Here is a 144,179-nt window from a genome sequence, read left to right as displayed (position 1 = left end):
TTGGTCTCAACTTGGTCTCACTCTCCCCAGTCATATAACCTAATGCATGTGGAGGGTATGTGGGGGGTGGAGGGCGTTATTTTTATTTTTTATACTGGTATCGACCCTCCTTCAGAGATAATTATCTGGCAAAAGAAGTGGATATATTTAGTACAATAAATGAAAGTTTGGGAGATCATTATTATTACTGCGACTTTTTAAATTTTCTGACTGAGACTTATAAACTTCAATTGTTCACAGTGCTCACTTTGACTATGGGCATGACACCCCTGAAAGTTCTTTTCCAGTTTTAAAAAAGAAGTAATACCTTTCCTTCTACTTTTCCAGCTCCCCGCTGCTTTTTCTAGCGGGGAGAGAGAGAGATAACGGGATCTCTCCCTCTCCCTCTCCCTGTCATTTTTCTCCACCAATTTCTTGGCACCTAGACGAGCTCAATGCCAGACACCAGAGTAAGACTATCCTCCCATTCCAGAAGAGGCTAGTGAGGAGAGGGAGTTGTCCCGTCACTAGAAAAAATGGCAGAGTCTGCGCCCAGATGGATCCAAAAGCACACACACACTAAACCTGCCTGTGCAAGGAAATGGGGGGAAAGGAAATAGCCCAATGGATCAGATGCCACATTTGAATGCTGGTGTGTTTATCACTGCTTTAACTTTCCCCATAACCAAAATTCAGTATGCCTGCTTTTTGGCCACACCTCTGCAAAGACTGCATTGAAGTGCTGCTTGAAGAGGTTGTCAGCATCCTAACACCAGCAATGCATTTGACAATGACTAGGCTCCCATATAGACCAAGCCATAATTCACTTAGCCATGGTTCACTGAATAAATGACAGTTGAATGCACACTATATGCTATGACAAAAAGCATGGCTTTCTAACCACAACACAACACAACAGACTCCCTGTCCCCAGACAACAGTGTATATTACTCTGTAATAAAAGGGGCTGAACCAGCCTTGGCACATTTGCAGGCTCTCAGACATGTTCTGCTAAGCTGGCCCTAGACTTTTGCCCTAAAGCCCTTCTCCAATGGCTCTGCTAATAGGAAGCAAATTCAGGTTCTTTTGAAGCAATTTGTGATTTTTAGAATACCAGAATTCCCTTACTTTAGCTGTTGGTTACTGGAACTTGCTATGTCCTTCTGTCTATTACTCAAGTGCTACCACTTCAGTTTAATGTCACCCATGAATCAGAGCACCCCGCAACTCCAGCCTGGCTTTGTGTTACAGCCTCCCCCCCACCCCCCGAAACTGCATCAGAGCCCTGCACTCCGGCATCACTTGCTAATGATCTCCACTGAGCCTGTGACAGGATCCCCTGGGGGGCTGTGAGAGGAGGAGGAGGAGGTTCTCAATCTGGCAGCAATTACAGGAGGGAAAGTTAACTCCCTCCCCAGTTGCTTCAAACATCAATGTGTCAAAACAAAGAAGTGAAACATTTCAAACGCCAAATTCAAATGTCACCAGCAATAAGGAGCTACACTTTCAAGCAGCAGCAGCAGCAGCAAAACATGGCTGTGGGCTCTTTTATCCCTTACCAGCACCTCGACTCAAATTTGGCTTCCAGGAGGCCTGTGAGCACTTTTTTTCAAAGAATATGGAAAGGCAAACAAGAGCTGGTTCAGTCAAATGGAAATAAAGGAGGTGGCTGCCTCTTCATTCTTTAGTTAACGTGGTGTCATGAGTAAGGATGGGAGCCCCCTGCTCGCCATCCTTACTCATGACACGTGGTGTCCCCTTCCTTGGACACTACAGAATTTCCAGGGCCTCCTTAGGAAAGACCTGGGAAAATAGAAGCTCCTAAGTGCTGATCTAACTTCATCTTCTAATACCAGAGGTTCTTGTAAATAAGGGATATCTTCTAAGCTAACCTGGATGTTGACATCTCTACTGTACAGAATTTCAGCTACTCCTTCCATCTTTGCTGGATCAACTTTCAATCAGTTACTATCTGCCTGTTGGCATCCTTTAGCATATCAGTTCAAGGCTGGAACCTCCTCCTGAGTCTGGAGTTCTTTTGGAAGGCTTTCCTTGTTTTTCCACATCTGTTTCCATCTTTAATGTCTTCATACATGTCATTGTAATATTGCTTCTTGTCTCTTCTAACAGCTCTATGAAATTATTTATTAAATTCCCTCCTGAGATTTTTGTCTTTCTTGGGTTTGGATGACTGTTCTCAGTCTAGTTTCACACTGACCCTTAACAACTTTTTTGATCCCATTCTACTGTTCTTCTGGTTCCCAACTGGTGAAGTTCAGGACTTCAAAGCAATTCCTCTTGTTCTCCTTGAAAATGGTGGTTTTGTTGGCCTTGTTCTTTTGCTTTCACTTAACCTGAAACTTGCACATGGGCAGTTTATGATCAGTTTCATAGTCAAGCCCTGGCCACATCTTTGCTATTATAACAGCTCGTCTACCTCCTTGTGCCACTAGGATACAGTAGTCAATTTGTACTCCTCTGCAATCAAGTAGATGTATGGTTACTCCAGGGAGCACTGCAAAGAAGTAGCAAACTCGAAGGAGTATCCCACACTGTTTTGTGTGAGGTATATTTTCTTGAAGAAAAAGAAAACAAGAAAAACCTGCAAATCCCAGACACCTCATACATTTTCAGAAAAAAAAATCAACTCCCTCAGCCTTAAACGAAACAGCCGATTTATGTCTAGGCATTTTATTAAAAATCCAGATATAAATCTGCCAGAACAAAAATCTGCCTGCAAAGTGGTAGTAAAAGGACCAGATTTATATCAGTCTGTGTATCTGTAACCTGGTGTTGTCCTGATATTTTAGACTACAATTTCTGTAATCCATTGCCATTAATCATGCCAGCTAGGGCTGGTGGGGCTTGAAATAAAATAAATTTGAAGGGCACTAGACTTCCTAGCATTGTGCCACATTTTAGTTATCAGTTGATTGTCTGGACTTGGTACCAAAAGTAGATTATCTTTGTCTTACTCTTAAGTGCACAAAGGAGGACCTGACAGCCTTTCCATATCACTCTGTGGACTGAAACACTCCCTATTTTCTTCCGAATTGTTTATCTTTTCCGAAGAGATCTTCTTGGTAAATCTTGGCAAAGCACGTTGTGTGTCCTGCTCCCAACTCTCTTGGCCAAACTGAAACACCAAGTAATATGTACAGCTAGTTAGAATGGCTAGTTATATGCATTGCTAATAAGAAAATTCATTATCCCAAAGGGGTCAAACATTTACATAAAATTCACCCATGTTAATTAACGTCTCTAGGTCATATTTGGGAATAATTGCTATAACTGAAATAGACACACAAAGCATTATATGTCAAGGAAAATGATACCTGTTCTTGTTTCCCATATGTCTGTAGAAAGTAAGGAAGATGAACTTGATGGAAATATTCAAGAACCATTAACTAGGCAAAAGGAGCTGAAATATTTTTTAAGTCCTGAACACAGGATAGTATTTGGAAGCAGCTACCCATCCAACCTGGTCCAGCAGGATGGGCATGCTCCAGGTCCTGTCAGCCAAGGAATGTCAGCTGGACCAGGAGATTTGCCTTTTCCGTCATGGCGCCTGCCCTCTAGAACATCCTCCCTCCTGAGATTAGGATGGCACCAACTCTTTTGGCTTTTCGGAAGGCCTTGAAGACCTGGCTTTGTGCCCAGGCCTGGGGCCACGAGTGTGCAAAGGGCCCTGTTTCATGGTTGTGCTGACACCAATGGATTTTAATATCTCTTGGCTATATTTATATTTAATTTTCTGTATTGTTTTAACTGTTTGACTGTTTTTTAATATAGTTAGCTGCCCAGAGTCACTGGTCTGAGATAGGCAGCTATAAAAATTAAACTAACAAGCAAACAAACAAACTCAGACAGGTGCCTTCCTGATTCACTGGAGCATTAGAAGGGGGAGAGGCACAGGTAGTCCTCATTTAGTGACAGCCTTGTACAGCAACTGTTTGCATTTATGACAGTGATGAAAAAGTAACTTTGCGACCAATCCTCACATTTATGACCTTCGCAGGAAAGGAAAGCTGAGGTAAGATCATAAGTACAGTCTCAGTTTCACTTAGTGACTGCTTTGCTTAACAACCAAGTTGCTGCTCCCAATTGTGGTCGCTAAATGAGGACTACCTGTACAGTACAACCAGACTTACAAGATGGATGTCATTCCTGTTAGGTAAACCAGGTCATGAAATCAACTCCATAGGAAAGCTAAAACTGTCTTGGTTATAACAACAGAATCTTGCAAATCTGATTGACTCCCTTTGCCTAAGTAACAGTTCTTGCATATTTCCACTAAGGTGGTCTTCCTTACTCTCTGCAGTGTCAATGAGCCAATCCAAAGTCTTTGTTCTGCCTTCTTCTGATTCTTTTTCCTTAAACCAGTCTTGGACTGAGCAGTCTTTTTAACAGCTCACAATGGGCTTCCTTTTGCTCCCTGGGAACCACATATCCATATGATACTTTTGATGGAGATGAAGGTAACAATGGAGGCGGCTATGGAGCAAAATGGGAGTGGTTCCATCTTGTGTGTGGGCAGTACTTTCTTTTCCAGTTTGGGGCAGTGGAGCAGTAGGTTTTCTTCATTTTAAAACTGTATAAAGCTTCTTTGAAGTGTGTGCTTCCCTCTTAAAATGGGAGGAGGTTATCCTACTGATTTTTGGAAATCTCAGTGGTGAATTCTGGAGAGGCCTCATGAAAAATGGGTTTAGAAGTTTTATGCAGCCTTGAGGCCACAACTTGTTCATTCCTGTCCCTTAATAGCTTTTCAAAAAACCAAGGAATTAATCCATACAGAATTTGGTACTTAGAGTAGCATGATAGGGTAATAAATCTGCACAAAAGTGGACATACTAGTGAAAGCAACTAGAGCAGTTCTCAACCTTAGCAACTCTAATATGTGTGGACTTCAACTCCCAGAATTCCCCAACTAGCATGCTGGCTGGGAATTCTGGGAGTTGAAGTCCTCACATGTTAAAATTGCCAAGGTTGAGAAACACTGAAGAAATTTCCAAGAAGAAAATGAACATATAAGTACTGTTGGCACATATGAGCCAAACATTTAGGAAGTCACTCTTGCCTTGCAATATTTAAGAAAAACCAAAATAATCTGGGATGCTTAACTGTGAAGACGGAACATTGCCCACGGATGCTAAAACTGCTACATGAAGCAAATTTATAAAGAGTCACACTACCGATCCATCAATGCCAGCCCTGATTGCCTTGAATGACTACTCTCGAGGTCTTACACAGATGCAGCCTAGTTGTCCAAAATCATGACCCTAGAGTAGGGGTGCATGATTCTTATCAGCTCAAAGATGCAGATGTTGAAGGCTGCATTCCAAAAGTGGGAGGGCCAGAGGTCATTTCAAGAAGGAGGGTTGAGCATTTTAAGGGTGAAATGGACAGATACTTTGAGCATTTCCTGTCTTAAGTCTTCTGTTATACCCTGTAAAACAACCCTCCAAATCTCCCAACCATGTCAAGTGCCACGTTTTGGGTCCTTCCTATTCTGGGGGGAGGGCTCCCCCCAAGCTGTGGGTCTTCCCTGTACAGCTACTTTTCCAGGGCCACATTAAGACGAGCTATGTGAAAATATGAGGGTACACAACCGTAAAAGAATACTTTTAAACAAAAGGATGAAAAACAGAAATTATAAGGGGAAAGATGCAGTAAAAAACCAAATCCTATCTTACAGAAAAATGATTTCCCTTTGAAATACCTTTAACTGAAAATATATTATGACTTCTTTAAAAATTCAGAGATATTAAAATACAAAATCACAAAGGTGGCTACACAGTTCTGCATTGCTAATTTTAAAAAGCAATGCAACCTGATTTGTATTTCACATAAGACTTTTCATGCACGGTCTGGGGACAGTATAGTCACTACGTCATAGAATGAGAGGCTAAGGAGTAGATCACCTTCTATGCACGTACTGCTTAGTCCAAAAGCCTTTCTTGCAATGCAGTTCATTCTTAATTTCTTTCTGCTATGAAAAAAGCAGGTGTTTTTCTTTTTTATAATGGTTGGACTCAAAAAGAGCTACAATACAGTATTGTTTCTCCATTTGAATGTTACCTTATTCGCAGAGGACTCACTCCAACGAGAGAAAGGGCATGCTGAAGAGTGCACTCCCCCACCCCAGTCACTTGCTGCAAAGGCATCACCCGGGGTGGGGAAGGGAGAGAAGAAGGTGGCTAGTAGCAGAAGAGACCCACTGCCACTTCCCTGTGGCCCTGAATTGCACAGAATGTTAATCCGTACTTACCAAAACATATATGAAGTAATTGTATTGTTTTAGACACACTTTATCACCAATGTGATGAAATAGATCAGATCAGATGTCTCTGTGGAGGTAGCCAGTTGAATGAGCGCTCTTTGGTCTGACCCCAGCCACCTCCCCTACATACCAGGATGTTTCCCTTTTGGGGGGCGGGGGGGTTGTCAAGTCAATCTTGACTCCTGGTGACTGCCTGGATGAGTCCCTGCAGTTTTCTTGGCAAGCTTTTTCAGAAGTGGTTTGCCCTTGCCTGCTTCCTAGGGCTGAGAGAGACTGACTGGCCCAAGGTCACCCAGCTGGCTTCGTGTCTAAGGCAAGACTAGAACTCCCAGTCTCCTGGTTTCTCGCCTGATGCCTTCACCACTGCACCATACTGCTCTCTTTCCTCTTAAATACTACTCTTAAAAAACCCTACATCATCACAGAATAAAGCACACACTCGTGTTGATAATTTACCCTTTTGGCTTTAATTTTTTTCTTTTTTTAGCATTCATAATGAGAGGCCCTAAACTGTAGCATCTTTGACTTGTGCCTAAGCCAGCACTGACTTTGTTTTCATATGACAAATGAGGGAAAACTATTGTTAATGCAAAAGTGAACACTTACCCTAATCAGTTGATTAATGCTTTTCTTCCTTTGCATGGCATGCACAGGTAGCCCCATCAGTAGCATTAGGTTTTCCTGAGACCATAATAGAAAGGGGTAAGATTGCTTTAAAACCTGGGAAACAGCTTTGCTACTACTGCGTAGAAATACACCATTTGGGGTTGATGTCTTACATGTTGGGGGGAGGGGATGGAAATAAAAGATCCAATGACAGGGGGAGAGAAGATGAAGAATGATGGTATAGAGTGCTTGAGGGACACAACCAGGTGTGATGTAGCATGAGGGCTTCAAGAAGATGTAGTTGAACTAACATTAATAGTTGTAGTTGTTTATAACTTACTGGAAACACTAATTGTGTTGGTGAAATATAATCAAGGTTTTCTCTTGTGGAAGGTATGTTAATTTATGCTAAACCTATCTTCCTTCCTTCCTATATCCTGATTTCTTTAATGTTTAGCATCAGTCCTTCTATGCTTAATTAGTTCATTCGTAATCATGTTTATGTGTAAGGTTAACATTAACTCATGCATTTTAAAAATGATTTTACAGACCATATTTAGTAAAGCAGAAGATTAGTGGCTCTCTGCAAACTCTCACTTTAGACATCTGGCAACCATAAACTGTCCTCCATTTGGCAGATCACTGGATGAGGAGAAAAGAGAGAAAGGGTATTAGAAGGAGAAGGGAGTGTTAAGGAGACAAGCAGATGTTATCACCCACTTTTGGCCTCTCCAATAGATTAGCACTGATAGAATAGAGCTGTTTTTATTGTAAAAGGGTTCACCTTGTAATAAAAGCTCCTGATACTAGCACTGTGGTACACACCACCCATAAATACAGTGGTCTTGGTAGGGGACACAGCAGGTGGCAGCACTTAGCTGACCTTGGTTAATCTCAGGCTAAAGATGGTCAGCTTCTGGTTAGTACTTACCAGGAAGGCCCAAAGCTACATGGGAAAGTTGCAAAAACAACCTGAAGAAAATAGTGGCAAACCACTTTTGTATTGCTGCCAGGATGATTACATGGAATTGTCCGTATAATCACCAGAAGTTAGGGTGCAATTCAAAGGAGATTTTAATAGCAGGAGGACCTATATTTCCCTCTTAGCTGCTGAATGCTGAGGAGCATGTTCTTTACAGTGCATGTATTTAGCAGGGGATATTAGAGAATCCCCTGATTAAAATAAGAGGCCAAAGTATTGTTCTCTCTTACAGGATGTGTTTATCCTTGTAATACCCTTTAAGCTTCTGATCTGAAGAATCTGAAATGTTATTTTCTGAATGTTTTGGCATTTGGGAAGCTTGAATTTAAGAACAGGTGTATTAAATTTGAGAACAGGCATTTGAAAGATACAAATCAATCCCTTACTCCACTGCACCTTTAAAAAGGTTACATAAAAGTTCTTAAAAAAAACCAAAGGGAATATTAGATCAAATTGAAACAGACCTTTTTTGCTTGAAGGTTCTATATGTACCCATGATTTCTGGTTGGAAGGTTTGGTTTCTCTCTGCCTGTGCTACTAGAGCTTTTTCAGTTATCCTCAAAAAGAAATCTAGTGCCACGCATTTTGCAGCAGCCTCATAGGTAACTCTAGGAACTGAACGAGACAGAAATCAGCATCACTGGGGGTTGTCAAGAATTTTTCTCACTCTCATCTCTGAGCATTCCACCCTAGTTGGCCTTGGAAAGCTTCAGAATACATTAGTTGGGAAATAGGTGATCCCCACAACTTGCACCAGGTAGTATGTACAGCGGAGAGCAACGGTGTCACATTTTACATTCGGAACAACCAGGATAAAATGAGAAACAGGTACTGGATATGCATCTCCCAAAGGCCTTCATTTCCAGAGAAAATTAATAAGAGAAGCAGCTAAGTGAGGCTAATGGAGCAAAGAATTCCATGATCTGAAAACTTTTTTTTTTTGTCCCAATCAACTGAGCTTCTGCTACACTTGGCGACATAAAACAGATCTTAGTTGGGGTGTAGATGTTAGGAACAGGCACACTGATAGAAGGTGACACAGTCCGTAAGGTACCTATTTCCAAATACCCAAAACAAATTTATTGATTTCTCAAATTTATACTACTGCCCATCTCCCCCCAAAGAGGGACTCTGAGCAGTTTACAATAAATTAGTTAAAAATTAAAAACAGTAATCATAATAAAGCATAATATAATACAATACAATATAAATGGATGAAGCGGGCAGCCATGAAGATAATACACTCCCATGGGCAAATATCTACTCAACTCACCTCTCTATGCAACTACATTCTGAAACAGCTGGAGTTCCCAAACAGTCTTCAAAGATAGCGACATGAGGATCTTACTGCAATAAGACTAATCTAGATGCAATTGTTTCTCACTATGAATTGCCTCCTCTGAAGTGCAGGGCAGAATTAAGGGTTTGGACAAAGTTTCTCTTTATATGCTGCACAGATCCATTTCCTAAAGCCTTGTTACACACAGACTGCAGAAGACCAGAGACTCCCTTCCCTACTGGAGAGGTGGTTAAAGATTCCTTTGCTTGTGCCTTTGCTCAAGATCTGAGATAACAAGGGAAGAAAATGACTAGATAAAAGAGGAGCAGATGGGAAATTCCTACTACTCAGATTAAACCCTTTTGTACTGTGAGGTCCTAAAACCAGCCTTCCTCAATCTGACGAACTCCAGATGTGCTGAACTACAACACCCCACACCAGCATGGCCAGTGATATTACGGGAACTGAAGCCCAACATATCAAAAGGTACCAACTAGGGAAATTTGCTCCAAAGCAGAATAAGATAAAAGATTTCATTGTTCCATAATTCTGACAAATATCTTTTCTATGCATATTGAGCTCTGGCTGCTCCATTATCTGGTGTGAACATGCCATGCATGCTGCTGATTAAAGGCTAAGTGATAATTTCCCCAGTTAACACTCATTTGGATTTGATGAATAGCACTTCAGTAGAATTACTCATGGGTCGCTATTAACAGACAATAAGGCTTTACTGCCTCCTTCTGTATTATCACTACATTTTGTAGGAGAGTTGGAACTTGGTATGATTTGGCCCCATGGACTCTCAGGCTGCAGTTGTCTTGCTGTTTAATATCTCCTCTTGTGTTTAGCCATTGGCTAAAGTGAGGGTAGAGAACTTGCACCCTTCCATGTGACACTGAACAATAACTCTCAGTTGCCCGCAGCCAAGCCTGGTCAATCTGAGGGATAATGTGAGGGATAATTTAGCCTCCTCCCAAGAGCAACAGGCTCCCCATAGTAGTTCTAAGGCAGGGGTGGCCACCAGCATCTCACAACAGTGTGCTCTCAAATGTCTGCCCAATTCTTTTTAAAGCAAAAACTAAACATACCAATTTTACTAAAAGAAATGAAGAAAAAAAAAAGTGGAGAAAGTGCATTTATCATTCTGATTCTGTACGCACTGGGCACACCAACGTATTCTCCTGGCTCTTGGAGTCAAAGCTCAATCAAAGAAAATAAACAACAAATGAGAGAGAAGCGTGATCCTCGGTCACACAAAGGTGGCAAAAAAGTATGTCTGAAGATCATTTTCCACTGAAAACTTCATAGCAGCAGACTGATTTCTAGGCAATCTGCTAATATGTTCAAGCACATAGTCCAGTCTGGCCAGGATTTTCCTGTTTTTGTGCTCCGGTTTGGGTATCTGGATGGTTTACAAAAAAGGTGAATATTTAGAAAAGTGCTTCCAGGTCTACTAAAGCACCATCCCCAAGTATCTCAAGCAGCATACCCAGTATTTGGGCATGCCTGCCCAAATGTCACTCCCACCTTCCAAGGGGACGTCCATGTGGAGAGAAAGTGCTCCTTCCTCTAGCTGAGGGTCCTACTTTCACTGCCCTAGTCCCTGGCCTGGCAGAGTGGAAGCGGGACTGGGTGGGCATTGGCAGTGACCACTTTCTCAGGAAGCAACTTCCTCAGTCAGGATCCAGCCTTTGGAATGTCTGGATTTTTGACCTTTGTTCTGGTTTAACGGCTTGAAAATATGGTTAGCTTAATAAAGCAGTTTCCACAGCTTGGCAATGAGAATGTCAGAAAAAACAACATTCTGGGACTCTGTACTCAGGAATTCACTCAGAAAACAAGCAATTTGATTTCTTTCTTTCTTTTTAAATTTTCACTCCTCTCTTAAAAAGACTGGAAGAGGCTAGAAAGCTATCCTAACCACATTGCTTTTCCTGAATGGAGGTGTTTCAAGTTTAGGGAAACAGAGCCATTTTAAAAGCCATAGGAAGACAAAATTGTCTGTTCTTAAAATGGCTTCAGTGCTAGATGGGAGTAGTCAAAAAATACCAATTAATATGGAAGAGAATGTCTGTTTCCTGAACCACCACCACTACCCTTGGCTCCCTAGGTTGCTTTCTACAATCCATTCTAGTTCCCTGGATCTCCCTCTTTCATCCTGGCTTATGTGGGAACATCTGCAAATAAAGCAGCAGTCTATGGTCACCCACCATGTTTATTTTTACGAGTGCATCTGGGTTCCATACAGATCCCAGAAGTGTTCTTAGGAATAGAGGTACTGCAAGAGGCTGACATATATTTCGAACCACACCAGTTATTATTTTAAATTAAACTTTTCCCAAAAAAATCAAACAAACCTAGGTGGGGCAGAGATCCTGGTAGACCATAGAAGAGATGCCCATGGGCACATAGGTAGCCATAGACTAAATCTGCCAATCCTGACATGGATTCAATACATTCTTCACTACTATATTCCATCCAAATCTTTTACTGACTGCCATCCTTATCTTCATCCTACACAAGTCTCCTTCACATCCTGTTTGTATCATTTAATATATTTAATTTGTATAGGAAAGTGCAATAAAAAAGGAGTAACAGATTTGGTGTCCTTCAGAAATTTTGGACTATAGCTTCCACTGTTTCTTGCCAGTGGATAAGGAGATGAGATGTTAGGTTCAGAACATCTGGAGCTTATCAGGCTGCCAATCTATGCATGTAATCTACATTCCCCCATAGAAGATGAGAATCTCAGCACTTAATAGAAAGCCCTGTTGCTTTTCATTGGCTAACACAGTGTAAAATATCAAGTATTATATCTGAAGCTTGTTATACACAGAAACAGACAATCTGGATTCATTCTGCAGCAACATCTGAGTCCAGAACTACATTTTTCCCATCTTATTCCTTCTTATGCTCCTGTTTTTCTTCTAGAGGTGGATGGTCTTTTGGATTTCACAAAAGTAGATGGATGACTTGGCTACAATAAACTCATCCACCCATCCCCTGCAAATGGAGTCTTTGGTAGTGAGCATAAGATTAATGAATAGGTGCTGGCTAAAATCTTATGGAACAGGAAGACTGATGGCTGGAATCTGAAGCTGCGTCAGCCTCCTTGTCATTAAAGCTCAATTTCTGCAGCAAATTAATACTCCCTATTAAAATGGATTGATTGTTCTTGTCAGACACTTTTCTCCCTTGCTCCCCAGTGCTCCCTTATCAATGGCCCATTAGGTGAACTACCCAAATCATTTGTGTCAGGGCCAAAGAATCTGCTTCTCTTTCTGCTCTCAGAAGATCCTTGGTCCTAGGGATTGATAACAACCTTGCTCATCAATAGGTCTCCGCCTGAAGGTGTCTATGGGATTTGCAATAATCAACTATCAATAGTTCTTCTCCCTGTACCATTACTTACTCTTTATGGCAACAAACTCCAGCATGAGTTGATGCTGCTCTGCTAAAATCCACAGGGCAGTGTTAATTTGCAATCTGCAGGCTTTAAAATGAATTAATCTACCATTTGCACTTTTATGTTTATGTGCAAGTGCGTACGCCCGCATTCGGCAGAAGGAATGGCTGTTCATATAATTTTAATTTAATCTATGTTGGGTTTCAGTTGAAAATCATGTTGTGGGCTGGCTTTTTTAATTAATGAAACGTCCATAGCGGAAGGTGTGAATGAAGGAAACCTTTCAAATGAAATAGCCTTGGACAGCTGGATTTACCCTCTGCCTGCTAGGGAGCTCTTGTTGACTTTTATGAGAGGAACAAAGGTGCAGAGTCAACATCTGGGATCCAAAATCTTCCCTTCCTGTCTGTGCCCGTAAAAATGATTAGATTAGACAAAGAAGACGACTCCGGTTATTGAAAGCAAATACTCTTCTAAAATGGATGTGAAACTAAAGTCCCTTTTGAGTTTGTCCTTTGCTAATTCTGGAAATTACAACTGGCAGCTCAAAGTGGCTCCAAAGGAGGGTGCAGTGCTATCATTTTTGTGCTCACAGATAAAATATGTCTCTACAAGATTATGAGATTCTTGAATTCTGGGGACATGATGGTAGATGGAGGATTGGATCTGAGTGTACAGCACTGGGTTTGTCCAATACATGTTCACTGGATGGCCTTGAGCAGGTCACTCCCTTTTGTTCAGTGTTCCCACTTAACACACATTCATTCTCTCCTTATCTTTGGCTTCCTTGTCTTTCCTTTTGTTGTTTGGTACATTTTTTTTCTTCCTTCACCATGTTGTGCTGAAGTTGAGATTCTGAGTTGCTCTGGGCAGGAGTTTGCCTTAAGTGCTATAAAGAGAATCATGATTTCTCTGCTCCAGGATGAATTGCTGAATTGTACACCCAAATTGCATATGTGCATCTGCCCAAATATTAATTGGAATCCCACATTGCACCAATGATCATGCGTTTTGTTTCGGTGTTGGCTTAGAATTCTGTGTGAATTCAGCCATTCTTATACTGCTTACTGTATTATGTGTACTCAGCCAATTGTGGCTTATTCAATAAACCATGATTAAACAAACCATTAATCTTAGGCTAATATGGCGCTGCGGGTTAAACTGCTGAGCTGCCGATCGGAAGGTCGGCGGTTCGAAACCGCGCTGCGGGGTGAGCTCCCATTGCTAGTCCCAGCTCCTGCTCACCTAGCAGTTCGAAAACATGCAAATGTGAGTAGATCAATAGGTACCGCTTCGGCGGGAAGGTAACGGCGTTCCGTGTGTCATGCTGGCCACATGACCCGGAAGTGTCTATGACAACGCCGGCTCTAAGGCTTAGAAACGGAGATGAGCACCGCCCCCTAGAGTCGGACACGACTGGACTTTACGTCAAGGGAAACCTTTACCTTTACTAATATGTACCAACCATTTTCTTGAGTGCATATTTTACTAAAATTATTTTTTCAATATGCCTTTGAAATATGACAGTGAGCCTCTCTGTTACTTTTAAAATGAGATTCCTGCATTTTACAGGAGGACTGTGCAGGAAAAAAAGCTTGTGCATTTACTTTATTTTCCTTCTTAAAAGTTTTCAAAAGGGAGACTTAGCTAGTGTTCTGGTGTCTGTGTCGCTGACATTTTCCGAGAAAAGGGAATGAAAAATTTCAGATATTTAATTATTGTTCCAAAAGATCAGATATGCCACCTTTCAGAATAAAAGAACAAATGTTTCCTGTTTGGAGATTTGATGAATGAGAGTTTGCATCTGTATCCCTGCAAGGTGGAACAGAGTGCCTCTTATTTTTCACAATCCCTTTATTCAGAGGTAGATAAACTGCCAGTCATTGTGCTAAAAGAATCAAGGTAACTTCCAAAATGATTAACCAAGATTCAACTATGGATCTCCAGGTAATTTGTCCAGAATGTTTAGTGTCACTTTTTTTCATTTGTGAGCTGAAGTCACATTCATCTGGAGGCACTAGGCTGAGAAAGACTGGTTTAACATAAGACTTGGTCCTGGGGAGGTCAGCTTGATTTAGACCACTGTTTCTCAACCTCGGCAACTTTAAGATGTGTGGACTTCAACTGCCAGAATTCCCCAACCAGCATGCAGTTGATGTCCACACATCTTAAAGCTGCCGAGGTTGAGAAACATTGATTTAGTCTGACCATGTCAGCCTTGCATCCCACCCACTCCCAACAAGGTGTGGCTTAAAAAGCAAGAGGTGGCAGTTAAGAAAGCATGTGGAATCACCACACAGGGCAATTTAGAAAGGCCAACAGAGTCAGGTTAAGACCTCTACAACCTGTATAGCAGAGCTCCAATTTTAAATTTTAAAGAAACCAATTTTTGAATCCAGTGATTCTACTTCATGTTCCTAAAACACAAAGGGAGGCTGTCTTTAATTTGGAGGGGGGAAAAAACTGTCCTTTTTCATTCTTTTTTATTATGCTTGCATAATCCCTATTTTTAAAACAGAAATCTCAGGTTACTTCTGCTGCAGAACAATCATATATGAGGCTTATCTCCCAGGAAAGGCCTAGTGCTGAGAAGCTGTATATACTGCAACTGCATATATGCTATCATGCAATTGTCACATGTGATCATCTCCCAGCAGCTTTTAACATTTTGGACCTCAAAATAAAACATACTAGCATCCAAAGGATATTCTTGGAAAGATTACAATTTGGATTTTTTAAACAATTTATTTGAGGAAATGGGGGATGGTATCCCACACAAGGTACATGTTACACTCCTAATTTAGCATTACAAAATCTGTACTACAATACTAACTCTAAGCTGAGGATGCCTAGATCAACACTGACAATGAAGAAAGCAACGGGAAAACAAACAAGGGAGTCCATAAAGAAGTGAATAAATTGGGGGTAGGCAATGCCTATTGGCCTGGCCATGTCTATGGACACCTCCTATGGTAGATGCTACATTCCCTGTTCCTCCAATTTTATTTTTTAATAAAAGAAAATTAGATCAGAAGCTAGCAGGCTGCAAAGCAAAGCACCCCAATCTAGCTTTTTTCCAGAAATGCATCTGAGTGCAACTCATGTGTGTAGTACCTTACATCTTCTGTGGATGGCCTGTGTGGAGGATCAGTCAACTCCATCACTCAACACTTCTCATTTTGCAATTAAAATCCAGCTGAGATTGACTGGGATTTCAGTATGCCATGACACTGCAGGGAGATACACAATAGGGAGTCTAAAGCAGGGGTTTTCAAGGCTTTTCAGGCTGCGGAAACTATTAGTTGTTGCTGTTTTTTGTTTTTGAAGAATCCTAGAATCCCTGATCAAGAGGCAAAGCTCTAGTGTTCAAAAACTGGCTGTGTTCAAGTAAACTTTTTTTCATCCTTAGCCTCTTATGGAACCCCATCAAGTTCTCATGAAACCCTAGTGTTCCATGGAACATAGTTTGAAAAACCCTGGTCTAGAGCACTCCCAGCAGACCAACCCCCAGTTAGAACATTCCTGGCCAATTGTTCAGCACAGAGATAGCTTGGCAAATCAGTCGTTGCTTGGCAACCATCCAGTAAGGTGAGCATTGTCCCACCCCTCCAATGTCCCACCAAAATACAGATCCCTACCTCTTCTTTGCAAAGAGAGCATTTGATATTGACATGATTGTGGCAAGCCACCCAGATACATCTCCAGTTTTTTTTTGTCCCTGTACCTAGTCCTTGGATCTCATTACCACGTATAACAGATGCTGGAGGTGGAACAAGCTAAGCTCCCTGTCCACAGAACACACACACTTCCCCATGCAATGCAGCATACCAGAATGCTGCCACTATTTGCCAGCAAGAGATCTTCATCTGACAAAAGTCTCTAGAAAGAGCAGAAGGAATACACTGCGAAGTGCCTGACAAGAGCATTCATTCTTGTTGTTGGCTTTCCACCCTCATCTTGGAATGCCCTTAGTTCCTGTTTACATGCTTGCTACTGGGTTTGTTGAAGCTTTAACATGACTGAGTTTTGTTACCAGTCTCAAAACAAAGCTATATTGGTCGATTCAAGTTGTTGTTATTATAATTATAATAATTATTATCCCACCTTTTTCATATATAACTCAGTGGGGAACATACCTAGTTGATTAATTAATTAATTCATTAATACCTGATTGATTAATTAGGTAAGATTAATCAATCGATTGATTGATCCTACAACTGTACCATCCTTCTGGAAAAAAACCCAAGTGAAACTGACTGATACTCTTCCTCCTCCCCTGCAACCTACCCCACTTAACCCTTAATCCTCACAGGCCAAGATCTGGATCTTGTGGCTTCCTGCTGAGTTGCTGGGCCCACATCAAAATCTGAGTGTGGCCAGTGCCACTCCCTCTTGCTCCTGTTTAAGATTAGGAGAGGAATAAATGTCCTTCTGGGGCTATAACTGAGCATCTGGTACTGCATGATCATAGCCTCCAACAGCTGACATAACAGGTAAAGAAATTTATTCCACAGCCAACCAGGCATCTGTCTTTTTTACTGGAGAATGCTGGTGACAGGAGTGTTTCTCATTGGCCTCAGCAGGTGGGCGAGTGTGGGGATGTGCTCCAATTGCCGCTGGTGCCTCCAGTGCATCGGATAGCCCCTAAAGGTCTTGTCCCTTCGAGGAGAATTCACATTAGCATATGCTTATAACATTGGCTGTCCTCCTCAAACTTTAATCTCTCAAACAGTTTTTCAGCTAATCTTAAATAGTCCAGATAGCCATGCATGCAGTAACTGTTTCAAAGATTGTTAGTTAGCTCATTATGATTTAATTCATCTGAATTTGACAAGAAACCTAGGGATACCTTTTTAAAAGAATGACAATCAAATTTTAAAGGACCCTTCTGGTTGTTTCACTGGATCCTTTTTATGTACCTGGATAAAGATTTCAGGACTCAGAAGTGGCCTTATGTTGAGCTAGTTAAAAGGTAGTTAATAATAGAGCTAATTAAGTGGTTGATTAATCGATTGATTGATTGCTGGTGAATGATCCTATGGAAATCTGTGAGAGTAGAAAGAAAAAAAAACCAAGAAAGAAAACATGTGGCCATCAGCAGATGACTATCTCAAGTTAAATAGTTATGAGAATGTCAGATCTGAATAACAAGAATATTCCAGGATAAAGCCCTTGTTTTGATCTGCTTTTAATTGCCAAGAGGTTTTTAGAGAACATTCCAAACATCTTTTTCAGAGGCAAAAGACTGACAATCCAGTTTCTAAATTTCATTCACAAGGCTCATCTGAAATCATTCTCTCTCTGTCTGTGTGTCTCTCTCTCTCACATACACACATACACACACAAGCACATGGAGACACATACACAGAACCTGCTTCCACATGCTTGTTGTGAAGATAAAACAAATGTGGACAATCAAGTATACTACCCTCAGCTCCTTGGATGAAGAGTAGGATCAACATGAAATAATAGGACCAAGTGAGGGAGCACAGGAGCAAGCACGGTTTTGGGGTTTGCTGATGTATTAGGGCACTACACAAATGATACCTCTGAATTATTTGCACCAGTGAGGAGATGAAAACCTTGCCCTTAGAGCCAATTTTGCAATGAGGACAACATATTCCATTCTTGATAACGGATGGAACAGCTCTTACTGAGCTATCCTTTAAGAAGATGAAACCTGGTAGGATTTCTTATAGTGTACAAAGCCTCCCCCTACTATGTTCTTAGTGGAGCTTACTAGGAATTTGCCCTTACTGTACTGTTACTTCATGGTTCTTCACCCCTCTGGTAAGAGGTGGGCTCTTGCAAAACTGACATCCAAGGCTAGCATCACATGCCGACAAGAATTGGCATGTACTGACAAAGAACCTGAGTTAGGAGCTCACAAGTCCATGACTAGCCAGCGTTGCAAGTGGATAATCAGAACAGAACCAGGAAGAGTCCATTCACCCCACGTTCATGACGTGGGCCGGTTACTGTCTCCCAGTCCAATCTACCCCATTGGCTAGAATGGATAAATTGGAATGAGGGAGAACCATGGAAGATACTTTAGCTTCTAGGAGAATAGCATATAAATGTAATAAATAAATAAACATATCTTTTTAGTCCTTGAACTCACTATTGACCATAGGTAGACTACTACATCTCTAGCTTCAGCTCCATCTGTTTTGCCAAATTGTGCAAAAATGTAGAGACAGTGTACATAAAGTGCTTAGAATATTCTATTGTGCTATATATATATATTTCTTCCTAGCATTTTCCTACAGGTGCAGGGTCTGCTTTTCGGATCAACCAAATATTGATCTACTGGCTGTGACAGGAATTGACCAACCAGCTTGTTGCCCAAGCCTGACATCGTGGGCTGAGAGAGAGACCGGCCCAAGGTCACCCAGCCGGCTTTCCTGCCTAAGGCGGGACTAGAACTCCCGGTCTCCTGGTTTCTAGCCTGGTGTTTTCACCACTAGACCAAACTGGCTGTCATTCTGTGGTACTATATGAATGGCAATAAAGCAACAAACTATTGGAATTTGAACATGCACAGAGAATGCTGCCAGCCATAAGGGCACAACTGGATCTGCTGGCAGCGCTACCATTCTTGAGCAGTACTAGCCAACAACCTTGCTGGCCCTTTATCAATCTCTCCCTTCTGCTTTACCTGCACATTTCCTGTGCCCTGGCAACCAAAATACTTTTGGGCACAGATATAGTTCTGCTTTCCAAAATAAGCCTGACTGACAGATCAGAGGCACAGAACTTTTCAGTGCAGGCAATCTGTCCTTCAGGCAGCAGGACAGGTGGCTGAACACTCTGTTCCAAGCATTCACCTAGATTTGCTGAGCCCCACCTCACTCCACGTTAGAGAAAGTGATTGTTGTTTGTTTTCCTACTAACAGGTGATGCTTGGTGGGAGGGAAATGAAGCCTGGTGAATCCACCAATCACTTGATTTAACTTGTCCCATGTTAAAACAGGAAGGACAGCACCAGTCACCAGCTTCGAATGGGACCTGAGAATGGGGGCAGCAAATTTTATCCCAGCATATTTTTCTCCTGGCTTAAGAACTGGTGGGTAACACTTTAATATGGTCAGGCTAAGGGCACAGTTCACAGGAGTTAAAACTGGGAAGAAGAAACCTTTGAATGTCTTCCACAACTGCAGAGCCTTGAGTAAATACTGGTGTCAGTACAGCCAGCCATGTTTGGATGGCTCCAATGAGGAAATAAAAGAGAAGCAGAGTACCCTCATAAGGAACATGTACACAGGTATGCTAACTTGGCACATTATGAGACAAGTAGGGGTAGGGTTAGGGTTAGGGATCAATAAGTGTTTATAAATACTCTCTTCTATCCAGAGAATTCCACATCATTCAACTGAAGTATATACCGTCCCAAACTGTGAGACTTGAGGGATGGTATTGTGCATAGTGTAGGTCTGCAACCATATTGCAATAGGCAAAGTCACTCAAGCTGTCTTGCTTCAGTCCACACAGCAGTTGCAACCCTCCCCCAATAATATATGCTTTCTCCCTGCTTCATTTCCCCAATTTAAATTTTGTATTGAAAAGCCTTTGACCTTCAGTCCACCTGTCCCTTGTGCCTTGTAAAGAAGGACCGCATTGCTAGGAAATGTGGATCTAATCTAGATGCCCTAAAAAAGCAAATGGTTTCTTTTCCTACACCTGTTCTCTTCTTCTCTCAAGGGTATGACAGCCTCTTCTCTATGACAAATAGGAACATATGACAAAGCATCTGTTCTGAACTCCATGGGCAATCTCCCTAACAATGCTACTTTAGCCAACATGGATGTTGAGGCACTATACACCAATATCCCCTACAAGCATGGACTTCAGGCCTTCAAGATCATAATCACAGATGCCAAATAGAATGCTTTGCCACCAGACTGAGTGACTTTCTACTCATGGGTGAGTACTACTTCACTTTTGGCAATAACATATACCTGCAAATCAGTGGCACAGCCACGGGTCAACATCTTCATGGTTGACTTAGAGTGATGCTTTCTCATCCCTTTCTTTCTGAAACCCCTTCTGTACCTGAGATTCAGTTATGACATTTTTATCATCTTGAAATGAATGTCTCATTATGACTTCAACAACTGACACCCCACCATCAAACTTAGCCTTGACTTCTTCACAGAACAAGTCCATTTCCTTTATGTCACAGTAAAACCCAATGAACACATAAACATCACATTATACAAGAAACCTACAGGTCATCATGCAGATTTACATGCTTCCATCTTCCCTCCAGAACTCACCACCAAATCTATCATCCATAGCCAGACTCTGACTACATTTGTTCTGACCCACTTGACAGAGATGCTCAACTGGTGGAATTAAATCAGACATTCAGGAGACTAAACTACCCACCCACAAGATCAATAGGCAGATTGATTCCCAGGGAGGATCTTTTAGAAGACAGACCACAAAAACAGAACATCACTGATTATCACTTATAGCTCTCAGCTCAAGCCACTCAAACTATTAATATGTTACAGCCATACTGGACAATAACACCAAGCTTTCTCAGACACTGGATGGCAGGTCCATACTTGCATAGAGATAACCACCCATCCTGAAGCAGATTCTCACAAGCAACAAGAAACAACAGGACAGTGCTGCTAACCTTGAAACCTGATCCTGCAACAAACCCAGATTACTACTTTGTCTCCACATTTACACCAACAGAACCATCCCATGCCCCAACAACTACTCACATACGATTAGAGGCACCTTCACCTGCTCTTCCTCTAATACTATATATGCCATCATCTGCCAACAATGTCCCTCTGGATTCTATGTAGGACAAACAGGCTCAAAAGAATTAATGGATACAAGTTTGACATCAAGATTCAAAACAAGGACAAAGTAACATCAGAGCATTTTAATCTCTCAGGTTATTTTATTGAAGATCTCCAAGTAAACATTTTGGAGGGAAAAAAAACTTTAACAGCACAATTGAGCAAGAGATTGCTGAAGTCACATATATCCAATGGTTTCAGCTTATCTCAAAATTTCTCAACTGACACAATGGGCTTTAACACATTACATTTGTTAATTGATAAGGTATTTGTAATTTGTCTCATATGTAACCTGCATCTGCATAATGAACCTGCCTTCCCCTCCCTTTCTCTCCCCAATCTCATCCAAGTTTAAATCCTGCAATCCCCCTTACATCTGATGAAGTGAGTTGGAGCTCATGAAAGCTTATGCCTATAACATTTGTTACTTGTAAAAGGTGCTACCAGATTCCTTCTGGTTTTTGGCTACCATAAACTAAATCAATTCTCCTACTATGTCAGAGTAACCATCTCACAGATTATATTGTATCTATCTTCTAAAACTTATTAGAACATATAAGTGATTAGTAGACATCCTGTTGTAGCATATTCCAGTGTCATCCAACCACCAGCGCTGAAGGACAGTGTTTAAAGGACATATTGCCTCAGCAATCACTGAGTGACACTAGAAGATCCTACAAGTCATTGGTGGGAAACTGCCCCTAAACTAAGGCTTTTTTCTCATCAGAAGCAGAAGAGGAGGGACAGAATTTAGCAGGGTTTGGATAAAATACATGGTACCAACAGATCAGACATGCACATAGGAAAATTGTGGAGTTATGTACCATTCCAAATTCATCTATTGTACTGTCCTTGCATGCACCCGTATCACACTTTTTGAAGAGCAAGGTGCTAGTTCACATATTACATGGCAAATCATTCAAAAGGGAGATGAGCCAGTTTGGACTCTGCAGTGAAGGTATTTGTATAATATGTTAGTTTTCTAATGCTGCTTAGCACATTATATGTGTTACTCAGCATACACTTCAATATATTAGATGTACATCTAAAAGAAGTAATGTTGTGCAAAGAAGCTCATGAGGTATCTATCACTGACATCTGAAAAAAGAATCACCCACATTTTTTTACTATTGCCAAGGATGCACTGTTTACAATCATCCATGTTCTACTTAGTAACTGTTCCCCTTCCTTATAGTCTATTACTGAATGGTAGATGTACAAAATGAGAATGCCTATTCAAGTATCCCTACCACTTCAGGCATAACTTTTCTCAGTTCACTAATCCTGATTATTCATTCCCATCAAGAACTACCCTGTCCAACATTCAATAAATAGCAAGCACTAGGAAATTTACTGCAAACATATACCAGTCCACTATCTTACTCACCATCAGTATCAGCAATTGGCTATAGGAGATGTATAGCAGAGGACTGAAATGTGCTGTTAGTTGGACGGAGTATCTGGCCTTCAAGGTGAAGATATTCTGAATATTGGAGCTATAGAGACACTTACTTTGTGTCTCAGCACATGTACCTTTACTGCCCCTTGGGTCAAACATTGACCTAAGCTTTGACTTGGTTAATATTTACTTCTCTGGTCAATCAATATTGATGTTCTCTTTGACAGATGTCAATACTTGTTTAGTGTTTGTCTATTTTCCCCGGTTGCTAATTTTCTTGAAAGGTTTTATTTATTCTCTTAACATTGAATTAGCAGAAGACTTCCTTCTTTTTTGAATTAGGTAGATATGGTTGCTTCTTCTGCTTCTTAATATCAAGTGGATATGTATCATTTTATGGATGTGGTATATGTTTAAGAGTAAAGGTGAGCTCTATCCTCCTTAAATGTATTTGCCTCTATAAGGTTCTGCTGACTTTTAACAAAGCAGTGTCTTGAAAACGTAATACAATGTAGCAAGTAAAAGAGTATTACATACAGTATATTTTTCAGAAGCTTATAGAAAATTAGCAAATGATAAGCTTGGTGGAACTGGTCTACTGGATTTTTTTTTTTAAGACATGGCACAGCAACCAGAACTGTATACTCTATTCTGTGACTGAGTATCATTGATTTTTGTAGAGGCATTTTGATACTGGCAGTTTTATATTTCTACCATAAGGATGTTTTGCCCCAATATGCATACTTTTACATCTTCTTACATTGTAGTAAATATACCATTGGATTAGCCTTTTAAAATATATACTTTTAGAAACTTCATAATTCCTGTGTGTGTTTTAAAACAGTCAAACTTCCTAGTGAATACACAGACCTATCTATGGAGCTTCCTTGCTTTCTTCTGGAGTAATTGGGTGATATTCCAATCTAGCCTCCCATCCAAGCCCTAACTGGGCCAACCCTGCTTACTCAGCTTTTAAGGCTCAGCCAAGTTCATCCCATTGCTGCTACCAGCTGGGAAGCCAATGCAGTTCAGATGTCACATGTTTCCAAAGTGAAACACCCCACTAAAGTCTTCTAGACCTGTTGAAGCTTCTGGGTTATTTTTTTTCAAAGGCATCCTCATATAAAATGCATTTACTGTAGTCTGTTCAGGTAGGGGAAGAGGCAAAACTAGCAAGATGGCAGATGGATAATATTGCACATATATTCCAAGGAGGCAGGACTGGCATCACGTTATTCTATCTGTCATCTTGCCAGTTTTGACTCCCTCCCCTCATGGATGTCATTATGAGTGGATAAAGGTGGCCAGATCAGACCTATCCAGGAAGGAACAAAGCTAATTAATTAAGCACAAGTGAAAGAAGCTCTGCTCCCCATTGTTATTATCTGAGCATTCAGGGACAGAAAGAACCTGCTCTTTCACATGGATCCCCCCCCCCCTGCAGAGTAGCAAAGTCCATTGCAATTGGATAGAGTTTTCACTGGCTACCAGGCACATTGACTTGTCTAGATTCAGCTTAAGTCTGTTACACCTCACCCAGTCTGCCATCCAGTCTAAGAAGGAGCCTACCACAGAGGTCAACACACATGAAGAAGTTGGCAAAAATAAATAGATTTGGGTGTCATCTACATAAAATTGACAATTAGCTCCACATTCCCTGAAGATTACTTCCAGCAGCTCTGAATAGATATTGAAGAGCATGAGGAAAAGAAGAGAGCCCAAAGACTGTGGGATGGAGTGATAAGTCCCCAAAACTGCCATCTGAGGCCTGTCCTTAGTATCGCAACAAAACCAATAAAGCCAATGTTCAATTCTCTCAGGAGGTCCAGGAGAATACTTTGATCAATGTTGTTAAAAGCAGCCAAGAGAACTAGTAGGAGCTTGAGCAGGGACATACTTCCTCAACAGACCATCCATCTCGCAACTAAAGTGGTCTCCATGATATGCCTCAGCTGAAACCAGTCAAAAAGATCTAGTTAATCACAATCATCAGAAGGTGCCTGGTTGCTCAGCCACCACTTGCTCAACCACTTTGGTCAAGAATGGTAGAGACCAGAGTATAATTTTCAAAGAGAAAGATCTATAGATTTTGTTTTCTAACAGGGGCACTTGCTCCCTTCAAGGTAGACAGTATCATCCTTTACGTGACAGAGATGTTAATAATAAACTATTATATCTTCTCAGTAGTTTCTTCTAGCTAGTATTAGCCAAAAGAACACTGGCTCAAATGGATAATGGATAGCCCAGGCTTGTTCAAGCATCAATTCCACATCCTTGCTCAAAGCAAAGAGTAAATTGATCCACAAAAATTAGAGAAGCAGAAGCACTGACATTCTCCGCACTATCTTCACTTATGGTGTCTTCAACCTACATATCTTATTCACACCTACAGAAATGTAAATACTGTATACTCTTTGCAGCAATTTGAGTTGGAAGAAGCTTCATACAGATTGTAGCATGCAGAGAAGGTTAATCTTCCAGATAGACAGTGACCTCATGAAGATAGCTTCTCCTAAGCACCAATTAGGCTTGAAGAAAGAAATCTTCCATTGGTTCTAATGAGAGCTTTTTTTTTATTTTTCTTTAAAGATATACAGTTATGGCTGTTCAGAGAAGGTCAGCTGAGAATTGGAGGCTCAGAGCAGAAATCAAAGCTTTCACATCAGATCCTTAACTATTTTTAAGCTAATTGGCCTGCAAGATTCCTTAAATCTTGGTGTTCATTTGCTATTTTTCTCTTGTCTAATTTAGAAGCCTATATAGGAACATGGTATAAAAGTTTTCAACTTTTGTTTATTCAGAATTCCCAGCTGCATATCATGCATACAGAATGATTTGTTAATTTTAGAATTGTCCATAAAGATTAGAGTTTCGTCCATTTCATCATTATTTTGCTTAGCTCTTCAAAATTCTCTCCCTGGAAATTCCAATCTGGGCACATTTATCTGCTCTGCATCTTTCCTATTCAGGCTACATATAAATAAATTTTGTTTCTCCATAATCACTTTACCCTCTCTAAGCCCACTTTTGGTTCACATGTTGTTTAACTACAGTATATATCTGATCAATGTTTTTAACAATATATTCCTTTATGTCTTTACCTCATCCCTTATTGCCTCCTTACAAATCTGGTACAACACTGTATTCCTTTTTGTTTTCTTAGTTGAGAGTTGGGTGGCATACAAGTTTAATGAATTACTATTATATTATTATTATTTCTATTATTATTTTTAAAATCCTTGAAGGAAATATTCTCACTTTTGATAGCTTCCTTGGCTTTTAGCAAGTTTATTAATTTGCTGAATTAATACTGAAACAGATCTATACAGATCTATACATTGAAGCAGACCTTCAAAATTCTATTGTTGGAATTTTGAATAACCCTCAAACTTTTTGGAGGAACATTTGATTCTCTTGAATGTCTTTCATCTTCCTTTTTATTCATTCCCTAATTGTAAATAAGTTTTCTGTTTTGAACTTAAATCTGACTTAGGATATTGGAGTTTCTCACTATTTGAAACCATTCTGGTTTCTATTTCCAAACAGCTGTTTCAATCTTACCCTTAGTTTATTAGGGTTAGGGTTTCCCCTTAGATGATATTCTGTCACATAGAAAAGTTCCAGGTCACTTTCCCTCTGGTTGGTTCCATGACCAACCATTCCAGATCACTCACGGATGATTTACCAGTCATCTCTGTGCCACCTGACTGCTTATTTTTTTTAAAAAAATCCATTTAATTTCAAAAAACTTTCATAAGAATGTGGGGTGTAGCAAAGCAAGGCATCAGCCTCTCTCGTCATGTTTTGTTTCCAAGAGAGCTTCTGATCCTTGTATAGGTGCAATCAACATTCTTAGAAAGTAGTGGATGGTTGTAGCCAAGTGCTTTGTTTGGAAATGTGCCCACCTGCCTGTACAAGGTCAAAAGAAATGTGAGATTATAGAGGACCTCCTTGGATGCCAGACAGAAAGTCTGGGTTTACCCTCCAGTAAATATATACAGATATATTTATATGTATGTCACCGATAACTGCAACTCTTTTTCCTTGAGAGAGTTCCCTGATTTCATCTCCAGCCAAAGAAAATACTTTTTCTAGATGCCCTTCATAAGGTAGAGAGGAGCCAAGGCTCCTGAAAGTATACAAGACTCTCCACTGAAAACAGGAGTGCCACTATAGTCAAATGCAGCATGCTGAGTTAAACTTGGTTTGTTTGATTGAGCTACACAAGAATCACAACTTAATTTCCTTGTTCTAACATGGCCTCTGTATATTGGCAAGGGACAAGCTAAAAAGTCCCCAATACATCCCAATATGTGGTTTGATTTATTAATTATGTGTCAAAGTCAATGTCAACTCTTAGTGACCACAGAGATAGATTTTCTCTAGGAAATCTGCCCTTAACTTGGTCCTTCAGGTCTTCTAGCGATGCACCCATGGCCATCCATCTTCTGCTGGTCATCTTCTTCTTTTTCCTTCCACCTTTCTCAGCATTATAGCCTACTCTAGAGTGCTAGGTCTTCACATAATGTGTCCAGAGTAGGATAATTTGAGCCTGGTCATTTGTGTCGAGTGAGAACTCTGTCCCAATACGTGCTGAGATATAATAAAACGTATCCCAGCATATCACATTTCCTTCATTGCAAGAAGGATGCATAATGCTTTAAGTGAATATAGAGAGCAATTTCCAAATGCTTAAACTAAAATTCCATTAATAAGTCCTAATGTATACCTGGTCAAGCACATATGCGCACCCATGGATACATATATCCATCCAGATATCCCACCAGCCTCTGCACCTTCTACAGAACGTTCAATTAATCTCTGTCAGGGGTTAATCAAAAGAAGAGGGAACATGGGTGAATATAGATGTGTTGGCAATTAATCTAACTCCGCTTAATGGAGAGGGGGTGGGTGCAGCGAGAACCAGAAGGCATGCTTGGATGGTAAAAAGGGACTGCTTTTATTATGGAGAGAAAAGGGGGCTACACATTACAATAAAAGAAACAGCACATTAGAATCTCTGCTTAAAGCCCTCTGAAATCAAGTTATTTTGAAGGGGTAAGTACGGAGTAGGGGAAATCACCTTTTGGGGAAAAGTACATTGCATATATTTCTGCATGTCTGGAAATACTTGAAAAACCACAAGGCATTTAGCCTTTTATTAGCTTTAATGTCTCCCTCCCATGGCTCATATAGAAATTAATCCCTACAGAATTTATGCAATCATTCTTATATTTTCTGGCTTCAGACATAAGAATGTGTGAGACATGAAAAGCGGTTGTGTTGCAAACTAAAAAAAAAAGGCTTTAAAAATCTTGCACTAGTTGTTGTAGTCTGCTTGCGGTTTGTTTTGTCCTCATAGTTTGCTTACATGGTGCCTAGATAACTCACATTTATTTATTTATTTATTTATTTATTATATTCACTGAATTTAGAGAAGGTCTTATAAGGAGCTTCTTTGCTCTGAACCAGCAGCTCAGCAGCTCAGTAAAATTTTATTTTAATTTCGCTATGCCATCACTTCTGATTCATTCTGTAGCAGTGGAAAGCATGCAAATGGTCGAGGAAAATATAGAAATTAGACCTTACAGGAAATGGCAATACTGTAGGATGATCAACTTTTGTAGGCCCTTATCTTATCACACAAAGATGTGGAGTTGGTAGGTCTGTTTCTGGTGCAAATGTTTCTTGATGAAGCTATTTGCTCATTGAAACAAACAGCCAATATTTATTCTGCCAACATGATCAGTAAGTTCTGGAATAAAGTAGAGACAAGTATTTCCAGAATAACTGGAGATTTGTAGCTGATGGAGGCAAGTCAGATGACATTAAAGTGGCATTTCATCAGCTCTGTGAATTTATAAAGGCGGTTCTAGATATTGCTACTGTGCTGCCTATATTCAGGCCAGCTGAACTTCTGTGCCAAGGAGCAAAAAATAGGGTTCCTTCTTATTCATAAGGCACAACAAAGTTCTTGCACACTGTCCCCAAATGTGTTCTCAATGGCTGTACCAAATGAGCTTCTTGGTCAAGGACAGGAGTGTCTGCAGAGCTTTGATTCCACCATCGTGGCTGCCCGTTTGGTTTTTTTGACCACGCCATGCAGACATCCCTGGTCAAAGTGGATTCCCAGCAGTAAGAAGGGCAGGGATGAGGCAGGGAAAAACAGGCTCACTTCAACCCTTCTTGTTGCCCTGTTTGCTTTCCAGCTTTCAATCTCAGAAAATTTTGCTTAAATAAATATAGCAATATATTTTATATAACTTTTTATCAAATTGCCCTTTTGGCTCCTAGGCTTTTGAATTACCTTGGGGTAGGGGTGGGGTTTCACTTTCTCTCCCTCCCTGGTCCTTCTACTGGCATGCAAAATAGTTTCATTTATAAATCTAGCAGGGTTTTTAATTTCTTTTAGATTTTTTTATCCCGCCTTTATTATTTTTATAAATAACTCAAGGCGGTGAACATACCTAATACTCCTTCCTCCTCCTATTTGCCCCACAACAACCACCCTGTGAGGTGAGTTGGGCTGAGAGGGAGTGGCTGGCCCAAGGTCACCCAGCTGTTTCAATTTAATTTGTTTTAATCCATTTATAAACTTTGATGCTATTATTCTCAGCCATCATGAGCCTGACAGCTAAATCATCCATACTTATATATTATATCAGAAAGACTAGATTGGCAACCCCTTATAGACTTTTCCCGAGAAACAGAAAAAAAAAAAAAGAACTAATGATTTATGGTTTTGATGATTAGGAAAAATAGATCATAGAAAAAATGAGGGGTTTGCCAAGAAAACAGGGGGATTGAGGACAGAAGAAAGTGGGCTGCTGGCTGGATGCAATCTCTGCACTCCCTTTTTGTCAGTTATAGATCTCTTTGGGTCAAGAACTGAAGTGGGAGGGTACTTTCAGTTCAAAGTCTATAGATACGTATGGTTCGGGGATGTGGACTGGTGAATGGGTGGAAGTGCCTAAGTGTTTGTTTTTCTATATGAAATGTTTCCCCCTCCCCACTCCACGCCCCCCCCCTGGTTTTCAGTATAGATGTTGGCAGTAGTGTGCAGGAGTAGTGATAACCTGACCAGACAGCAAAGGGAAGTTATTAGCATAATTTGGACACATTTCCAGTGTGGTGGCCTGCCTGTGTAAAACCACTGCTTCCAGCATCGCACTGTGACCTAGCAAAATCATTACACGCACACGCACGGCAAAGAAGTGAAGCAGCTGAGCAGCGGTGGTAATTGTGGAGATTTTAAAATAGAGAAGCTGTGTGTGGGGATACCTAACCATTCTCTGCCCAATATTCCTTGGCTTGAAACAGATCCTCCACTTAAGGTATGTTTCTGCATTCAGGGGAGCAGACAAAGATTCCCCCTTGCAGGCACGTATCTGGAACACGGTAAAGCGGGCTGGAGGAGGTAATCTGGAATGCAAAAGCAGGAGGTGGAGATTGATCCACCTGCCTGGAGGGAGGCGCTTTATAAATTGAATCAAACCCTGCCCTCCACTTGCAGTTTGTCCATTCCAAATTCTGTCTTCTGAATTTCCTCCACACCACACAAACTAGTGGTGGAGCTGTCCCTATATATGTTTGTGTACTTTGCCCTTAATCTACAATCTCTTTTCTTACACAGTCTCTGTAATGTATACCTCCCTCCCTAAACTACTATTCCAGCACCAACGTTTTTCCATTATTTTTTTAATATCACTTTATCACAACGTTTTTAAGATCATCATTTCTTTGTTTCTGAAAACTGACACTTAGAATGCTTTCATTGTGCATTCATCTTGACCAGAAGGAGATTTCACAGTGGCCGAGACAGCCTTGCCTTTCATCTGCAGGTTTTCATATTTTCCCATCTCTTCTTCTATACTTTCTGATTTATTGCAAAAATATTGGTTAAAGATAGAGTAAATGGTGTTATGTCTTACCACTAGGAGCTGTCCAATGGGAAGCATCTTCTGCTTTTTAAGAGAGAAAAAGACAGATCAGAAGATGCTCAACAGGTTGCGTGCGACAGGAGGGCAGTTCTCTTTGTTCAAGCAGTGGTGGGTCTCCTGATCTGCACAGAGCCAAGGTGGAAGGACAGTGGGTTAGCTATAAACAGACCACCTCTGACCCAAATTATTCTGATTTTAAGTATGGAGAGGGAGACGTGCAGATTTACATTTCTTGCCAGAAATACAAGACTTTTAATAGATATTATCTTCTCCAACATAAATGATCTCTCCAGAGCAGGATAATGTTCTCCTGTCTGCTTCTGAAATTCCAGCGAATGTTATCACTTGGCACCGATGATCACCGATTCTGAGTTTAGCCATTAAATTAAGGCTATTGGAAAATCCCACCTCCTTCCCAGCTTGCAGAAGACTTTCCCCCCTCTTTCCTTGCTGCTTTCCAGGAAGGCTCCAATAATCCTGGTCTCCCCCCACATCCACATGCACCCCTTGTTTGCAGAAGAAGCAAGATTTAGCTTCAATCTCTGGGCTTCTGACTTGGAGTTTTAATATTTTAATTGAGTGAATTGGCCCAGAGTAGTCTATTGAACTCTACCTGACCCCTTAAATAACAGGTCAAGGATTTAGCTTTTGTGGCTTTGACCCCTTCCCTTATCTGCTAAGGCTGCTCCTCTCTCAATTAGCTGCCTGCCCCACACTTGGCAAAAGTTTGAACCTCTTTGCAGGCGCCTGAATGGCTTCCCATCATATGCCACGTGGGCTGTATACAACTGTGACCCTGCAACACCAATAATTTATGGGGCTTGAGTGGCTTGCTGCTGCTGCTTCCTAGGCTTTGGTGATGGAACCACACGTTTCAAGACTTACCAACTTTCTAGCTTTGCCTCAGTAAAGAACATTGGAAGGCATTAGAGCAAGCCAAACACTCCCACTTATTTTGAGGCAATCATCTTTGGTATGCAACCACATTAGGTTCCATCTTCTTATTCAACAGGTTTGTTTTGTATGATTTATTTCACTTATAGCCCATCTACAAACCAAATACAGCTATATGGTTTTCCCACCCATTTTATCCTTACAACTTTCCTGCAGGATGGATTAACCTGAGAGATAATGACTGGCTCAAATGATCAAGTTCATGAAAAATGGTGGACTTGATACTGGGTATCTTCAGCTCCATTCTGGTCTTTTCAAGCCATTTCACCACATTGGCTTTTGAGGAATGATAAGATCATTTAAAAATACAGTGTGTGTACACTGTACACACATACATACATACATACATACACATATACATACATACATTTTGGTACTCTCAAGGTTGAAGTACACTTAGCGGGTTATGAATTCTTTTTAAAACTAGGTTTGCCCTTTGACATGTTGCACAACACATCCACCACTTGACACACAATGAAAATTTGGCTTTGAACTGTGTGAATCAATAGAGTGCATAGCATTTTATCCAGCTCTGTTTCTCCATCTCAGCATTTAAAAATAGTGGCTTTCAGAGTGGCAGTAAAGGTTTTGCTGGATAATCCATAGGAGGGATACCATCACTATGCCTGTAAATAGTGTCTGTTGCAGTTCTAGATTTGCAGGTGAAGATACTCGTAGGGGCAGAGAAAATTTCCAAGACCATCTATCTTGAAGCCTAGCCTTTGAGTTGAACTGCTTCACCACTCAAGGCTGTCAATTGTTAATGAAGAGTGAGGCACATCTTCTGCACATGCTCCAATCCTTCCTGAATATCATCCATAGCTTCAAGCCCTCAACCCTACATTTGAAAAGTATTTCAAGCAGAGGGGTCTGCAGGTATTTGAATCAGGCAGAGCTTCAACCACACCATCACAGCCACTGTCTTGACTATTTTGACCACCCCTGCAGACACCCCAGTTTGAAATAAGATCTAGAATATTTGAATTTGATGGAGGAAATGCATTGGTTTAAATTTGCTCATCTGTGAAGTTCAGTGGGTAGCAGTGGCAAAGTTATCATTTTCAGCATTGAGCATCATGAAGGGTAGCAGACAGCCTAAGCTGATATTCTGATTAAACTTTATCAGCAAATCCATTGTACGATGCTCTGGTGGATCTTTAAATGGAAGTTTGTAGAAAGGAAAAAGTAGTTTTAAAGCTATTGCTGTCATTTTGGGTGTTCAGATAGTTAACAGAGATCTATCTATGGTGGGAGAATGATCTTGGTTAGGAAAACACAATAAAAATGCACATGTATGGAATCCAATACTGTATTCCCAGAAGAATCATTAGGACTTGCCTGAAAACAGACCATAGGCTCTTCCTCACAGTTGTGTGAATGAACGTTTGTCCAGTTGCTAAATTGTCAGAGCATAAACTGAGTTACCCCAACAACTGAGCCTTATTCTGCCTAATGATGAGAATAGCAATTGGTGCTGACTGTACAGCTTTAATGTGGGATAATTTGAGGGCAGCAATAGAAGAATTCTCCTGGTTGTGTTTCCCTTCCCAACAAGCATCATATGGTGGTGGGAAAAATAATTCTCAGTTGCAGCCCTTAATATGTGGTAGGGCAGGCTTCTAAGCCCACAGGTGGGTGACTTGAATGGAGGCTTTACCCACCTTCTAATTTGCCCAAGTGACAGGAAGCCAGAGGACAGGTTCTCTGCACTGATGCCATTTCATTCTGGCTATTTCTGAACACAAGTCTAGTGCTCTTCTGGAAAAGCACTAAACTTATGTTCAAAAATAGCCTGGCTGTGATAGGTTTGTGGAGTGGAGCACGTGAGAGAGTATTAGTTCTATGCTGCACAGAGTGTCAATTTAAATCCAAAGGAGAGCTAAGATCTCTCAGCTATATGATGCTTGTTTTATGACTATTGGATGAGGTTTTGTGCTACTCCTGCCAACAAGGGGTATTGTGTGGCTGTACTTTTTAGGGAGAGTGCCATGTTGTCAGATTTATTCTGGATCCATGGCAATCCATGAATACTTCTGGATGCTACCAGCCATCGGGACAGAACTAAACTGGTTGGAGCATGAGTCACAGATGAAGCTTGCTCATTACTGATCACTCCCACCTGCCTCATCCTGTGCCCTTCCTCCACTTCATCAACCTGATGCTGGGTTCTTGTTTGGACACGGGCTTAGTTTTTTTCCTTAAGAGAGTGAGAGTCTTGTTCAGAAATAACTTGAATAAGAGCACGCTGGTGCACTAGAAGTGTTGTGAAGAGTATTGGGAGAACTCTGTGGCTGTAAGAAGAAAGCTGGCAGTGTGGTGGAGGACCGTCTGGGGAGAAGGGATTGTAATTGAATAAAACAGGATATTTTGCAACTGTTGTAAAACATGCAATTGAAGATGGGTGGGTATATGGGCCAAGAAGGAGACAGGAATATTAGTGGCATAAGTGGAAAGATGCTGGAAAGATTAGGGGATGAGCCAATAGGAAGATATAACAAGATCACAAGGGTGGGCTGGCAGGAATATTGGTGGCAGCAGTGGAAGGATACTGGGAAGAGCAGAGGGATACATCTGAGCCAGTTGCTAAGTAATTTAAATGGCCTGGTATTATGTCTTCCATTTTTCAACGTATGCAAACAATATGAACACTTTGAAACCCTTACAAAATTGCTCTCTGTGCATGTAAGTTGGTGGGGCATTGCTGGTACTGAAACAAAGACAGATGTCATGAGTAAGGATGGCGAGCAGGGGGCTCCTTTCCAGACTGTTAAGCGCATGCGTAGCACTGAGGAATTGGTGAGCCATTCCAAGAGGCACAGATTGGGACCGCCTTAACCTGCGGGGTTTATATGGCTGGGTTTTTCCCACGCTTGTTCAGTTTGTTAGGATTACTGTTATGTATTAGCAAATAAACATTAGAGAACAGTTCCCTGTCTCAGAGTGTTTCCTGGGAGTCAGGACATCAGAGCTATATGGTGTAAGAACTGACACCATTAGTACCAATAATGACCTGACTCATGCAGTTGAAATATGCAGAATTCAGATTTATTGGAGACAAGTGTACAGAACAAAAGAAAAGCTGCAATTGAAAGCTTCCCGCCTAAACTAGCTAATTAAAACTTTCCAGTATCCCTCTCCCCCCTCCTCTCTCTTTTCCGACTAATTCTAACTGTCAGCCATACCAGGCACAGATGTCTCTGGCAGTACGACCTTGACTTTCCCCCCCTTCCAGCCCAAACAGAAAAGATTCACACTCCTTGCAATTCTCCCCTCCCATCTTGTTCTTGACACGCATCAACTCATCATGGCAGATGAACACAATTCAGCAATCACTTGATTGTGGAGTCTGACGTATGGGTTCCCACTTGTTTTTTTTTTTTTTTGATGTAGAAATTCACACATTTGCAAGGCAGGCTGCTTAACGACAGGTGAATATAAGTAAGGGAAACAAAGCTGTGTTCATACCCTGATCTGGCACTCTGATGTTAGGTCTCTTTACTATTTGAGAACCACATAGCTACAAACTGAAGGAAAGTGGAGATGATTTCCTATAATGTAAGATACACCCACTCCATGTCTCTCTTAAGAAGCTAGAGACATAAAATGATTGTGTAACCTGACAAAGTCCAAAGTCTGTGTGTAATCTTCCTGGACAATCAAGCCTGGGCTGCACTACACTTACATGCAAGAAAAATGCTCACCTCACTAAATTATGATTATCAACTACTAATATTATTGTTATTATGTCTCAGACTGATAAAGCTGACCAAGAACTAGACTATATAAAATATGAAGACAGTGTGCTGCAAATGTACAGTATATCAACTGCAAACTATAGTTGGCACTGATTGCTGTTGCTTATGTTGTTCCCCTCCCCCCGCCGCCTCCACTAGCAGTCTTGTAAAGTTGAAGATGAATCTAGGAATGGGGGTGATACCACAATGATAGCTAATCCTGATGATGATCTATCCAAATTAGAAAGTTAAGGATGAAACTCTCCTACAAGGGATAAAGATACTACTAGAAGGTTTTCCTTAAATGTTTCATCTGCCTTCTTTGAACTTCTACATAAGGATGGCACCAGTTGCCCATCAGAGGGAATGTTGTTGTTCCACTGGAAATGTGCATCTTGTTAAAACTCATTGGGAGAACAGTTGTGGAGGAATGCCCGTGCTTCTTGGAACTCTCGGGGACTGAAGCTCAGAAAATTCTCATGCTTTTTATAGTGTCCTCATTTTAGAGCTTTATATCAAAGATGCTTCCCAAAGGGCTGCTACCGCTGCCGGTAAAAAAAACATTGTGTAGCTTAGTCTGTCTTCTCCTCTGAAATGCACTTGTGTGCACGTGTCGTGCATCTGTATGTGTACAAATACACAAACAGATTAATTAGTAAATTAGTAGCAGGGAAAGTGTCAAGCTCTTGGTAACAGAAAATGAGATTCTCACAAAATATTTATTAATCAAATTTGTTTTTTTCATAATTTTATTAAAAGTTCTAAAACCAAAGGTAAAAACTAATACAAATTAATATACAGTAAGGAAGAAAAGAAAGAAAGAAATCAAAAAGAAAGCTAAAAGTGCAAGAAAGAAAGAAAAAGAGAAAGAGAAAAGAAACAAAAAAGAAACAAAGAAGTGGCTTCCAATCTTCTTTACAGCAATTATAAGTACAATTATAAATTTGCCTCTTTCTCTAAAGTTACATCATCACCCTCTTTCAATAATCTATCCTGTCTAATCATCAAAACCATAAATCGTAAGTTCCTTTTTTTCTGTTTTACACAAAAAGTCCATAAGGGATTTCCAGTCAGCAATAAACGCTGATATTTTCTTTTCTCTAATCAAAGAAGTCAATTTGGCCATCTCAGCAAGTTCCATCATCTTCACCAACCATTCCTCCATTGTGAGTATTGCTACATCTTTCCATCTTTGTGCATACAATAATCTTGCTGCAGTTACCATACACAAAAACAAAGTTCCATGACTTTTTCCCAGCTGTTTGTCCATCAGTCCCAAGAGGAAGTCTTCTGGTCTCAAAATATTTATTAATCAGATTTGCTGAAAGGGAAAAGGAAAAAAAAATTAGAGAAATCTCATCAACTGGATACTTTCATTTAGGCACTCAAGCTTACTATGGCAGAGACATCTTCATTCTCTTGCACATGTTCCAAGGTAGTAATTTTTGCAAACTGTTACCCACTTTCACGACTCCAATAAGCCCATAACAGAAACACAGAAGAGTTACACATGGAAGATAGCATTGTTTCTGTGAATTAGGAATGGTGATGATTGTGTACCAAACACTTCATTTAAATTCTAAACCAGTCTTTTTACAAGTATCCAAAGCTTGACAACTAATGTATGTATGCCACTTTGAAATCAGAGAATGTAAGGGTTAAAATACCTTTTGGTGATCATCTAGTCCATGCACACAAACACACACTCTGCCCAATACAGGAATTCAATATTGCATTACTCCATTCAGCCTCTCTTTCAACACTTCTGGCAAAGAAGAGTCCCCTACCTCTTGAAGCTGTCTGTTGTTGTCCATCCAGCTTTTACCATTAGAATTTTTTTCTTCACGTCCAACTAAATCTACTTCCTTTAAACCCATTGCTTCTTGCCCTGTCTTCTGGAACAACTCTGAACAATTCTGTCCCATCTTCTACTTGGAGCCCTACTGCAGGCAAATGTATCTAATGCTTCCAACTGTTTCTTCCAGCATTTTTTCTTCCAGGCCCTTTATCATCTGGTCCTCTGGACATGCTCCAGTTTGTCAATGCCTTTCCAAAACTGCAGTGCCCAGAATTGGACACAGTATTCTAGATGCAGTATGACCAATGCAGAATATTGACAATGCAGACTATTGGTTCATATTCAGCTTGTGATCCACCAAGATAACTCAATCATTTTTGCAAGTACCTCTGTCCAATATGGTTCCCCTCACATTCTATACTCATGCCTCTGATTTTTTTCTATTCGAATGTTGGGTTTTGCATTTGTTCCTGTTGAAATTCATCTTGCTGGTTTCTGCCCTTTATTCTAGCTTGTCAAGATTTTCCCAAATCTTGATACTGTCCTCTAAGGCAGTGTTTCCCAACCTCAACAACTTTAAGATGTGTGGGCATCAGTTCCCAGAATTCCCCAGCCAGCATTAAAGTTGCTGAGCTTGAGAAACACTGCTCTAAGGAGTTGCTATTCCCCTTATCTTTGTGTTGCTTGCAAATTTGATGATCATATTTTCCAACTGCCTTTGCAATCATTTATAAATATGTTGAACAGCCTAGGGTCTAGAATGGAGCCCTGTAGTTCACCACTCAACTCTTCCTTTCAGCTTGTCATGGACGCATTAGCATACATTCATTGGATATGATTGTTCAACCAGTTTTGTATCCATTTAAGGCAACACACTCTATCCCGTATTTTGCCATTTTCTCCATTAGAATTCCATAGAAGACTTTGTCAAATGCTTTGCTGAAGTCAAAATATACTATATCCCATGGTCAATAAAAGAGGTCACTCTGTTAGAAAAGGACTGGCATCCCTGTCCACATGTCAGCCCTTTGAGGTATTCCGGACAAGAAGCACCAACCATGAGTACTAACACTACCTTTATTGTAAGATTACAGGATCAGAATCTTGCAAACCTTTAAGTTCCTCTCCCTTCCTCCACTTTTACTTTCCTGAAAACTAGGGAGGGTCTAGGCTTTCTCCACCCCCACCCCTACTTCAGACTCAGATTTTGTTTATCAGACTATTGTCTAGGCTGCGGCTCTTCCTTTTGTCTCCCAAGGTCATTCCCACATACCATTACATCACAGGCTCCTTTCTGAGGAATCAGTCAGCTACCCCCCCTCTCCCCCGCCTCCCCTTCCCTGCCCCACCCTTCACCACCAAGAAACTATAAGGACATGTCCTTGAAGTCACCAAGAGTCATGTTAGACTATAAGGAGACTTCATATTTTACACTACAGCCATTTTATAGCCACATTCAAAATACTTTATTCATATTCCTAAGGTCACCATAGTCCTCAAATGGTTCAGGACTTCTAACCCATCTGATAGTGCCTGTGACAACACTGTTGGAAACCTCTAAGACCTTCAGGTTTGAGGGCCTCCACCATTTCTGTGGCTTTGTTTTGTCAGAGACAATACTGTATTTTTTTGAAGGGTTGAAGATGGTTCAAAAGGCAGAATCTTCTGAGCACTGCCTTCTTGACACTGCTAAACAGGTATTACTGATTTTTTTGGTCATTATTTCAAAAACCTGCCAGTCTTTTTTGATCTGAAATGAGAATAAAAGAAGTAAACATCTCTTAACCACTTCCCTCTGCACAATCTCTCCCATGATGGATTTCTCTTTCTCTTTTGTTCATTTTATAATCCAGAGCTGGTACAAAGTCTTCATGCCATGTTTATTTTAAAATGTGACTCAACCAGAGGCACGAAAACTACCTTGCCTTTTAAATATATCACATGTACATTTTATAGATCTATTTTTATTAAAATAAATAAATAAAAGAAAGCCAAACAGGCAATGTAATATCATTTATAAGAGTTGGGGACTATCTGACTATGAGCAATTATTACTGGTTTTTTTGGTTAACATCTGGAAAAAGTCCTAAGTAAGAAAATAATAATAAAAAGTGAAGGGGGGGGGGGTACATAAATGTTCTTCTTAGTTACGGCTTCTATGACAAGCTGTAATAATAAATGCTGTGTGCTGATATCCATGACATCTGGGCACCTCTGTTCATTTAGCGAGACTTCCATCAAGGCAACAAAAGACCTACTGTGCTGCAAAATAAGCGCACGTATGTCTGCTGCAGGAGGATGGTGTGGAGGGAGGGGGGAGTCTTTCTCCCCTTTGCCTTGGGCTTTCCAGTCATGCTGCAACACTTCCAATTTTGTCTCCATCGCATTTCTCATTAGTGGCAGCTGGCCTGTCCATTCAAGTGGTCAGTGAATTTACAGGGATTGTCAATTCAGCCTTTTACAGGGGATAGGAGGGAGAGAAGGGGACAAATGCCAGGGTTTGTAAGCTCCATAAACCTCGCCTGTTCTAGTTTTATCTCTTGTAAAGCCAGGGAGGAGAGCAGCTTTTGGTCACCCAGGGCCTATTAAATTAGCACTGGGCCCTGCATTCCATGGTATAAATATCTGCCATTGTAATGCTCAGGAATGCAAGTGTGTTGGAGTCTAAAATTAAAGAGCCAAGAATAACGCTTCTCAAGTTACCAGCAACAAGACTCCATTGTGTCCCCCTTGGGCTCTGCTGGCCTGATACAAGAACGTTGCCTGTTAAAATTTAGAGACCGCTCCAGCATAAAATCAGGATACACATCTTTAGCTGAAACCCTCTTGACTGCATAGTTGTGCTGTGGCAAGAATTGTATTGTCACTTTGTGAAGCTTGCTCTCAAGTCTGCCATTTCTCATGGTGCATTCATGAATGGCCATGGAAAAGATGGATGGATAGATGGATGGATGGTTAGATAGATAAGGTAGTGTTTGTGGTACTTTTTAATGCATGTATCTTATGGGATTCTCGATCTTCTGTAAGAAGTAGAATCAAGAAAGCGTCACATCCTCCAAAGAATGAAGGCCACTTAGAGTCTTAGGCATGCTCTGAAAGTGATGGGCTAATCTACCCTGTGCTGCTCTTTTTCGAGTGCATCATAACCATTCTGAGAATTATCCCTGGAAGAGGCAGGTTCCTCTCCTTCAGTGTACAAAGCCAGCTGGGTTCTATGCTAATTCTGCAAACTTCTCAAGTTGAACTGGCAGATAGTGAGATAAAATGACATGGTAAGTAGTGGTCAGTGGCTACTGAGTAGCAACCAAAGGAGACCAGCTCCAAGGACAAAGGGGTGGGCCAGTACCATACTGTGCAGGCCCTGCTGTCATTGGACTATGTGAGCCAAACAGCAGCCAAATGACTGTGTCAGTGGGCAGGTAACTTGGTCACTCAGCCCAGCTGCTTCCTGCCTGAGCCCAGCCTGCGCTTGAAGGATGGTGTAAAGGTAGAGACAGACTTGGCAGACTTGAGAGCAAGCTTCACAAAGTGACAATAAAAATTCTTGCAATACAATTCTTAATCTATAAATTCTGTTCTTTGACATTTTCAATCTGTTCAGTCTCTACACACACACCTCCCGTTGTAGCTTCGTAAGGACAGTAATTCAGGGGACAGGGGGACTGACACAAAAGGTTGCTGACTCTTCTGCTGCATATTGTTGAAGATCGTATTACCTACTCGTACACACCACAGCAGATGACCCTGCAAGCGTCCCTGACTATAAGTGTGTGTGTGTGTTTGTGTGTGTGTGCATGCACATTATGTGGGTCACTAATTGTCAAATCCTCTTACTTAATAATTGCTTAGGTTAACAAATTAGCTTCAGCAGGATGCTTTTATAGGGGTCAAGGACCACCTCCATAATCAACACATTCCGCCCATTAGTGATGAAGGATTCTTTGCTTGCTTTTCCATAATTCTTTCTGTTAGTTCTGTTTGGGAGGTGGCAGGCAGTATGCATTCCTAACTTTCCCCCAGATTGACCATTCAGGATCCACTTAAATCCTTATTTAGATGCCTATGGATGCTAAACAGGTAAAGAGGCCTGCAGGAATGTGCAGTTAGTTGAGAACTATGTCCAGGAAATGAGCCCCCTTCTACATGTTTAAGGTTTCAAATCTGGCTGATCCAAGCTTCTGCCCTGATAGAAGAAACTCTATGTAGAGAGAGAGTGGGACAATCATTAACTGGGCAGAGAATGTGGCTGGTGCATATTACTGGATGGGTTCTCATACTGTAATAAGCAATTGTTTAACCATGGCTTAGTAAATAATCCACAATTGCCTGGGTTTGCATCACATGCTAAGCAATAATCTTTGTTTTATAAATCACAGTGGTTGGCTTATGTAACCTATTCTGCTCAAACCCATAGATCACAACTTACTGTAACTTAGTACAATATATTACTACATAATACCTTAGCACAATAGCTGAGTGGGTAAAGGGGGAATGGTCCCTGTGTAAACAGGTTGCAGAGATGTCTTCTCTTCTCCTTTGTATCCATATCCCTGTATGACCTGCAGCAGTTTCCAGGACTCTCCTTACCCAAAACTTGCCAAAAATGATTTTTCCCAAAACAAAAAGGCAGTGAGTCTGCAATTTATTATACAGATTCATGCATCCATGTTGGCCCTTCTCTTCTAATCCTTAAATATGGTTCAGTTTTTTTCAACCCAGCCCACCAGTGCTGGATGAGGCCCCTAGGCAAAGAGACCTCTGCCCCAAAAAGTGCAGCCCCACAAACTCAGTCCTCGTATCTCTTACGAGCCAATGAAAGTGTCACCCATCCTTCTGAACAGTCTTATCCACGGAGGAAAAAACACACACAACCTGTCCAACAAGAGATGGTATTGAACATGGCTTGTTGGAAAGTTTGTTGCATGATTTTGAATATGAATATGGAAATCTCTCAAAACACAAAAATATGTGCCCCCTCAACTTATCCTACCCTTGCTGTAATAAGCTTAAGGGTTACAAAAATCTGAATGGTAGGAAAAAGTTAGAGTTTTATGTGTTTCTGCAGCCAGCTAGTGGTTGTCTGGATTTTTGCTGCCCAGATCTGAGAGTCCTAACTTTAACACTCTATTAGAAATCAAGAGAGCTTAGCCACAGAAGCTGTTGGGGCTGCCAGAACTCCATCCTGAACATTTATGGCAAGCATTCCCAGCACCTTGGTGCACCAGGGAGGTGGACTTAGAGGCTGCAGGTTCACTAATAGGGTAAATCAAATGCAATCTGGTTGCAATCCCATGGAATTCAGTGGAAATTACTTCTGACTTTACTCATGCAGGACTGTTAATAATGGCCCTTAACTGGGTGACAGCCATCTGCCCACAGATAAATGCACACACATTATACATATACTGTAGAGTTAGCGCTACTCTACCAAGCTCTGCTTTTGTGCCTTTCATGAGTTCTTCAAATATCAGGAGATGAGTATGTAGATGAACTATTAGTAAATGAACCATTTGAAATAAACACAATCAGGCCAGCCCACTTGTACGTGTTCCTTTCCTCTGGCAATTCTATTTTAAGGTGTGCAATGGGACTTTTATTTAACTTGTCATAAACACAAGTTGGTCATGTGCTATCCAGGATGGTAACTTACCATCTTGGGTTCTATTGACTTCCATTTTTTTTAAGGGAAGATGCAATTCCACCCTCAACCCCCCAAGTGCTGCTACTTCTTGGGTACCCATCTGTTCTTCCAGGGCCTCTGGCTTCAGCATTCTGCTTTATCAGTGAACTGAGAGGTTCTTTTCCCTCCCCCGCCCCACTTATCTGAAAGGCAGCGCATCCTCCCCCATGAGCTACATGCATTTTAAGCACAACCAGATGTGCGAGGTGAGTCTGATGAACCCCATCACTTTCTTGCCTGCTCTCCAAGGAGATTCTTATGGGAGAGTTATAGTCTCAAAATTCTCCTTACTTTTTTTTTGGAGGGGGGTTTAAAATCAGAATCTTTATTCATTCCAGAAGGCAATGGAGCCAGCCTATATATTGCCCTGACAGGAGTAGAATTGGTTCATGATGTTTAAAGTGGCTGTGGGAGAGGTGATGGTTTTGGCAAATGCAATGGATACATTTTTAAATGGGTTGAAAAGCTCAGACTAACATGCATTTTACATACTGTGTATATATACATGCATATATATATATATATATATATATATATATATATATATATGTTTTTATAGAGTAAAAGTATACAAAACAAACAGAAAAAAGGAAAAAAGAAAAGGAATGAAAAGAGAAGAAAACGTATAGTTATACCTTCCACCCTTCTTTCTATCAAGTAATAATATTCTTTCCCCCTCTTCTTTGGCCCTTTTTAATCCACAAATCCAGAAATCATCAATTCAGACTAACATGCATTTGTAACCAGGGGGATTTATTCACAACCCTTTTTTTTTTGTCTCCCCTATTTCCAAACTCAACCGAATGTTTTTATTAATAGGAAAGTCCTTATAGTGAAAGGACTACTGAACTATTGTTAAAAAAACAAAGTCCCTCTTGGAAGTTAGCATGTATTAATGGGCTAGAATGATGCTTGCAAGATCACCCAATATAGGGTTATTTTTATCACTATTACACATTTACTCCTCTTTTTCATGTTTTACATTGTTCTCTCATTGGATTCACATGACACTGGGTTACCATACCAGAACTGCAAAAATCCAGATGACCACCAACTGCTGCCATCTAGTGGCTACCCAGAGTTCTGCCACCCAGGCATGGCAGGTCTACACATTATACTTCTTTGATTAACTTAACTATTGTGGTTTATAAATCATAGTTTGTGTATTTATTTTCTATCCTGCCTTTATTATTTTTATAAATAACTCAAGGCGGCGAACATACCTAATACTCCTTCCTCCTCCTATTTTCCCCACAACAGCAACCCTGTGGGGTGAGTTGGGCTGAAAGAGAGTGACTGGCCCAAGGTCACCCAGCCGGCTTTCATGTCTAAGGTGGGACTAGAATTCAGTCTCCTGGTTTCTAGCCCGTTGCCTTAACCACTAGACCAAACTGGGTCTTATTGACTCAGTATCTTATTAACTCAGTACCATGACTAAATCCACTGATTATGGCTCATTCAACAAATCATGGTTAGAATAAACCATGTTGAATGCTGTCTATGTATCTGATTCCTGCTTGATTGTCTGGGTTGTCCTCAGAAACACAAGTTAAGTAGCTCTATCTTCTGGTCTCTGGAGATTATGAACATGTTCCTTCCATGCTTGATCAAAAAATGAAGTACTCATTAAAAAAAACTCCCTCTCTCCTCCTGTTATTCTGCTGCTCTGGAAATCATAATATCTTGGAAGCTGTGTCTATGGGAGAAACTGGAATAAGGATGTAGATTGTTTGAGTACCGATGGAGAGATGGAAAGGTAAGTCATTTTTTGTCCTTCCACTTAGTGGCATTGCATTGGAATAGTTGTTAAAAACATGCAAATCTACTTACTCTTGCCTGAGCCTAAAATCCACAGGCAGGTTTGTCTATATGAGAGCAGTAAGAAGAAATGGAGAGCCAGTTCGGTGTAGTGGTTAAGGCACTGGGCTAGAAACTAGGAGACTGTGAGTTCTAGTCCCACCTTAAGCATGAAGCCAGCTGGGTGACCTTGGGCCAATCGCTCTCTCTTAGCCCTGGGAAGGAGGCAATGGCAAACCAGTTCTGAAATCTTACCAAGAAAACTGCAAGGACTTTCCAGGCAGTCGCCAGGAGTCGACATATTGACTTGATGGTGCACGTGCACACACAAAAAAGAACAAGAGAGGTTAATCTCAGCCACCAACACAGCTTAAAGCAACTGTGCCCTTTAGTGTGCTCCAGAAACCACAGCCCTAATGTCTAATAGTGGAATAAACTAGGAAAATGTTTAATATATCTATATTATAGTAATATAATATTAATTAGTATATTACTAATATAATACTAAAGTTATATTTATTATAAATTATAATTATATATCAAGTTATATGATTATATTAACTACAGTATAGTCAATTAGGAGGTATCAGTACAGTCTCTTTGCTTCATTTTTCCAATCTAACAATCAGAAAAATACTTAATCCAAGGGGCACTTCACTCAAACCTTTGATGAAATGAAGCACCCTTCAAAGATCTGCACAGTTCTATCAGCTTTCTTATTTATGCCACTTCAATTGTAGACTCTATGCAGCCTACAACTAATGCAATGCAACCATCATAGCAGAATAACAACCAGCAATTATCTTCCTCTTGTTAAAACATGTTTAATCTCTAGAGGTTGTTCAAAATGTACAGAACTTGAATATTTCCAGTTCTAATTTGAGGGTTGCTTTTAACAGTTAAAATGGCTAGAGGGATACTAGTGCTACATTAAGAAAGGCCTTTTTTGCACCTCATACACAACATGTAATTGGTCTGCTTTTGGCTTATCAAATTGAGCTACTTGTGCTTCATTCAATAAAATACAGTTAAACCTTGCTGTGATGTGCAAATGCAGCCCAAATCTACTGTCCATGTCAATTCATCCTCTGCAGCCAGACTGACCAGGTATATAAGTATGGTATCCACAGTTCACTTGTTCCGTAGGAAACAGTGTATTGCATCCTCAATGTCAAAATACCATGGGTTTCTCTGCACTCCAAAGGAGAGTTCTTTTTGTTGCAATTGTAATGTTGCATTTTAAAGGGTGCACAATTGATGAATCTCCTTGCACCATTTAAGCATCTTCTGCATCATACCAGACTTGGCCTTAATCAAGAGCAAAAGTTGAGCTTGCTGTCGATTTGCACTGGAATGACAGCTGAGTTTCATTTGATTTACAGAGAAACGTAATATGACCTTCTTTGCCTGTGAAATGTAGAAGAGTATCAAAATGTGCTTTAAAAAGGGTGAAGGGGAGAGCAACATATTTAGAACCAGTAGTTCGATTTCAAACTCTTTGAAGCAGAATCTCCCCTTCATTTTTTTTAAATCAGCCCCACGAGTTAACTATTGCTGCTCTTGCCAAAAGCAAAGAAATAAATGCATCAGATCATGTTATCTGAATGGAGGCAAGATTAACTAGGCCTAGCCCAACTTTCCCAACCAACTCTTCTTCCATTCTTTCCTTTTTAGAATCCCATATGCTTGCTCCCACCTCCTTGCCTCTCTAGGTGGGTTTCTTTTTTCACTGCTAAATGATGTGGAAGGTATGGGAGGGAATGTGAAGCTGAGACTGAGGAAAATGGATTTGCTTTCATACCATGTTCCTGCAGGGATAATCCTTTGGCCACTCAGGATTTATTCCCGCGCATTAAGCCCCAAGTGGCATTCTACAGTGTCGTACATATGGAGGCTATGGTAGGGGCAACAACAATACAGTATAATCCCAGCTAGTAGAGAGGCACTCCTTTTCATCTTTGATTTTGGACAGAATTCCAGAATGAAAAACCAAGCCCTCTCTGAGATGCTTGCTGGGATATTAAAACTGGAGTTTTCCTTAAGGCCTTGTAATGCTGATTAGTATGACAAAGCAAGAATAAAACAGGCAGGTTTTAATTTCCTGTTTCAATTGTTTCAAAACTGTTTTAACTCAAAATTCTTTTCCCAACTATCATTGTTTCTCCATAACACATCATTTATTGTGATGTTTGCATTAGTGCCCAAATTGATATGTACTATCTTCAGCATGTATTTGATGGTGCAACGTATGTCCAAACTAGGCTGTTTAACACAGGTGCAAAAGGTCTATGGCCCTCCAAATGTTGGTGACCTATAGCTTCCAGCATCCATCACTATTGGCCATGCTGGCTGGAGCTGCTGAAGACTGCAGATCCTTAACATCTGGACACTAAAAGTACCCTCCCCTCCCCTGCCTTCCTTTTTCCTGTTTAACCATCCAGGAAAATCAGGAATGAGGCATTTGCTGTGAAGCACCTACATCTTTTCCCCCTCAGGAAAGGTTTTGTTTTTTTTAAATCACGTATAACTATAAAGATAACTAATTCAAACCTGGACAGATCCATTTGTCTTGTATGGTACTTGAGCAAGTTATCACTTTTTCTTTGTTTAAAGCAACAGTTTCTAAACTAGATGTCTGACCACTAATTTGATGTGAAAAGGTGAGGAAGTCTTGGACAATTAACAAAAAACTTTAAAAGCTTGAAAAAGGGTGCTATTGCTTTAAGGAATCTATTTGTCAAAGATTCTGGGATTCTTACAGCAGCAACGCCTTTTTTCAGGCTTGGGTATAAGCCTGAAAAAAGTGAGGCTGCTTTAATGAACAGCAGAGAGGTGTTACATTTACATGTAAATGAGATCAAAAGCATTTCTTCTGAATAATTTTTGAAGCAGGCATAGCCCCATTAACCACCTGTTTAAAATATTGATGATGATGATGATGATGATGATGATGGATGGACATAAATGCCAAATCCAGTCTAAACATCTGGCTAACTGTGCAACCAACAACAACAATAATAATCCTTCAATGGAGAAGGTAGCCTGGGTGGAGAATAATCCTAAAACAGCAACCTTTCCTATGGGGAGAAAACAAGGAAGTGTTTTTTCAAAGTTGGTACCTACAATCCCTTTCTTTTTGCAAATACTTAAAACGAATGTTTTAAGTATGCTACCCATTATCCGGAGGTACCTTTTAAGTTAACTGGGTGATTTAATCTGTTAATAGATTAAGCCAAGCATTCCTGATGTTCTGAAATGTAATGGTCTTGGATTCTTCCAAAGGACCTTGACAATGGTGTCTGTTACCAATTCCATGGCTGCCCCCTGAACTCTAATTCCCTGGATTCCATGACAAGTGCATCTGAACCACTTTGAGTTTCACCTTCTCCTCCCCCCACAGCTCAATAAAAGTCAATTAGCAGAAAGGAAATGATCCCAGGTTGGATTCCCACATTGGATTATGCTAGAAGGTTGGCTTGGAGTGACATGCAAGCCCTGTCTGTGCCTTATGAAATAAGGATGGGTGTGATCTGTGAGTTCCATTGAAAGAACCCTAACCTGGTCTCCTAAATTGTGAGTCTTTGGACAGAGGAACATCTAATCTAATCTATGAAAATAAGTAGAGTGCTTTGGAAAGGCTAAGTGCCTTATAATTACCAAACACCATCGCTGCCTCTAGAATTGAGTAGCTGGGAGATGGTGCTAGTAAAACTTGTTGTTCTGGGACTGGAGGTGTCAAAGAGGAACCTTTTTCTAATGGGTGTTCCATGGATATATGTGAAGTCTGGTAGAATAACAGTGCCCTATGTCAGAAGCGAGTTATATTTGGCTGGAAGAGATTAAGAACTATAATGGGTGATCCTAAGAGTTTCTGGGGCCCTGAACTTTTTATTAATTTTTAAACCAGAAATTAAGCTTGCTTTAGGGTTTACAATGCAGTTGTTGTCTGTTTCCTATCTCAAAATAGTGGGAAAGCATTAATATCACTTTTCAGCAAGAATGGGTGCAGAGGGGGCTCTTGGGGCAGCAAACTCATAAGTGGGGTTGGTTGGGGAAGCAGGGTATTCAGTGTTGGACTGTGAGGTGTAGATCAGCCTGAGCTTCACTGAATCTCCACGAGCAGAGAATTCCAAAGTGGAACAGACAGACTTGAGCACATCCAGTTCTTCTAACAGAGAACTCCTGATCCATCTTAAAGACTGTGATGGAGCATGATGGCAATTGCAATCTGTTTGTCTTCTGGGGCAAATGTGTTTGGTTTTGTTGTTATGTGCCTTCCCATTCTCACTTCAGTGCACTGAGCTCAATGTTTTTGTGAACTATAAGCAGTGACTCAAGGCCTGCTTTCTGAATAGCTGCACAGCTATAAAGTGGGTCTTAATAGGCCCATCAATTAGCAGAAATGAGTGTTAAGTGTGACCGGTCTTTGACCAACATGTTAGGAGCCTCCTGAGCTAAAAGCACTAATGTTTGCAGTTTGAACAGAGGAGTCAGTAGCTGTGAGAATCAAAATGAAAGTCATCCACTTTCAAGCCCTTGTTGTCACTGATTCAGTGCCCTCTGGATGGAGAATAGGGACCTGAGATGATGTACAAGCAAGGAAAAGGGGGATTCTTGACAACTGCAGCCTCATCTTGCAGGACAGGCTGGGGCTTTGCCATTTTTTTTCCCTTAGGAGCAAAGCTGCTTATGCTGCTTATGCTCACTGCTTGCAGAAATGCAATTTAAGTTGTTGATAGGACAATCCCAGGTAAATCAACATGCGGAAAAAGAATTGGTAGAGCGGGAAGAGAATTGTTTGTTATCACATGTTTTTCTTACTTTAAAAGGAAAAAAAATATTATTTTTTAAAACCCTGGATTTGGGATTATCATAATTTTGCCGTTAACCCACTAATGAGCTTAGAGGAATGTCAGCTTCCCCATGGGATCAACTGACTGGTACTCTAGCATTGAGGTGTCAGCCAGATTTCTGCTGATGGTGTCTGTCCCTGATCCAGTAGGGAGCAATTAACCAAGAGAGACGTTTTGATCATTGTGTTGCTTTTGAAGCAGATCAGGGAGGGGAAGGGAAGGGAAAGCTTTTGCGAATGCAGAGCTACTTCAGCTCCTGTGCAATAGTGAATATTTTAAACAAATTGGCATTAGTTTAACCTTACATTGCTATATCATTACAGAATGTTACCCCAGTTTGCAGCCTTAACAAGGAGAATAAGATCCCATTCACATACAAGAGATGAAAATTAACACTCAAAACAGTAACTTTTGAACCAGCTACCATACTTTAATGCTGTTCTACTGTCTCCATGAAATTCTCTATTCTATTCCCCAAAGCACATCATTTTGCAGTCATTTAGGAGTCCAGGATGGGAAACCTCTGGCTCTCCTGGGCTTCCTGCTGCATTCAAGATGCCGGAATCCTTCCTCCTTGGCGACGTTCACTGGCACCCCCCTGCATTGCCTTTTACTTCATCACCTTGTGGAGCAGCCTAGCTTTCCCACCCTGGGAGCTCAGATCAGTAGCTGCCACATTTCATTCTTGAAATGGTAAGCAGCACAAAAGTTTTGATCCAATGCATAATAGACAAGTAACAATTAATGTTTTGGGAGAGCATTTCAACAGATCACAAAAGCGACTATGCAAACCTCGGCTTCTTTACAAGTTCTTTCTGTGATATCCTGCTTTTGTACTTTGTCCTCTTGCCAGTAATTCCCCATCTTCCACTGCCAGACTATTTTAGCTATGCAGTGGGCTGTGTCTTTGTTAAAGCACTAGCCGATGTTTGCTAGGACACAGATAAAACTGGGAATATTTGGCTGTGGGGTGAAGTGCTGGGATAAGGTGAGACTGGAGCCTGACAATGCTGGTGTTGGCTGCATCAGAGGAGAATGGCTAAGGTGCCAGGTTCTGGCTTGTGCTCTTATTGATTCTGGTTTGGTTTGGTTTGATTTGGTTTGGTTTGGTTTGGATGGTTGTTGTGAGCCAGCCAGAGTTGTGTCTCTTAAGATGGGTGGCCATTTAAGTATGTAAGATAAGAAGATAAGATAATAATAAAATAAAATAACAGAAATAATGAAATGAAATGAAATCCTCTTTGTTGTGTAGCTAGAGTCAGAAATCTCTGGCAAGTCCCCAAATATGCCACTTAGAAACAGGGCTGGTAGGATATGGATTCTGTGGCTTTTTCCCAAAATGTAAGATGCCTGTACTTCCTGATCATTAAAATAATAACAGAAATGCCAGCCTTAGCCATAATGTGCTCTCAGATTAGGAAGCCCCTATCTTGACTAGGAGCCCAATCACAACTCTTTGCAAACTGTTTGTAATTGGTATAGTGGTTTTGCAACTGCTCCTGAAACCAGCCCTTCCTCTTCCTTATCATCTCTGCTGCTTCATGGACTTAGTGCTACAGTCCCATCTCCCAGTTTTGCAATATTTTACTTCTTGCTGCTATTATATAGTTATTCTGATTATTTCCCCTTCGGCATAATCCTTCAACGCTCTCTCCCCTGCTTCTCCTTCTGGGGACCCACTCCTGTTTCTATGGAGACAACCCATAAATATGAAGTCTTATCCTTCATCCGCTGAGGCCAGAGGCAAAGCTGCCTCTAATTTTGACTGCAGCCGCACATTACAATCTCTCCTGGTATCTTTCCATGGATGTAAAGGTTTCTATAAAACACAATACTGATGATTTTCATGAGCATCGTGGACAATTCACAATACAGCAAGCACAGAGTCAAAGCGCTGTCTCAGTCTACATATCACCCTATTTTCTAATTGCAGTTTTCTAAGATAGCACCAGTAATAATATTTAGTCCAGTTCCTCTTAAGCCTATCTATTTTTAACGTGTCTTGATTGGTGGGCATGCTAAATGAAACCAGATTCTTAAAAAAAAACCCTTGAGGAATCAGCAGATACCACTTCTTGTAGCACTGTGAGGGATGGTTAAGTGAGGGGTTTGCCATGTTTCAGAGGTTACATTTTCAGCCCTTTTTCATTAGGCTTGTAAGCATGTGGGTTGTGTGCGCAGTGCAAGCCATAGCCAGCAATGGGGGAGGGGAACTGGAATCAGGAAAGAGAGGGGAAACAGCGCAAGCCTAAACAGGCATCAGTCTAATATGCTTAAGCAAGACGATTTGATATATTACACGATAATAAGCATTTTAGTAAAATAAAAAATATTATGCAAATGCCATTGGGTTTTTTGGCTGGAATACTGGGAGCAGGTTTAATGTTTGTGAGGGGATCATGGCACCGAATACTGACTACCATGATTTTTGTAAGGTCTCTGTAAAGAAAAGACCTCATATAAAATGAATATTTAAGACCAGGGATTGTTGGAACAAGGCTATCCAATCACTGGGTACCCTGGGAATTAGCATAACAAAATGGAGCCAAATGTAATATTGCAATTCATTTCAACTGTGATGTATAATTTTATATTCTGATGTCCTATTCCACTGGGGATATTTAAGAGAGGTCATTTCATCTGCCCAGCAGATGCTCTGTTAAATGCCATCCGTTGCTAGGAATTTCACCCAATGCAAGGAAAGGAGGGATGACTCCATTCCTCCACCCCCACCCCACCCCCAATTGCACTTGATCAGGGATGGTCTCTGATGATAGCTGGCCTGCTTCCCTTCCAGAGCCATGACGCCTGGAATATTATTGAAGGGGGTATAGAAATCCTTTAACGCTTACTAACTACCTGAGTAAATATGAGATCACCTTTAGCCCAGTGGCTTTGACCCCTCTTGAAGAGCTTGGTCTGTCAGTAGCAAACTGTCTTGGTCATGGAGTGCCCTGAAGAAGAGGTTTAAAAAAATAAGAAGATTAAAAAAAAAGATGAAGGAAGGGATGGATGAATGGGCACAGGGAAGAATGAAGAACGGATTGCTGATGATACCTATTTTTATTAGTAGTCTATATCAGTGGTTCTCAGTGTGGGCCGTATGGTCCCCCAGAGGGCTACGCTGTATTTCTAGGGGATCATAGTAAGTTTCTGAGGGGGCTACCCACATTTAACTGCCAGGCATATTACCAATTCGTCATAATCCTCACATCTCATTATGTGTGCTAATTTCAGCAGCACAAACATTGAAAATTACTACAGTTTGCAATAAATAACATTGCCTATGAGGTCACAGAGGTAATGAGGCTCAGAAGGGGGCCATGAGTAAAGAAAGATCAAGAACCCTGGTCTATATGACAGAGCTACAAGGTGCAAAACTGAGGCAGTCCTGAATCTGGGGTTTTTCTGCATTCAGAAGGCATCTATCATCCTGACTGTGTGAGTCAGCTCAGCGTATTTATTGGAATCATCCTGTTTAAAACAACAGCTTTACAGTATGCACATCTATGAAAAGAGCATGCCAGGGTTCTGGTTGTGGTATGTATGTCAGTCCCCATCTCCAACCTGAAGGAGCATGGTGGTTATTTCTTATTACTGCTACCTTGTTGTGGTGCTGGAGCTTGAGCACCTCAATGATGCCATGAGCTAAACTGTGAAGGGCCACCCAAGACGGGAAGGTCATGACAGAGAGGTCAGACTAAATGCGATCCCTGGGGAAGGTAATGGCAACCCACCCCAGTATTCTTGCTGTGAACACTAAGCGGATCAGTACAACCAGAGATATGGCGGTATACCATCGGAAGATGAGACCCCCACGTTGGAAGATGGTCAAAATGCTACTGGGGAGAAACAGAGGATGAGTTCAACTAGCCCCAGACGTGATGACGCAGCTAGCTCAAAGCCGAAAGGATGGCTAGCGGCCGACGGTGCTGGTGGTGAACGGCAAATCCGATGTTCTAAGGATCAACACACCATTGGAACCTGGAATGTACGATCTATGAGCCAGGGCAAATTGGATGTGGTTATTGGTGAGATGTCAAGATTAAAGATAGACATTTTGGGCATCAGTGAACTGAAATGGACTGGAATGGGCCACCTCACATCAAATGACTACCAGATCTACTACTGTGGACAAGAGGACCACAGAAGAAATGGAGTAGCCTTCATAATTAATAGTAAAGTGGCTAAAGCAGTGCTTGGATACAATCCAAAAAACGACAGAATGATCTCAATTCGAATTCAGGGCAAGCCATCTAACATCACAGTGATCCAAATATACGCCCCAACCACAGATGCTGAAGAAGCTGAAGTAGAGCAGTTCTATGAGGATCTGCAGCACCTACTGGTCAACACACCTACTGGACAAGTAGCCCAAGAAAGAAGGAAAGCAAAAGGCAACAGTGATAGGGGGAGATATGCTCAATTAAATGCAAAATTCCAGAGGTTAGCCAGAAGAGATAAGGAATTATTTTTAAACAAACAATGCGCGGAAGTGGAAGAAGACAATAGAATAGGAAGGACAAGAGACCTCTTCCAGAAAATTAGAAACATCGGAGGCAAATTCCAGGCCAAAATGGGTATGATCAAAAACAAAGATGGCAAGGACCTAACAGAAGAAGAAGAGATCAAGAAAAGGTGGCAAGAATATACAGAAGACTTGTATAGGAAGGATAACAATATCGGGAATAGCTTTGATGGTGTGGTCAGTGAGCTAGAGCCAGACATCCTGAAGAGTGAGGTTGAATGGGCCTTAAGAAGCATTGCTAATAACAAGGCAGCAGGAGATGACGGCATCCCAGCTGAACTGTTCAAAATCTTGCAAGATGATGCTGTCAAGGTAATGCATGCTATATGCCAGCAAATTTGGAAAACATAAGAATGGCCATCAGATTGGAAAAAATCAACTTATATCCCCATACCAAAAAAGGGGAACACTAAAGAATGCTCAAATTATCGAACGGTGGCACTCATTTCACGTGCCAGTAAGGTAATGCTCAAGATCCTGCAAGGTAGACTTCAGCAATTCATGGAGCAAGAATTGCCAGATGTACAAGCTGGGTTTAGAAAAGGCAGAGGAACTAGAGACCAAATTGCCAATATCCGCTGGATAATGGAAAAAGCCAGGGAGTTTCAGAAAAACATCTATTTCTGTTTTATTGACTATTCTAAAGCCTTTGACTGTGTGGACCATAACAAATTGTGGCAAGTTCTTAGCGGTATGGGGATACCAAGTCATCTTGTCTGCCTCCTGAAGAATTTGTATAACAACCAAGTAGCAACAGTAAGAACAGACCATGGAACAATGGACTGCTTTAAGATTGGGCAAGGAGTATAGCAGGGCTGTATACTCTCATCCTACCTATTCAACTTGTACGCAGAACACATCATGTGATGTGCTGGGCTTGAGGAATCCAAGGCTGGAGTTAAAATCACTGGAAGAAACATTAACAATCTCAGATATGCAGATGATACCACTTGGATGGCTGAAAGCGAAGAGGAACTGAGGAGCCTTATGATGAAGGTGAGAGAAGAAAGTGCAAAAGCTGGCTTGCGGCTAAACCTCAAAAAAACCAAGATTATGGCAACCAGCTTGATTGATAACTGGCAAATAGAGGGAGAAAATGTAGAAGCAGTGAAAGACTTTGTATTTCTAGGTGCGACGATTACTGCAGATGCTGACTGCAGTCAGGAAATCAGAAGACGCTTAATCCTTGGGAGAAGAGCAATGACAAATCTCGATAAAATAGTTAAGAGCAGAGACATCACACTGACAACAAAGGTCCGCATAGTTAAAGCAATGGTGTTCCCCGTAGTAACATATGGCTGCGAGAGCTGGACCATAAGGAAGGCTGAGAGAAGGAAGATCGATGCTTTTGAACTGTGGTGTTGGAGGAAAATTCTGAGAGTGCCTTGGACTGCAAGAAGATCAAACCAGTCCATCCTCCAGGAAATAAAGCCAGACTGCTCACTTGAGGGAAAGATATTAAAGGCAAAACTGAAATACTTTGGCCACATACTGAGAAGACAGGACAGCCTGGAGAAGATGCTGATGCTAGGGAGAGTGGAAGGTGAAAGGAAGAGGGGCCGACCCAGGGCAAGGTGGATGGATGATATTCTAGAGGCGACAGACTCGTCCCTGGGGAAGCTGGGGGTGTTGACGACCGACAGGAAGCTCTGGCGTGGGCTGGTCCATGAAGTCACAAAGAGTCAGAAGTGACTAAACGAATAAACAACAATAAACTGCCCCACAAATTGGAAATGGCTATTTAAGGACAAGAACTTGGGCCAGTCCCTCTCTCTCAGCCCAACTCACCTCACAGGGCTGCTGTTGTGGGGAAAATAGGAGGAGGAAGGAGTATTAGGTATGTTCCCCACCTTGAGTTATTTATAAAAATAATAAAGGTGGGATAAAAAAATCTAAAAAAAAAAAAAGGAACAGTCCATTCTTTCTTGGTTCCCAAATGCAGATGTAAACAAAGTTGAATGCCCTTTTCAGCGGATCACACCCCACTTCCATGCCAAAAGCAGCAGACAGCAATTGCCCGTTTTTGGAGAAGGTGCTCTCGGTCCTTAAAGCCTAGGCTCAAAATGGCCAGAAGTTGTGAGGGACTTTTTTGCGTAGCTTTTACATCCCCTTGAACAATCGCGGCGGCGGATTAAAAAGCGCGCATTGTTTCCCACTCTTGGGGCTCCATGGGCGAAACAAGCATTCGCGAGGCGGCGATCCGGCCTTCATTGAGCATGTGTGGGAGGGGTGGGAGGCCTGGACCGAGCTCCACGTGTGATTGTGAATTTGTGCTCTCCGATCTCGGTCCGGCCAAGCACCTTCAGCTTTGGAGGGACTGACTTAACCCGGTTCCTCGGCAGATGATTTCCGCAAGGCCTCTTTTCTCCCCATGTACAGTACCTGGAACGCATTTGGCGGGGATTCCAGAGCCAATCTCTTCGCCTGGGGCCGCGAGGAGATAAACCAGCGCCGCCAGGGAGCGGGCCGGTGGAAAGGCTTAGATCACAGAAGGCGGGGAAGGTCAGCTCGGCGGCAAGGAAGACCGAGAGCAGAGCCGGAGGGAAGGGGAGGGACGTGGGCAGGGCGCCGGAGACAGGGGGAGGATCCGGGGCGGAGGGGAGGGGAGGCAGTGAGGGGCGGCGCGCCGCCTGGAACTGCTTGCTTTGACTGGCCGAGGGAGCGGCAATCCCGGCGGCTCGGGTGCTGCGTCGTCCCAGCCGGGTGGCAAAGAGGATGCGGAGTCCCGCGGCCGCCCACAGCGCCGCAGCGCCCGGCTCAGCCGCTGCAGCGCCCCGGCCACGCGGACCAGGTGGCTGCGCCGGGTTCCGCTAGGGACAGGCAGGGATGTGTAGGTGAGTGGCAGCGGAGGCGCTGTCAAGGGGCCGCGGAGCTGGGCTGGGTTGTGGACTGGACGCCAGGACTGCGGCCGGGCTCTTTGGGGATGCCCGCCCGATCGGACGAGGAGGCCGCTCTGTGGACGGGATCATGGGCGTTCGGGCACTTTCCAGGGGGAAGCGGTCGCTTTGGGTGCGGGGCCAGCTTTGGCTTGCCAAAATCAGCGGGTGGGTGAGGATGGTCGCGATGTCTAGATGTGGGTGCCCGAGGTGCTGCTCCCACGACGACCCAGCCCAACGGGCAGTTCGGAGGTTTAACTGAAGTGGAAACGAGCCGGTTGCGGTGGAAGATTGTGGTGAATTTTCGTTCGGACGCAGCGGGAGAAGGTGGGGTGCACACGCGCGAGCGGGGAGGCGACGGCCCGGCTGCCAAAGGCCCACGGGGCTGATTCCTTCGGGTTGGGGAGGGGCTGAGATCAGCGTTGAGGAATGCAGGGAGGATAGAGAAATAGGAGCGGAGGTATTGTGTGTAGGAAGCCCGTACGCGTCCGTTGCGCAGGGCCGATGTGTGTCGAAAGCAGGCTGGGCAAATCTCACCTCCTCAAAGCACAACCGTTATTTGGTAGGACGGTGCGTGGCGCAAGGCATCCCACCCCTCCGGAGCCCCACGAGATCCCCATTGTGCTCTGTGGAGCCTTACTTTGTTTTCCGAAGGCGATTCCTGCTCAGGGGAGGGCTTTTCCTTCGGCGCTGGCACAAGCAGGCCTGGGGGTTCGTTCCTGGAGGGAGGGGCCTGCCTGCCGCTGGGGCGTGAATCCTGCACACGAGCAAAGGTCGCGATTACCTTGCCTGGCTGGTGCTTTGGCAAGCAGTGCGTGTATCAGGGGCTTCGGAAGGGCCCGGGGGTGGGTGCCTGCCTGCCTGCCTTCGGGGAAAGAGGTGGGGCGGGAAGCAGATCCCACCCTCCGGGAAAGTTCGATTTGCGGGGAGTTGCACAAGCAGGCAGAGGCTGCCCGGACGTGAAGCGGAGCTGCATTCGCTCTGGACGCGGGGCTTGGAACGGAGCCGGCGAGAAAAGCTGTTGGGTGCTTGGAGCGTTGCGCGTGTAGCTCTCTTGCCCACGCTTGGAGAAAGGGGACTAAAGGCGGTTTTATATCGGGGGGCAACCAGAAAGCCGTGGCCTTTGTTTGATGCTGTGTCTTCAGTGACCCCTGGGGCAAGAGGAGCAGCGTCTCTTGAGGAATTTTGATTCAGCGTGGCAACGGCTCTTCCCTTTTCTATGCCCTGTCCAGGGTCTCTTTTGCAGGCGCAGGGAAGGGAGGGGCGTTTAAAAGTGGTAGCGCCTTCCCTGCACATACATTTCCTATTGATTGCCTTGCAAAATCCCCTCAGGTTGTGGGTTTAGTGAGCTGTCAATTAGCCAAACTTGCAGGGAGCAGGCAGAGCGGCTTCCAACCTTGTCAGTTTGCGGCAGCGCCTGCCTCATCATCCACGACGTTGTTTTGCACGCTCTAGAAATGCAACTCCGGGCAAGGGAGGGCTGGAAGGACCTTGCTGGACTCTGCACAAGAATGGGGCTCGGTTGGCCATTGCCGGTCTCATGCACAATCCTTCAGAAATTGGATCAAGGTTGCTCTTGAGACATTTGTAGCCTTCAAAATCAGACACAAAAGCCCAAAGATGAAGCTTAAACTTCATGTCTTGGGACAAGAATCTCCAAGAAAAATTTGTTTCAGTCCCTCTCTGGGTTTTCAGGATACCCTGGCGCTGAGCAAAAATGTCCTAACTTTGCTGTGAATTGGAGGACAGCCAGTTCCTCAAACTCTGATCTCTTCTAATTGCAGATTAATATTACTGGCATTTTTATGCATTGCTGTAGCAGAGGCACACCTGTATTCTTCTTGACAATTTTCATCTGACACTCACTGGATGCACTGGACTAGTACAGGCAGTCCTCGCTTAACAGCCATTCATTTAGTGATGGTTCAGACTTATGACAGTGCTGGAAAAACTGATGACTGGTCCTCACACTTACGATCATTGCAGCATTCCTGCAGTCACATGAGCACAATTTGGGCACTTGGCAGTCAGTTCACATTTATGACAGTTGCAGCATCCTGTGGTCACGTGATCCCCATTTTTGACCTTCCTGGCCAGCTTCTGGCAAGCAAAATCAATGGGGAACCACATGATTCACTTAACGACCACATGATTCACTTAATGCCATGGAGATTTGCTTAATGACTGCTTCATTTAGCAACCAAAATTCTGGTCCCAATTGTGGTCGTTAAGCGAGGACTATCTGTACAGCTCCCATCTTTTACTGACATGACCTATGGCAGTGTTGGCTGGAGACAGAGGGTGTTGTTGCACTGCAGCTCAGTTTGGCAGGCACTGTGTTGGGGAAGGCAGCTGAACAGTATCTACTCAGATTTCTAGTTCCTTTCTTGGAGAGATGTGAAAAAGAAGCAGTATGAAAGCCAACCTTTGGTTTAAAATGTATCTTTTCAAAACAGTGACAATGATTAAGCCAAGCTTTTTAAATAAGTGTGTTCTCTGCCACTTGCCTTTTAAAGTAAAAAAAGGCATGCCTTCCTGTTCCCCTCCAAAAGATGCTGCAAGTAAATGGAGCGATGAATAGTTGAGGGTTTTTTTAGCCAATTCAGCCACCTTATGTTAGGTCATGCAGTCTGGTCTGAAAATCAAGGAGGGTTGGACAGTAGGCTCAATCAGAGATTTATCTCTTTTCCCCATCAGCATCCTTAAAGTACGTAATTCCAGAGCAGTTCTCCCTTTGTTTCTAGGAAAGATAATTATGGCCCCAGTCATCACCAATATCCAGGTTTTCTTCCTGTTTACTGGACATGTATTTCTCCAAGGTAAAGGCATGTTTACCTTTTTGGTATCGTTCTCATTCTCTTGAGGAGGCCAGAGCCCTGCCCAGAAGCAAAATGAATAAAAGTGATATAATAAACTGATACTCAGTGATATAATCTAAAGTAACAATGATTATGAAGCTAGCCAATCAAACAAGATTAATTTTAAAGGAAGTCTAGTATTGGAGCAATGTAAATGCCCAGGTGAACAAGATATCATGATTTAGATCACTGTTTGGATTCATTTTCAAAATGAATAATGAATAAAAATTTAGAGGACATGTCACTACAACAGCTTAAGACTTAAGTTTGTGATATCTTTTATTCTATTTGAAAATGATCCCTTTTATAGTTTGTTTGGAGAAGTACTATCTAATATGGTTACAACAGCTATAGCAATTTGAATGTGTCTTTGATTGTTAGTGATGGTAAGTTATGGTACCATTCAGTCAGCAAGCACACTGCTCCAGTTCATGGAACCTCCTTGGATTGCTTTCTATATGGCCTGTAAATACCGAATATTTAAAATTTAGGCTGCAAGTGTTAATTGGCTTAATCAGTAGATTGATCAATGAAAGTGTTTTAGTTGATTTATTGGTGGGACCAACTGTAATCAGTGAGACTCTGGGTTAAGGTCACAGTTGCCTATTTTTTGAAGTGGTTTTGCTTCTGATGCATTACCATAGTGAAAAAAAATAGTGAATGAAAGCATCTACTGTTTATACAGTATTAAGTTGAAATGTATTAAGTAAATCCCAATCCTGAATTTTAAGCAGATTGCAATTCTCTTTATAATCAATCTGTTGAAAAGAAGATACATATTCAGTTAAAAATTGTTCAGTTGACAGGAACTCTTTCATTGAAAACAGAAGTAATTGTATGCACTCTTACTTGGAAATACATTCCATTGATCTGAGTGGGATTTATGACTGAGTAAGCATCCTTAAAATTGTGTTATAAAGGTTTTTCCTTTTCTTTTTTTTTACGGACACAAAAATAAAAGTTTTATGGAGATGGAGATGGAAGGAATTTTAAAGGACTAGTGAAAATATTAGACTATAAGGATTTATGTTTTGAAGAAAGTAGATGCCCAAAGTTTCTGCACAAAGGATTTCCTATAATCGGCCATTTTTTCTCAACCCAAAGCACTTTTGTAAAAGCCTAAATGGAGGCATTTTCCCCATGTTCACATAACTCTGAATTTAGCAATGATCAGTGTTGTGATACATAGAATGCAGACTACTCTGTAAACTCACTATTTAGCTTAGATACATTTTTATTTAGCAAAAAAAAATGTTCATACTTTCTTGGGTGGCTCTGATTGTAACTAGTGACAAATACGGGCTCTGTTTCTTTTGAAAAGATGTGTAGGCACCCTCTTTCTCCTTACATAAACATGCACGTGTGTGTGCATGCACACCCATCCTTGAGGGCACGAGGGGGGCAAACATTCCTCTTACAGTGCGGATATTTTGAAACTGTAATCATGCAATCAAAAGTTGCTCAGTTTGTACTTATTTTCTGTAGGGGTACCATTTAAAAATCTTGTGTTTGGGAGATATTTTAATACAAGAAAAATGATTTGTGGGGGGGGGGGGGTTCGCCCTTGGATGTTCCAGTGAGTGGGAAGTGGGAGGGCAGCTGCTGTTTGTGCAGCTTAAACTGCAAAGAAACAGAACTCTGCGACTCCTTCCCCATGACTTTTAACTCCACTCTACAGAGGTTTTTACTAGCAGGCTTTGTCCTGGCTCCCATTCTCTATTGGGGGACCCTGGCCACTGTCCTGCTCCCTCCCCTTCCCTTGCATTTTTCCCTTTTCCCATTATCATTTTGGTTAAACAGAAAGGCAACTTGTGTACCATATGGATCATGTTAACAAGGGCTTATCTGGGAGCCCTCGGGTTTTCTGCCCCTCCCCAGCAGTTCCTTACAGCTTGTCCTTTTAAGAAGAGCATCTTCAGTTGGTGCCTGCAGAGCCAATGTGACCAAGCTCCTGGAGAGACAGAAGGGGTACACAGGCTTAACTGCTTTCTTCCTGCCTGTGTTTTCTGCTCCTTTCTTGCTGGAAAGATTTGTTTCCTGGTCCCTCTGCTTTGCTTTCCATGTGGATCTGGTTAGCAGAGAGTTAGCCTGTTAATGCGTCAAATTCATCTGGAAGAGAACAGTGGCAACCATACCTTTTTGTTTCTTCAGTGATACATTTTCAGCTCAGGAAACAGTGCAGGACTCTAAAAACACAAAGTTTAAAATAAAGTTTAGATTTACAAAGATTATCATGACCTCCTGATGATTGGACAGACTCGGCAGCTCCCAGCGGCCTTCTACAGCTAACAAGGTAGACAATATGAGAGGGATGCCCAATGCAGGGAAGCAAAACATGCCCCAGTTTGGAAAAACTGGCAAGGACTATTTAGCACGATGGTGCTTGCCAGGAAAAAGATCTTGGGAAACCCCCTAAAAACACTAGCTCACTGTGCTGTGACTGTGAAAATATTGAGAACAATTAGATTAAAGCATGAAAATAGAGCATCAAATGTCATAATTAGACATAGCATGATTGCATTTTAGAACATTTTGTGCAATAATGCTAATCTCTCCTTGCAAAAAAAAAGAAAGAAAGAAACCTAGAATTAAAGGGGAAGAAACATAAAAATGCAACTAAAATGCCAAATTTACCTGTTGGTTTTCCTTCTTTGAGAAGGAATTTGGAAGGGTTACCGATCATCTTGCCAAAGTGTGCTTTTGGCATATGAACAGTCGCATGCTTTCCTCTGCACCACTCACAATCCTTTCCAGCATGCTTTCCTCCCCAATGATGGTATATGCTTCACATGCTCAGTAGGCCAGTTCTTGCAGCCCCCTTCTAGGACCGTCCTCCCATTGTGATGCTGAGCTCTCCCACCCTCCTTCCCTCTTCCATAGAACACGTGTTTTCCTCTTCTTCAGCCAATGATCTGATGGCATCTATTCTGCCCAGACTTTTAACAAAAGATGGGAATCCTGGAGGTGGGTGAATATTACTGCCCAGCACAATTGGGAGGGTTGGCATAAATGTGATACTTGATACAGCAGCAACTGCCTTGGAGTAGGGTCTGGTTAAGAGATGCTAAGGTTCATCTGCTTAAACTGTATAGCTAAAGAGAATGCAGAGAGTTGATGGTATTTGCAGGTTGACTGAAGACAATATTTCCTCAACTTGCTGCTTGATCAGCCCCATCTTTCTTGCCACCTTCAATAATTGCAGCACTACTACAGGCCTCCTTGGTTTAACCAGGATGTGGCTTCACTGATGAATTAATAAATGGGCAAGCCTTGATTGTAGCACAGATCATATTTAAATGGACTGAGCTGTGGCCGCAGCCGCAAAGAGAGCTTTGTTCTTTCCCTTACTACAATGTCTGCAAAGTGTCACCATCTGATGTTATTCTGGGTGGCAAAGAGCCTGGAAAATCCAGGCTGTTCCCCCCCACAGCCAGAGATAAGTCCTGTCTCCTGTGATGGATTTGCCACCTTCTTAGCAGATGAAGCTGCTCTTTGGGGATGACTCAGTTTAACTGTGTACAGTAGCTCTTGCTCATGATCTGTGCATGCGACGGTTGGAGACTGCAGATGCCCCTCTTTGGGGCGATGGAGGCTTCAGCTTTTCCTGGATGGTAACAGTCAGTCCAGAATAACAAGTCCTCTACTTGTGGTGGCAGTCAGGACTTCTCAAGGGAGGGGAGGACCCACTGTCCATTGTCCAGAAGATGGGAGCCCTATGGTGTGACCATTTCAAAACAAGGGTGTCTTTCTCAACTTGCTGCTTTCCTCCACTGAGCTGGGCTTTTTTTTTCTCTAGCTTTCTAAACTGATGCCTTAAAGGTATGTTGGACTTCAACTTCCATAATTCACAGCCACCAAGGTCAAAGACCACACTGGCTGTGTTGGGTTCCTCCTTGCTTGTCTGTGCCTTTTTCAGCTGTGTACAACTTCCAAAGAAAGCCATCTGTGGTGGAGGTGGAATCCAGAGGACTTAAAACAAAATGGGGAATTCAGGTTGGGGAAAGTAGGTTGACTCTTTCTTTTGGTTTTGTCTACATCCTCCCACCCATCTCCCAAAAGCTGCTCTTCATCCTGTGGGTGAAACACGTAGGTACCCTGGAGGGAGAGGATTACCCTTCCCCAGCACCATGGCCCTAGTCGGATTCCCCTTTCCTGCTTTTAACTTTGCACCTCCGGGCAGGAAATCTGATAGTGGGTTTCCTGCCGTTGGCCCTGAGTTTGTCCAGTAAAATGCCTCTTGTGTGCAGCTAACAGTCTCTGTCCTATGGCTGTTCCCATTTTTTATCTTCTGAGCCACCATCCTATTGATGATACCTTCTACATTTGTTGCTTCCCCATTCCCCATGCCAGCATTTTTTTGTTTTTAATGACACCTGACTTACCAGGTTGGATGTTGCTTTATTTACTTTAATTTATTCATTTAGGCATATTTTCCCTACTTTACCCAATAGCAAACAACCTCCAAGTGCATTACAAAAAAGAGTAAAATTACAGTAAAATCTAAAGTAAAAGCCATAATAAATGCACCAGCAATCAATGGGAAGTGTGTGTGTGTGAACCCATTTAATCAGCTAACCTATTTTGGATTCAGATCTCTTGGTCAGGAACTCCAGGACCAATTTGAACACTCATTGATACCTGTTTTTTTTAATGTTTTTTTAGTCAAAAGAAACAACATGTTGTAGTGGTTATGATGTTGGACTAGGATGAATGGGTGGAAATCAGGCCTCATCCATGGAAGGTTGTGGGTGATTTTGGCCAGTGACTATCTCTTAGCCCTCACAGGGTTGTTGTGTAGGGGGAAAATAGCAGGGAGTGCTCACTTTGTTGGCCGGGGTCCTTGAAGAAAGGCAGGATCTAAATGAAATTAGTTTGTAATATATGCAGGACTACTGGGTTCTTCCAAAATTACAGGGGTCTTTTTTTTCTTAAACAAGAGTGTGACTGGGTCCATTTCCTCCTCTGAGGACTAAGGAATGTAGGCCATCACAGTATGCTCGCAATGGGAGGAAGAGACATGATGAAGCCACCCAGAGTCACTTGTTAAGCCACCCAGAGTCACTTGTTGAGATGGGCGGCTATAGAAATCAAATAAATAAAATAAAATAAATGTATGTATGTATGTATGTATGTTAAAGTGGGCACAGTCACAATACACAGCTCCCTCCACCTCCCCAAGTTGCTCTCTACCCAATTTACCTTTCTGGATTTTTTTTCTTCTGATCTGGAGGCCACATTCCCAAACAGCCCTGGGATGCAGCATAGACTGTGTGTGTTTTCTGAACGTGCCCCTGGGCCTAGGAAGGACTGGGTGGGAGAGAAGGGCGATGCTTGGTCATTGCTTTGCAGCAGACTGGATTTATTCATTTTTAACAGAAAGACTCTAAACCAGGAGTCCCCAAACTCTTCAGCTCATCGACCCCTAAATGAAGTTTCAGACTGTTCATCCCCAGTCATTTATTATATGAAAATAATTTAATAAATGCTACTTTAACTAATTGTACTACAAGTAATAACAATAACAGCAGCAACAATAACAATAACAACATCCCCTTGGATACTCCCATCGACCCTTGAGGGTCAGTATTGACTGCTTTGGAGAACCCTGCTCTAAAAGGACATTTGACTCCAAGAGAGATGCCAGTGAGTCTCAGCCGTAGACTTGCACCTGGGTCTGATGGAAGGAAATGGAGGTGGAGACTCACTGCAGCTTGGAGGGCCAAAGGTGTTGGAGCTGAGGACCCCCTCTCTATTTCAGAGGTTATTGGAGGACTGGATGCAGTAAGGCTGCTGCTTTCAGTGGAGGCTGCTTCCTGCATTGTTACATGAGTGCTTGCTTTGTGTTTTCCTCTTTCCAATCAGGGCATTAATAGAACCTGCCCTCGTATAGAAACCCAAGGACAGGCATCATTGAGGAGGTATATCTTTTGCATGTACAGCCCTCAAATCTACCTCTCTCTTTTTTTGTGCCTTTGAGTCGGCATGTTGACTCTTGGTGACTGCCTGGACAAGTCCCAGCAATTTTCTTGGCAAGAGTTCGGAAATGGTTTGCCATTGCCTGCTTTTGAGGGCTGAGAGAGAGTGACTGGCCTAAGGTCACCCAGCTGGCTTTGTGCCGAAAGCGGGACTAGAACTCATGGTCTCCCAGTTTCTAGCCTAGTGCCTTCACCACAACAAAGAGGCTCTCCCCTCTAATTAAGCCTGCCAAATTCCTGAGCAGTTAAAGCAGAACACAGGTCATAATTAGAGACTTTGCACAGGATCGTGGACTTTAGTGCTCCCTGTTCAAGCCAAGGGGAAGCAAGCTTTGGCAGGTTGCTAAATCTGGGCTCCCTTAGGAAAAGGGAGAGCATAGGCTTAGCCATTTGACAAAACTCACTCCCTACTTGGCCTGTGCAAGCCACGTTTTATAGACTTTTGCTGTGTGTGCAAAGCATTTAGCAAGAATCAAATGGATGAGGAACAAAATAAGTGAGGTGAGAAACTGGACAGGTGGATAAATGAAATCCTGAGTTTTCCAATGCAGCACAGAATTCATTTGATCTGCAAATGAAAAGGCCCTCTGAACTATCTTTCTGGGTTGTTTTACTGGACGTGCTGGGCTATGGAGAGGCAGGAGCTACGCAACATGATGTTTGGAATCACACTGAGATGAGCATGTGCACCAAGTGCTTCTCTCTCAGCTGAAAATGACCCAATGACAATATCTTACTTTCTTGCTTATCCTCAAGGATAAAGCCCAGAGAGAATGCTCCAGGCCAAGCTGTTATTTCAATTTACATCTTTAGGGTTCTCTTAGCAGGCTGAATGATTGAAGGCTTTACTTAAGATGGTTGTTCTGATTTTCATGTATTAGATTACTAGAAGGCTGTGTAATTTCTTTGAGAATGCTAGAAGAGCACTGTGGGATCAGACTCCCAGATCGCAAGATCCAGCATTTTGTTTCTGACTGCAGCTAGCCAGATACCACTGGGAAGCTGACAGTCATGATGTGAAGACAGTAAGCCTCACCTGTTGTATATCCCCAGCATTTGTAATTTAGTGGTAGACTGCTGCTGAATATGGTGATTGGATTTTGCTGTCAAAGTTAATAGCTATTAATTGTATTTATTCCCCCCGCCGCCGCCGCCAAATTTAGTTCCCAACTACTCTTCTGATTCTAAGTAGCTTACAAAGCGTGAGACTAAACGCATAAGACCAATATGCAATAATCTAAACTGTTAAAAGAAACGAAGAAGTCCATAGCTGCTGTCAGACAAGTCTAAATACTTTCTTAAAGAGGGCAGTTTTTGTCAGCTTCCCAAACGTCATCAGGGAGGACACACCTTACCGTGGGATGGTACGCTGTTCCAGAGGGAGAGGGCTACTGCTGAAAAAGCCAATTAATACACTTCTTGCATTTGTCTATTTCTTTCAACTATTGGCTGCCACCAGATTTTGTGACGGTGAATTCAATCGTGCTTTAGTTATACTTTTTGATGGCTGGGTATTTATCCAAGAGTATTTCTCTTGGATACATACTGCTGATCAATGTAACTTTATTAGCAGAGAGGAAGAAACACACACACACCAGGGCCTGAAGGAGGAACTAGAGAGGATGTGGAAAGTGAAGGCCAAAGTGGTCCCAGTGGTGGTAGGGGCTCTCGGGGCTGTGACCCCCAAGCTGGGAGAGTGGCTCCAACAGATCCCAGGAACAACATCAGAGCATTCTGTCCAAATAAAATAATTGTTATTTGTAAGCTGCCCAGAGTCACTTTTATAGTGAGATAGGGAGTGTTTAAAGTCAATAAATAAATAAATAAATAAATAAATGCTAGGGTCAGCTAAGATATTGCACAGAACCCTCAAACTCCCAGGCCTCTGGTAGCGGACCCAAGGTTGAGGAAGACACACACCACCCATAGGGGTGAGAAGGGAATTTTTAATAGATTTTTTTTTTCTCTTCCCATATTTTCAAACCGTTCTTCAACTAAAAGCCCCAAAAGCTCTGTTGTCATCTTCTTGCATTCTGGCCCCTTCAACCAGTAGGGTTCCCTTCTCCATCTTGTTCAGCTTCACAATAGCCAGAACTGTAGGCAATCATCCGGGCAGTCGGGGTGAGTTCCATGAGACATGCTTCCAGAGCGACTTCCCCGGGTTTCCCCTTATCAGGAGGTGCTGATCTTTATTGTCGCGCTTGTCCCCCTTCCCCTCTGCATAGACCTAGGCGGAATACTTTTTCAGTCCCCAAGCAGTAAATGTTGCCTTTCCTCTTCTTTAAAAATGCAGCTGTTTCCTCATGCAGACTAACCCACTTTTTATCCAGTTCATCTTCCCCTTTGCATGCTCTCTTTTCCTTCTGCTTTCTGCTCTCCAGAAAGCCAATCTGTCCAAATTTGTGCCAGCTTTTAAATATACAGGCATTGTTTCTTTCCCTTACTGTATTTTGACCCAAAGTCACTTAAGACCCCACATTCCTCAGCATTATTTACTCCAAAGTAAGGCATGCTTAATACTGCAGCCCTAGTCTGCAAAACCTTCCAATGGCTCTTGCCCTAAATCTAAGGACTTGCAAGTAAAGGAATTGGGACTTACATCTGAATAAACATGTGCATCTCTGCCTTAATAGGATATACACTACGAGTAAGCCCCATCCCTTGTGCTGTCCATCATGCTCTCTCTTTCTCTCTCTCCTGATCTGTAAAAGGGAAAACTTACTTTTGTGACTTTCCTTTGGCCCTGTTGAAGGTTTTCACTGGTGTGTGCTCGGTGTTTGATCAGCCCCAGAACATGCCTCTGTTTCTTCTGTAAGGGCCATTTTCTTTTCTTTTTTACTGTTTATTTACATGCTTAGCAGAAGGAAAACAAACATTAAACAGCCTTCTGGCCTGCTGGGGTAGGGTGTAAGGAACTCTTGCAGCTATAGTTTAACCATGCCCCCCCTCCCCCATTATCTTTGGACAAAGGCCATTTTTCTGCAAAGATTGTTGTGCCAGTAATCTGGCTAAATCTGGAAGCTGTAGCAGTAAAAGCCAGTCCCTTCTTTGGGCCGGGAAAGGAATTGGTGAGACAAAATTCTCCACTGAAAAATAGTGGGATCGCAACGTTCTTTTTCTCCGTAGGTCCTTGCTCTTTCTGATAATGTGGCATAAGAAACAAGCTAAAGGAGAATTATGTTTGCTTCCCAGATCTGGGTGAATAAACATCTCTTTCTCTTTAAAGTGAAAACGGGCCCTTTGCTGCAACCCAGGGCAGGCCAAAGCTCCCTAGAGTTTCATTTGTTTGCCTATACCTGATATGAATCTATAGATGCTGGACTTAGTATTTCGAAGTAGGTACCTTTTCATCAACAGTGAGATGAACTGAAGCGGCAGCTATTGTGAATACTCCAGACGCATGTGGTTGTCAAAATGTCCAGAATGATTCTGCCCGAGTGATTCCCCCACTTACAAATCATGAAAGCTAGGACTGGTCCTGTTTAAATTAAAAAAAGAAAAGAAAAGAAAAAAAGGATGCAATTGTCTGGATATGCTGTTCAATATGCACTTTGAAATATTTTTAGAACTGCAGGGGTTGTGGCAGAGTCATTCTGCCTGTGCTGTATAACAAGGGTTCAGTCTGTGGTCCCAGGGCCTCATTCATTTCCCCAAACCCTGGGGAAAGACCCAGAGTCCCCCCTCCCACTTTGCGGAAGGATTGTATTTGTTAAGGTGGAAGAAAAACATGTATGGAGTAATTCTATTATAGCATTTATCTCAAATGAGTTCATGTTAATTCCATCCAAATTAAACCAGATTGTTATGCCAGTCAAAGGTCACACCCGCATATACAGATGTCCTCGCTTAACAACCACAATTGGGACCAGAATTTTGATTGCTAAGTGAATCGGTCATTAAGCGAATCTGACCCAATTTTACCACCTTTTTTGCAGCGGCCATTAAGTGAATCACCATGGGTGTTAAGTGAACCATGTGGTTGTTAAGTGAATCACATGGTTCCCCATTGATTTTGCTTGCCAGAAGCCGGCCAGGAAGGTAGAAAATGGTGATCATATGACCACGCGATGCTGCAACAGTCATAAATGTGAACCAGTAGCCAAGCACCCAAATTGTGATCACGTGACAGTTGTAAGTGTGAGGACCAGTCATAAGTCAGTTTTTCAGCACTGTTATAAGTCCAAACCATCACTAAACGAATGGTTGTTAAGCAAGGACTGCCTGTACACTCTGCTCCCAGAATACAGTAAGAAAACACAGGGCCAGCCAAGCGGTCTGGAAAGTTTTCTCTCTCCTGAGGTCAATGTGGAATGAGATGGACACTCTTTGCTTATCGCTGATGATCATGGCAGCCCCAGCCTCAGAGCTGCCGACCACAAGAGACTAAATAGATAGGCATGGAGGCTGAAAGAGGGATGTTCATGTAGACAGGCCAGATTTGGTTTGGGTGTCAAAAGGCTGGGATCTGCCTTTGCACTACTAATGTCCCCAACCATTGCTTGTAATGGGTTGCTTACATGGCATTTAACCGTGTAGTAGCAGCATGCTAGGAACAACCTGGGATGTGCTGTCTTCTCCATTAAGGACATTGTATAATTTAAATACGTGGGGATTGGACCATCCCTGTATTTCTTTTTATATATTTTCTGTCCTTTCATTCAAAGAAAAACTTTCCTCAGGGTATTTATGTCCAGCTGTATTGTTTTAATGCTGCCCTTAATTTTATTTTCTCTCTAAGAATGTATCTGCCACTTTTCGGAAGGAACATTTTCCCAACGCATCTTACAGGTTGTTAAAAAATGAGCATCTAAAAATGTCAACTAAAAACAGTGACATAAAACAGATCCTTGAAGTATCTTTGAAAAAATACCAAGGCAATATATTCCTGGCAGTCTGTTAAAAGGATAGTGCTTTACTGAAATAGTGAGCAGGAGAATAATAATGGAATAAGCTGATGTTAGTGCATGTCTCTGGGAGATTATACATACTGTTATGTTCAGTAGCAAAACAGGCTGAAGATATGCCTGATGCTCTTCAAGTGACAGGTAAAGGAGAGAATATTTAACTGCTTCACTGCATACTAGTCTCCTAAAGACTTTTTTTTTTGTTTTGCGCTCTCTCTCTCTCTCTCTGTCTCTCTCTTTAAGGGAATGGGATAAAGCTCCAGTAATTGATGGCAGCAGGATTAATGGTTGCAAAGATGTGTAATTAAAGGGCCAGGGGTGATGCACTGCTAACCTGATCAGTGCAAAGGAGGTTAGGGAGGTTGAGTGTTTCAAGGGTGGTGTGTCTTCTCCAGAGTCGTAGCTTGGATGGGACGTTGGGGCTTGTTCCAATTGCCTGCTTCTGTTCAGGACTGAATAACGTGCTTAAATATACAACAGCAAAATAGCTGAGTTGAAAAAGTGCGATAACTGATTCTCTATGGTCCTTTTGTAAGGACCGTGCTTTATGCCAAAGCATGTTTTTTTTTTAAATCATTACATAAAAGCCAGCTCTTGTTTTTCTTGCAGAGTTACCATATTTGGGAGAGGGAATTTAGAAGTGAGGGCCCTTATCACAATGGTGTTGGAGGGTCTGGGTGTGTGTGAATTCTGCATAAGATTCTTCAGAGTCAGTGTTTGAGTAGTGTGCAAACAGACCTCCCATCAGGTGGATTAGGCTCCCAGATAGAAAAGAGACAGGGAAACCTGTGCAGTATTTAGAACTCAAGGCGTTTTTCTGAGATAACACTACAGCATATGGATTCTCACCAAGTAGCATTCATGGTTCTTCTGTGTAAATGGCTTTGGATTTTTTTTTTTATTATTATTATTATTATTATTATTATTATTATTATTTTGGTCTGCATTGCATTTATACTCTAGTTTTTCTCTGGAAGCTCAAGGTGGCTTGTATGCAGTAGGGTGCTTTGCTGATTTTGTCCTCACAGCAACATACTTGTGAAGAAGGTTGGGCTGAAAGTGACTGGCCCGAAGTTTAGTGACCTCAGTGGCTAACTGAATCTAGGTTTCCCTGATCCAGGGCCAACACTTTAACTGCTGTGCTACACTGTCTTAAGATAGCTGTAATAAATAGCTCTAGCCTACCTCTTCTTTTGCTCTGAGCTGTTATGCTATTTTATTAATTTGTTAGATTGATTCCTCACTTTTCCTCCAAGAACTAAAGGCAGTACACTCCCTCCTCCAACTATTCTCCACAACAAAGTTCAGGTAGGCTGGTGGAAGCAATAGTTATTGGCAAAAGCCACAGAGTGCATTTCCATGGCTAAGCGTGGATTTGAGCTTGTTTCTTTCTGGTCTCAGAAGTAAGAATATGCATCTTCCTTTTTTTTTTTTTGCCATTTTCTCTGTTTTCCATTCTCAGAAGCAATTGCAGAATCATAGAGTTGGAATGCATCTCTGTAGTGCTGGATCTTCTGTCGTATCTCTTTATAGTGCACACAGATGAACATACACAGACCAATTTCATAAAGAAATGTTTAGGCAATGACTGAATAAACTCTTGTTAGCCATGTCTAGAAATCCAGGTACCAGTTCCCAGGTTTCTAGTGCATATTCTCATCCACTACCAGGTAACCAACCACACATAGTTTCATGGATCCTGGAGTTGAGCACATAATGGAAGCAAAATATGCCACATAAACAAGCAAAACAGTCATTATTTTGTTTCAGCAGCTGGCTTTTTTATAATGGCCTTTGATCTTCTGTTCTCAAATCGCTCAGTTGCTTGTACATCAAGGCAAGCAGCAACGATTTGAAATTTGGGGCAACCACCAATATTGTGTAAAATCTCCATGAGCACATGCCAGCCTGTTGTTGCCTATCAGGATATGTAAAAAACTGCTTTTTTCAGGGAAAAATAATCAAGGATTCCTTATGTACAGAAGTTGTTCAGAATAAGTTGTTCAAAGTGCCCTGTTAACTTCTCCATGGATATCTGAGAGCACAGGAAGCAAAACAGAAAACTCAAGAGTCCTGCAGAAGGATGCTACCAGAATGGAGAAGGGGGGCTTAAATTCAATCCTTAAAATACTTGCTCTACTGCACAAATCTCTGATTTGCTGATAATATAACTTGAAAACTGATTATGAAGATCTAGATATCGCAGTTCCTATTTGTACAAAATACTGACATAAGATTGTCTAACATAAGATTTCACTAATTGGAATCCCCGTTCTACTTATCTAAATATCTGAACTTTTAAAAAGTTTGTTTATTCAAATTATTAGTCACTTTTATAATCTAGTCTTTCCTAAGCAGTTGTCTTCCAGATATGTTGTACCACAACTCTCATCATCCTGAGCCAGCATGGGATAATGGAAGTATAGTCTAGATCTGGAGGACAATAGGATGGGAAAGGTAGTGTTAGCCAAAATATGTAGGGTGATGTACACAGCAAAATAAAATAAACTATGATATAGTCAATAAAATACAATTGAATAGCAGAAATAAACTGCAGTTTATTAAATAGAGAATAAGTATAAAAGATGACAACTACAAAATGTTTATAAAGTACCTACCTGAAGAAAGACTATTCTAAAACCAAAATTCGAAGTATAACTAGGGTCATCAGATTTGGGCTGAAAAAATTCAGACAACCCTTAAATGTCTGAAAAGAGATGAGGACAACTAGTGGTCACCTGGATTTCTGCAGCCCAGATCTGATAGCTCTAATATAAGGAAGCACTAAAACATTGAAGAACTTAAGAGGCCTGGGAGAATAGAAAAGGTCCCAATCTGGTCCTGAAAGGTCAACAATGAAGAAGCCAATTGGCCTTTACAAGGAGGGTGTATACCACTGAGAAGTCAGCAGAGAGAGTGGTAAATAATTAAAAACAAAGCCTGCAGAATCTGAAGCCTATTGACATCACAAAGGCTCTTGACTGAAATGATAGGAGTGAACCACTTTAGGCAAATTAAATCATGCAAGGTGGCAGCTCTTTAATGAGCAGCTGCTGAAAATAGATGGAATGCATGTAAATATAATATTACTTCTAGAGAGTTAAGTGAAAGAAAAGAAAGAAGAAATTTTTTGGAAATTGAATTTTGCAACCAATACTTCGTTCTAGAAATCTTCTGTGGCCCTCTAAAATTGCTTTGTGTGCAGAGCCCTGCCTGTGAGGAAAGAATGACAATTTATTGATTGCAATATATATTTTATATTGGTGTCTATTGCCACAAATGATAAAACTACATGTATATGATATTCCAGTGTTTTTGAGGCCAACAGAAGGAATAATTAATTGCTCTGTAGGCTCCCCAGGGCTTTCTGGTGTTAGTTTCAGTTGGAAATAGGATGTACTAAACAGTAGGTTCTGTGCAGTGCTTTGGATTCAGGCTCACAAGAGTGCTGTGGAGCATGCAGGAGCATGAATGTAGCGCCTGCCTGCAATAATTTATGATGCAGCTGCTTTAAGGCAGTGCAGACAGATGTTAAATTTGTGCTCCCAGGTGCTCCAAAACATTGTTCAGAGATTGAATCCAAAGCACTGCATCTACCAAATGGATTTTGGCTAAGTCAGATTAAACTGCCACCTGACTAACTTAAGTGATTATAAATGTTAATAATGTGTACATTATGGAAAGTTTGCCATTATTTTTGACAGTGACTAAAAGGGCTTGTGGTATCAGACAATGAACAGAGGACTGGATAAGTAAGCCTGGATTCAAAACCACATTGACTGGTTGATTGATTGATTGATTGATTGTGTTTACATGTCACCGCAATCAATTTGACTCTTTAGTTGTAACAAAGTATATTATTCTGCCTTTCTCTGAAATGTAGACACAATGTGGTAAACACTTAACAAGATAAAACAGTTTATCAACAAGATAATTGCAAATGCAATTAACATTTAGTCAAAGATTATATAATGAGCCAATAAAAACAGAAGCAGTTCAACCCTTTTGCTAAAAATTCCTTGACAAGAACATCCACTGAAATAACATCTTAAACACATGTTTAAAAGCAGGAAATTGGACCAGCAGTGGTATCTCTGGGGTGGTCAGTAATCTTGATAACACAATGAAAAAGATTCCTTCTCTATTCCCACTAAGCAAATTTCTGTTAGCAGCCATGAACCATAAAGCTCAGGCTTAAGTTCTGCTGAAGTGCTAAACTGGGATTATGGGATCTGGACTGCAAAAATCTGGATGACCAAAAGAGGTTTCTTTGTCCTTTTGCTACCTAGTGGCTCTCCAGGGTTTTGCAGCCCAGATGAAGTTGCCTTATACCTAATACCTAAAATAAAAACAAGGTAAAAGTGCATCCAGCTAGCAAATACTGGTGCAAGGGAACAAAGAAGCGCACACCCACTGGAGGAAAGGAGATTGGAGAAAGGACCTCCTCAATTTTTGCAATATCTCAAGCCGGTTCTGGGTTGGATATATGGAAGGCAGCAGGCACAGGCAACGAGGAAGACGGTGGGGCTAAAAAAGAAAAAGTCAGGGCTTCTCTGGAAAAACCATCAGCCAATGGAGCAGAGCGGCACTGAAGGCCTTTCAGCTCATAGAGGTGGCATTTAGAAAAGAGCTGTCAGTCAGGGAACAAAGGCAGCCTGGCGAGGCCTGAACAGTCCTAACATGAGCCAGATTGAACACGTTATGCTGGGAGGCACTCTAAAGGGGTGGCAGCTCTGGAGGCTGAAAGCTTCCCCCTCTTCAAGGGGAAGGCCTGGAGCTTTGGGAATATGAGGTTGCTTTTGAACTCCTCCTCCTGCGGAAGCACTGATCTTGAGGGGTGGGTGAGGGGCATCATCTTTGCAGGGGCTGGTCCCCAAGGCAGGCAGTATCCCAAAGGGTAGGACTTTGGGGAGGACATGGAGCATGGCTTCCTTGGGCCACCATCAGCTGCGGGTGGTTTTGGGTGGTTCTTGTGCGCACAATGGAACCATGATGGCAAAGTTGATCGATCCTATTGCAACAGTAGGGGGGTCCTGCATCAACGTTGCTTGTGAATGAGAACTCTCTTGAGATCAGTGCCTTTTGCTCCAGGGGGAAGGAAGCACATTCCTATTATGTTTTAGTCATACCATTTAAAAGTAAGAGAGCATTTTTATTTTTATTTTAGGGTGCACATTTTTTAAATTGATTTTGTAATGAAATCCCAAATCCCAGCTCCTATGAACTATTAGGGGCCAACTAAAAAACTGATTGGCTTAATTGTAGTGTTCCTAAGGCAAGCGATTAAGATGAGTAGAGAACCAAAACTCTCTATGGGCCAGATCACTAGAGAAATACATTGTTCTTTCCTTACATAAATGAGTACGTAAGTTTAACACAACTATTCCAGGCTTTTCCCTTGTAGATGGTTGTTTCAAAGCCAAGAAAGACATACAACAAACAAACTCACACCACCTTCGTGGAGTTTTCACACAGGGGGTCCCTTAAAATGTTATGCCCCCCTATGCAAGGTTGCAAAGCCTCTGAGATTAGGTGACTGCAGCAAAAGCTTTCAAACCTCAACAATTTGCATGTTCCTCCTGAACTTGGTTTCTCCTGCCCATTCCCTTTATACCAGGGGTCCCCAACCCCCGGGCCGCGGACCAGTACCAGTCCGTGGCCTGTTAGGAACCAGGCTGCACAGCAGGAGGTGAGCGAGCAAATTTACAGCCGGAGTATTTACAGCCGCTCCCCATCGCTCGCATTGCTGTCTGAGCTCTGCCTCCTGTCAGAGAAAGCAAGCCCATTGGCTGCTATCTCCAAACAACGTGAAGAAAAAAGAATAAAAAGTCTGGAAAAAGAGGAAGTGCTTGAATCATCCTGAAACCATACCCCCCACCCCCAGTCCGTGGAAAAATTATCTTCCACAAAACTAGTCCCTGGTGCCAAAGAGGTGGGGACCGCTGCTTTATACCATTTATAATGATCTCCATAGCTTTTGAATTGTAAGTGTGCATAAAAAAAAAAAGCTGCTGCTGATTTCCCTTGATAAAATGTGATGCTGTACCAAACCAATCTGGGGCAGAGGAATGGTTTGTGATGTCACAAGGTGACAAACAGGCAATTAGGGTTATGCAAGTGCAAGCTCTATCACTGTTATAGAGAGGCAAAGAGGCGCTGCAGAGTGCAGCACTCCTCTGATGCGCAGCTTGTGGGCATGCTTTTATTTCAGTGAATGCCTAACTACTTTTTTTGCACTGCCTGTCAAGTCTTCTCACTTAGATGAAACCCTTTTTGCCGCTTATGCCTACTAGAACTCAGTAGCTCTTTCCATGTATTACTTGTATGCAAGTAACCACAGATGCCAAAGGGAGCAGAATCAGGTCCTTGCAGATGGCCACGTGCTCTCCATTAGGCTCCCGCCTTTCACCATCCACTTGCTCATTATGTATTGTTCTTGTCCCTGACTTCTGTACTGCAGGTTACTGGCTTCATTGCTGTTTCAGTTGAGTGTGTAAGTTCCTTAGAACAAAGGCCTCATTTTCCTTTTAGGTGCAACTGTTCTCGGAGGGAAGGGAAAAAGGGGAAAAGATACCTTCAGAAGAAGGCAATGGAAAACAGCTTCTGCCCTGTTGCCAAGAAAACTTCACAGATGTGTCCATGTTGTCACCTTCATGGATAGCATCAAGCTCAACTCTAGAGCGTCTTTACCTTTTCCATCCCACCTCCTGTCATGCTGAATCTCAGGCAAAGTTCTGCAGTGCCCTTCTCGTTCCACATTGTGAACAGTGGTCGGCGCAGCAGAAGGTTCATGGTTCTTCCCTAATGCAGCCCCATCTCCTGAGCCCATACAGGGCCAGCAGATGAGAAGAAGCAACTGAGATAGATATTTTTCTAAGGTTAGTCTGCGGCCTCAAGCGAAGACTTAATTCTGTTCATCTCCACATTGGGGAGAAGAGAGTAGAAGATCTTGTCACTCCGGAGAGCTTAGTTCAAAATAGGGAACCTGTTTGGAAAGATTGGTTCATAACAATGAAGCCCTTCCAGCAAATTGAATTGGTGGAGTTCCTACCTCAGCCTTCCTTAATCTGGCACCCTCCAGTGCTGTTGGGACCACAGCTTCTAGGATTCTCAGCCTGCCAAAAACTGCTGGTAGTGATTACTGGAAGCTATAGTCCCAACACACCTGGGTGGCACCAAATCAGGGAAGGTTATTTTATACCTTCTTGAAATAAAGCAGTAAAATTACAATTTACAATCCAGTCTCTTTGGAGATGCCACTATTTTAAATGGTATACTATTCTATAAACTCCCTTAAATCCTCTTTTTAGGGGAGTTTGTAGTACAGCAGCCTTGGTATCTGTTTCTGTGTGTATCGATTCCCTTTGGCCTGGTTCACACATTACATTAAACTGGTTTGCTAAACTGTGGTTTGTTGAAGAAGCACTAGTGGCTGAGTTCACACAATGCACTAGCCAGTATCCCATGGTGTATAAAACATAGTGGCTAAAGTCGTCCTATTGGAGAGAACTTGTCTGTCAGAACATGGTTGTGCATTCAAGACTTGGTGTTTCTGCACAAGTAAGCCCTCCCCACCCTTTTTTTTTGTTTGTTTGTTCGTTTGTTAACCCCTTCAGGCTTTATTGTTTCAGGTTTGGTACTAAAATATGTTATTTCTGTCTCTTGGGTTCAACCCAATATGCAGTAAATTTTCTAAAGCCCAGCTCTTGTGGTGTGTGTGTGTGTGTGTGTGTGTCTACAGTGAGCACAAAGAGCTGCTTTGCTGAATTAGCTGCTTTGCTACTTCAGTAGACCATATCCACAGTGGGCTGTTAATTCATTTCAGTCACATCAAACATATTTGAACACCTCCAGAGGTGTTCCCTTTCTTTGATCCATATGAACATTCCTGCATTAATTTACTCACTATAAGCTCCTATTTGGAAGTAGGTTGATTTGATGTGATTTTACTTCCTGCTGCAATTTTACTCAGACCCAGGGAGTTGGACGGTAGACAAATTTCAGTACTGCTGTCCACATTTCATTCATTTCAGTGCTATATGCCATCATTCATTGTGGTTTAGGGTTTTCTCCATTTTCCCTGGTATAATTTTTGGTTTATTTTGCATTGCTTTTAAATCTTACCTTTTGTCTTGAGAACTCAGTGGCAATCAAGGAGCTTGTGGTCTCTCATAATTTTATCCTCACAATAATCCCATAAAATAGTTGTCTGAGAGAGAATGACTAGCTCAGAGGCACCTGGTGAGCTCTGACCAAGTCCTTGCTATTTATTTATTGTTTATTTATTTATTTGATTTCTATAGCCGCCCATCTCAACAAGTAACTCTGAGCGGCTTACAACAATAAAACCATAAAACAATTAAAACAGTTAAAATATAAAATAAATACAAAATAAATATATATGGCTGCCAAGCGAGCAATGCATAGATATTAATACAGCCAAGAGACGGGACCATCCACACGCTCTTGGCCCCAGGCCCGGGCACAAAGCCAAGTCTTTACGGCCTTACGAAAGGCCAACAGAGTCGGGGACATCTTAATTTCTGGAGGGAGAAATTTGCATGCTTCAGGAGAATCCAGATGCCTCCTTGGTTTGAATTCTGTTGTTTCCTCACATTCAAGCTGAAATTTGGTGTAGTTTTGTTTTTTCTCCTAGCTTATCAGTTGGGAGAGTGCACTGTGGGGTGTAAAAGAGACATCTGCTTAATGGAGGATGCCCATTGTAGCATTAGCAATGGATGGGTGCAGAGAGGGACTAGCTAGACCATAGAATTGTGATAGCTATGTTAAATATGCCCTTTGGGGAATTTTACTGGAAAACTTGATGTTCCAATGTGATGGGATAAAAAATGGAACAATGTATATTTACACTGGCTGTGAACACTTTCTTTTTCAATGTATTGATTTGTTTAACAGTATTTATAGACCACCCCAATCTGGACAGATTCTGGGCAGCAAACAACAATATACAATACAATTAAAAAATGATATTAACAACAATAAGCTACCTATGATGATCACCCAAACATCAGTAAGGTCTGAAAGCTTGTTGGAGCAGAACTAATTTTATTTGTTTCCAAAAAGCAAGGAGGTTGGAGCTACCCATACTTCCAGGTGACACATTGAGTGGGGGCCACTGCCAAGAAGGCTTGTTGCTACTTTGTAAGGAAGGGGGCTTCTCAACAGGTGCTCTCTAACCATCTGACCTGGATAAACAGATTCTGCTTTGGGAAGGTGTTGCCTGATGTAACCCAGCACTTGGTTTGATGGTTTCTGACTTGTTCTACCCTAAACCATTATTTGTTCTAATCATAGCTTGTTGAGTAAACATACTTGGATGATTTCATTTTTTAAAGTTTTTTATTAAAGACTTTTTCAAGCAATGAAAGACAAATCTAAAAGAAAAATAGAAGAAAGAATAAGAAAGAAAAAGAAAAAAGTGCAGAAAACAAAAGGAAAAAAAAAAGGAAAGATAGAAAAAAGGATAAGAAAACAAAAGTCAGAAAAATAAGTGACTTCCAACCTTCTTTGCAACATAAATTAACAAACTTATTATCCAGCCTCTCTCCTTAATATTACAAAAATCCTTCAGCCCCTTGTTTAGTCCTTTTTCAATCATCAAATCCATAAAACATCTCTTCACTTTTTTCTATTTTCAGCAAAAAGTCATAAAGGTTTCCAGTCTTTTAAGAAGGTACTTGTTACTCTATCTCTGACAAATCAGGTCAGTTTACCATTTCTGACAATTCTGACATCTTTACAACCCTTTCCTCCATTGTGGGGGTTTCAGTATTCCTCCATTGTTGTGCATATAATACTGTTGCTGTGGTTACCATGTATAAAATCAATCTTCCATGAGTTTTTTCTGATTGGCTATCCATAAGTCCCAGTAAGAAAAGTTCTGTTTTTTTCTCAATATTAATCTTTAAGATTTTTTGTATCATTGTATGTATTTGTATCCAGAATTTTCTAGCTTTTTCACAAATCCACCATGCATGGTAAAATGTCCTTTCATGTTTTTCACATTTCCAACATTGATTCGAGGTACCTTTATACATCTTTGATGGTTTCTCTAGTGTCATATACCAATGGTACATCATTTTATAGAAATTCTCTCTCAAATTATAACACAATGTGAATTTCATATCCCATTTACGCACATTCTTTCCTATTTATCCATTTGAATGTTATAACCAAAATTCATAGCCCATTTTATTATGCAGTCCTTAATTTGTTCTTCTTCAGTTTCAAATCTTAATGAAAGCTTGTATCTTTTTGCAATTATATGGTTGTCATTTGTATATAATTCATTTTCAAATTCTGTCTTATGTTGTTCAGTTCCAATTACCCTCTTATCTATATTAAATCTTTCTCTAAATTGTGCATATGAAAACCATTGGAAATTATATCACTCTGCAGTCAATTCTTTTCTTGACTGCATCTTAAGTTCTCCCTCTTCCTCTATTAATAAATATTGATATGTTACCCATTTCTCTCTAACTGCTGTTTGTTTTCTATAAAATGCTTCCTGTGCTGAGACCCATAAAGGTAACTTTGGGCACAACCTGGGTTTGTATTTATTCCATATTCTTAATACGGCACTTCTCACCTAATGACTTTTAAAGTCTACATACAGTTGGGTGACTTCACTCAGCGTGTAATTCATGAACCATGGGTTAGCATTCCCAGTGTACAACCTGCTGGTCCAAAACAAACCAATCACATTATGGATTAGTCCAATGTATGAATCTAGTCATAGTGAGTAAGCATCACCTTATTTATGGTGAATCGGGACGCGGTGGCGCTGTGGGTTAAACCGCTGAGCTGTCGATCGGAAGGTCGGCGGTTCGAAACCGCGTGGCGGGGTGAGCTCCCGTTGCTAGTCTCAGCTCCTGCTCACCTAGCAGTTCGAAAACATGCAAATGTGAGTAGATCAATAGGTATCGTTTCGGCGGGAAGGTAACGGCGTTCCGTGTCGTCATGCTGGCCACATGACCCGGAAGTGTCCACGGACAACGCCGGCTCTAATGGCTTAGAAACGGAGATGAGCACCGCCCCCTAGAGTCGGACACGACTGGACTCTACGTCAAGGGAAACTTTTACCTTTACCTATGTAGTGCTGAGCTGGAGATCAACAGGGGTACATGAACCAAATCTTGGGGATAGCTTTTAATAAAAATAACTTTCAACTGTAACCTATGATGAAGATATTTGTTGAAATGGTTTGGGCAAGTTTTTGCATTATACATTCTTCAGATTTGCTTGAGGTTTGGGGATTTATGGTTTGAAATGTAACAGTGATACAGGGCAGAAAACACACAGTACAATGGCTTGAGATGTATAATTTGTGCTAGATAATACCAGACAGAAAAGAAGATGTTGCCCACTACCCAAACTGTGCCTTCTTAGTTTGTCCCAGAGTGAGCGATAGCTTCAGTGAGACTGATCTAAGAGGAAAGAGTATTCCTTGCACATCCATCCAGATTCAGGAGAGAAAAGGTTAATTCTTACTGAAAGCTGGTACAGCCTGCAAGTCAGGTTTTACAGGTAGGATAAGCCTGTCAAATTATCCACCCTTTCTTCAAAAGGAGTTGCCAATGCCCTGGGGTAGAGTTGCCAGATGTCCTTGTTTTTAAATGATGTCAATTATTTTAGAAGACTTTTTTTACTCCAGAGTACAAAACCTTCATAGACCTTTCAGAAGCCTGTTCAATGTATATTGCTAGTTGCTTCTCATTGTCAAGCTTTGAGCTTCCTATTGGCTGAGTCGCTGGGACTGTCATAGAACGTTCCTGCATGTTCTGATTAGAAGGGCAAGCCCATCATAACATTCCCGGAATTGGAGGTGCTTATGAGTTCTGAAAGTTATGAAGACCTTTCAGAGGCGCTACACTGAGGAATATATTCAATCTAGGGGTCAAGAGCAGAGGGTGTAATGGAGTCACAGGTAAAATTAACTGAATAAGGTAGGAATTATGAATTTAAAAGTTTGCCTAGCTGCTTATGTATTATGTTAAAAGGCACACATTGAAACTGTTTTTAAGATTCGGAGAGCTACTACATTTTAGAGGCATCCCACTCTGCTTTCAGTAAAGTCCACATTTTCCACATTTATTTCTTTTTCATTGTATATGTATTTTGTCATGATTTACACAGCTATTTTAGAAGAGAGGTGCAGGTATGGGTCAGATACTGCAAACCAGCAACCATCTACCCAGGCAAAAAGAGGACTTGTTTAAAAGCCCTGAATGGCTTAGGACCTGACAATCTGAAGGACTGCCCATGTTGGTCTGAATCTGCCTGTGCATTAAAGTTGGCAGAAAAAGTCTTCCTCAGGATGCCTTTGCATGCAGAAGTCCATTAATTGGGCAGGCAGGAGAGGACCTTCTCTTGCATCACTTCCAAGGTATGGAATGCACAGCTTTGGGAGTTGTATTTGCATTTTGTGATCATTGAACTCCCAGGAGAAAAACAAAGAACTTCCTTTTTAGCCAAGCCTTACTAGGGAGGAATAAAGTTAAGTTGAACTAATCAGTCAGTAAAAGAAGGTTGGAGCCCAAGACTTCAGGAGTCAGTGTGGGATAGTTTCTTGGGGGCACAGTTGTAGTTTACATCCAAACGTTCCCCAGAAAACGTCTCCATCATAGCGTCATGGTATTGTTGAGATGTAAGGTGGGTAAGAATCTTTATATTGTTCTGAGTTCCTTGAAGAGAGAGCAGACCTTTAAAAAATATGCCAGAGTTTAAGTGAACTGGACTTGTTTGTGGTTTAAATTAACTTCGTAAGTTTCTTCAGCCCCACTATATTAACTTGCATGAGCAAACCAATTTTTGTCAAAATAGTGGAAGTAATAGACTTTATTTGTCATTGGTTGTGCAAATACTTCTGAAGTGTTATGATGTTACAGTACTCCAAGGTTTACCACTGCTCTACAGAAGTTAATGCTACCAGTTTAACCTAACACCAGTTTTAACTGTGATTTTTTTAACTGCAAGTATGAAAATGATGATACTTTGGCTTTGATGGCAGAAAAATGTTACTGGTGGATGTGGAGCTATCAGGTAATCCCAGAAGAAGATCTGGCTTCTGTAAAAAGTTGCAGACAGATACTTGTTCATGTCCACCAGCACCTTTTTGCCTTTGACTCTGAATTGTTGCTCAGCCTGAAGAAATAACTCCTTGCACTCTATAAAACCCACACTATTACCTTCTGCCAAATGTTATACAAACACCTGATTTTAAAGTAAGCCATTCTGTCCTTTGGGATAGAGAGCCATAGGCAGGCAGTCTTGATGGGAAATGCATTAAATTGATAGTGGGGAGGTCTGCAGTTCTTGATAGTTGGCATTTTTCTCATACTTTAGCATTCTTTTTGTTGCACATCAACAGGGTTAAACACATCTCTCTCCCATCTGACATTCTTCCACCTTAGGCCTGGGTTGTTCCTTCAGTTCTTTTGAAAGATGCTCTGAATTCTTGGTTCATTGCTCTGGAAGTGCTATATTCTTTATTCTTTCTTAGGCTGTGAGGTGCTTTTGCTTGATTACAAGTATTTTCTGTTATTTCCCCATGGAAATAAGAGTGCTTTTCCCTCTGCAAGTGGGGAAAGAGATTGACTTGGCTTAAGACAGACTTAAGTCTGCTTGCTTTGCACATTGCAGTACTGCAAATCATAATGTGGAGTCCTTGCCTTTGGTGCATGAACCAGCCACTGGGTTTGTAAGCCAAGGCTTATTACTTAGCATATTATATGAATCCAGGCACGTGCAGTTTATTGAACCAATTCCGTGATTCCTCCATATTTTGGCTCTGTTTGTCATTTTAGCTGCTGCCGACTACTCCGAACTTGAAAGCCAATTCGCATGAATTTGAGAATTTGAGTTGACCTATTAAAGACATTGCCTTAACTCAAACTGTGGAATTTGTTATGGCCAACGAAGCTAATTTGTATTTTGATTAGAAGAGCCATTCATGGTGCTTGTGGATAAACTGGAGAAGTTATTCACTTATCTGCTGCTGCTTGCGTATGTGCCCCTTCTCCATTACTGTGTGGTTTTACACCCAAGAGAGAACTACCAATGCATTAAATAGGAGAGTAGCTATACAAATGTTTTGCTGCAAAAACAGCCAACCACATTCCTGACCTACAGGTTTCCCGGTTTCATACTGTACCACTTGGACTGTCATGGCCTTGCTTTAGGAATTGTGGAAGGTGTAGTTTAGTGAATGGAGTATTACAGGTCTTCAAGTCCTTACAGAAAAGTCAAGGTTTCTTTGGAAGAGTGAATTGTAATTAACTATGCCAAGCAGAAGAGGGTTGAAAATGTCAGCTGATACAACAAACAGGAAGATAAATTTGGGGGAAGGATGTTCCTTGTTAGCTATTCACCTGTCCCCTGTGAGCCCACTTTTGAATGAGCAGGAATCAACATGTGCCCTTCATTTTGCATTTTGGAAAGCTTTATTTTAAAACATTAGTGCTGACAAACCCACATTAGTTACTGTTTATATAAGAGGAAGACTGTGCAGCCCTGCAGTTATTGGATTGCTACTTGCATCATTCATCCATGACTGTACTTGCTAGGGCTGATGGTAATTGGAGTTCAAGTTCTGGAGGGTCAACATTTGCCTTTCTTGATGTAGTTATTCACATGGCTAAAAAAAAAGAAAAACAATGCATGCTAATGTCCATAAATATAGGAGCTTGTTAACTCCTTGTACAACATTTATATATTAAAGGGCATAACATCCTGTTACATTGCTACAAAATACGAGCAGTGCTTCAGAAAAACCTAATATTTAACTTAAGTATAAGGAATTCAACAAAAGCTTGCTTACCCAATTTGGTAGAGAAGAATAATTTTATCCTTACATATTCGCTTCACTGGAATCCTCCACTGAAATGTCATGTAAGAAAGAGCACATATTTGTAATTTAGGAATAAACCTCCCTCTTTTGATACATAAATGCTACCATAAAGTGGGAAACATCAGGGATCATAGAATAATGCAAACCTCTGTGATAAAAATGGTTCATTCTGGAGAATCCTCTTTGATCCACAGTGAGACTACTCGAGATGTATTGAGAACAAATAGGGAACATGGCAAAAGAAGATTGGGGAAAGTTTTGCATCACTGCACATATCCCAAGAACAGGGATGACACTAGGTCACCTTGAGTTGGTGAGATCGTTTTTTCTTCTCTTGGAATTAATGCAAGGGAAATTTCAAGAAAATATAACCAGGTAACCACAGCTCCTGGGAATATGGGGCTATTTGGAAGGTTTTAATAAATGTCAACGTACATAGCAGTGCAGCACTGATTTTTCCTTTGTTCTTTACTTTTCCTTTCCTCTGGTCACTTCTCAAGTTATTTTCAGAATCAGAACTGGGAACAATAATAATGACGATGATAGTGCAAGATTGCAAAAGTTCAGCACCAGTCCTGATGAGAATGAGCATCTCATCCCAATGGACTCAGTTCAAACCAGAAAGCTTTAACATCCATGGACAGCCTGAGTTAGGTGGGGCCAGACAAAGCCTGAGAAGAGAAAGCTATTCCAAGCCACAGTTTGAACTGATCACTTGAGGGGCAGTGTTCCTCATTTTTATCTCCTGGTCCTTGTTTAATATTTGAAAGAAGAGTTGGTGGGAGACTTGATGGCTGGGCCTGTCATATTTAGCTTCAGGCCTTTAGAGTATCCACTTCACCCAGCAGCAAACTTGCATATGAAATGTTGGGGGCGGGGGATTGGCTCTGCTACTTTGTGATGCTGTGATTATTGGAGTACTTGGTTTTGCTGTATCTGGAAATTAACCGCAACAGCTATTTGCTGCTTGGTCAGCAGTAGGAGCCTAAAACAAAGTAGGAGAGGACAACTGCTTTCAATCCTCTGATCACCAACCAGACAATGCTTTCCAGATGTTGGGAATAAAATCCATAAATGGCCTCCATTTCTTATCCTGCTTTTCACTGTCCTCTTGACTAACTAGGCTAATGGAAATCCATTCAGACAGCCCATTAAATAAAATGGAGCTCCCTCCTAAATGATTGGGATCAGGATTGATGCACAAATGCAGCTGGATTGGGCCACAGAATGCTGGGCTACTACCATTTTAGTCTGCCCTTGTAGGTTGTGCAAAGGTTAACTACCCTGTTTAAAAAAATGCTCCTGCAAGAACTGAAGAGTTCCCTCTATTCTATACTATTGTAGCATTCTACTTGTAGACAGTATTTTTTTTCAGGTAGCTGAGATATTTCAAAGATGTTACATTCTGAAGTATCATAATTAACACCAAGGAGTCTCCCACTCAACTCTTTGGCATTGGCCCCAAACCCTTGAACCTTGCTGTGGAGCAAAGAAAAGGAAAGCATCCAAACTTCTTCCCTCTTCCCTTCCAGTTGTCAAGTGTGAGTTGGTCCCACCTCATATAATCTATCTACCTCAGTAGGAGAAGCTCTTCATTTTGAAAAGCATTATAGTATAAGTCATGTGTTCTATCAACTTGAGTTCCTCCTCACATTGACATGTGTATGTGCTTGTGCTCACTGGGCAAAGCAAGCAGGGAACATCTCCACATCTCCCCCAACCACCTCCTACCATAAGGCATCAAGGGAAAACATGTGGCCCTGAAATCAACCCTTGCTTCTAAGCCAAGCAAAGGTCACTTCCTTGCTTTACCCAGCCAATCTGCTCAATGAAGGCTATTCCTAGACAAGTGGGGAATATTCCCATGCATTGCTCAGCCAGCCTTTTCAGTGGTCTGGCTGGGGGAATGAGGGAACAATCCCCATGTGTTTGGCAGCAGCGCTTGGCCTCCAGGCCAAGTTCTTTTTCTTCTTACACTGAGATGGAGGGACTGAGTGAAGTGGCCTTTTTCTTCTCCAAGTGGGCCAGGCTGGTTCAGCCTCTTTCTCTACTGCATCCACTGCATCCCTGTATAAATTTATGGCTGTCCTGTAGCCATCATTGCAGTGAAAGCACAGAAAGTGATAAGTGTTTTATAATGGACTTCTACTTGCTTAGCCAAGGGTCAGTCCATTGTTTACTTATTTATTGGTTAGATTTATTTTCTGCCTTTTCTCCAGGAGTGCAAGGCAGCTTATATGGGGAGCTCCCTTCATTTTATCCCCATAACAATCCTGTGAGAGAGGCTAGCTTCAGAGAGAGAGACTGGCCCAAAGTCACCCACTGAGTTTTTCTGGCTGAGGGTTGGCTTGAATGTAGATCTCCCCAGTTCCAGCTGTACACCTTATAATGGTATATCAACCATTATACCACAATCAATAGGACTTACTTTTAAGTAGCTGTCCATAGGATCACACTGTAAATACAGTGAAACCTGGGTTGCTGGACTTAGATAAAATGGACCACATTTCTGCAGTGCTCTATGTAATTTGCATAATGACATTGTTGTACAAATGATGTAAATCACTACAGTGATGTATTTTCCAATTGAATAGACTATCAGGAATAAGGAATAAGGGACAGCCCTTCCTCCAATTGATGAATTAAATCAAGGTTTCATGGTCTTCATGTATAGAGGACTCCTGTTCCCTGGGATACAAACGTGAGTTTTCCATTTATTTTGTTGAATTGCACCTTGTCTACAAATGGAGCTTATTTCTAAGCATTCTGTGTGCCCATGTTTCAACATTTCCCTTTATTCATTTCCCCTTGGACAAATGACTAAAATTCCCAAAATTCAAATTCTTATTTTCAGAAGCATAGTGCAATTTCCTGGCTTCCTGCAGTAACATAAGCATAGTTAGTAAGCATAGTTAGTCACATAAATACCAGATTAGAATGCAGTCCTGTATCTGGTAAATCTATACCTCTTCAGAGACAAGTCAAAGGAACTTTCATGGCTGTGTGGAATTTAAAAAAAACAAAACTTGCACATAGGGAACAAGTGCATATGCAAGAATGTGAAAACTGGAGTCCAAAGGATGTTGTCCTGAAACAGATTTGTCATTCTTCTGTTGTTAGGGATGTAGGCCCTGGTCAAGCTTTTAATAAGCAAGTTTTCTTCCTCAGGTCAGCTAACCAAAGATTACTTGCCCTGTTACTCATCTATATTACTCCTATTACTTAAGTACCACAAGGCCTTTTGCTGCGGTGTGAGGCTGGCCAGCCACAGGAAGCCTTTCTGGCACATTTTCACTATCATTCCAAGCTTTGGAGGTCCTGGAAATTTTTAATGGGATGCTTGATTTTTGTTTTGTTTTGCTATTTCACAAACATAGATTCATGTTTGTGTTGGACTGGATTCTGCCTTTTTTCTTCTCTGCCTTAGAGATATGTTTGAGATATCTGTTATGGTCAGAGAACACTGCAAAAAAATTTTTTTCCCAGTAAACAGTTGTGTCTTTGAAATTTATTAGGATGTCTGAGACCTCCTGGGGAAAGGTAGGATTCTAGCAGAAGAAAATTCCCCATAAAATGAAAAGTAGTATCTATCATAAACAAAACATGAAGAGATGGAAAACATTAAAACCAGGAGCTTTGGACTGCAGGGGGGAGGGCCTTCTTGCTTTGAGGACCATCTAAAGAGACGTGGGGACAGCTGTAAACTCCAAGGTCTCCCTGGCCATGCCAGAATCTTTCTTACAGAATAAGGCCAGTTCTGCCCTTTGTAGATCTGTGGAATCTCCCAAGTGCATCATCCACTGATAAAACAGAAATGGGAATCTGAGCTGCATGGGGTGGCTTTTCTCTCCTCATTGATCTGTCCCTTGCTTGACAGGGATTCCCTCCCAAAGCCCTCATTTTAGCTTTCTAAATAGCTACTTGTCATCTGAGCTCTGGCAGACGAAGCTTTAAGCCTCCATCCGAGTAACAGATTATCTGGAGATCAAGAATTACACTTGGCTACATTCTCTTCTGCAAAGTCAAGAATCGGTTTGAACTGTTGGCAGAATTACGATATGCCCTGAGAGCAGAAATTGCTGCTGCTGAGGTGGTTTCAAAGGGCTAACCTGTTTGCTCCTTGGGTCTTCTTCCATGTGCTTATGGATGGGGCTTAAGCTTTTCCATCAGCCTTGCTAAAAGACAAGTTTCTCTTGGCTCCTCCCTACACTGAACTATTTTCAGCTACTCATTGTAAGAACCGATGCTTGATTTTTTCCCTTCCTTTCTTCCCTATTCCTTTTTCCATTGTAATTTATCTTTTTTATTATTAATGTTCTAATAAAAATGTATTCAATAGAACATTATTATATTTATTAACTGCTGTTCTATTGTCATGAATGTAAACCACTCTGGGATATCTTATGGCCCTCCGATAACAGGTGGGTGACTCTCGTTGCAACGGTGTTATGTATGCAGTATGGTAGAAGGAGAAAATAATTAAGTACATAAGGGTTGCTCATTTTAAATATTTTTAATCTAAAAAAATAGCTTTGTCCTGGCCCTGTTCCTCTTTGCAGTAGGGACCCAGCATGCTACTGGGCAAATTGCATCCCACAACCCCCGAAATGTTGTGTACTTTAATCTGAAGAGCAGCATAAAAGTGCCATGAATAAACAAGCATTGCTAAATGTGCCATTCCAGCAGCGTCTGTGGGATATGTGTGTATGTGTTTGTCAAAAAAGGCAAGATAGTGAATGCAGTGTTACGACCCAAGCCCCACCCCCTTGCACATGCATGTGATGTCGATGTTACATAAAAGAGCAGAGCTTGGGTTACAATGCTGTATCCACCTTCTTGCCTGCTTTGATCCCCCTCCGTTTGTAGATGCGTTTGTGCCACATACAGTACAGGCAATTCTTAATGATGACTGTAACTAAATTTTATTTTAGGATGCACAGTGTGATGTGTATTGTATTCAGCTGTGCTACTGTTATGAATTTCAAATTTTCTGGTGGTGGTTTTCCACATCCCTTCATCTGCCCTACATTTCTTGTAGATTCCAGAATTCGAGTAGCTAGTGTTGGTGTTTGGGTATTACCTTGTCTGCATTAATACATGTTAGAACGCAGGAAGATTTTCCTCTGTCCATCTGTTGCTAGGAGGTAGGTCAGTATTGTATGCCAGTCTCACTGCCAAGGCTGATCTTCCCACTGAAGAGCAACTCTGATAAAGCTGCTAAGGGATGTCAGAGTTTCGTGAACCCCACATTAAAAATGATTTTCTGTTGCCTTATTGCAAAGGAAGAGGAATAGTAGAGAAACACAGTGTATCTTAATAGATAGCACGTAGCCTGCATGAGACCTGTAGAACCTGTCAAGTTGGTCTGTGGAGCTCTGTCACTTCACCCCCTGCCCTCATGTGGTTATTGTTCCTATGCTTTGATATTTATGGCAGTTGCTAGAGCCCTCTGCCAGACCACAATGACCTTAGAATTATGCGTTTATCAAAAACTGAACAACAGACCTATTGGACAAGCTGTTGAGTGTCAGGTCAAAACTGGACTGAGCCACCTTGCAGCATGTGTATCACCTATTCTGGTGCTGGAAAAAAAATCACGGCCTCTCTTGCACGTACTAGAAAGATTCTTTGGGAATTGTGATGGGGAATGTGAAATAGAACGGAACATACCATTGTGTTGTGTTAAGGAAAGTGCAGTGGTGGTGGTGGAGCTCTCTCATTTTGCAATGAAATAAATATCTTGTGAATTGAGGTGAGTCTTCTTTAAGGAGAGGTGCATCTCTCCCTCTCTCTTTCTCATACACACCTACATAAACATTTGGAACTGTTCTTGGGCTCTACTTGATGGAGTTGGATCTCCTTAATGATACATGATAATCACTGCAGTTAGACAGGAGTAATAGCAGAGAGAAAACAGAAGTAAGGAAAAAAGATACTTGCTCCAAGGCTATTCATAAGGCTAACAGTTCCTGAACCAAACATAATACAAACCATCACTTAACAATGCATATACAAAGAATTTTGTATTGATTAAATGTACACATCCAAGCCCCCAATGTGGCACCTGGAAAATTTCAGTATCCCTAAGTTATCACCCTGGGGTCCTGCCAGGCTTCATGCTTCCTCCTTTTAATGAGAAAAATAAAAAAGGGAAGCTGACACAGTGCAAAACAAAGCACTAGTCCTTTGGTCTCATCTTTTATTTTCTAGAATGCCTCTGTGCCCTAAATGCCCTAATTTTCTGAATTTTCCTCAGAAAATAAAAGGTATGAGTGGCTATACCTCAATGTTTTGTTTGAAAGTGGGCCCATCTGCCCAGAAAAGGGACATTGCAGGAGAAGATGACAACTAGCAGTGTGGTAAACCAATATTACAGCCTCTGAAGCAGCCATTTTGTTGAATGAGTATGGCCTTAGCGGCCATTTTGCAAGAATTTTCATAGTGCATTTTCAAAATTTGAAGTGTGCTCCCTCAAAGCGACCTCTGTTCCTCTAATTTAAGCATACAGTATATTGTACTGTACAGTATATTGTCTGTAGATTGTGTTGCAAGCTCAAAATGTGTTCTTTCTGATAGTGCATTTGTCCCTTCAGTGAAAAGAGTTCCATGACCAATTGATCAGCCCTCTCTTATATGCCCTTTTTAAAAAATTCTCTTTCAGTTCCAGCCAGTGATTCCTAGTCAGTCAGGAGAATGAAGCAATTTGCTTTTCTCTGTGAGAAAAGAAGACAGAATTTATGTGCAAATGATGCAGCAAGGTTTTTTCCAAGGATTGACCCTAGAAGTGGTGGACTACACTTGGATGGTGTTTCATGCAGCAATTTGGAGAACTAAAACTGTCAGCAGGATCAGTTTAATAACAGCAGGGTTGTATCCGTTTCCCTTGTTCATGCTTGTTTGAAAAGTGTGCAGTCCCCACTTTCCCCTCCATGGGTTCCTACTTTCATGTCCATATTGTCTCTTAGGTTAGCAGTGATGGACAAGCATCCCTGAATTACAGCCAACTTCCTCATCATGCGGCCACCAGGACTAGGTCTGTTGAGGAGGTTCTCAGTTCATGCGGAATGTTTGCCGTATGCCAAGTGGACTTAGTTTATTACAGCCTTTATGCTTGTAGGAGTTCAGTGTTTGAGATTTCACACACACACCTGCCCCCCAAAAGAGCTGAGTCAAGCCACATCTTTGATACACTAATTTTCAGATACCTACTCCTTGCTGCATCATACAATCTGACATTCACTGCAAATCATTCAGGTTCTCAGCCAGCAACATGGTATAAGTTGCATACAAAAATGCATGCACCTGCATATCCCCAACCAACAAACATTTGATGTTACCACAAGCATCGGTATATATGTATTCATAAGTAGATTAAACAACCAAGGGAACATTACACAACCTCATCTTACTCACTGCTCAATGTTGAACCATTTATTATGCATTCTATTTATTTTTACACATGGTTTATATCTATTATATTCCACACTTTCCACATACAGCAACTAACCTTCATTCCCCTATTTGTACAAAGTATTTGATAATTCAAGCCTATTCACTTTATCATATGGTTTCTTTAAAACAACAATCCACTGGGGTCATCTGGAGTTTTTTGTCAAAGGATATCCTTTTGCCTGATGGCCATCAACTGATTCCTTACAGTTAAGTTATCACTTTCTGAAACATCACTTCCTTGAGAACATATTCCTTCCCATCTCTGAATTTAATGCAGTCCCTCCTCAGTTTCCTTCTGCTACATGTACTGAGTCTCATTTTAAATGGATGGATGATATTTTTTTATTTGTTTCACTTTCCCCAAATGGGGTCAATACATTCCTGTTCGATTCTTGTAATATTTATTTTTATTCTGAGGGCAACACCTATGACTTTATTCTGAGGGCAACACCTATGACTTTATTCTGAGGGCAACACCTATGGAATAAATTCTATCTCCATTGGCTGTCAGAAGTTATGGGAAGAATGGGCCACCTAAAATCTTGAGCCCCCATTTGCCCTCAGTGTCCTACATTCCTCTTAAGATTTATAGATTTCCTTCAGAAAGTTTATACGGCCTGGATTAGGAATCATTCTGGATTTCACACATCATGTTGAGCTACCGTACAGTTTATTTAGTTTTAGTTTCATGCAATGTGTAGACCTAGACTCTGAGGTTGGTAAACCATGCTTTATGGCTTAGTCATACATCCAGCCAAGCCAATGTTTGATGTGGAGTGTGAACTTTTTTTTAATGTGCTACATTGGGAGTGTCCAGGTTGACCCTGCAAGGCAAATATTCTGCTTAGAGTCCTCTTCCTCCAGCTCACTCTCTCTTGCTTGTGTTTGGCCAAGATTATCTGCTGTCAGGCTGACAGATGGGTAATGCTCAGCTGCTGGCCACATATAAATGGATACATATTAATTTTTTAGTTGCCGGACAGATACAAAAACGGCACAGATGGGAAATGGCCTACTGGTCAGTCAAGTGCCCAGCTGCTGTGCCCTTGTTATATGAGTGGGCAGAGTGTGGACATGAGAGAGCCACAGGGCTCATAGAAACAAACAGAAAAGAAAAAAAGAAAGAGAGTTGAAACCTGATTCCAGGCAGTGGTTGCTCCAATGGGTGGGCATGGAATATGTGCTCCAATGAAGTTAGCCTCAATCCTTTTAACATATGTACATTGATCCTGCTTTGATTGCAAAACCATCCTTCCTTTTGTCAACAAGAGTCACGAGGATGTGCATTGTGCAGAGCACCAACTGGGCAAAGCAAGCACCATTTGTTTGTTTTTCACCTCCATCTCCCATAGTATGAGCCTTGGGAGGTTTTAATTTTAAAATATTGCCTTTCTGCCCAGCAATAATCACCATGGCCTGGGGGATGGAAGAGTTGAAGGGGTTATGCATGCATGTGCTTGTGTGTTCCTGGTTCAAGCTGGTGCAGTAGGGGGAGGAACAGTCTGGTGATTTTAGGGCATGCCTACACAACATGTTCCTGTTTGGACAATATAGTAACACAGCTAAAAATGGAAGTTTTCTTGGGAAAGGCAAGTATTTTTTTTCCTCCTGGAATCTCTCCATTCTGAGAGCCGAAAGATGGTTTTGTAAGATCCGGGACTGTCGGTAACCCTCCCAGCCCTTCTTTCTGATATTCTGTATCTATAAGAACAGGGCAAACACGCTTGAATGCAAACATATTGCATTCAAAATACCCAATTTGTTTTGAATGCAATATACAGATGCATCCGGCTTTACAAATCAGAACTATGTTAGGTGTACTGTAATATAATTCTTACCAGGGCTGAGCCAGGTGTCAAAATCACAGAGTGCAATTATATGTCGTATATTGATAGCATACTTTATGCCCAAAGGCTCTGAAAATATTATTTGTTTACTGTGCTGTTCATTATTCCAAAGAAAGCTGTATGATTAAATACGTAAGAAAGGGATTGGCAGCTGAAAGCAGGGCGGCTACTTAAATATTGGGAAAAATAGGAGAGGAAAGAGGGCAGTAATTTGCATATTTTTCTACAACCATCTATAGATATAGGAATGCAAACTCAGATGTATAAAATAGAGCAATGCAACACATTTCACCGAAGGGAAATTGTAACTAGGTAATCTTGGGCATACTGAATCACTGGAGGGGCAGATCTAAGGTCCTTTACTGCTCTCTCTCCTTAAAGCTCTTTGTCTTTAAGCAGAACCTATACTGGGGAGCCTTCTCTGAAAGTCCTTCCAGAAGAGAAGGACCACATCTTGCTCCTGAAGGTTCTACCTTTGATGCCTGCTGGCTGAAATGTCATATAAAAGGAGCATAGCCATTGGGACTGTAAGTTGGTTGCTAGACACTTGGTATGTATACAGCGCCTTGACCCCACAGCTTCTCACCAGTCAAAATTAGTCATTGGTCTTGTAACTCAATGGCCTTGCTCCTGGGATGAGTTGGAAAAGGATGGAACCCATGACAAAGAATACTTTTATGAAGACAAGTACAAATAAAGAGAGCAGTCTTGCACATGAAAGATGCAATTACTTGATGGGAAATTTGTTGTTGAAACCCAGCAAAGTCCGTTGTTAAATCCTAACATGCTGCTTGACATCCCTTCTCCAGTTATAATACTATTTCAAGGGACTTTCTGAAGATTCATAGTTTTAAACTCATATAATCCTTGAAATCTGACTTAAAATATGAGGCTATGGCTTACTTTTGAACTGCCTCTATTTTTAAAAAAAATTAAAAAGGAACACAGACCTTTAACCTGTCAAGTAGACAACTTTGGAATAAAACATATTGGGTAGAATTTGTAACATCCCTATTTGTTATAGAAGAAGGGAGACACCTTTTCAACATGGAAATAGACTCTACAGGGCCTGGCTGATTTGATCTGGCAGGTTTGGCATGCTCTGGGTTCCTTCTATTAAATAATGCCATCTATCAGAACCCTGGAAGTGTGCCTTCTCTGTAGCAGCACCTGTGCTCTGGAATGAGGTTCCCCCTGAGATCCAGACAGCCCCTACCCTGCTGATGTTTCAAAGGGCATACCCCAAAGGGAAAAAAGTTGACTGTCTCATTCCTAAAATGACACTGATAATTTTTACTCAAATATAGATAGCATGGAGATAGAGGATTGGTATTGTGGGATATTTTTACCTAGAGCTGAAAAGCTGTAACTCAGTGCTTCAAACAGGTGGATTGTGAGGTTGGTTATTTATTTCAAATACAAGCGAATATTTCCTGTTGCTGATGCAAAATTATGTCCAGACAAGTGGCCAAAAGGAAGTCGTATGAGCTTGTTGAAATGTATTTTAAATATTTCTCTTCATTATCAGATTGCCTTTCCTTTTTATGATCTTAAAAGTGAATACAAGGGTACACGTCATTTATGGATAGAATCTGAGTTGCTAAGCTGGATGAAAATTGACCATGATGTCCCATGTCTTCTCACAGATGCTTTAGGGGAAACATGCAAGAAACAAAATAATTTGTGGAGATATCTTGGTCTGTTTAACTGTGATGAGAGCCTTATGAGAATAATTGTGATTAAAATATAGTAGACTTTGGAGAACCCCAACTATTTATACAAAAGATTACAAATGTGAATTGTGTATTAGAGCTAATAAGAGCTAGTGGGTAGATCCAACTGATGTAAGCATATCATTTTATGTGTTTATAAAATGCTTGAATACTAAGCTTACAGTATTAGTAGGCTAAGCTGAAATTTTCTCTCCTCCTCCTCCTCCTCCTCCTTCCATATGGACTATAGTATCCTTCCTTGCTAGGAACTGCAGTGAACTGCTTCTAAGTTTTACTTCATTTTAAACTCTGCTCCTATTTGGAAGTGGGGGTGCGAGATGTTCAGCTTTGAATTTGGTGAGGCTGGCATACCCCTCAAATCAAGGAACAGAGTGCCTCTGAACTCAGACTGAAGTCCTCTCCAGTTTTTTCTCCCAACATTATTTATTTAAGCAACATCTGCTGCCAAAGTCTTGCCCATCTATTGCTGATCATGCATAGATCTACTAGATCACAATCTATATTTTGGCCCTCTTCCTTAGAGATAAACAGATGTTGCCTTTTGGTTCAGCAGCCATCAAGAGGTAAAACTGGGCAAAACTTTCCAGACTGGACATTTCTCGGTGGGGTCCAGATTCAGCTTCACCCTTATATGATCTCCTGCTATGGTCCATGTTTGGTAACTTCGCCACTGATTACCAGCTCAGTTGTGGTGTGTCTGGAATCGCAGCAAGGGCAGCCTTTGCATTTGCAAAGCTGAAGCTCTGCAGAGTTTGTGGGGTATCCTCCCAGCTCCTGGGCTCAGGCCAGCTTCTCGACTTCCCCATAGAGGTTCAGCAAGCACAGGAGAGGGAAAGTACCTTGGCTGCTTTTCATCTCCCCCTCTAGCAACCGCTCACATTTGGAGAGTTGCGGGGAGGGCATTGATTGAGTGCTGTTTTATGTTGCCTCCTATTGGACAGTTGCAAGAAAGAACTGATGAGCTCATGCTGTTTAGAAGTTAGACTCCTTATCTTGGCATTCCAGACACTCCAGACAGGCAGACTTGCAAGTCTTCAGGCTTTGTTAATTCCTTATGAGCCTGGGCGAGTAATCTGTCAGTCCCATTGACTAGCATGGTGGACTAGCATGGTGTCATCTTGCCTTTCGGCTTTTATGTGCCTGGGGCCAGTTTGGGGAAATAAATTGCCTTTGGCCCTTTGATTAGAATCTGAGTTAACACCATTCTTAAAGGATTTTAAACATTTTTAAAACCATTTTTAAACTGTGTCATTGGAAACCCTTAGAGGAAGAGGTGTCCGTATTGTATGGTGATCTAGCAATATCACTGGGATGTGTTTTATTATTTTGTAGGAGCTACCAGAGATTGGACATTTTGAAATGTACATAAATATATAATTTACATTGGTTATTGGCTTTTATCTGCAGATATAATAATAATAATAATAATAATAATAATAATAATAATAATAATAGGCCACCTGACTCCCAGAGACTCTGGGTGGTTTACAATTGTTAAAACATTTAAAAACAAAGAACGATAGAAAAAAACAACAGAAGACAGGGACGATGATAACCAAAAAAAAAAAACCAAAGGAAGAAAGGGGCATCAGTCATTACAGTATTTGGCATATAGTTGAGTTTATTATGCCACTTAGGTTACAGCTTATGGAATGAAGTTTCTTGGGTTAAGGGATCATTTGACTTTAACTATATACAGTATTTGTGTTTCAATTTCCATGTGGAATATTATGTGTGGTTGATTTAACAGGACTTAAATAGTAAAAAACCAAACCTGTGAAATAAGTAAAGCTATTATGGCTTCCAGTATCAGTGTTTTAAGGTGGATGGCTGGAGGGATTGTGAGGGGAAGAGGTGGCACAGTGGAAGTGCTGTCTTAGCCCTTTGGCTCCCTGTTCCACATTTGGGTATACAGCAAATGAAGATGAGAGGCTCAGGGGCCTTCAGGTGGACCAAGGGGAAACCATAACTTATATGTGTTATATTCTGTGTACAAAGAAGTAGATACCACTTAAGCAGAAAAAAGTACTCTTTCTTTAAAAAAAGAAGAAGTATGGGAGGAAGGTAACACTAAGGCTATCACTCTCCCCAGGAGGAGCATTTTTAGCCCATTAGCAGCAATAAAGGAAAGCACATGCTTCATACTGAAATAAAGGGGATGTTGGATGAGCTGGCTAGAGACTTCATGCACGTGTGTGGCTTTCCTTTCTTCCTAGTCAACGATATTACTAAAAGCATTAGCCCAGGCTTTTTAGGAAGAGAAGCCAGTCTCCTAACTGAGATGCTCTTATCGCTAAGCAGCCAAGCAACAGAAGAAGCTCAAGGCAGCAACATTTTGTGTCCCCACCCCCACTACATTCACATCTGACTTCTTGGGGCATCCCTCCTCATTCCATGAGTGTATTTGTTGTACGTGCACATGCTGATCTTCCTGTGTATCTGTTCCTCCAGAGCACGGTGCATGGCATCTTGTAACATTTCTGCGCGCAGATTTAAGGGGAACAGTGAACACATAGGCCTGTGTGGGGCATTCTGTGAATTGCAGAATGTGGGTTGTTTGCAGAATACAGCTGCACTGGGTAGCCTCAATAATGGCTGACTGCTGACATCAGAGGATGTTAAAGGCAGCTGATGACCGGTTTGGAATGACGACCAGGTTTTGTTTAATTTTGTTTTTTAAAAGGTGGCAGGGGGAATAACAAAAAAGATCGTTTTTACTGTGGAAGGTGAGACAGCCAAGATCTGGGGAACAGCAGGGGTGTGGGCTGGGGGAGAGGGCATCTGCTTAAAACTCTGAATAGTTGGAAACCTTTTCTGCAAGCTTTGGCCAAAAGAGTCCCCCCACCCCCGGTAGCAAACCCAGTCCAGTCCATAGTTGCTCCTGAATAGATTAACCAGATTTCCATAATTAGAGTGCAAGGGGACAATGGGATTCTCTCCCGGTAGCCCCCCTCCTTCCTTTTGTCTTGGGCTTTAGATAATGGGCCAGCCGAAAGGGTGGGAAACTGACAGGCTATTTGGTCACTGGACAGTAATTTTCTCACACTGCCAAGGGAGCTCATTGAAACATCTGCCTTCTCTGGGAATGCTCATTCACGTTCCATTTCAAATGCCTGACTTCTCTCTTCTCTCCCCCCCCCCCATTTCTTTTCTTCTTTTCCTTTTTTTTAAATGAAAGGTAAGAGATTGATTTAGATATGTTGCCTTTTGTCCCTAGCATTCATCCACAATAAATATAGCTAGGTGTTTTTCCTTTCTTTGAGATATGATTTCCTTTCCTAAAATTCAGTTATCATCTCTTCGTACGATGGAGACCCAGATACATGTCTTCATATCCTGACCTTCTAGCAGCAGCCCCTCTCAGTAAATCTAAAATCAGTTCCAAAGACTTGTGTTTAATCTAAAAGCAGAGCTTTTAGAAGAATAACCCATCCTGGCTTGGAACAGTGCAAATGATTCAGAATTTTACCCTGCAGGGACCTTGCTTCAATGGTTAATAACGCTCATTGTTAAACATTGATATTTGAGTGTCTGCTTTAATTAATTATTCCCTTTGTTACTTAAGTACGTGTCCTAAATTTACTTTTTTTTAAAGTCCTTTTCAATTGAAGTCCCGCTCAGTCCTGTACACGTTGATATGGCATTCAGTGGGATGCATTTCCTGATAATGTCCTTAGGATTGAATTCTGCTTTAATATTCATTGCTGGCTGGGGAATTCTAGGAGCTGAAGTCCACACATCTTAAAGTTGCCAAAGCTGAGAAACACTGCTTTAGGCTATTAAGTAATTTCCCTATTTAAAATAACTTAAGCTCTGAGGGTATGATCTACAGTCCCCAAAGCTTTAGCCATGGCCTCTGGGACAGGGGCATTTGCAGCGGAGGGTTAAAGTCAAGATGGCGGCCTTGACTGTGTAATCAAAGCCCTGCCCCTTTTTGTGCATGACATGATGGATGTAAAAAGGGGGGTGGGGTTTCAACCCTACCGTCACAATGTCCACTTTGACTTTTTTGACCCCCACCATGGACAGCCCTGCTGCAGAGCCCTTCCAAAAGCTGTCATGGAACTGAAATACAGCAAGAGGAGAAAATGGTAAAATACATTGTGAAATAATTAGATTCACTGAAGTATTTAATTGAAATCCATTTTTGTCTTGACCTCACTCACATTTTTCATCCCAAAAAAGCTGCTCAGAGGCTTTAGAATTAAGGACTTAACTGGGTAGAATGCACACAAGCAAAATTCCAATTGTTAGATGTCGTAATTTCTTCCTTAGTATTCTTAGTTTTGTAATTCCATTTCTCAAGCTCTGGAATAGATGCTCTAGAGTTTATTTAGAAAAACTGGAGAGTCGGGATTTAATCCATTTAAATTAAATTCTCGTGGTTGGTTCAGGCCTTACTGAAACCACCAAAAAGTTAAATGTAAAGATTGCCTTACTTTCAATGGAACTGAGCATAATCAACTTTTTCTGGTTTAAGGCCTCTGTGTTGGGAATTAGAATTTTCCTGTGGTATCTTTTGCAGCTGAGAATGCGAATGAGCTCATTTGCATTACTGTAAAACCCCAAAGACTTTAGTAGTTGGCAATAAACCAAGATAAATAAAAACCAAAGTCAATTATTATTTTCCAAAACATTTGTGCCGCATCCTTCCACTGGAGACTATGTTCCTAGCTGATTTTTTAAAACAATTATTTTATGTACTGCTGCTGCTTGAAATCTGAAAATTTAACACTTTACAACAGAGTAAATCCAGAAAAATATTTTTTGGGCTACTTAAAATGTATTACAATAGTTGGTCTTGTGAAAGTTAGGAAGTATTTATTTATTAGATTCATATACTGCCTTTCATTTAGTTCTGTGAGTGGTCAAGAACTCTCACACACTAAATTTCCAGCAAACTAAAATCAAAGTAAAAAAAGTGTGTGTGTGATTGTGTGTGTGTGTTTTTAAAGCATAAAAGTGGTAGGATGTAGTTGTTAAAAATGAGCTTAGAAATGTATGGCTGAAAAGATATGTGTGCACGTCTGGTGCTGTTTTCAGAACATTTGGATGGACATACATATCGGGTATCTCTCAGTTTGTCTACAGACTGAGACAAAATTTCACTGTTTTAGAATGGTTTAATTTGAACTTTTCTTCATAATGTCCTATTAGAAGAAAGTAGCTGTAGCTTGTTAACAAATTGTTCAGGCAATACTTGAACACTGGCAGTCACAAAACAAAAAATCTGCTTTCTTCCTACCTCCCTTTCAGATATATTTATTTTCCTTTGGTATCTCTCCTGTTTTTCTCCATGATTTCCCCTCCTCCCCACATCATTTGGTAAAGTGCTGAGGTAATCACTTTAAGAATCATCAGTTGTTTGACAGCCTAATAGGAATAGGAAAAATATAATCTGCATAACTTACGTTTGTATGCTCTGTGGCCTCAAAGCTTTAGGGTAAAATTTAGCTAGATGCAGGGGTGGATGGAAGGAGATTGCAATCTCTAGATAGATCTCTGAGTAAAAGCGAAATAGCTCCCCAGTTAAACATACAAACATGTCCATATGAAGAAAACTAAAATGTGAAGGACAGTCAGAAATGGAATTTTATCTGTGTCACTGTGGAAGCATAATTCAGTTTTGCAACCCATAAAATATTCCTGATTTTAGAATTTGTTCATTGTAAGCTCATATATTAAGGGGGAAAAAAAAGATTTGGGGGCTTTAGTTTAAGCACTCACAAAATCTCAAAGTCTAAAGTTTCTCCTCTCTGAACAAACATGATGATTTCTGTAAGATACTGTGACTATGTCTCAAATACTAATGAGTTCACTCTGAGACTGGAAAATTCAATTAATTAAAATTTACTGAGCACAACTTGGCAAGTGGATGGCCATATAAATTAAATAAAGAAAATAAGAATAAATAAGCTTCAGATTGATAAAAAACCAACATCAGGCTTTTTAATGACTGAAAATATGTTTTTCAGAGATCAAGTCCCTGAAATCCTTCCTTCCTTCCTTCCTTCTGCCTCTAGCCAACCTAGATTTCTGTAGCCCTGGCACAGTTTTTGGGAGAAGGCAGAGAAGGGAGCAGTTTCTTCTTTTTAATGCCAATTGCCCCTCCTCATTCTATTAATTCAGTGAAAGAAAGCTAGTTGACACCTTGCTTCTGCTAAATAACACCTACCATGAAAGGTAGTATCTTATGCTGGGTTCCCTTTGCTGAGTTAAAACAACAGCGTATTTTTCCTGATCCTCCTGAGATGCCCTTTTCTTTAATAATTTACCACTGCTGTTAATGCAGTGCAGAAGTCTCTGTTGCTATTTCAGCAAATGACATCATTCCCCCCCCCCAACAGATACCCCACCCCACATATAGCTTGGAACTGCGTGTCTAAAGGTAGTGTTTCCTGGGAGGTTTCTATTCTTTTGTCTTCCTGTTTCTAAAGCTCTCCCTGTGGAGTGCCTTCTTTTAATTCTCAATCACCCATTTATTTATTTATTTGGCCAGGGATATGGATGGGACCTGGCAAGGGTGGTATTGGCAGCAAGAATACCCCTCTATGGACCTTGCGTTCTTGTGCCCTCTAATATAATAGTGAGTAAATGCAGGCAGGATGCTGAAGAAAGCCCAGTTAAACCTGCCATTTAAATCCTCTTGTGTAAGTTTGATATCCAAAGTGGAAGGACACATGCCATATAAGTCAATTAAAGCATTAGGTAATCTAATTGTGCTGTGGTCACCAAGTGGCTTAAAGGCTGAATGGGGGCCGCTCTCCCGCGCCACCCCCCCACCCCAGCCTTCCCCTGAGGCCCTTGCAAATGAGGAGAGGGGGAGAAACCCTGCCAGGGGAAGGGGGAGCAAGAATACACACACACAGCCATGGGCCAACAATAGAAAAGAAAGACCCAGCGCTAGAAAGCTAGGGCTTCCACCACAAAGCCACCCCAGAGGGTTGGGGCAGGTTATAAATATTACAAAATACATCCATAAAGACAGCGTTGCAGGAAAGGTGGTATCTGCCTGGATAATGTGGAAAGTGTTCATGGCCTCAGCCCCTCACCCCAGAGCTCTGTTTTTCCACCCTCTGGAGCCTGGAAGGTTTTTGGAATTTGCTTAGCCCCTCAGCAAGGCTTCTGAAATGTCTTTGCTCATTAGGGCAGGAGGATGAGAAACCCACAGGTCTGGGGTAAAAAAAAAGGGGGGGTGGGGAGAGAGAAAAGAACACCAAAACCAGCCCAGTGCAATTAAAGTTACTTAAGTCAGGACGAATGATGTGCTGCTAGCATTCTTCCAGCTCTGCCCTTGATTGCTTCATTGTGTGCATTCCTCTGCCGACTTGTGATGGAGCAGCTGAGCCCGGAGAAGGAGGGAAGGGCCGGGGTGGGCTTCTTGGCGTCACTCTGCCAGTTTAAAAGAGCCCTGGCTGGCCTGCCTGCAGCCTTCCCCAACCCAGTGGCTTCCAGATGTGTTGGACTCTATCTCCCAATATCCCCAAACAATGGTGTGCTAGATGATGAAATAGAAATTCAACCCATCTAGCAGTCACTGGCTTAAGAAAAGGCTGCCCAGTGTCAAAAAGCAGTATAAAAAGCAGCTCCTTTAGGTAGGGACAATACTGTTAGTTAAGTGGGCCAAGTTACCTCTAGTAATATGCTTCAGGACATACATACATGCATCTACATTCTTACACCCACCTCTACCTATAAAGGAGGGAAGAGAGTAAAGAATGATGCAAGGATGGTGCTCCTTCCATGCTGATATACCTTGATCCATGTTGGGATCGCTTCCTGATGGAATTACTGCCATGCTTTATATGTGAGCATTCCTGAGGATCAGTTCAGGAACTGCACTGAAGGCATACTGCTTCTTCAAGCTAATTCTGAAACAACTTGGCCTCTTTCATCACATGTCTAGGCTCAGTTCAAGATGCTGAATTTTACTTTAAAAACATATAATAATTTGACCTTTCAGTATCCAAACAGCACCAGCTTCCATATGAACCCCCCATTGTTTAAATGTCCCTCCAAGGCCATTTTTCTTTGTGCGTGTATGTGTTTTCTATCAGACAGACAACAGTTGCTTAGAAAGAAGAGGGCTTTCTTAGCAGGGGGAATCTAGTTACAAATGCCCTCCCCATAGCGTTTTGCCTGGGGCCAACGCTACTCTCATTTACAACATTTTAATTTACTCAAACATTTAGTAGTTGCTGCTATTTTAATAGGCAAATGTTAGTTGCTGTTGGGATTGTTGCCTTTGCTAGCCTTGTACTGCACCATCAAGCACATTTTTGGTCCTTGAGATGTTCCTGAATTGTCACTCACAGGGCCCTGGCCAGCATTGTCAATGGTGGGCAGGTTGGAAGTTGGAGTTCCGCAAAATCCAGAGGGCCAAAAGTTGCCCTCCCGAGCAGTGTTTCTCAACCTCAGCAACCTGAAGATGTGTGGACTTCAGCTCCCAGAACTCCCCCAGCCAGCATGAAGTCCACACATCTTCAGGTTGCTGAGGTTGAGAAACACTGCTCTAGGTACTTGAGGTAGGGCGCCCCGCTGGATCTTGATGTGGTGGAAAGGGATACAAAAAGTTTTAGACTGAAATAGATCGATCGTTGAGGACGATCTATAAATTATGCTCTATTCTTGTTAGAAAATTCTGTCTCCACATTGATTATCGTCAATCATGAATGATAAGCTATGGCTTTATGAACATGAACCCTCTGAATTAATGATAAATCCTTGCAAAAGAAAAGCCCTCATATATATTTAGATCACTCTTTCTATATACACAGTAGATCTTTAAAGCAAGAGTTTAGCTTGCAAGTTATTGGGGTTGGCAACATCTTCAGGTGCCAGGTGCCAGCATCTGAAACTGTGTATGGCATAGGAACCAAAATTATTTTTTTTAATGCAAAATCTAATGAGACTGTGGCAATCAGATCCCCCGTATTCTCATAATATCTGGTCTTCTTGCCCTATTTATTGGATTGTTAAGTTCATGTTGTGGTTCCGTGGATATCATCTGAGGTGGCCCTGAAATATGATTTGTATCATTAGGCTGAAAGCAGGAACAGTTTTTGTAAAAAGCTCCAAGTTCATGATTGGGTGGCACATAAATTTAATTCTCCTTCTCCTTCTCCTTCTCCTTCATTTTATTGCAAGGTAGAGCTTGTTCTCCTGTTACTGCAGTCTAATTCTGAGCCACACACCACAACCAGTTGAATGAAAGTTCAGCTGTACTGTGTCTTTTTTTCCTATTGCCTTATGGGCACCTGATTTACTTTTTAGAGTGCCTGCCACATGTATATTTGTCTATTAATCCATCAGTTCAGTCAAAAGATATATTAAATAAAAACTGCTTAGACAGGTGAAGATTCTGGATTAGGCATAATCACATCAGCTATGCACATCGTGTTGTTGGTTCTGTGGCCAGAGAGATTACAATTATTTAGCAGCGTGGATAAATATAGTGTATTCAAATATACATTACATTAAGTACTTGGTGTTTCAAAAAGCTATTGATGGACCCATTACCAAGGGCTCCTGGAAAAACTCCTTTCTGGCTTTGATGACTATTTAAAATTTAAGAAATACAGTGAACGCATAGTCATTTCTGGCAATCGATAAAAATAAGCAGGGAGGGCTCAAATGAAGCACTATTGCAACAAATATTGATTAATATTCATACAAGGTCTGGGGTTCAGATATCCAAAGAAGTTGCCTTTGGGAATGTCATCAAATTGTTCAGGTAGCGTAATGCTAAGCTGATGGCCAAGAGCTCCAAAAAGTACCTTTTATGGGAGGAAGGGCAGCAAAATGGCAAATAAGATTCTGTGTAAATAAGGGTAAAGTTGCCTATTGGGATCAACCAACCTAATTACATATTTCTGGTAACATAATCTGGGTGGGCTATGATTACTTATGAAAATGGTTTCAGCATCATGGTGGATAGCTCAGTGAAACATTTTTACTGAAGACAGTTCTAGGAATAAAAATAAGAAAGGGACTAAAAGATGAAAGTATCATAACGCCAAGAATGAGGGATCTTCACCAGCCTGTGGTTTGGATTGCTTCATGGCAGGACTTCTGAGTGGGGTACCTGTTGGCAATAGGAAGAACCAGAAACTTTGCCCCATAGAGTCAGTCATCTGATGATGGAGCCAAAGAGGTCATCCCTTCTTTCATCACCAGGTAACAAGGTCAGCTCTGTTGAGCACAGGGAAGCACAGAGCCACCTGGAGGGTTGCAGGAAGTGGTCTTTATTGCAATCTTATTGACTCTAATGGATGACATTCAGAACAAGATTCCCCCCCCCCACCCCCAGGCTTCCAGGGACCAGCCTAATGGGTCAACTCTACTCCACAGGCTGGAAGTCTCCCAAAATCTGAGGTAGGATCACATTTGGAATAAAGTGCATAGTTTGAGTTGTTGCACACCATCAGAAACCATAGAGCTAGAAACATCAGAAAAAGACAAGCAAAGTTATCAGTATTACATTTATGAAAACTAAACTATAGATGTAAACTAAACTATAGATTACATAGTAGATTACATACTATAGAAGGCTTTAGCCTTACTAAAGGCTGCTACATTTAATAGTTCTGGAGGGCTGAAGGCCACAGAATGGGTGGATTGACACAGGTGGGTGGGATAAAGTCTGTGGCAGAATTCTGGAGATTTCTTAATTTTCTAATTATGTTATTTTCTGGCTTACACTACTATTTGGATGTTCCCCACTTGAAAATGGCCAAAAAAAAAAAAAAAGATCATGCTATTGGTTTTTTTAGCAACCGGGGCCAAAGGGGCCTCTTAGAGCTATGAAAGGGGAATTGTGGGCTGCATTCAGCCCAGAGGCCATAGATTGACCACTCTTGTACTGAAATACAGAAGTGACTATGGATAATACATATATTTTAGGAAAACTCTTAACTCCCTTGCTAAAATATAATTAACAATATTAGATAAGAATAAAAAACTAATATGGAACAACCAGACAACATGCCCTAATCATATGTGTTAATGCGCCTTCTGATTGATTGATTGATTGATTGAATTTCTATTACCACCCATCTCTCCCAAAAGGGGGACTCTGGGCAGTTTACAATAAAATCAAAAATTAAAAGCATATAAATTACAATATACCAACCAATAAATAAAATAGATATAAAATCCAAGAGGTGAAGATCTTATTCATTGGGGAGAGATCTATGGTGCTAGCCACCCCCAAGAAAAACTGGTGCCCCTCCAACCCCAGGCAAGGCAGCAGAACCAGGTTTTCAAGTTCTTCCGGAAGGCCGGGAGTGAAGGGGTCTGCCTCACCTCCGGGGGCAGAATGTTCCAGAGGGCGGGGGCCACTGCAGAGAAGGCCCGCCTCCTGGACCCCGCCAGGTGGAATTCCCTTACCAGTGGGGTTCGCAGCATGCCCTCTCTGCATGACTGAGTGGGACAGGTCCATGTTAAGGGGATGAGACAGTCCCTCAGGTAACCTGGCCCCATGCCATGTAGGGCTTTAAAGTTCATAACCAACACCTTGAATTGGACCCAGAAGCAAACTGGCACCCAGTGCAGCTCGCGCAGCAGTGGTGTCACATGTGCCGATCTTGGGGCACCAATAACTAAATTTATTGAAGAAAGAAAGGCAGCTAAGCAACTCTTTACCTAGTGATAAAAGTAAATTCTTGAAGTTGAGCTCTGTTCCTGGGGACTATAGGGATTCATGTAATTTTTCCAGGCAGTTATACAGATGTGATTTGCCATTGTGTTCTTCCAGTATGCTTTTTCAATATCGTCTAGTCTCCAGCCCTAGTATTTCCAGGTGCCGCTAATCCAGGTACTATGTTCAGTTGCGTTTTGCTATCTAAGTTCAGCCCAGGTTAACCAGGTGCTGCCCCACTGTGGAGCTGATCCAGCAGTAGAACTGACCTCAGGCATTCACATAGTAAGGTGGATTTCGGCAGTGCCACTGGTTCTCAGGAAGGAGGGAACACATTCCAAGGAGGTGGAGGAGATAAGCAGACACACAGTCTGGGGAGCAATGGTAGGAAAACGAAGAGGTTCAGGATAGACCCGCCCTAGAGTCTCCCAGGTTATTTCCTTGTAGGTCAGAGTAGCTTTAATCTGGCAAGATTCTGTCTGTACAGTATGAGCAAAGAACTGGAGTTTGAATGCACTGACTCATCGTTGTTCTTGGGCTGGGCCTGACATGTAGGAAGCTTAGAGTACACTCTTGGTCAAGACACTCAGAGCTTATTCATTTTTTCATTTTTATTCATCCAGCTTATTCTAATTTGCATGGTTATTGTGAAAATGCATACAAATAGTCTCCATATTTTGTGCAGTAATAATAGTAGGTAATTCTCAAATGAGCCCCACAGGCCTGTTTCAGAGTGGCATTTCCTTTTAGGTCTAGAGTTAATTCTTGTCCTTTTGTTCTTTCCTTCTAGCTCTGTCAAAGATGCACTGGACACCAGAGCATGCTCAGCCCCTGAATCAGTGGCCAGAGCAGCACCTTGATGTCTCCTCCACCACCTCCTCACCTGCCCACAAATCTGATCTCTACCATAACAGTCGGCAGCGCTTCAACTATGCCTGGGCCAACGATGACATATCTGCTTTGACTGCTTCCAACCTGCTGAAGAGGTATGCGGAGAAGTACTCAGGAGTCCTGGACTCCCCTTATGACCGGCCATCAGCACTCAACACCTATGGGGACGGTGCCTTTGGACCCCTCAATGGACAGAAGGGGGAGGTGGAGCCTTGGTCAATGGCCCACAGCTCCGAAGGAGTTTACCCTCTGACCCCAATGCATGATGGATTATCCAGCTCCAAGGGGATTGTTCCTCCTCCTGTCACGCCGGGTAACGGTCTTGGTACCTCCCCCGTGGTCCCCACTAACCTGTCTGACTCAATTTATCCCAGTAACACTTGTGGAGGACCCACCACATCTGGCAGCCTTGGGGCATCTCAGGAGTATCCTTCAGGCTACAGTGGAGCCTACCTGCCCTCAGGCTATTGCAGCCAGCCCACTTCAGCACTTCCCCCTCCACACCCACCAACTCATCTGCATAGCTCTGGCCTCTTGCAGCCCAGCCATCCTTCCACCACCCTTGTCCCTGGATACACTTCTTCAGGACCTATGTATAATTATGCTTCAGGTAGCTACCCAGCCCAGCCCAGTTATGGTGCCATCCACCCTCCCCATCCTTCAGCCTCATATTTACCCTCAGGCATTGCTGCCCCCACACCCATTCCCCCTTCCTCTCGCCCCCCTGTGGTCCCTGGTTACAGCTATCAGAGTCCTCTCTCTGTAGCACCTTTGAGTGGCGAATCAGGGAGCTCTTTGAAAAGAAAGGCCTTTGATATTGCTGGTGGGGAGGATGATGGCGAAGGCAGGTATCGCAAATACAGCTATGAGCAACCAAAGTCCCCATATCAGATGTCCGACAGTGGTGAATGTAGAGGGAATGGATTCAACCGGAGCTCAGAGGTGCCTTTCAAAGGTGGGAAAAGGCCAAGTGGAGCAGGAGTGGTAGCGACCACAGTGGCTTCCGAGGAGTCCATTGGGAAGTTCAACAACCAGGCTATGAAAGGATTGGTCTCTCCAGCTTACAGTGTTAGTGAAGCCCCACTGAGAGCTAGTGAGAGCTTTGAAAAGTTCACTCCTCCAGCTGCCAATGGGGAGCATGAGGGAGACTCCTTTGCTCTACGGATGCAGCCCAAACCACCAGCGTTCAGTAGTGACAACAGCAGCCAGCCTGTAGAAGAGCAGCTGAAAACCGTGGACCCTTTCATTCTGGAATTGGTGAACAATAAGGTAGTTGACTGTGGCCCTCCAGTCCAGTGGACGGACATCGCGGGACAAGTCTCTGTTAAAGCTGCCATTGAGGAAGAGCTTGTGTGGCCCATCCTGAGGCCTGGTGCATACACCGGTGCAAGCCAACCACCCAGAACCATCCTGCTCTTTGGGCCTCGTGGCGTAGGGAAGACCCTGCTGAGCAGGTGTATTTCTACGCAGCTGGGATCCACCCTGTTGAAGCTCAGTGGGACCGCCTTGGTCTCCAAGTGGAAGGCTGAAGCTGAGAAAATCCTACAGACAACCTTCTTTATATCCAGCTGTCGGCAGCCTGCTGTTATCCTCCTCACCGATGTAGAGTCTCTCTTGGAAGACACTGCCATCTTGAAGTCCCAGTTGCTCACCTACCTGGACAAGCTTGCTACCTCAGGTGAGCAGAATGTGGTTGTCATAGCAACCACCACCAGGCCCGGTAACCTGGATGAAGCCACCCAAAGAAGGTTTGCCAAACGATTCTACATCTCCCCACCAGACAACATTGCTAGGCGGCAGATTCTGCACCACGCTTTAGCTCAGCAAAACTACTGTCTCAGTGAGAGGGAGATGGCCTCCATTGTCCAACTTACTGAAAGCTATTCGGGCAGTGAGCTCCTGCAGCTCTGTCAGCAGGCAGGGACCAACAAACTGCATAGCCTGCCAGGCCAACTTCAACCCACCTCCTACAAGGATTTTGAAAGTGTTTTCTGCAAGATCCACCCTGCTGCCTCTCAGAAGGAGCTGGACCTGTATGTGGAATGGGATAAAATGTATGGGTCTCACAATTAGTGGGGAATGGCCTGTTCCTCTTTCCAGATAATCCTTAGTCTGTTTGAGAGGAAGCCACTGAAAGCATTGAATTCTCCCTGCTTGCTCTTAAAAGCCTTGGGGCGCTGCAGGTTCCAGTCTCCGAGAGGTCTCATGCCTCCCCTCCTATGAAAATAGGGAAAAGGGTGAGAAGTCGTTTTCATCTCTTAAAAAAAAAAAGCCACACCAATTGGATGCAAGACCTCCCCTAGACTGACTGACGTGCAGCTTGTTTTTTTAAAAATGTCTGAAAGTTTGACTGTGTGGTGGTTGTCAGGTCTCTTTGTTAATGAAAAGTAGTTGCTCAATGAACTCAGGATAACCTATTTATTACTAATCTGTTTTTCTAGTCAACCCATTCCAGGCCAGCATTGTAAAATATTCCACCAGGTATTACCCCCTTCCCAGCAACTTTTTAATGCTGCACATCTCAAACACTTCTGTTTGGCCCTTCACACTTCAGTAGCAGCCTCTCTCCACCTTTTTACCTTGGAGGAACCCTTGAAATAATGTTCAGGTCTCAGGGAAGCCCTGCAGGAAGATAGCAAAAAAATACAAAAACTCCACAGTACACTTCTAACCTACACCATCCATATTTTACAATATTTACAACAACAGCAAAGTGGCAGGCTGGCAGCGAAGTTTGTGCATAAAAATTCCCACCAGTCAGTGCTAGCATTGCCTGGCACACAAAGTAAAAAAAAACAATACCGAATTTTTTTTCAAGCATGATTTCTGGCAGAACCGCACAGTTCTGTGGAATTCCAGTTAAGAAAGACAGTTCTGTAGGCATCAACCTATGGATTTTTCACTTATTATATCACAACATAAGCTCATTTTCAGAGGCATATCTTACCATGCAGCAGATGGCATCAATAGGTTTTGAGGGAAGGGGGTTGGGATTTTTTAAAATGTAGATTGTTTAATAAACTAGGCTCTTTTTTATTTTTGTAATGTATGTAGTAGTGGGTTTTTTTTCTTTTTTTAACTACTCAGGAAAAATAATTTACCTCAAAAAAGAATGTTTGCATTTTTTTTTAACTCAAGGAAAATAAAAATGATTTGGAGGGATTACAAAGGTGCTTTATAAGGCACATAGGAGAAAAAAGCAAGAATAAACTTGAAGTTGTTACAAAGATGAAAGTTGAATGTATTTCAGGGGCGTTTCACAATATATAATGCCATAACTTTATTCTTTTTGTTTAAAGAAAGCAGTTTTGCCATAGCATTTAGGTGGAGTAATGTGTCTTCAAAGTATAAGAAGTATTAGTGTTGTAGTTTCAAAGCCATGGCTAGTACCACTTTTTAAAGGAATCTTTCCATTACATTTCCAAATTCCAAATGGCCAAGTCATGTTTCCTTTTCTTATGCTTTTTGTAGGACTTCTTACAGTAAAACTTCTGTAATCAAGGAAAATATCCATTTGAGCTTCCCAAACTATTTTGAGGCAAAACAGAACATGGACCTGTGGTCCCTGTCAAGTTATCCCAAGGGCCATGGCAACTTCCCCAACCTGGATGCCCTCAAGATGCCTGGGTTGAAACTCCCAGAATTCCCCAGCCAACTTGGCCACTTCTGAGAATTCTAGGAGTCAGACTGGGGAAAGCTGGCCTATAGGATTCAGTGAGTGTCTGCATGTGGAAAAGAAAGTTTGCAGATGAATTAGGGGTTCCATCCTTTTAAGCTTTTCATTGGAGGTAGAGAAACCTCCAGTGCTGGGCCATCATCTGTGCTCCAGAGTCATAGGTGCAGAAGGGGCCATGCCAAGAGAGGCTTTGGATCCACCAAAATCCATACTATTCCTATGATCCATCCAGAGCAGGTGAGAGATACATCAGCCATGGAGCTGGGATGTTTATTTTCAACCATCCCTGCACTACTTGGTTTTTCCACCTACTTGCATTCTTGTCCCCTAACCTGGGAGTCAACTGAACACAATTCTCAGGTAAATCTGTGTAGGTTTGTACTGTTACTCTCTATTCTGTTACTTTTACAGGTGTGTGTATGGGTGAAGGGAGGGCATGTCTGATAGGGATTTTCTGTAAATGAATGGTGTTACCCTCTGTGTAAACATAACAAATCCTGCATTTATGAAAAAATGGTTGGAAACAGAATCTTGTGCACTTAAGGGAGACCTGTACCCTCTCAAGTTGGCCATTACACAGGAGGCTCTCATGTGCCTATTTTGCATTGTCTTTTTTATGTTACAGTATGTTGCCATACTGAATAGTTCAGACAGAATGGTGTGTTTCTCAACCTCAGCAACTTTAAGATGTGTGGACTTCAACTCCCAGAATTCCCCAGCCAGCATGCATCCTAAAGTTGCTGAGGTTGAGAAACACTGAGATAGAACCTACTAGTTGAATGTGTAAATTCCAGATTGGGCATAATATAAGGCCTCAGTCTGTATACATACAGGTTTAAGTCATCTTTTGCCTCCCTCTCCCCTCAAAAACTTTCAAACCCCAAGGTTAACTGACAGTTCTTGTGTCTGAACATTCCCATTTTGTAAAGGTGTACAAAAACACTTCTTAGAATATGGACAGAGATTAATCAAAGATAAACCCCCAAATATTAAACTTGTGTAGTAGACAGGGACCATCTGACTATGTGGGATAATAAATTAAATTACATCTACCATTTATAAAGAGCATCATTTTTATATTGATAGTGCAGTAGGTCAAACACATGTTCCCAGTTCAGGAGCAGGCTGGATTTGTGTGGCTCCCAGACCTTTTCTGTGACCCCTAGTATTCTGCCTTCCCCTCAAGACCACCTCGCCAAAATGTGATGGCAAACCAGCAATTTGTTTTCCTTTTCCACAAATAAAGAATAAAAATACAATAAAGGTGTTAAGTTCCAGCAAATTTAATACACCTGTTTAACTGGGGAGGACTCAAGTCCTCCAAAAGGCAGAGAGTTCACCCTCTTCAGAGATGTACTTGTTTTGCCAAAGTCTTGGTTTATAAACCGCAATGCCTTAGAGCAGAACCAAACATTGTGGCTTAGTGCAAATTCTGATCCCAGCCAGTGTCTTGTTTGGAATACATCATTTAATATCAAGTCTACTTCAATTATAGCTAAATCTGGATCCAACCCAAATCTTTGTGGACAGGACCAGAGAAATGTATTTGGAGAAGAAATGTTAGGGGGATAGATGACATCTCTAGATAGGTACTCTTGAGATACCTCCATGTTCTATAGTTACAGGAATATCTCAATAAGTTCAATGTGATTTGTATGAAAAGCACAGCAATAAAGTAGGAGACAGAAGAAGCACTCACATTTGCATTTAGCACTCAGTGACATCCCCCTTGCAATGTCATCCTGGTGACTTCACACCTCTTTATTACTGCTGCAAATTAACTAGTCAAATTAAATAATAATCCTGTGTGGTTTAGAAAGGAAGCCAAAATTTCTCTAAATTTACATCTCTAAAGCTCATCTCTTCTTTAATCAAGTGGACTTTGCAAATCCAGTCATAAAGTTAGGAATCTAGACTACATAAGGAATCTGAATTCTATTAGCTGCTTAAGGATCACAGGAGATGATGCAGATGACAATTTTTTTAGTGATGCAAAGCAAAGATTTTCTACATGATTCCATTTAGGATTTTTTTTCTGTCCATTTTGAGATGAAAAGAAACCTTACAGAGTTAAAAAGCTGGCTGAAAGTTGAAACCCTACTTAGTTGTGGCTCAGGCTGTCAATTCCCATTTACATTTCTGTTAAACCAAAGCACTTAATATCAGAAAAAGAGAGCAGATCCAGAAGACTCCACTGCAATCCTTAGGCATAGATTTAATGGGTCCCTTTGGATGAGTCACAATTTCCCAACCTTAGTTTCCCCATTTTGAAATGGAGGCCTGTCTCTCACAGGCTTTAAGAGGATTTCATTAGGCACTTTGCATACAAGAAGTACTATATTTTAAAAAGACCAACCAATATTCCTTTCCACCCATTGATCACTGAATGGAACCACTCAATAAAAGACCTCTTTATGGGTTCACTTAAGGGCTGATTCATACCCCTCCATCTATGTCAGCTCTTGATGCTATGTAACTGTACAGTGTAACCATCTGCTTGAAAAGTATTGCATCTGGAAGAATTTGCATAATATGTCATAATACCTTGTAGTATTCAGTCAATGCTGGCTCTTTCACCACAATAATTTAATATTAGACATATTGCATAAGGAAACAACACAATTTGTTACAAGTCCCCTCCCCTCAATTGTTTTACCATCTGTGGGGCCAAAAACCCAAGCTTTGTTTATCCTTCTATGTGGTGAAACAGCTAGATGACTGAAGAGTTGTTTCAGGAGACCAAGTGGCAGAAAAAGTAAGGGTTAATCTTCCATTCTTCCCATTTGCTTTTTTTTCCCAACTCGTAGTGTCTCATAGCTCCTTCCTGTGAAAACCAAAAATGTGGGGAAGAAAGAGGATCACAGAAGTGATCCTTGGTCCTTTTATTAGGTGAACACCTTTCATTAGGCCTGTGTGTATTAATGGCCTGCTGTACAGTCATTTAGTGTGCAAATCTAAATCTGTAAAACCCACAAAGAGAACTCCTTGTGATAAATTTAGGACAATCAAGCCCATGGCACACATTCTGGTTAAATTTGATATTTTAGCAAACATCTTTGCTGCGGCCATGAGTCCTGCTGATTCGTAGCCATCTTTTGCCCTACCTTCTCTTGACGTCTAATAATAAATGAAAAAAAATCAATTACTGTCAATGTTAAAACCAGCCATAAGTTAAACAGTGATGGGAGATGATTGAATTTCTCAGTAAGAAAATTCCATTTGATCAGTTAGCACTTTATTTTGGAATTAATGGAACATTATTGTGACTGAGTTTTTTTTTTCTTATTTGCTTATATTTATATTTTCCTGCCATTATTATTTCTTTGTGAAAACCTATCTCTGTTTTGTATATTCTGTCTCTCTTATTCATTTTAATGTCTGTTAATTTTTTTCCCTTCCGACTCACATGCTCCTATTTTTTTGTTGTATTCACAAGAACACCTTGCAATTTATAAATCACTGAGATCCTAGTGATTGTAAATCTTGTGCTTTGAAGTCCTAGTGATTGACACACACATGTAGGGAATTTTCTGGAGGGGGGGTTTCTAACTGAGGAAGCAACCTGGAATGTGGTACTTCCCAAAATCAGAGGTCAGCTGTACATTCACTTGGCAGTCGTTCTTCCTGAACACCTTTTGATGCAAGGGTAGAAAGAACTGATGAGAGGGGCTGTTCTTCCTTCTGTCTGATTCTGCCCCACCTAGACCCTGCAACTACTTCCCCAAGCTGAAACATATGACTTCAATGGAAAAAAAACTTCCTCCTCCTTCAGAAAAACGGGGAGATATTTCAGTCGAGAACTCTCCACCTTTATCCTGGCCAAATTATCTCTTCCCCATGTGGAACATCCCAAATTCTCCTTTCTTCTCTGGCTATTTTCCTTGGTTTCTCTGTCTTCCTTTAGCCACTCAGTATGCAGGCTTGTGGTTTTTCCCTGTCCCCAGTCATTTGCTTCTTCTGTCTGGGATGACCACTTGTAGGTGTGATATCAGCTGTTTTTCAGAAAGTTTAATAGGAGCTGAAGGGGAAGACTAGTCAAGATCTCAGCATTGGAAAGGGCAGATTACTTTTCCCCCTGCATTTCATTTTCCTGATGATGATCTTTTCCTTCCTTTTGGCTGGCATGGGAGCAAGCAGCAATAAAAATGTATCATCCTGAGATCAGAAATTAAACTAGCACTTTCTTGAGGCTTGAACGGAAGCTTCCAACAGAGTAGTATTCATCTCATATGCAACCATGCTTGCATTCCCCAAGACACACATAAACAACAGGAAGCAGTCACACACATACAGGTCCAGAGCTACTTTGAAGATAAAGGTCCTCCCAATGTAACACTCTCCAAGACTTGCAGTGTTACCATGGAATATTGTGATGGCACAATACAGTTCTTTGTTTCAGTTATATAAGGAACGATTGCCAATTCATTCCATATTAAAAAAATTAGTAACTTTTCTTACTTAGCTAATGATTGCTGCAATTTATTCTTTCACTTTTACAACAAATATAGTCCATGGTATGGCACATTTTTCTGAAAATGACAACATTTCACGATAAAAGCAAATTCTTGTTCTTCAAGGTTGTATGCTTGCAGATGAAATAGGAAAGACTTTTCCTGGTCTCATCAGTAAATCAAAATTAGCCTGCTTTTATTTTGCTGATGCATACTGGGTTTCCCCTTTTTTTCACACTAGATAAATCTGTTTCAAAATAAATCATTGCAAACACGGGAACAATTAGGAAACCATGCAATTGTACATTTGAGCACTGAATTCAAATTTCTTTACATGGAATGCAGTTGTGTAAATAGTGCTTGGATCCACTATAGAAGGTTCTCTAGAAGTCATTCAAGTAATTTCTGCTAGAAATATAATGTGTGACAGTGCTTCTGTTCTGGCTCAAGGACTACTTAGGCACCAAAGATTTAAAGACCTCCTTGACCTTTGACTGTCCAGTGTGAGGATATTCATTCACAGGCATCCTCTTGAAGACGTTTTGTGGTGGTATATTGTAATGTGGTAAGATGCAGTGGGGAGTGTTTTCACAAGGCACATCGCACATTGTACCCTCATAGTAGTGTTGTATTACTCTTTTTTCCCAATAAATTAACTCTAAGGTGAGAATCAGTATAAAGTGAGCCTGTTCGTAGAAGGTTTGTAGGGGCTGCACCTGGTCTGGCCCTGGCTATTGGGCTGAAGTGCTGCGTGAATGTATATACTTTGGGGCATGGATCAAGGAAGACTGAAGGAGGCTGGCTTATAATTGGCATGCATTGGCTAGTTCTCCAGGTTATTTTCTTTAGAAATAAAACCAAGCCCTGGTGCTTTTCTTCTGTTTCTTCAAGAAACTTGGGAAAAGAGGCAAAGTACAGGATTTGGTTACCCGGGAGAGCAAAGCTGATCAGGTCTGCTTCATTGGCATGAGGGAGGAAAAATCATTTTTACTTTTTGCCTTTTCTGAGGTGAAGCAGGAGCCCATTGATGGCAGAGGTTTTTTGGAAGGACAACTTTTGGGGTTCTGAGACTAGGAAATTAATTTGTAGGAATTAACTAAAAAGAAACGTATTTGGAGAGACTGGTGTTAGAAGTTCAGGACTCACTTTCGATCAGCATTCAGCTTTTGATCTTGGAGATGTTACTTTTCTGTTAATATTGCTGGTTTGCCTTCTAGGAAAATAAGCAGTGGTTTCAAATGTGCAGATAAATCAAAGGTCTAGTTTGGAGTTTGGAATTCAAACCCCAGATTTGAGTTTACACATAGCTTCTAGTTTTAGGCCAATTATTTATCTATATGTAATCTTTTACTCAGCCAGTGAAAATAGCCAGCTACACATCTTCAGGAACTTTACACATACAGCATCCTTTCCTAATTGTTTGTCCCCACCACATTCGCATACAGAGATATGCTGCCTCTGAAGTTTAGTCTTTATTTAGCTGCCCCCATTGATACAAGAGACTTCCATGCCCCAGTTTTAAATTGGAACCGGTGAAACTGGAACAAAGTGTAGGTGTTATAGCAGTGATTCATCAGACTGAGGGGGCTTACTTCCATTGGGGGGGAAGCATTTGCTGTGTGTCTTTGCATGTGTTCATGAGGAAGAGGAAAAATATTGTGCTGCTGCCATTTTTTCCCAATATATCTCTGATGAAACATTTGTTTCCCTTGTGCTACAGTTATCATTAATAACATCAGTTCTGTTTATCTAAACTTCTGGTCCAGCTAGATGGAGTTGCTGAAAGCTGGAGGGCACCTATGCAGACTCCAGTGGCAACAGCTCTTTGCTCATTGCAGCTAAATGCTTTTAATGACCCTACAATGTGTGTGTGTGTGTGTGTTTGCACACATAGGTACATGTACATGTGTGAATATGTGTGGCTGCAATTTACCCCACATTCTAAACGTAACAGTTCCCCTAGCTTTAGACAGCTATGGCAGTCTCTCGGGGGACACAGTGAAACTGATTCATGCTTGTTGGTCAGTGTTGGTAAATGTTAGCCTTTGAAAACACTAATTTCAGTATCTTGAAGCAGTGTCTCTTTCTCATTTTCATCCCTTTTCCTTTCTTACTCCCACAGATAAAAATTTACAAGGTCTCTCAAATCTTCTTTAAAAGTAGCATGCATTTGGGAAGCAGTTTGCAAACTGTGGTTCAATCATGAATTTTAAGCCTGATGTCAGAGGATGCCCCTTTGAATGTACACTTTTGTATGTCTGGTAGAGAGCACAAAACATCAAAAAGGCACAATGCAACCACTGTCCATTCTACTAGATCAGGGTTCCCTGAGAAAATTGGAAGTGTTTCATCAATCCTCTTCCTTCAGCATATCTTATGCCTTCTGGAGAATCGCCTTCTGTGAGAGATGGTGGCAATGGGGTCTGTGGTGGGAAAGCCACTTTTTTTCCTTACTACCAGGAGCCCTTTGAATGGAATTCTGCTCAGGGAATCCAACTCAGCATATTAGGTTCATGCATGGAGACTATTAGTTAATTCTGCTAGATTAATCTTGTCTTTAACCTGCCTTTTAAGATACATCTTTTTTCTTCCATTAGGCCACTGGCTTTCTAAATGCTTGGGAGGAACTCTAGAGACTTTAGATCTTCTATTAAAATCAAAGCTCAGGCTTTGCTATAATGTAAAAGGTAGCTTGTACACAACTTTCCATGTTCCTTGGCAATGCCCAGCTATGGGGGAACCTGAGCTGCGTCTTTAGATTGTGTTTTTCATTAATGCAGGGCAGTAAGAAAGTCCAACAGGATTGGACAGAATTCTGTGTGAGTTAACAATGTGGTCTTAGAACATGGATTCTCTGCAATCCAGAAGGGTACCCATCGGATGCATCACTAGAAAAAGAATCTGGTGGCAATAGCCTATAAAAGCCATTGCAGGAGATAAGGGAAGCCACTAGTTAGTGAATCATGCTAAGTGTCCAGACAGGCGTCGTCGAAATGCAACTTATAATGGAATTCATGGGCTTGGATATATGAAGTTCTACAGTGTTGGTAAAGTTTGTTCAGATTTTATAAAAGGAACTGGTCATAGCAGCAGGCACAGTCTCGGCATATCATTTTAGTGCCTTCACTGCAAACTTATCTCATAGGTAGCAATGCGATATACCTCAGGAAGATTGCTTATTGTTTCCTTTTTCTTTCCTCCAAAAAGTGGTACTGGAATTTTGAAGAGTTTTTTTTTTAATCGTCTTTGACTTTGTACATCCTCTGTAACCATTTCTACCTCATTTTGCAACATATTGTACATGAAAGTATTTAATTCATGTCTTATTAATGTCTGAAAAGAAATGCGTTTGAACTGTAATGGTCTACCTCAGAAAATACTGTATTTTAAAAAGAAAAGTATTTCACAGTATTAAAGAGATTACAAGGAATGAAAAGATGTTGATTATCTTTGTGTTTAATCAAAATCTATCTGTGGATCATTATCTTCTCAATAACAGAACTGAGAAATGTAATAGGAGATTTTGTCATTTTCTTGCTGTAATGGTTGCCTATTCTAAAACACCATCAGACTCATCAGTGTGAATTCAAAGATACCTGATTTATTAAAGAATAGTATGCAGGATCACAGAGTATGCAGGATCACAAATGCTGCCTGGCATTCAGGCGTCCAATTCAGCATGGCCCCAGGGTGTTTTACTTCGCGTGTCTCCCCCAAGCCCTTGGTACGGAGTAAATCAGTGAGGGGCAAAGCAATCTCAGCGAACCCCTGGATAAATTGGTAGTAATTACTGAACCCGAGGAAACTTTGTAATTGCCTCCGGGTGCGGGGACGTTCCCAACTTAAAATCACCTGAATTGTTGCAGGGTCCATTTCAATGCCCTTGTCAGACACCCTATAGCCCAGATAGTCAAGTTGGGTTTGTGAAATTCACATTTGGAAAGTTTGGCATAGAGTTTGGCATCTCTAAGTTTGCGTAACACCTGTCTGAGGAGGCATTTGTGTTCCTCCTCGGTTTCAGTGTAAATGAGAACATCATCTAAAGAAACCAGGACCCCTTTAAACAAATGATCATGTAATACTTCATTAATCAATTGCATGAAGACTCCGGGTGCCCCTGCCAACACAAAAGGGAGGACTTTGTACTGAAATGATCCTAATGGGCAATTAAAAGCAGTTTTCCACTCATCCCCAGCTTTTATGCGAATGCAGAAATAGGCTTCACGAAGATCGAGCTTGGAGAAAATCTTGCCCTTTGACAAATGAGCTAACATGTCCTTCATGAGGGCCAGAGGGTACTTGTTGACAATAGAGACAGAATTTAACCCTCGATAGACATACAGAGTCGAAGCATGCCATCTTTCTTTTCCCGGAATAACACAGGAGCCCCAACTGGGGAATTAGCAGGTTCAATAAACCCCCTTGACAGATTTTTGTCAATGAATTCCCGTAATGCCTCAAGCTCCTTCTGAATCATCGGATAAATTTTAGGCTTGGGCAATTGAGCATTGGGGACCAACTCTATTGCACAGTCAGTTTTCCGGTGGTGGGGGGTAGCTGATCTGCTTCCATCTCCCCAAATACTTCTGCAAAGTCTTGGTATTGATCAGGCAAGCCTTCTAAATGTGGCAAGTTAGGGCGCGGCATGGCGATCGCTGCCCTTCCAACCCCCACACGTGCAACTCTCTCCGCTGTAGGGGCTTGGTAAAAACCATCTTTAAAAGTCACAGTTCTGTGCTCCCAGTTTATATAGGGGCTTCGATAGGTCAACCAGGGGATCCCCAGAATTACCAAGGGATTGCCAACAGGTGCTACTACGAATTTTAAAGTCTCATGGTGTCTGCCCATTTGCATTGCGACAGTTCCAGTGAAATGGGTTGCCGCCGCCCCCCCCCCCCCCGCCGTTGAACCATCCAACTGTGTGAAGATCAAAGGCTGCTGGAGGGAGAAGCTAGGTGGGTCCAAAGCAGTAACCAGATCAGGGTGAATTAGACACCTGGAACACCCAGAGTCAACTAAAGCCCACACCTCTGTAGTTTTTGTGTGGGAACCCAATTTCACTTTTACTGCTGAAGTGGGACAGTCAGCACTCACCATAGCATCTTCGTGCCCATCCTCTTCCACCTGCCCGCTGGCGCCCTTCATGGCAGGTGGCTGGCATTTCCCGCCAGCTCCTTAGAGTCGTCTTCAGCCTCTCCTGAGAAGTAGATTACTTCTTCAGCGTCGGCTGTCCCTTTGGCTGCTGTCATTCGCCGTGGGGGGGGGGGCGATTTGGCCGGCGGCTTCCCCATTCAATCTCCAGCCTTGGCTTTTGGGCAATCAGCTGCTCGATGGCCCTCCTTTCCGCATCAGAGACACTGACCCCTCGCATAGCACCGATCTCTCTCCTCATCCCAGGCTCTATAGCTTGGCCAGGCAGCAGTCACAGCACTTCGGGGTCTTCTCATGGTGGCGGGTGGTTTTTCGGGTTTTCTAGTTTGCATGAAGGTATGCTGAGCATGCTCAGCCTTTCCTGCCAGACAGATCCAGTCGTACAATGACTCGGGGTCGTCTCTACACAACGCCCAACGCAGGATGTCCCGGTTGAGTCCCTCTTTAAAACGCTCTATTAGAGTTGACTCAGACCAGTCAGTGATTTTCCCAGCCAGAGCTTTAAACTCTAGGGCGTAATCAGCTACTGACATTTGGCCCTGGGTGAGATCCTTCAGCACCTTCTTAGTTCTTGCCTTGGCCAGAGGATCTTCAAAATACAGCTTTAACGCCCACATGAAATCATCGAAATAATCAAGTGCAGGGGAGTCAGCCTCACTTAATTGAACATACCAGTCAGCCGCTCCACCCTTCAACTTGGTGGCAATGGTAGTTACTTTAGCCTCTTCGGAAGGGAAGCATGCCCCAAACTGCCTCATATAACTTTTAGCAATAGTTAAAAAGAAAGATAACTGTTGGATCCCCATCCAATTTGACAGAAAAGTCTCTCACTCCGCCTCCAGTTGGAGTGGAACCAGCTGGTGCTTGAATGGTTGGGCCCAAGGTTACAGTAGCTTTCCCTTTTGGGGTGGGGATACTGATGGCCAATTTGGGGTGGAGATTCATCCTGGAGCTGTCTCCAGCCCCACTCCGCCGGCGGTCTGGATGGGAGGATGGGGGATGGTTGCGGGAAGCTGGGATCTCCTCTGCATTTCCCCTGCCCCTCCAGTGACAAAGACAGGTTTTTCAACATGTACTCCATTGATTCTATTTTGGCTTCCACCACTCTTAGTCTCTCAGGGGTTCGAGAGTCCCCTCTCCTTCGTGTGCCCGGTTTCCTCTCAGTTGACACCATAGTAGATTCTTTGTCTGGGGTTAGTGGGAACCTATACTTCCAGGACGTCCCCGACGTCCCTGGTTGGGGTTCCCCCACTTCATCCAAGGTGATCAACTCTGCGAACAATTCGCTGGGTGCTGGTTGCTTTGGCTCTTCCCCGTTGTCAGATTCCTCTGCATCAGAATTGGAATTCGATTCATCCCTTGACAGGTCTCAGGATTCTGAAGGTTCTGGGGTGAGATTCAGTTCTTCGCTCTTGACCGTCGACTTGGGCATCAAGCTAGCCGTCTCCTCGAGTCCCCCAGTCGTGGATTTTGACTCAGCCATCGTTAACTATTTTCCCTCACAAGAGACTGATCTTGGTAGGAGCTAACGGTACAACTTTGGGGATTCTCAGCTTTATGTAATGGTTGCCTATTCTAAAACACCATCAGACTCATGAGTGTGAATTCAAAGATATCTGATTTATTAAAGAATAGTATGCAGGATCACAGAGAAAGCTGAGAATGATGAAAGCACACCAAATTCAAACTAAAAACCCTCGGTGCAAATGAAATCCCTCCCCCTGTAGAATCTTCTCAAGTTCACAATCCCAGGTGCTCCTAACAGTCTCTGATGGTCTGCGAGAAACGTCCTTGAACAGAGCACATAACCCAAACACATTCCATTGTACTGATTTCACATACAGAGCTTGGTACAAGGTCTCACAGCAGCTCCCTCCCAAACAGAAACGCGCGTCAGCGCCATGGCATGTGAAACGTTACGATGTATAAACTACATTGAATCAGTGAACATGACACTTGCATAAACAAATACATCAAAACAATCTCAGCTGTGAGTAAATGAGTTTTGTATACTGCCCATTTATTTTGTTATAGTTTAGCCTTTTCTTCAGGAATTTTTTTCTTCCATTATATGAACACATATCAAATGCATGTGGATACTAATGTATTCACTGATAAAGCTTTTTAAGAAGCCAATAAAACATAGAATAATTTGAAATGCTAATGAAGCAATGGACAATGAACATCACCAAGACTAACTGGCAGGGTTCACACAACATCCTAAGACATAAACCATGATTTATAAATCACAACAGCTGGATTGGTACAACATCCAGAGCCAAACTGAACAAGCCACATTATTGGTCAATGAGATATGAACCCAACCAAGTTTACCAAGTTCCACATAATGTAAAAGCACAATGCTCACAGGATCAAAGACCTAAAGGAAGATTCACGGGCCATGTGGAATCCAGGGCCCGTTGCCTCAGAAGTCAGTTACACCAAGTTACAAGGGACTTCAACTCTAGTAAGAATGTTCCATTGTTATTACAGCCTTTAGCCAGCAAATAAAACAGGTAAAAGGGGAAAAAAGAGAATCAAAATGAACACAAATAAGCATAAACAGCAACCCTACTATGGATCCCCTACTGAAGCCTTGATGCTAAATAACAACACTTTGTAACACTGTGGGTTGCATAAAAGACCTTATCAGCAAGCAGGAAATCAACATAGAAACTGTCTGATTGTCCAGGGATTGCTGCTAGAAGGGGAAAAATAAAGTGATATAAAACTGCAATATGAAAGAATGTATGTTATCGATTCTACCTCTCATGTGCCGCAGGGGCAGAGAAGATGAGCCTTGGGGCATTTGGGAGATCTACCCTGTCACTGTGCTGAAGGAAAGGTGTTACAATGGGCCTTGGCAAAAGCCCAGTGGTAGTTTGAGTAAGTCAGGGAGTAAATACAGGGAGCCATGCCTCTTTGAGTAATTGGTTTTGGTAACAGAAAAGCTGGGCAGTCGGTTCAAATTATACTGCAGCTCAGTTCTGAGTAATTGTTGGGCAGATCAAGTTATTAACCTGAGACCAGCCAATGTCTGAGAAAGGCCACATGAAAGGAGCTTCTGCTTAAGGGGCTTCTTCCAAGTGGATTGGAAAATACCACTTAAAACAGAGTTGGACAGCCCTAGTAAGAATGTTTAAGATTACAACCCTACTGCATTTTTTATTCTTCTAAAAGGACACACCTAAGTAGACCATTAGCAGGGAAATTCACCAAACTTATTTGCTCTTCCAATCTAATTATTCACTATAGTTACATACCTGTATATTGATGTAGGTCAGAAAATGGAAAAGTTATCTTAAAAGAGACTGAGGTGTCTTCAGCCAGTTTTTGCTCCCACAGACCTCAGGAACTTTTCCAAGCCGCTGGCAGTCAGTGCAGCCTCCAGCTGACCACTGGGAGAAGGCAAAAGCCTGTGTGTAGTGGTTTGTACCTTGGGGAAAAAAATGAGCATTTGCAGTGAGAGGAAGCTTTAAGGCAGCATTATGAAGGCACCACAGTGTGGCCTCATGGGGAGACAGGAGATGGTGAAAGGGCAGGTAAGGCAAGAGTTCCCACCAGTGGGGAAAGGCCCATTCCCAAGTTCCCCATTGTCCAGTGCGTCTGTTAGAAAGCTGACCCTGCTGTGATTCTTCACCGATACTGAGCTGGAAATAAATGGGTTTAGCTGCTAACAGAGACAACGATCTGGGATCACTGGACTGCAGAACTGACTGGGGAGCCCTGCCAATGCTGCACGTGGAGGTGCTTTGGACTTGCATGTTTTTAATGGTAGAGTGGAGATCTGTCTGTGGAAGAAGCCTGCTGACCAGCACCTAGGAGGTCACCAACGGATACCCCTAGCTCCATCGCCAGAGCAGTTTCACAACTCTTTGGATGCATTGGAAAAACTAGCTTTAAATAATTCAGGTACATGTGATTGTTTGCTTCATTTTATTTGAAAAGACAAGGGGTCTGCCTGAAGTATGAGAAGAGGGATGTGTGCATCTCATACCAAATGGAGAGTTCAGAGAAAGCTGGGCTTCCGCTTGCTGAAAACTCAAGCTGGCTTCTCTTTTTATAGCCTCTTCAGATGTATTCTGACCTGATGGGGGAAAAAGGCCCTGGCACTCACTGCTCCCTGTGAATAGAGAACCAGAGGACGAAAGGTGGCAGAGTGCTGCTGCTGCTGCTGCTGCTGCTGCCCCCTGGTGGCACATCCTCTCATGGTGGTTTCAACGAACCTGCCTGAACACAAGCCCTAGTCAGTGAGACCAACCTGCTCGCTGGAAATGCTTGCTTTCCTTGAGAATGTTGTGCTGCGGGTCCTAAGCACAATCTCACAGCAAAAAGGTAGTATTTGTGCAAGATCAGGGCATTTGTAATTCAGAGCCCTGGGACCATGAGGCTGCTAGCCACACGCATCTTCCTGTGCATCTCCCGAGCAGGCCCCTGCCATGAGTGCGTTATTTCTCCTGGTCCCTCGACAATAACCTCCAGTGAATTGGCATGAGGGCAAGAAAATACTGCTTAATTTGGTTCTGAGGGAGAGACTTAGCTTTGGAGGCAGCAGCCATAGAACATTTCATTATGTTTTCCCAGCTTGTGCTGAAACCATAATGTAATTCCCTTGATTTTTGTCTTATGATTGTTTGTACCCAGCCACTATAGTTTATATAGTTTATAAACCATGATTTATGATTTCTAGTAGCCTACTTTTTGCCAGAGGAAAAAGCTGATTATACAGAATGAGGTGACAGAATTCTGAACCCATCCCAGCTGCAGCAGTGGGCAGACCAGGATAGCGTTTCTGAGTCTCTGGCAGGCATGCCACATTTTATGTGGAGAGCATTCAAAACCACAACATCCCTACCTGCAATCTGAAGCAACGTAGCCCACATTTGGCTGCTACCTTCTGCTTAGTGTAGTGAACTGCTGTTTCAGCTTTCTTCCCAAGGCATGTGTCTCTATGCTATCCAGATATCTGGTCCTGTAGGAATACATTCCCCTGGGGCCACAAAATATACTCCCATTTCCGAATGCTGTGCATCTGCTAGCGAGGAAATTAAGGGAATTCAAAAGGTGGACCACTTGAGAGCTTTTGACAACTAAAAACCACTTGCCAACTTGCAGGCCTGCAACTAGGGCCTGTGTCACCTGGGGCAAACATGGATTCCGTGCCCATTTTGGTGCCCCTCAGCACTCATTTTGGCATCTCCCCAGTGCAGCCCCGCTTGCCCCCCCCCTAGTTACGGCCCTGCCAACTTGGCGAGATCTACAATGTATGGATCCAACTGCTGATGACAAAACCTGCTGTCAATTTACCATTCTATCTAGCCATCCTTGGGCGAAGACTGATCTCACTGTGAAAGAACTGGGCTGGAATGAAAGTTTACACTGTTCCCAAAAGTCTCTATTCACACTACCGTGCATGAGTTATTCAGTTTTCCAATACACAAATTTTACATCCAAGAACTGTTTTAATGACTTCTGTCAATAGGCAATGATTACGTACTTATTGCACATCTTCATTTCATGCCCTGCTACCCCCTGCACTATTTGCCATCATCTATCCCAGCTCTCTGAATGTGTGTGTGTGTGTTGCAGTGCATCTGACAAGTGGACTATAGTTCCCAAAAGTCTATGGTTCAATAAATGTATTTGCCTTCAAGGTGCTACACCCAATTGTGCCTCTGGAAATTATCCGCACTGCTTGCAGAAGAAGATGGGAAAACCCCGGAGAGTTTGCTAAAGCCATTTCCAAAGTTGGGTGGGTCAAGAAGAAAGATCTCCTTTACTGCAGTTGAGGACAGAGCATGTTTTCTTGGTCCAAGTCAGAGAAGCGGCTTTGAAATGGTCTTTTCGGCCCTTTGGAATCAATGAATGTAACAAGAACGAGGAGCGCCCTTCGTGGGCCTCCCTGCTCAGTCACCAACTGCAGATGATTTGTTTTCATTCCACAGCTAGGCAGTAACTTCTTTTTCTTTTTTTAAGAGGAGGGGGGGCGGGTTAAGGGTATTCCTAACTGGGAACAATGAAACCACTGTGCATTTCTAAGGGGCCTGTGGGAGGTTTTAGGGGAAGGTGTTCCATTCTTGTTAGTTATTCGCCAGGCAGCAGACTTCTCCAGAAAGAGTTGTACAAAGATACAATTAGGGAAAGGAGGCAATCTGAATTTTCAAAAACTGCAGGAGGGAAGCACAAATCCAAGTATTCTAGGAGCAGGCTGTGTGCTTATGTACAAATGCAGGGACAGGGAATCCCCTTCAATCTGCAGCAATCATGTAGAGGGCTACTCTCTTAGGGGCTGGCCTGCTGCCCTGTAGCACTCCAGTGACTATAATGCCCATCATCCCCAGAGAGCAAAGCCATATTGCCTGATGGATGAGGGGAACTGTAATCCAATACATCTGGAAGGCTCCAGCTTGGAGAAGGCTACCATATACCTCTACATTAAAATGGTTCAATCACACTCGGAAGCAAAGATGACCAGAGGGTTTGGTTATCTCACATGATTATTTATTTATTTATTTATTTATTTCTGAGGCACAGACCCTAAATAGCCACTCATCATCTAATACCATCGGGTGAAAAAACTCCTAGTACATAAGTCAGTGCAACCCATCTGGAGGGCATCACATTAGGGAAAGCTGTTCTAAAAATTGAAACTATTGTTAGAAGCATGGACCTGGACATGTGTACCCATGCTGCCAGCACAAAGCTCCTTGCTTAAAAAAATGGACTGTGACTGTTTCTCCTATTTCTCCTATGTTTTACCCCTTTATTAGGTAACCCAAACCAACCTTTAACTACTCTTTTAAAAAACGTTAATAGGCAGATGACAGATTTCTAATTCCCCATTTTAATAGATTCACTGCATAAAAATAGCACTTAAACATATCCATAGGAAATTATAGCTACTTGTCAAAAGGCAAGCAACAATGGGACCAAATCAAATTTTCATTGGGAAGATCAGTCCACCCTTACAAACAGCAAGTCAATGATTTAGCCCAAATGACTGTCAAGAATGAAACACATAACAGAAAAAAAAAGTATTGTGGGACAGTCAACACTTTATATTTTACTTTACAACAATCCCATTCCTGTGCCTTTTATAACAATCTGGCATAACGGCAATTCAGCAAATAAAGCTTTTGCTACCTCTAGTCTTTCTGCATTTGGCTCCTAAAACAGCCTGGTTGAACAATGCTCATTTTAAAAGATGGGACTTGTAATTTTAAGCCACCCTTTGAGCTAGTATATTAAAAGCATGAAACTGCAACTTGGCACCTACGGTATTAAGGCTTGCTCTGAAGACCATCATGTTCCAGTTCTGTATTAAAAAGGGGAAATCTCTTTAGAAAGAGCGCTAATTCAGGACCAGAAGCAAAGTTTTTTGATGTTCCTGAATGAAAGTGAAGGCTATTGAGCAAACTCTTTTGAGTTTTAATTATTGGAGTTGTGCTGCCATCTGTTGATCCAAACAGAATTACAAGATGCAAAAAAGCAGCCTTTCCTCACTTGCACTTAGCCACATCATGAACAAGCCCCAGCAACCTCTTTTTTCCTGTCATGTGCTCATGAGGTTGCCTTCCACTCATCCCCAACCCATCTCAGAAGCAGCTTTAAGTCAGTCTTAATTGTTCAGGTGTTAAGGCAGTGTTTCTCAACCTTGGCAACTTTAAGATGGGTGGACTTCAACTCTCAGAATTCCCCAGCCAGCCAATCCAAGACACTTGACTGTCCCTGTTGTTGGTATCACAGTCAGATGACGCACACAGGGTGGGATCAGCCTGGCACCTATTGGCTAATTTGGGCTGCAGCAGGCACGCCCCCTTGGATCCTGATTTGCAGGCCCATTCTGCTTTGGGTACCGGAAGAGTGGCGTTCCTTCAAACTGGCCCTCTGCCTGTGCCTACCAGGCTTCTGACCGAGGGCAGTGCAGGGCTGCGGTGGGGGAAGGGGTGTGTGTGGATATCTGATAAAGGGAAGAGAGAGAGAGAGAGAGAGAGCCAACTCTCTCTTTGCTGTTTCTGGACCCAAGCCTCCATCTGTGGCATCTATCAGCTGCCGCTGATTCCTTTGAATGGGGGAGTCCACAGCCTGAAGCAATGGCTAACAGGAGATGGGGGGGGGGGGTAGTGAGGGGAAATGGGAAGGAGCCTCCCAGAAAGTCAGCAACCCCAGTGGTTAGTCAATCTGATTTTATTCATGGATCCAATGATCTTCCCAACAGCAACCTGAACTGGTTAACATTCTTTTTAGCTTAAAAAAAAAAAAATTAAAATCTTTTAAAAATCTTTTTTAAGTTTAGCATTCTTTCAAAGTAGCCTCCTGGAAAACAGCTAACAGTTGCTGTGTGTGTGTGTGTGTGTGTGTGAGAGAGAGAGAGAGAGAGTTCAGCACACAATACCTCCCAGTACCTGACACCTGGTTGGCTCCCCTCTTCCCTGCCACTCCCCCAAGCTGGCAGGAGAAGGGGGCAGCCTTTACTACCCCATGGCAATAGGGACTGCCCAGTGAAGCAGGGTCCTTCTGTTTCAACCAGTGGCCTCTGCTACCTCATGGATCACCTGTGTTGGGGGGAAAGCTGACTAGTGAATCTGGAAAGCAGCTTGTATAGCCTACAGCACCCCATGGATCAGGCCTTCTCCGGGGAGGGGGAACGGAAGCAGAACCCTTTGCTGGCTCTCTATGACATCATATGCTCAAGGAGGTTTTAAGATTCCACAGAAAATGCTCTACACTATTCCAAGAAATTCCCCTTGTTCTGGAAGTCAAATCAGGTAACCGGCAATATTCATTCCTAAATTTAGAGCAGCTTTTCCCAACCTGAGCCCTCCCTGTGTTGGATCTTAACTCTCATCACTTTCAGCCTGCAAACTGTGCAGGCTGTGACATATTATTATTTCAGTTTCTGGTATTTTTATACTGAATGTTGCATTTTGGAGCCTCAACATGATCACTTCCCCTGATCTAAACAGATTGGAAATTCATTATTAAATTGGTGGACACCTCAGGCAGTTATTACAGGCAATTCTAGAAAATTAAGGAGACACTGTGGTTCACATCCCATGGTAGTTCTATAGTTAACTATGCCACAATTTCCTCAAGTAAATCTATTGTCTGGGTTAGTACAATACACCAAACCATTAACTAACCACAGACTAGGTTTGTACAACACACAGGCCCTCAAATTAGGCCCAGCATATTTTAGTCTAGTGGGGGGTGAGAATGCAGCCAAGGGCATCAGAGGAGTGTTACAGGCAAAGGAGGACAATTGCAGACCAAAGAAGGGTTCCTGTTTAGTCTGTACTTTCCTCACAGTTTGCTTAGGATGCTTCTTTCCTCTGGCCATGAACAGAGTGCCATTCTTTTGTTATCAAGCTACCCCAAGTTATTCCACACTTATTGTATGATCACACTGGATAGCGTGCAGTTTCCAGAGAGGCTTGGGCACGTTTGTATTTTTTCCCTTGTGTTAATATATACTTTTTGAACTAGCAAGGAAAGGAAAATAGATGTTCTACATCTCTGCCCTGATCCAACACATCTGATCCAGTGAAGGAGGCCTTCTGATGCACAGATAGCACAGGGGCAACAAGTTTAACCAAGCTAGATGCTGCCACCTGCCGGTAACTTATATTCCTATGTAAACATGATGGAAAGAATTCTCATTAAACATAACTGGATTTCTGGAAGATTGTGCTAGAGAGAGGGAGCAAGAGAGGCAAATTAATGTTACTCTCTCCTCATTAAACACACACACACACACACATATAAATAATAGCCTATAAGGTATAATTGTCATTTATTTTATTTATTTAATTAATTTTTATCCCACCTTTATTGACAAAGAAAACTCAGATAAGGGGTCTACATATGTGAGAGAGCTTTACAAAAGCTCTAATTCTGCATGAGCTCTATGACATTACACGATACGTAGCTGGGTGTCTGTCACTATTGACTCAAGCCACCTTTTAACTTGCAGGTTAGAAATGGCGGTCTGTGTAAGTCCAGAGGTACTGTTCTCTCTTTTGCTTCATATATGCTGAGGCTCTGGTGCTTTGGGAGTTATTGCCAGGGTCTCAGGCCAAGGCCGCTACAGGGAGAAAGACTAGGCCGCCGTCCCTGCAAGCAAACATAAGACTTTCCTTCCATTTTCAACCCTTCCGTCTTTCAGAGTCTTCCAAATGCTGCCTCTGCTCGGCCTAGCTCTTTCCTTGCTAGCGCTGCCTGCCTTCTGCGATGACACGGTGGCCGACGACATCGGAGCCCACATGATGGCTCGCATCTCGGAACTCCTCTCACCGGAGGAGTGCCAGGCCTTCCACCTCAAACTCCTGGGCCCCGAGGAGAACGTGAACAACGAGCTGGAGCGCCTCTCCAAGAAGAACAACCCCATTGACCGCCGCCGTCGCCGCCGGGACGTCATCACCACCGCCCAGTGCAAAGAGACCCTGCGGCACTGGCTGGAGACGGAGGGCGACACCATGTACTGGGATCGCCTGTCCCGAGCGCTCCAGCTGATCGGCCGTTCCGACGTCTCGCTCGAACTGGGCAAGAACCTCAATCAGGACAAGAACTTGGAGATTAAGAAGAACGTGGAGGAGTACCACCAGACGGTGAAGCACCTGACCTCCTCGCTGCTCCTGGAGGAGAGCCCGGAGGGGAACGCGCAAGGCCGGCAGCGGCGCGAAGGCGAGGGCGAGGGCTCCGCGGCGCACCTCGAGCAGGGAGAGCGGGACGGCCTGGAGCTGATCATCGAGCGGAAGCCGCTGCCGCCCTACAACAGGAGCCTCTTTGAATGGGCCACGCCTGTGGTGACGGGGGTCCTCAGCGGCTTCCTGACGTCCTTCGTCCTAGCAGCGCTGGCGCTCTACTCTTTTGTCTGGATCCTGAACGAAGGCAGCCCCGACTCCGCGCGTTCGACCAAGGAGCCTTTGCCCGCGATGATCTTCCGCCCTCCTCCCACCAGCCGCGGGGGCGTCTACTACACGTTTCAGCAGCTTGAAAAATACGACGGGCAGACAGGCGATGATGCAGATGAGGACGAAGAAACCTTGGATTAAGCCGTAGCCAGTCAAAGCCGGCTTCTCTTCTCAAAAATGGAAACAATAAAGCCGGCGTGTTTATTTTGCACACTTGGAGTTCTCTTCACGACAGGATAGAATTCCCAGGTTGAGCCACGTCATTGGCTCTGCTTGGGTACGAGGGGCGGGGCGCTAAGAAGAGCTTCACCAATCTGGCAGTTAATTTCTCTGCCGGAGTGATTTCCCACCTCTCCCTGCAGTGGGCGTTCCTCAGTTCCTCACTTGGCCTGCACAGTCTGTAGAGCAGTCTCCTTGGCTTTAATCCTTTCTTCCCTTTGCCAAAGGCTCCTGTCAGTTACCAGCCTCCCGCTTTTGCCTCAAAGGTGGGCAGGACACCAGTAGACGTAGATGCTCTATACTGGGGGATTTTAGCAGATGCAGTTGTCTTCCATTTTAGATGATAGGTTGCATTTGCTAATATTCACTTTGTTGCTCAGTCCATTAGGGCAAAATTGCCCTTTCATTCTTCTACATCAGTGGTTCTCAACCTTAGCAACTTTAAAATGTGTGGACTTCAACTCCCAGAACCCCCCAACCAGCATGGGATTTGAGGTTGAAGTTCTGGGAGTTGAAGTCCCTGCATCTTAAAGTTGCTAAGGTTGAGAAACACTTCTCTATATAGTTACCACAATTGGCTGATACTCTGCCCGTGCCCCCAGCTTGCTATGAAAAGCAACCACTACAAATGTAGAGAGATTTCCCAGTGCATTACAATCCTGACTTTGGCCTAGTGCCACAAGTACACTAGCCAAATGTTCATGTAAGATCTCATGGACGGGGAGGGGGGGGCGGTTTTGCTTTGAACAGATTTTTTTCCAGGAAGATACAGGTAGTCCTCAACTTAGGAGCAGAATTGGGACCAGAACTTCCATCGCTAAGCAGTGCGGTTGTTAAGCGAGTTGTGCCCAATTTTATGACTTTTTTTGCCATGGCTGTTAAGGGAATCACTGCAGTTGTTAAGTGAATCCAGCTTCCCCCATTGACTTTGCTTGTTGGAAGCCTCCTGGGAAGGTCGCAAATGTCTATCATGTGATCCTGGGATGCTGTAACTATCATTAATACAAGCTGGTTGCCAAGTGCCCAAATTGTGATCACGTGACTGCGGGGATACTGTGATGTTCATAAGTGCGAGGGCCAGATGCAAGTCACTTTTTTCAGCACTGTTGTAACTTCAAATGGTCATTAAATGAATGGTTGTAAGTCGAGGACTACCTGTATTCCAAAGTATGAGCAAAGCCCCTGACACAAGTTTAAATACTCCTGTACTGCTGCATTCTAGACCAGATGAAACTTCTGGATTGTCTTCAAGGGCAACCCCATGTAGAGTGTGTTGCAGTAGTCAAGCCACAAGATGACTAGGACTTGAGTACTATCTGAAGGGCCCTCAATCTAGGAAAGGGGCAACTGGCACACCAGATGAAGCTGGGCAAAAGTCTTCCTGGCCACAGCTGCCACCTGCTCATTGAACAATAGCTGTGAGTCCAGAAAGACCCACAAATAGTGCACCATCTTTGAAAGGGGAAGTACAACCCCATCCAAGGTCAAAATTGGAATATCCTCAGATCTGAGCGGTCCAAACACCCACTGCTGCTCAGTCTTGGGAGGATTGAGTCAGAGACGGTTCCTCCCCATCCAAACCTGCACAGCCTCCAGGTGCTGGGACAGAATCTTGACAGCCTCACTTGGCCAGCCCAGAGCTGAAACATATAATTGGGTATCATCAGCATACTCATGATACAGAATCCCAAACCAGTGGATGACCTCACCCAGCGGTTTCATGTAGATGTTGAAAAGGAGGGGGAGGGGCGAGTATAGAACCCTGCAGCACCCCACAAATGAGAGGCCTAGGGGGGGGAATCTCTCCCTACCAACCAACACTGAATGGAACCGGCCCTGAGAAAGGAAAAGAACCACAATAAAACTGTGTCCCCAATTCCCAACTCACAGAGCTGGCTCAGAAGGATACCATGGTTGATGGTATTGAAAGCTGCCGAGAGATCAAGGAGCACAAGGATGGATGCGACGCCACCATCCCGGCTCTGCCACAGGTCATCAACAAGCACAAACAGCTGTCTCAGTACTAAATCCTGGCCTGAAGCTTGACTGAAATGGGTCTAGATAATCCATTTCCTCCAGGGTTCTCATCAGCTGCAGGCTGACCACCTTCTCAACAACCTTCCCCCCGAAGTACTAGTTAGTAGCACACATAAAATGGTTGGGTTCTTGGTGTTCTCTGAACTTGGTTGTTTTCTTGCAGACATTTTGTTACCAGGCTAGGTAACATCATCAGTGTGTGGGAGAGTGAAGTTTTGCTGGGTCAACTGTTCAACCCTAAGTTAAATCTATATTCCTCTAACTATTCGAACATCCAAAATCTCTCACAGGCTGAAATGCCTCTCCATTTTTTGACAGGCACTTTGGTTATCCACTTTGTCAGGGCAGTTCAGAAATATATAGATTAAAATATAAATAATCAGTAAAATAAATCACAGGGCACCCATAGCCATGGAGTAGATTACACAAGGAGGGGCAGGCTGAATATTATTGTTTTTAGGCATGCATTCTATTTCACCCCTTTTCATTCCTTGGACATGATTGTTTTCTTTCAGGGCAAACAGGGAGTTTGTGGCACACCTAGGTTTGTAAAAATAAAACTGTTGATTCTTCCCTCTTTCAGTACATAATTCAGTTTGCAAAGAAGGGCAGCTCAAAGCCAGCACCAACTGATTAAACAGAGTGGCTGTAATTCATTACAGAGGGTTTAATTTTTTTTCAGGTTGCAGAACTTGTTAAAAAAAAACTCAGAACCCCTGATCAATTGCTCTGAGATAGAAAATTGGCTGTGTTGAAGTGAACATTTTTCATTCCAGAAAAAAATCAGGGTAGGAAGGGCAGGGGGGGAGGCAGAATTCAGACAAATTCTGAGGATTTTCTGCACTCCAGTGCCCTCTGTTTTTGCATGATTACTCTCAACAGCCTAACCAGATACTGTAGTCTCAAACTTAGATCAGGGATGGGATTGAAAACCATAATAACATGAAGGTTTTTGCAACTTTTTGTATTGGGTTTCAGGGATGGGGAATCTCTGACTCTCCACTTCCAGTGGATCCAGAACTCTCAGGGTGCCTCCCCATCAGCCACATGGGCTAGGGTTACTAGTTGTAATTCATCAACTACCTGCTCTAAAATAAGCATGAAGAAGAGAAGTCTCAGGCCAACCAGCGTGGACTCAGCAAAGCGACCCAGCCTTTTCAGCCTTGTGGGATTCTGACTTACAACTACTGGACTTCCGGTTTTTGCTCTAGTATTGAGATCGCTCAGCTGCCTTGTGTGATGACGGCTTTGTTCCCACAGCATCAACATGCCCTGACACCACCAACTGTTGGCCCCACAACACTGCCCTCACCTCGTCCCCAGCTGTGAGCACTCATTTAGTGCACCAGTTTTAGAGTAGCATCCCGTTCCTTAAGATACTACCCCACCACAACTTCGAGGTGTGTAAAATCTGTCATGCATCATCCCTCATCACTTTGGAGGTTGTGGGTGTGACTAATGGTGTGTTTAGAGAAATGCTGGGAAATACAGACATGCACCCTGCCCTCTGGCCCCTAGCCAGCCTCCAACAGCAGCCATTTCTCACCCAGCATTAGCCTTCTCTATTAGCCCTTTGTTTTCTGACTTCCTTGTATACCAATCATGCATAATCCTCTATTTTTGACATTAACTTCTCTCCAGTTATCTGACAAGGAAGGAAAGAGAAAACCTTCACTTGAGAAAGAAACCTGTACCTTGCTGCATTAGCCCTACTCCTCTTTGGCAGCATTTTGAAATGTCGCTTTCAGAACAGGCCTTCACATCACTGGTCTTGCTTTCCTCCTTGCAACATTCAGAAAATAACAAGGGATATCAAACTAGGCCTGTAGAGAGGCCTGGTTGCTCAGCAGTTCCTGAGGTTCAGTCCTCCCACACCACCAGACTCAAAAAGAGGGGTGAGAATAGAATCCCAAATGCCAGAAAAGAAAATGTTAATCACAGGAGCCAACAGGTCAGGTGGACACCTTTTTCAAGGCCCTAAGAAAAATAGACAAGACACAAACTTCACAGGGTTTCAATGTTAATTTTTAATAGTGCTTTGAAAAAGGAATACAGATCAAAATATCACCAGCTTTCTAATTCTAGTCCATTAAAAAGCAGATCAATTATTATCTAACAGCTACCCAAACCATTCAAAGACATTCAGAGATACTGCTTATTTAATCTCTGTAATTCTAAACAAGAAATGCAGTCTTGAAAAAGAGCTAATATTTATGCTATCAAGAATAAAAGTCAAAACATAATAAAAACCACACACATACTACAGTTGCTTAAAAATATTGTTTTGTATTGTTATACAATGCCTGGCCAAAGCAGTTAAAGAATTCACACGTATGACTCATTTTCATTCTGCAAATCGCGAGACTACGTTTGGTTTCACAAACTTCTGGCACACTTTCATACTGATTTAAAAAAAAACATGTTTATCAAGGAACTAATGATAAGGCTCAGAAAGTGAGGAGGTAATATTCTGGAAAACATCATCCATTCTTGTATACCATTTGTAGGTGTTTTCCTGATCTGGCTAAAAAGCTCCCTGAGCCGTAGTGTAGTGTTGCTTTTCACACCTTAATGCTAGTGCCAGAGCACAAAAAAGTATATTAAGAACAAACATAACTCTTTATAGACTTGACTGACACCAGTTGCACTGAAATCACTAGCTAAATTGCTAGAAAAATGGCTGCTGTTACAAAATGGAACATCAAATCAATTGCATGTACATTCCGCATATGTTGCAGCTTTCTTAAAGATATGTTTGTCCAGCTGAATAGGAATAATACGGGTACAAACAAAACTGAGGGATGGTAGGAAAGGGGACAGTGGAGGAGGGGAAAGAGAAGAAAGGAGGGAAAGAGGAAGGTGAGGGAGAAAATCCTTCAAAAAAGTGCAAATGAAAGATAAATACTGGATATCCTCATTCAGTCCCATGTAGAGGCATCCAGGCAGGGAATCAAACAAGTCAAGACAGTGAAAGACTCTGCGATCAAAGCCCCATCATCTTGACTTCTTTTGCTGCCACCAACCCATGGATGCTCCCTGGACCCATGATTTTCAGGCTATAGGGTCAGGACCCATTTGAGCTCTCTTTTTAATAAGATCAGTGTTGTTCTTATTTTGTTCTATGGCCCCAAAGTATAAATCTAACATCTGATTATTTCTCTATACGGTGTTCTCTAAAGAGGCTCCTTTTCTAATGTTCTCTAAATCCACAGGGAAAGTAGCCACTGAGTTTATTACCCAAACAAAATGATTTTTGGCCAGTCATCCAGCCTCCAGATGGATACAGATATTGTTTACAAGGATTAACTACACAAATAAGTATGAATGTGAGAACCAGTTTGGTGTAGTGGTTAAGGCACCAGGCTAGAAACCAGGAGACTGTGCGTTCTGGTCCTGCCTTGGGCACAAAGCCAGCTGGGTGACCTTGAGCCAGTCCCTCTCTCTCAGCCCTAGGAAGGAGGCAATGGCAAACCAATTCTGAAAACATTACCAAGAAAATTGCAGGGGCTGGTCCAGGCAGTTGCCAGGAGTCAAGACAGACTGAAAGGCACCCCCCCCCCAAAAAAGCATGAATGTAGTTTATACTGTGCCAAGTTCTTGCCTCAGCATTTATGTGGGTGAGTTTACAAGGGACCTTAAAGTATGAACTGGGGGACATTTGTTGTTGTTTATTCATTCAGTCGCTTCTGACTCTTCGTGACTTCATGGACCAGCCCACGCCAGAGCTTCCTGTCGGTCGTCAACACCCCCAGCTCCCCCAGGGACGAGTCCGTCACCTCTAGAATATCATCCATCCACCTTGCCCTGGGTCGGCCCCTCTTCCTTTTGCCCTCCACTCTCCCTAGCATCAGCATCTTCTCCAGGGTGTCCTGTCTTCTCATTATGTGGCCAAAGTATTTCAGTTTTGCCTTTAATATCATTCCCTCAAGTCAGCAGTCTGGCTTTATTTCCTGGAGGATGGACTGGTTTGATCTTCTTGCAGTCCAAGGCACTCTCAGAATTTTCCTCCAACACCACAGTTCAAAAGCATCAATCTTCCTTCGCTCAGCCTTCCTTATGGTCCAGCTCTCACAGCCATATGTTACTATGGGGAATACCATTGCTTTAACTATGCAGACCTTTGTTGTCAGTGTGATGTTTCTGCTCTTAACGATTTTATCGAGATTTGTCATTGCTCTTCTCTCAAGGATTAAACGTCTTCTGATTTCCTGACTGCACTCAGCATCTGCAGTAATCTTTGTGCCTAGAAATATGAAGTCTGTCGCTGCTTCTATGTTTTCTCCCTCTATTTGCCAGTTATCAATCAAGCTGGTTGCCATAATCTTGGTTTTTTTGAGGTTTAGCCGCAAGCCAGCTTTTGCACTTTCTTCTTTCACCTTCGTCATAAGGCTCCTCAGTTCCTCTTCATTTTCAGCCATCAAAGTGGTATCATCTGCATATCTGAGATGGTTAATGTTTCTTCCAGCGATTTTAACTCCAGCCTTGGATTCTTCAAGCCCAGCACGTCACATGATGTGTTCTGCATACAAGTTGAATAGGTAGGTTGAGAGTATACAGCCCTGCCGTACTCCTTTCCCAATCTTAAACCAGTCCGTTGTTCCATGGTCTGTTCTTACTGTTGCTACTTGGTCATTATACAGATTCCTCAGGAGGCAGACAAGATGACTTGGTATCCCCATACCGCTAAGAACTTGCCACAATTTGTTATGGTCCACACAGTCAAAGGCTTTAGAATAGTCAATAAAACAGAAATAGATGTTTTTCTGAAACTCCCTGGCTTTTTCCATTATCCAGCGGATATTGGCAATTTGGTCCCTAGTTCCTCTGCCTTTTCTAAAGCCAGCTTGTACATCTGGCAATTCTTGCTCCATGAATTGCTGAAGTCTACCTTGCAGGATCTTGAGCATTACCTTACAGGCATGTGAAATGAGTGCCACTGTTCGATAGTTTGAACATTCTTTAGTGTTCCCCTTTTTTGGTATGGGGATATAAGTTGATTTTTCCCAGACTGATGGCCATTCTTGTGTTTTCCAAATTTGCTGGCATATAGCATGCATTACCTTGACAGCATCATCTTGCAAGATTTTGAACAGTTCAGCTGGGATGCCGTCGTCTCCTGTTGCCTTGTTATTAGCAATGCTTCTTAAGGCCCACTCAACCTCACTCTTCAGGATGTCTGGCTCTAGCTCACTGACCACACCGTCAAAGCTATCCCCGATATTGTTATCCTTCCTATACAGGTCTTCTGTATATTCTTGCCACCTTTTCTTGATCTCTTCTTCTTCTGTTAGGTCCTTGCCATCTTTGTTTTTGATCATACCCATTTTGGCCTGGAATTTACCTCCGATGTTTCTAATTTTCTGGAAGAGGTCTCTTGTCCTTCCTATTCCATTGTCTTCTTCCACTTCCGCGCATTGCTTGTTTAAAAATAATTCCTTATCTCTTCTGGCTAACCTCTGGAATTTTGCATTTAATTGGTTATATCTCCCCCTATCACTGTTGCCTTTTGCTTTCTTTCTTTCTTGGGCTACTTGTCCAGTAGGCATGTTGTCCAGTAGGTGCTGCAGATCCTCATAGAACTGCTCTACTTCAGCTTCTTCAGCATCTGTGGTTGGGGCATATATTTGGATCACTGTGATGTTAGATGGCTTGCCCTGAATTCGAATTGAGATCATTCTATCATTTTTTGGATTGTATCCAAGCACTGCTTTAGCCACTTTACTATTAATTATGAAGGCTACTCCATTTCTTCTGTGGTCCTCTTGTCCACAGTAGTAGATCTGGTAGTCATTTGATGTGAAGTGGCCCCTTCCAGTCCATTTCAGTTCACTGATCCCCAGAATGTCTATCTTTAATCTTGACATCTCACCAATAACCACATCCAATTTGCCCTGGCTCATAGATCGTACATTCCAGGTTCCAATGGTGTGTTGATCCTTAGAACATCGGATTCACTGTTCACCACCAGCACCGTCGGCCACTAGCCGTCCTTTCGGCTTTGAGCTAGCTGTATCATCACGTCTGGGGCTAGTTGAACTCATCCTCTGTTCCTCCCCAGTAGCATTTTGACCATCTTCCGACCTGGGGGTCTCATCTTCCGATGGTATACCGCCATATCTCTGGTTGTACTGATCCGCTTAGTGTTCACGGCAAGAATACTGGGGTGGGTTGCCATTACCTTCCCCAGGGATCACATTTAGTCTGACCTCTCTGTCATGACCTTCCCGTCTTGGGTGGCCCTTCACGGTTTAGCTCATGGCATCGTTGAGGTGCTCAAGCTCCAGCACCATGACAAGGTAACAATCCTTTGCTGAAGGGGGGACATTTAGGGAATATAAAAAAACAGAGAATAGTATTATTTAGCATGCTAGAACAGGACAGGGAAAAGATATCAGTCATCTTGCCCATTAGGATTGGTACACTGGCAACATCATTTGGCAGTAATTCAGAACAGAGGCAGTAGAGGCAGGATAAGGACTGGTGATGGGGGAAGCAAGTGGGTGATTAGCGCATTAACTCATAGTGGCAAAGGCTCTAAGACAAGTACTGGAGATCAGCAGTTGCAAAGTAGTTCACTCTCCATAGAGTGAGAAGACCAATGCATGAGCCCATTGCGTTTGAATTCAGACAAGACTTGGGACTTCTGCTCATGAACCAGTATGTGAGGTTGCAAAATTATTATATCATGACCCAAAAGGCTGGCAAAGGAAGTGCTGCAGTTCTCATCAACTTGCTGCATATCCTAGGGCTACACAGTACTTTGTATCTGAAGGCAAAGAACAAATTTTAGAGCACATGGGGGCACTCATGTACCACCTGTCTACAATTCCTTGAGCCAAATGTGCCTTTTTCGGGGATCATCCTTTACCTGTGGAGGCAACCACATGATCCTAGAAAAAGATACAGCTGCTTTAAGGGGTTGCAAACAGGGGCTCTGCAAGCACCCCAACATGCTCTGAAGCAGTTTGTTGCCTGTGAATCCTGTGTTGCACAGCCTTGGTACATACTAAATCTTCAATGACACAATTTACTACTGCTGTTTTGGGAGTACTGGAAAGAATGACATAAACCGGACACCCCTTATCTTCTTTAGGCCAGTGGTCATATTTTGGAGGAAGGTTGCAGCAATTCTATCAGCTGAGTCATCACAAGGAAGAAAGCAATGGCACACTACTTCTGCCATTGAAAACTGATGGAAAGAAGCTCAACTGGAAAGAATGTCATGTTGCCATGGGACCCCCAGGTGTAGAGGCTATTGGGGAAGAGCAGAGCTCTTTATCAGGTAGGTCAAAGCAGTATGAGATGATTGGATCAAAGCCTTTAGGAAGTCTAGTTGCTGATGTTGCTGATCTAGCCAGAACCAAAAGAAAAGCTTAGAGCTTATGGAAAACAGTTTTGATGGGAACATGGAACATCTGCAATATGAACCAAAGATAGCTGGGTTTCTACATTCCAGAATTGATAAAGACAGTGGATATGCAGAATAGATTCAGAGAAGAAGAATGGCATTGAAAAGGCTTAGACAAACCCATGGAAGACTGAAACATTTCAATCAAAGTTGAAATGTTCAAAAGTTAGAATGGTCAGCTCAACGATATACCTTTTTGATGTAAGGATGTAAAGGGATGGACTCTGCACAACAGGGATACAAAGATTGACTCCTTTGAACTACAGTGCTGGAGAAGGCTGCTTGGACAGTCAAGATAACCAGTCATTCAATATAGAGGAAATCAAGCCAATATGCAAGGATCACGTAAGAAAAACTATCATACCTTGGAGAAACTGTGAAAGCTGACACATTTATGGAAAAAGTTATACTGCTGGGCAAGGTGGATGGAAGGAGAAGAAGAGGCTGACAATACATGAGGTAGACTGATGAAGTGCGGGAAGCCACAGATACGCACCTGCCAGAATTGCATAATACAGTGAAAGACAGGACAGCTTGGAGACTTTTTCTCTATAAAGGCACCAGGAGTTGGCTATGACTTGATAGACCTTAATAACAAAAAGAAATATTGAATGATTTGTTCTTCTTGTGGTCCAAAGTATTCTCACCATTTTTTTTTCTAGCACCATAATTCAGAGATGACAATTTTTTAATTCAGGCTTGACAACAATATGTTACAACTGGGAAAACCACAACCTTGACAGCACATACTTTTGGTGTCAGTATATTTCTGCACTTTAATATTATCTATTGATATCTCAGTCTTTCCTTCAAGTAGCAGATAGCTCTTTATTTACCTGTGAATTTTTAACTGTAGGAACATAAAATCTGTTACTACCTCAACTTCTTCTCCACCTATTTGCATTAGGTTGGTATTGCTTGTTGATATAATCTGTGTTATATCCAAAAGTGATATCTTCAAAATCCTGTGGCCAGCTGCTTTGAATGTTCCACAAATCTGAGAAGTCAATTGATACCCACTCTTAATATCGTTATACAACATTTATAATTATTTATAATAATAATAATAATAATAATAATAATTTATTATTATTATTATTATTATTCACATTTCTATCACCGCCCATCTCCCCCTAAAAGGGGGACTCTGGCTTTATGTTCAAAGGACACCATATATAATATCAATTATATATTTGTAGTTCTGTTTATAAACAAATGTAACTTTTGCATGCCTGGGAAAGTCA

General features: G+C 42.1%; 2 protein-coding genes across 2 annotated transcripts; both read left to right on the top strand.

The window, feature by feature from the left end:
- The first annotated feature begins 56,741 nt into the window (after positions 1-56,741).
- FIGNL2 (fidgetin like 2) lies at positions 56,742-111,794 on the top strand. The gene is made up of 2 exons (XM_063293636.1): positions 56,742-56,871; positions 108,980-111,794. The coding sequence occupies exon 2, from the start codon at positions 108,991-108,993 to the stop codon at positions 111,151-111,153; it is 2,163 nt and encodes a 720-aa protein (XP_063149706.1). The 5' UTR covers positions 56,742-56,871; positions 108,980-108,990; the 3' UTR covers positions 111,154-111,794.
- A 20,600-nt stretch (positions 111,795-132,394) lies between these two features.
- Positions 132,395-133,484, top strand: TMDD1 (transmembrane and death domain 1). The gene has a single exon (XM_063296568.1). The coding sequence runs from the start codon at positions 132,534-132,536 to the stop codon at positions 133,410-133,412; it is 879 nt and encodes a 292-aa protein (XP_063152638.1). The 5' UTR covers positions 132,395-132,533; the 3' UTR covers positions 133,413-133,484.
- Positions 133,485-144,179: the final 10,695 nt, after the last annotated feature.

This window comes from Candoia aspera, chromosome 2 (assembly GCF_035149785.1).
Source record: "Candoia aspera isolate rCanAsp1 chromosome 2, rCanAsp1.hap2, whole genome shotgun sequence".
Taxonomy (NCBI): Eukaryota; Metazoa; Chordata; class Lepidosauria; order Squamata; family Boidae; genus Candoia; species Candoia aspera.
This window is presented reverse-complemented; position numbering and strand designations above follow the sequence as displayed.

Bases quoted from the DNA above. Each gene is read 5' to 3' on its own strand.
- TMDD1 (XM_063296568.1), top strand. From the start codon at position 132,534: ATGCTGCCTCTGCTCGGCCTAGCTCTTTCCTTGCTAGCGCTGCCTGCC.
- FIGNL2 (XM_063293636.1), top strand. From the start codon at position 108,991: ATGCACTGGACACCAGAGCATGCTCAGCCCCTGAATCAGTGGCCAGAG.